Source organism: Pseudopodoces humilis, chromosome 17 (assembly GCF_049639895.1).
Source record: "Pseudopodoces humilis isolate 2021_Gansu_Grassland_sample_001 chromosome 17, ASM4963989v1, whole genome shotgun sequence".
Classification (NCBI taxonomy): Eukaryota; Metazoa; Chordata; class Aves; order Passeriformes; family Paridae; genus Pseudopodoces; species Pseudopodoces humilis.
Window position 1 is genome coordinate 3,720,630 of NC_142216.1, and position 139,869 is coordinate 3,860,498.

Genomic DNA, 139,869 nt, shown 5'->3' on the forward strand with positions numbered 1-139,869 from the left:
GCAAACAAGGATTCAAGGAGGCACAAAGTTGAGATCCAGTCAGAGCCATCCAAGGCAGCAGCCAAAGGGGTTAGAGGACAGAGGTTTCCATGCAGGATTCACCAGTAGGTTTCTTGTAAAAGTACATAATGGAATAAATCACTAAAACTGGGCCAGGAAATGGGAAAAGACTGATATTGGAATTTAAATATCTCCCGGGCTCAGGGGGTGTTTTATGAAGTAATATAGCTATAAAAATAGGGCAGGGTGGTTTTCTGTGCCTTGGAGTTCTTTTTCAGCTGTTCCACAGTTACTTACTGAATGTGTGTTACTTAGATGATTTCTTTCTGCTTTGTATTGGAAATGGCCTCAAGTTGCATCAGGGGAGCTTTAGATCAGATGTTAGGAAAAAATTTATTCATGGAAAGGGTTGTCAAGCACTGGAAGAGGCAGCTCAGGGAGTGGTTGAGTCACTGACCCTAGAGAGATTTAAAATATGTATAGATGTGATGCTTCAGGACATGGTTCAGTGGTGGCCTTGGCAATGGTAATGTTTGGACTTGATGATCTTAAGGGTCTTTTCCAACCTACACAATTCTATGATGAGGAGGCAACGATCAGGCAAGGACAAGGACATTCAAGTGGGAACATTGAATTTTTATGACTTAGCAGAGAGGTAGAACAATACCAGGCTTCAAGTGCCACTGAGACTTGAGAGGTGGTTTCAAGGCACAGCAGACGGAGCTGGGTGTTTGCTTGGGCACAGGCAGAGGGATGGCTGAAGAGATGGATGGGTGGATGGATGCTACTGTGGTGGGAAACAGCAAGAGGTGACAGAATAGTTAAAGATGGAAGGGACCACTGGAGGGCATCTGGTCCATCCTCCCCAGCTGAGAAGTCCCCAGTCACCTTAGGAGCTCAGTGCTTGCCAAGCTGCAAACAGCAGCCATCTCTGTGTGGGTGACAGATGCTTTAGTGCTGCTCAGCCTGCTGCTCCATCCCTGCTCAGGTGTATGATGCTGCAGAGCCCTGGGGCTTTCTTACTCACCTTGAGCTGCCTGAGCAGCTTCAAAATAGTCAGGTTTGTCCCAAAAACCATTCCACAGTCATGCTGGGAAAGCTTGGTTTTTAACCTGGAAAGAGGCGCTGAAAGGATCAGATGCAAACATGGACTTAGCCCTGCGTTGGTGAACTCTTATTTTTGCACTCTTGCTGTGAACAGAAGTGGCCTTATATCCTCAGTCAAGGATGAAGTGAAGGAAAAAAACGACTTTGCAGTGCCTGCTATGGCTGCAGCATGAGGCATCTCAAATGTAGTGCTGAACTGCAGCTGGTGCCACTCCAGACACTGCCTGGCAGCCGCAGCCCTCGGCTCTGGGAGCAGGGATGGAGCTGCCAAGGCTGGACCAACTTTGACGTGTTTCACACTGATGACGATCCAGCCTCAGGATTTGTGACCTGTAAATGTACCAGGACATATCACAGAGGCAATGTTTTAAAAATATAAATGTCCTCTCTCTTTCCTTGTTTGTCTGACTTATCTTTATAGCGTTATCAATGTTTTCTGAGTCTACAGTCATTTTTCTTGCAACACAAAGAGGGGGAAGAATGAAGCGAATAATTTAAATTTTGATTGATAAGTGGAATGTAGAAAACAATACTTAGTCTTTTCATATTGAGCTGGGATTTTTTTAAACCTTTTATCAGCACTCACACATCTGCAGCTTGAAAAAAAAAAAAACCCACAACTTTTCCTTGAGCGTGGCTGTACCTAGACTTCATTCAAACCCGTTATCTAAAAATCTGTGCCTTTCAAAATTATGTCTGCTGATAATTTGCCTTGGTTTAGCTATTTTTTCATATGCTGCATTTGTTAGTGAGGCATGTGGATGGGCTCAGACACTCTGTCACTCTCTTGAGGGATGTTAGAGAGTGACAAGGCTCATCCCACTGATTTTTAAATATTCATTTCAGAAGAATATTTAAATTATTTTTAAAGCATTTTTATAACCATATGTTCCTCAAAAAAAAATAAAAAAAGAAACCCAGAAATAATTATTCAAACTCATTGTATCAATTGCATCATCCTATTTAACTGAGGATTGGCAAGGAAAATGGTTTGAGAACTTAAAAAATTTCCTTGGACCTCTGTGTTTAAAGAAATATATAGCCCTGGTATTTCATCCATCAGTATGTTCACACTCAGACATGTTCATTCTCTTGTTGTAATTTAATGTTTGATACAGTTTTATTTGATTCTTTGCCATGCCCTGGGCTCTGCTTGTGTGCTCTCCGCGGATCAGCGAGTAAAGAGGCAGAAAGCAGAGAGCAGCAGTGGAAGGAGCTGTCTCCAGCTGGCAGACATCCACACAGCCCAGGAGGGGTTTCCAGATTTTCACCAGCTGAGGTGAGGCCCCATGATTTTAAACATAACATGAAACTGCAAAGAATGGGTGCTCATCCAGCGTGCTGCTTCCTGCCTGTTTTTCATGCATAGAAGTAAAACATTAATTTTGTTCAAGCCCCCTGAAGGACGAGGAATGTTTGGATGCGTTGCTTTGAGCTCTTTCTCGCCGTTCCCTTTAAAGCTGGGCTGCAGCCCGTGCCCCAGGGCCATTGCTGAGGATGGTCAGGGCCCCCTGACCAAGTGCTGGAGCAGATCTGTGGCACAGATGGTTCCACTTACACCAGTGAATGTGGGATCTGTGCCTATAAAGTGTCATTCCGATGGAAAGAACATGCTTTCTGAGTGACAGTTCCCTAGCCCCTGGCCTCTCCCTGTGCTTTTCCAATTTATCCTCCTTTTCTCCCTCTCCACTTGCTGTTTGTGCTTGGGGGTAAATCACGACGATTAAGCAGAGAAAACAAAATAGCTGAAGAAAGTATCCGGAGTGGAAATTCAAATGATGCAGCACATTCAGATGGCAGAGGTTTGTTGACTGATAGGTTTATAATAGTCAGAGACAGTAAAACCACTTCATTGTTGGTGGTTAACTCAGATGAACTCTCCTTCACTTGCAGCACTTGAGAGTTTTATGTACATTCCCAGCACTCGCATCCCTTTGGGAAAATGGTTATAGTGAGTCTCTAATGGCAGACTTTCCCTTCCTCAGAGAATGTGGGGCACTCAGGGCCTGGGGAGCAGCAGCCATCCCAGTGACTAAGAAGGAAGGCAAATGAAGAAGCAGCCTGAGCTCCCATTGCTCTCTGTGGCAGCATCCCAAACAGAGTCAGCCGGATGCTGAGCAGGCAGCGCAGGATTGGATGTAAGTGATGCATATACCTTCTGTTGACATTTTATTTGGCAGTGATTTAACACAAGCTTTCTAATATTGCTATTCTCCACAGGCTGCCTTCCAAAGTAGGAAGGGAAGGATGGCAAAATGATGCAAAATATGAGACAAGTAGGAGAAATATTTCTTTGCTATGGATGCATTCACAAACAACCTCCACTGACAGCAGCAGGGAAGTGCAGAATAACCCATTTCAAGACCAGAAAAGAAGGCACACAAAGCCTTTGCAGAGATCAGTGCATTCAGTTCTCCTGAGATAAGAATGTTTTGTCAGATTGCAAATGGGGCAGTGCCCAAACCAGGGGAGGTAGGGGCCCGATGATCAAGTATGATAGAGCACTTGTCATGCATATATAACTTACTAAGCAAATACCTGGGTTACTTTGCTACAGCAATAGTTCAGAGAGGGTAGAATTCCTGCTGTCTACCTCAGTTTTACTGTAAAATGGTAAAATCCTGTAATTTGGTATCACGTTCCTTTCTGTCAGCAGCAACTGTGCTTCACCCATATCCAGATGCAAAGAATCAGCCAGTGGTCTCATTAAAGCTCAGCTCTGCAGAATAAATTAAATTGTTTCCCTTTCTTTTGATGTTAATAATGAAGATGTGTTCAGTAGTTATGATGCTAATAGTCCTTCAGCTATAGAAATCCTTTCCATCGAGTTCAGCCTCTCCCAGCCAAGTGTTCAAGCTATAGCACCATGATATATCCTGCCTCTCACCCTCTCCTCCCTGCTGTTCACACCAGGAAGAGCAGTGAATTTTCATTCTTAGCCTATTGCACCTCTCTCTTGTTGCTGCTTTACTTACAAGATCGTTCTTAAAAACCAAAGCCTCATTCATCCCATATCCCAGGGGTTCCTGGTTTTATTCCCATACAGGAAAGCAAGCACCTTGACTTGTCTTTCCCAAACATTGTTCTTTGTATGCACTTTTGCTGGTTTGTTGGTTGATGAGGTGAGACCTGGGAGCATGTTTTTATTTGGTGCTCTGCTTGCTTCTGTTCTGCATCACCTCATCCTGTGGTTTCACATGGAAAAGAAGATTTGCATGGGGATGTTTTTCTTGGGGCAGGGTGATGCCTGCAGGTAACAGTGGCACTCCTGGTTGCTTCCTCCCATATGGGATTTGTGCAGGGGGACATACCCTTGGAATGTTTCTCTAACTTAACCCCCCTTTAGAACAATTCCTCTGCTACATGTCACTGTCTGTGTATAAACTTCTTCACCCCTGGTTTCCCCAAGCTGGGCAGAGCCTCAGCTCACCCTGTTCTGAGCTCGCATGGAGCAAATCCCAGACCTGGACCCAAAGGGCTGTGGAGTTACAGGCATGGATGATTGCAGATCTGGTGATGGCCCAAAAGCTCAGAGTCCAAGGTTTTTGGCCCTTTACCCAGGGAGATTCTCCCTTGGTCACCTCCTGCTCCTTGTAGAGCTTAGAAGAGTCACTCCTTCTGGACTCTGACCAAGAGCATGAAAGGAAACTGTAACTCACTGCCAGACCTGCCCAAATCCCCAAATTGTATATTACTTACCAGGAGAAGGAGATGTAAACATTGAAGGTTAATTACCCTCTTGTCAAGAACACTTTGTGATCTATAGACATATCCGTCAATCTTACAAAACAGAGCTGAGGGGAGTGAGCACTGAAGGCATGGCCCCATGATAAATTAATGAGACTTGGCAGCTCACTGAGAAGAGATGATCCCTGTGCTTCATGTGAGACAATAACCTGGCTCCCCAGCCAGCCTGGCCACAGATTTTGTGCTGCAGTCACATCCGGGATGGTTATCCCTCTGTAAACAAACTCTGCAATGCAGCTGTCCAGGGATCAAACCATCTTCCTTGAGGCCTTCACTTTCCTCTCTGCTGCTCAATGTGCAGCAAGTGCTCATCCCAACCACACTAGATCACTTTTCCCAGCCCTGCCTGTCAGTCAGTTAAAATACCTTACTTCTGCCTCCCAGCCTTTCTTGGCGGTGACGCTCCTGGGTGGGTCAGGGATTTCAGTCTGAAATCTGAGGGACACGGCCACATTTCCCCTGCTGTGTGCTATTCTGGTGATGTGTGTGCTGCTGCATGGCTGGTAGCTTGAAAATGTGTTCAACTATTCCCCTGGTTTATATAACCTCAAAGCAATTTGCTTTCATAGCTGAACATGCTTATTCGTTCTATTTTAACTGTGCATTGAGCTATAAATAATGCCTCATTGCAGATAAGAATCTATTGAATTTTATTATTATTTTTTCCTACCTGTGGGAGATTTTCTCCTGAAGGAGACTTTCCCAGCCCTAGCAGTGAAGTTGCCTGATTTGGTTTGTCCTGCCATGAATGGTGTCAGTCCCAGGTCAGCTGGCACTTCCCCGCAGCCATCTCCTCGTTGTTCCTGCTTGGGCTGTGGCAAAGATGAGACGAGTGCTCAGTGATGCAGAGCTGAGATCACTGAAGTCTTAGGGAAACTGATTAAACCAATGATTTCCTGTTCCTCTGATCAGCTGCAGGTTAATACCTCTGTGTTACCTCCAGCCCACCTTCCCTGCAGTGCGTTCACTTCAAAGAGCAATAACCAGGGTCAATGTCCAGCCAAATTGTGTTGGTTGCTGCCTCCTTTATCTGATGTTCATTGTAGCATTTTTCTGCTTCCCCATGAGTAACTCCTGCCTTCTGCAAAGGAGCCCTGACCTGACATTCTCATCATTCAGAAACTTCTCAGAGCCGGAGCACAGCACGAGCTGAGGAGGCAAGGGAGATGGAGATGTGTCCTCAGAGCTGAGACCCATGTCTTGTCCAGGCTCCAGCACAGCAGGAAAGTGGATGATATTCTGGCAGCTGATTTTCTGTGGTGCAGATAACTTTTCTGGAAATTCAAATGCTGATGCTCCTCTAGAGAGGGGCTGTAGTTGCAAAGTGCTGGGCTCATGCAGAAGAGAGGAGACTTTGAAATCATTGAGAGACAATAATATCCTAAAATTTGAATGGTTTAAAATAATGTCCTAAAATTTGATGTGGTTTTGTTTCAGCAATGATTACAATCCACTCTTTCTGTTGTACATGTTACTGGTCACCCCCTGCAAAAACATTCTGGGAGCTCTTTGTAGAGCTTACCTGTGACCCTTTAGTAAAGGCTGTGGGAAAATTCTGAGAAGATTCTCCTGGGTCATAGAGAAATAGTATGTTTTTTTTTTTTTATTAATAACTACTATGTGTAAGAGAGAGAATTATATAAGTACAATATAAATAAAATAATTCAAGTTGTAAGAACTCTCCAGAGGTCTCTGGCTCAAACCCGGATCAAAGCAAGGCTAAAGTCAAAAGCAGGTCAGGGTACCCAAGGCCTTTCTTTCTCAGTGGGGTTCTCAGCAGCACTGAGGAAGGACATGCATGGCCTCTCTGCTTTCTGTGCTTGATCATCCTCATGACAAGGAATAATTCCTCACATTCATTCAGAATTTAATCCTTTTGCCATACAGCTTAGAGAAGACTGGCACTGCCTTATCTCTAACCCCACAGGGAGCTGCGGACAGCAATGTGGTCCCAGTAGCCATTTACTCTCCAGGATGAAGAGGCCCAGCTCCTCCAGCTTTCCTGGAATGCCCTGTGCCCCTGTCCCTGGGCAACCTGCCTGCATCTGCTGGACTCATTCCCACATGTCAACATTTGCCCTTGTTGTGGGGCCAACTACATATAATTCATTGCATCAGTAATGTGAAACCATGTTAGCCTTCAGCTGCAGGGTACAAAGTTCTGCACATGGTCTTATTGGTTCAGGAAAACATCCACCAGCACTACCTGGATCAAGTTCTATTTAATAAGTTCACAAGCACATGGATATGTTTTGATAGTGAGATGTTTTAATCATATCAGTGACTTTGTTTGCTTTATTGCTCAGTTCAAACGAGCCCTTCGAGCACCGGGTAAGAGGCAGAGCTGCCATTTGTGCTGGGCTGGTTTCTCCAGGCATGTGGCTCAGTGCAAATAGTTATTGGCCACACTGGCCAAAAGAAAGCCAGAGATGAAAACTGCAGCCTGAATTGTATTAACCAGGCATTTTGCAGTAATTAGAGGCATTTTCATGAAAGAGCTACAACTAATCAGTATTTCCCACTTTTACAGCAGTTATTTGTTAATTAAATAATGTGGCAAACCCCAGTAGTGTTTAGAAAAGTGTATTAAATGATTTTCTATTAATTTATCAATGTGTGATTTATGCTCAGAGTTTGCATATCTGCTAAGAAAATTCTCCAACCTCAGTTTTGATTCTTTCAGAGAATATGAAATCGATACTGAAAAAAAACTGTAATGGGAAATGTAAAGCAAGAAATTACATGAGTAAGTCAGAGGGGATGTTCTATAATGGCCAAATCCTGCCCTGGTGTGAGCACACAGACCTTATGGTGCTCAGGACCATAACAGGCAGCACCCTGAGGTGTGGCACTGCCTTTGCTTACCTGCAGATTACAGAATCATAGAAATATTTGGGTTGGAAGAGACCGTAAAGATCATTTTGTTCCAACCCCTCTGCCGTAGGCAGGGACCCCTTCCACTGTCCCAGGCTGCTGCAATCCCCATCCAGCCTGGCCTTGGACACTTCCAGGGATGGGGCAGCCACAGCTTCTCTGGGCACCCTGTGCCAGGGCCTCCCACTAAAGAATTTCTCCTTAATCTAAACCTACTCTCTTTCTGCTTAAAGCCTTTTCATTCCCCCTTCTCCTATCACTCCATGCTCTTGTCCAAAGTCCATCTCCAGCTCTCTTGTAGGATCTCTGCCCTCGTGCTGGCTGCTGCACACAGAGGATTTTTCTTTAGCCAAATGGTCATTAGCCATATGCTGCATCTGACTTTAAGGATTAGAAGACCATAATGAAGGGGATTACAGCAGATCAGTGGCAGGATTGCAGACCAAATCCTCTTTCTAACTGTTCTTCCAGTAGTAGCAAAGGACTGAGAGACCTGTCCTGCATCATGAGTTTAGCCAGCTGTGGGATTTTTCCACACTTTTATCAGAGGTGGGATAATCTGGAGCTGTAACCCAGGGTGGGGAGGCTGTGGATGCTGAATGGCTGCAGGCTGTGCAAGTGTCTGAAACCTGGGGATTGCTGGGTGTCACTTTTGTGGCTTGCCTAGGGAGTACCTGAGTGGCCCAGGTGTTCCCCAGTCAACATTTAATTGTTGCAGATTTGAGTCTCCCTGGAGTGTCTGTAGGTGAGAGAGAAGGAAAGGATCTGCTGCACATCAGACAGGCATTGTGGTAGTCAGAGAAAATCTGAGTTGCCTGGGGCCAGGGCAAGATCTAGTGCTGTAGAAACCAGCAGCTGAAGTGGAAAATTTTTCTCTGGTGTAACATGTGCCAGACTTTGGCAGGAAGGTGCTCTCCACTCATCAGGAGAGGCTGGTCTTGCCCAAAGGACAGCACTGTCCAGGGCAGGGAGCAGCATGCAGGCACCAGGCAGGAGGAAACCTGTCAAAAGCTGCAAGGCTGGGGCTGTGAAGGCTGGTGAGGATTGTTTGGAGACGTCTTGGCTGGAGGAGGCAGTGGCAAAGTCCATGTTTAACCCAGAAAGATGCAGCCCCCTCCAACTCTGCAAAGCCTGCACAGGTGAAAGCAGCAACTGTGACATGTAAGGAGCAGCTTCAGTAACTCCTGCACATACTCAGGGAAAAGTGTTTGGCTTCCAGAGATGCTGTTCACAAGACACATCAGGGCAATATATCCTGAAGATGTGCCAAATCTGTCTGAAATATTCATGCATGCTCCCTGTAATTTATAGAAACAATCACAGCAGCATAATTATTTCGATGCTTCTCCCTGTGAAGAATCTCATCTCTTGGAGGTAAAAATGTGACCTGCATATCCACACAGCCATGCTGTGGCCTCCTGGACATGCCAGGAGAGGTGATTCCATGCACTGTACAATATATCTATTTAAAGATCAAAATATACCCTTTAGACTACCATGGTGGATCAGACAACACCACATTTGCTTGTAGTGAATTTCAATGATTTCAGATTAATTTCATTTGTCTAATGAGCAGTGCCTTGTTCCTTAAAGGCAGCACCTGTAAAGCATTTTTTGCTCTGCACCTCCCATGGTTCTGAAGTCTACCCTGAACACAATGCTTAGGTCCCATGACCCCCCAGAAAAACCCAAGTATCCTTGCCAGTTTGAACCTGTGAATAGGATGAGGAGCAGGTTACAGGCAGAGCCCACTCCTGCAAAATTACAGCTACTGAAACAGCAGAGGTGCAGACCTGCTCCTAGGCAGGAGCAATTTGGAGATGACACAAAGGCTGGTGGTGCAAGACAGACAGGGAAATGGGGACAGATTCTATATTTTAAGTATCATTTTCTAAAATATCTGCAAGAAGAAAGGACCTACTGTACTTTCAGGCATAGCTAGTGCAATGTAAATAGGTTCCCAAACCTTCAGCCTCTTTTGTTCTTCAGATGGCTTGGCGGAACATTCTGAATCCGTGTGTTTAACTGGGACTGGGTCTGTAAATAAGTGCTCCCTGTTGCTAAGGTTCAAGTGACATTTTTAGTGGCATTTGACAGATTTTTAACTTGCTTTCAAGTCTTCTACTGAGCACTTCTGTACCCAGGCAGTGAAACTGTCAAGAAGCCTTGGCTTTACTCAAACTGGTGCTAAATACCTTTGGACTCTCAGGTTAGGCAGTCCTGCCAGACTTGCCTGACAAAGCTTAGCTGATGCTGCTGATGGCAAAGCCACACCTGACCTGTGTTTGTACCTAGAGGTGATTATCTGGGAATCTGGGGAGAAAAACCCAGAACCAGAAAGGAAAGCAGAGACTCAGCCTGGTCTGCAGACAGGGTGATACTGCATCCTTCCTAAGCTGCTCCCTGGTGGGAGATGTTGCTCTGCAAGAGACAAATTAGGGCCCTGCTCTTTACTCCCCTCAATATTTTGTGCTACTTACATTTCCACTAGAGGTTTCTTTTATCCAAAAGGCTGTTTGCTTGCTTCTGACCACTCAGAACTTGTGATGCTTGTCTTGATCTATTAACCAGGTGTCCAGCCAAAATCAATTGCCTAGCAGACACAGACCATTACCAGAAAAGTCAAGACCTCCATAAATATTACCGGCCTCATTGTGCTGGTGACAGATTCTGCAGGTTGTTTTATGTTACAGTTGAACAGTTTAGACATTGCATTTGTATATATTTGCAGCCAGCCCTGGAGGGAGCATCTCGTGAGCAGAGTGGGAGCAGGCAGCCTGCAGACTCCAGACACCTCCACCATGACCACGGCAGGGCTTTTGGTGCTCCTCTCCTTCGCGCTTTGCTGTGCCCCAGGTGAGTGACCCCCGGCTGTGTGAGCCCTGGCTGTCTTTAAAAGGGTAAGACAGAGGATTCAAAGGGAGAAAAATCTCCTTCAGAGGGCTCTGCTGCCTCGGTTGGCATCGTGCAGGTTGCAGGAGTATTTCAGGGCAGTCCTCAATGGCTGCTGTAGCTGATTGTCATAAATACAAGTAACAGCAAGTGGAGCTCTGTGCTGGCAACTCGTGCTCTTACACTTTGTACACTGATGTTCTCACACCATTACCCTGCTTAGACTTCTACAATTACAGCAAATGGATGAATACTTGAAATAAGGCCATAAGAAGGGGGTCAGACCTCCAGTAACTAGTAAGGAAAATATTGTAATGGCACAAGCAACTTCTGTGCAAGACCCTGGCAAGTTTCCTGCAATGCTCTTTCTGCTAATGGAACAACAAGAGATGACAACAAGCCAGACTCTGATGTTCTCACTGCATATTCACAACCGATGAAATTACAAAGCCAAAGACTTTTTTTTTCACACTGGCCTTCTTTCAAATGCATATTTCTGACAACAGATGCTGTATGTATTTGCTTATCCTGTAGGTGACTATTTGCATTTGTCGGTGTTGATTCAGGTGTATTTTCAGATATGTAACAGCAGCGCTTTAGGGTCAAAACGGATATGTAAAAAGATAAGGAAGGAAAAGCTCTTCTGTTTTCAATTAATAAGTCTACATATCTCAGAAAAAAAAAAAAGAACAAAACTATTCAAAAAGGTGTTTCATCACAGCCAGCAGTAAGCAATGCTATTATACTTATCAACATAGAGAAGGAAAATCATACATAGTTTATTTAGTTAAAAAAACAATCAGTGGAAATCATTCAGCTTGGTTCTGCGCACAGGAATTTTATATCCATATTTCCAGCTTTAATTGAGGTCTTATCATATTGGCTTTGGTTTATACTTTCTGCCTCTCTTTTCTTTTCCAGATACTGCCTTTGGGATTGAGGTAAGTGGAAGATTTCTTTCTGTCACTTTTCTCAAGTATGTGGCCTGGTAAAGACATAACCAAAGGAATAGGAAAAACCTCCAGCCTGTAGGTGCTCAGCTGTTTTTCACCTAGTTGTGACACTTGGGTCATTGTAATCAGATTCTACAGTGTAAAACATTAAATTATGCTGCCCTTGGCTGTACATCTATGCTGTATGTTAATAATGTTTTAGTAGTAATGATACAAAGTTTTTGGATTAATTATTTTTTCAGCAACTTTAGACTGGTCTAAGCTTTAAGATGGAAATAAAGAGCTTGTTCTAAACTGAAGCAATAGATTGGTATCAGAGCCTACCTGAGGGCAACCTGCTGAGAGACTAAAATACTCTGAGCTGGTCCAGCTTCCTCACAGGTCATTAGTCTTGGTCCTCTGAAAAACACATGATCAGTGTATTAAGAAAGAAAAAGTAGAAACAGAAGTGCAGTGGAGGGACCACAAGAATAGAAGAACGAGGGACCAATGGAGAGCCTTTATAAAATCATCTCAAGTGAGCATGAGGGAGCACCATTGGTTTATCCTGTCCAAGGGGCTGCATGGTTATAGCTCTTCCCTCCTCCTCTTCTGCTGCTCTGTGGGGACATCTCTGCAGGAAGGATTCACCAGTGAATGGATGCTGTGATGGACCCACAGCAGAAGTTTGTGCTGTGACAGTGAGAACTGGTCGTACCCGGTCAGTGTCCCACACAAAACGAGAGTTGTGGGTATTCTCAGCCTGCTGCTGTGATTGCTCTGGCAGGTGGACTGCAGTACATACCCCAACACCACAAACGAGGAGGGCAAGGAGGTGCCGGTCTGCAGCGACGCCGTCAGCCCCATCTGCGGTTCCGACAGCGTCACCTACAGCCACGAGTGCCTGCTCTGTGCCTACAACGTGTATGTACTGCTGGGGACAGCGTGGGGACAGCGTGGGGACAGCCTGGGGACAGCCTGGGGACCTCAGGCAGCACAGCTCGCAGCTCCTGGCAGCACCACTGCTCAACAGCCAGTGCTTCGTCACACGTCACCTGTGTCAATTCCTTCAAAATGAGCTTGGGTATCACAGCACAGCGCTCAGGCAGAGCTTTAGTCACCGTGTCTTTCTTTTGCTTTTGTAATTTATTCAGGTTTTTTCCTCTCTGTCTCAAGGAGCAGCCAGGTGACGGCTCTAAGAGCACATCTCATCACAGCAAAAGGATGCTCTGCTCAGAGCTGCCCAAAATGGTCCTAAAGCTTCCCAGGGTTTTACATCCCTGCCAGCTATTCAGCTGGTTAGGCAGGGTGGAATTACCTTCTCAAATATAGATATAAAAAAGCCTGACTGAGAAAGAATCAGTTTTCCCTCGTATTAATTCTAGAACCTAGGAAGTAGCAAGATACCTCCCCTGAACTTCCTAACATTTATCTTTCCCTCTGCAGAGAATATGGAACCAATGTCAGCAAAGACCACGATGGAGAATGCAAGGAAGATGCTCCTGTAAGTAAAACCAGGGGCAGAACAAGGGGTGTGTCCTGCTTCTGAGTGGCCAAAAGTGCTTATTGAAATAATTCAAACCCTAAACAAGAGTACAGATGAGCTGTCAGAATCTTGCACCGGTCACCTCCAAGTGAACTGTCATCACGGTGACTCCCACAAAAGCTGTTCTCCCGCTGTGGTGCTGTCCTGTGTGGCCAGGCAGACACACTCAGCAGATCTGCTTGTGTGCTGTAAGCAAGGCCTTCAGCAGGGTTGGTTTGTTCCCTCACCAGGTGGATTGCAGCAGGTACCCCAACACAACCAGTGAGGAGGGCAAAGTGGCGCTGCTGTGTAGCAAAGACGTCAGTCCCGTCTGCGGGACCGACTGGGTCACCTACGACAACGAGTGCCTGCTCTGTGCCCGCAGCCTGTGAGTACTGAGCACAGGGGCCAGGTGTGAGTGCTCCTGGAACTGCTACCAAGGCCTTTTCTGTGAGGTGCTTGGGCTTTGACCCTCCTCTTTTCCTCCTGACTAAACCTTCTCTTCCTCCTGACTAAATCTTTTCCTCTGTGATTAGAAGGAAGGCTGTGCCCTTGGTCTAGACAGAGAAGAAGAGGGCTGGGTGGGGTTCTCACACAGGACAGGATGCTTCCCTTAACTAAGTTAAAAGGGTCTGTGTGGCAGATGCTGCCTTGCAGAGGACAGCAGCTAACCTAGGGGGCACTGACATTGTCACACAGCCTGTCTCCTCAGCCACCCTCACACCTTGCTGTAACCCAGCTCTCTGGCAGGCACCACCCGAGCTGGTCCCTGGAGCCACATGGACACAACCTCAGCTGGATGTCTCCTGTATCCCATCCTGTGCCTGAGGCTGCTCAGCATTCCTGGGTGATGGGGCTCAGCAGAACAGGTTGCTTGTAGAGTTCTCTAATGCAGGTCTCTTCCCTTCCCAGAGAGGCTGGAAGCAGTATTGGCAAGAAGAATGACGGCGAATGTAAGAAGGAAATTGTCACAGTAAGTGAATTGGGTGATCAGGGGCTGGGTTTTGGGTCTGCTGCTGCACTGCCAGTGTCTGCATCAGCCCCCAGACCAGCAGAGTCCTGCAGAAGTGAAACAGCTGCTGTGCTGCGGAATGGGAGAAGTTTTGCTTTCTCTACACGTAATAAATGTCATTCATGTGAATGCCAGGAAAGGAGCAGGTGACTGCTTGGGAAGGAATGAGTAAAAGAGTAGTAGAAATAATCCACCAGGCCAGAACTGTGAATAAGAACAGAGAATAGCTTTTGGGGTCAGACCAATGGTCCATCTTGCTCATGGTGACTTGGTGCAGAGCCTGCTGCTGGCAGGAGCTGTGAGCAGTGTTTAGGACAGAGTGAGAGTACAGAATGTAGAGAGGAGTGACTTCTGCCCTTCCAACCTCCAGCTGTTTTCAGGTGGAGAACCTCAGCTAGATGTGATTTCTGTGCAGTCAGCAAGCCTTGACAGGTTTCTGCTCCTCCTCAGCCTCCTCCTGCACCCAGACACATTCTTAGCCCTACAACACTCCTCAGCAAGTGCAGCACCCATTGCTCCAGGAAACAGAATCCCACTTTGCAGTATCCAGCTACGTGCTGATCTTCCAGTTTAAAGACTCCAGGAGGGATAATGGACCTTTATGGAGGATCAGCACTCCATTTCTCCAGACACCAGTGTTTTTCCATTTAATTTCCTGGCCAGCTTGGGAACACAGAGCACGGCACCTTCACCGAGTGAGCTGCTGCTGCTTGGAAAAGCCATGACCAGGTTATGATATACATCTCTTCAAACAGGAAATTATGATCTATTTTTATATTAATAAATTCTCCTGACATAGGAGAAACTGACACCTCAGTTTATATCAGATGTGCAAGGAAGTTAATTACTTTCGGTAAGATTGGTATCGTTAGCTCTGCAGCTCTAGCTCAGGGTCCTTGTGCTAGTGACTCCTTTACATCAGACTCTTTAATTTTTATTTATTTTTTTGCAGGTTGACTGCAGGGAATACCCCAAACCTGTCTGCTCACTTGACTACATGCCTGTCTGTGGCTCTGACAACACAACATACAACAATAAGTGTAACTTCTGCAACGCAGTCGTGTACGTACAAACATGAGGGACATTTGTGTTATCAGTTGCCTCCTGTGGGCACAAGTTTGCACAGTTACTGCTTTTATGTTTGCTGGGGACTGTTGATTAGGGATTTGGGGCAAGAGGGAATGCCAGCCACCGTGTCAAGCATTCATTTACTTTTTTCATTAGAGCATAAAAAAAGCTGTGGCTGCTTTGTTAGTGTGAATGGTTCGAAGACCATTTAACTTTAATGGAATTTTTCTTGCATGTTGCAAAGGAAATGAAATTCCTTTCCTTTTGAAATTCCACTGTAGTTTCCCCACAGATATTTTCAGTCTTAAAAATGGGTTAAATTGTTTCACTCATCTCTTAATAATCAAATAGCAAATGGGATTATGAGTCTGCAAGCTCCTTGGCTCTGGGGCAGGATCCTGTTTGACACCATCTCTAGGAGCCATCAGAAAGACAGATTATAGCAGGCAGGGCTCTGTGTTTAATTCATTCTTTCCTCTCCTTGCTTTCAGGGACAGCAATGGGACTATCACTTTAAGCCATTTTGGAAAATGCTGAGTATCAGTGCCGAGAGAATTCACCACAGGATCCCCCACTGGCAAATCCCAGCTGAAGATCTCACCTCAGTTCATCTCACCCTCTGGGGAACTCAGCTCACTCCTGATTTTCTTCCTCAATAAACTAAATCAGCAACATTTCCCTGTCTCCTTTCATCTGTTGTCTCAGGAAACATTTTCTTGATTTGTTGAATGATGAAACCAGGCAGAATAGGTTACGTGCTCAAAGCTCTGGGATAGAACAAGAGCAATGTCTTGCTCCCCTCCCTCTCATAAAAGGCAGAAAATTAAATACAGATGCTCAAACCCCAGAGCTGTGTGTCTTGGCACATAAATGACAGTGCCACTGCATGAGTGACCCTTCAGATGTTTGACACTGCAAAGGGCTGCACTGGTGGCACAGGAGGGTCCTTCCTGAGGTATTCCTGGTGCATTTTCCTTGTCAGCAAAACTCGGTCACACCTTGGTGTCACTGCCCAGGGCTCATCCCTGGCTCTGCCCTCACCTGAAGTGTTGCTCTCTCAAGGGCACTCTGCTGGCAAAGCCCACATTTCTCAGGCATGTGCATTGTTCCTGTCTATTTGTCTAAGTCCTCCAACTGACTTATTACCAGATTTTTCTCATCTTGGAGTTGTCCTTTTCATCCCTTCGACTGTTCTAAGATGAATGCCTTCCTAGGTGTGGTGCCTACTCCTGCCTACTTGTCTTCTCTCAGTCTTCAATTACACAATGCTCTTTTCCAGCCCAAGGAGTATTTCACCAGTGTTTCAAAATCCAAGGACAAAGTATCCTTCTGTTTCTTGAGAGTGTGACCTGTCATTGGCGTATTGTGCATGAAATTTATTTTGCTTTTGTCTTCTGTTTGAGTATTGAATTGGGTTGGGTTTTTTTTATTTTCGATCCACACAAGAGAGGCATAAATAAATTGGGTTTATCCCTTCTAAAATGTAATATCTCCCACATGCATTTCTTCAGGGAATTAAAGGGAGAGTCTTCAGGGAATTAAAGGGAGAGGGGAGCTTGTTCTCCTTGATGGAGGTTGTCCCAGAAAGCAATGCTCTGCTGGTAAAACAAAGGATTTATATAGAGATGGGCAGATGGATGAAGCAGTGATTTCCAGATTGGGCTCAGCTTTTCTAGGATCCACGCTAGGATCTCAAATCATTCTGTCATCTTCATACTAAAAGTCTATTACTGCAAAGCTAATGGCTTTTAGGGGAAATAACAATTGTAAATTTATTTTTTTTTTCATAATCCCATAAAAGTTTCTCCATCCCTTGTCATTTCCCAGGACTTCTTTCAATGTCTGGGACACCCTCTTGCTTGCTTTCCTGGTTCACTGTTTTCCTGCTTTCACTATAACTTAGTGATGTTTTACTTGGGTGAAGCACAAAAATAAAAGGAGAGCCTTTCTGCTGTGGAAGCATTTAATTCAATGTTTTTCTTATGAAAAAGCACCAAAAAAAAGGCACTGATAGGTGAACACAGAGAAAATCTGTCAGCAGTTTGTACAGTCGCTCTTTTGCCTGCAGGAGTTTTCTGTGGTCCTTCAGAAGGAACCTGTCACATATTTCACTTAAAGTAACGATTCAGAGGGTGTATCTCACACCTCTAAACTTCTCGTGACTCCCGTTGATGAAGAAACATCAATTCTTGGCTTACAGCACGGTTTACCTCTGTGGAGATTGCCACTGAGACAAAAGGCTGGAAATGTTGCTGCAGGATAAGGGTGGATAAGGCAAATATGAACGTGCACAAACACACACACCCCCCCAGTGCTGCAGGCGTACATATAAGCGTGGTTGCCACCTGAGGACAGAATCCAGGCTGTGTTTCCTGAGCAAAAGCCAAGCTCTGCTGCTCACAGCTCATCCAGCCACCATGAAGACCACAGGGCTGCTGCTGCTGCTCTCTCTGGCCCTGTTCTGCATCTCAGGTGAGTGGCTCCACTGCCTCCTGCTCTGCCTTGGAGTAAGCGTTGGTTGTCTTCAAAACCACAAAAAAACATCCTCAGACTGGAAAGAGCTCCATTCTGCAAGGACTTATTTACTCCTAGAAAGATAGTGTTGAAAAGACTTGACATCAGAGACTATCACTTATGGGGTAATATTTTAGCAACAGAACTGAGTGGGTAAGAACAACTGTGGGAACAGCTCTACTCTCAGTGCTAGTTTATGCATAATGAAAGAAGTGACATGTACGTGGTGCAACCCGGAGACTCAGACAACCAGTATTTAACCTCTGAAATGTTGCAGGAACACAAATAATTTTACTGAATGAAAGTGAACATTTCCTGCAGTCATCCTGAACTGAGGTGCAGCTTGAGAGCCTGAACTGCTCTAGAAGCTTTATAAATTCACCTCTCACAAAATGCTATTCTTATTTAAGAATAAGCCTCTGTGTACTTGTCAGCTTTATGTCCCTGTTTACCTCAATAATTTGCTTTGCTTTGAATTCATGTCCTGCTCCATCCTTTGAAGCATGGAAAATGTCTTTCTCTTCTTTTATTTTACATGCCTTTTTCCATTTTGACTGTAACCTTCATTAAAAAAAATGCTACAGAATCAACATACAGTATGGCACGACATTTTGCCTGAAATTCCTTTTGTCTAAGAATAATTTGCTATCACAGGGGGAGTTGGAAGATATGTATTCAGGGTGTGCATTCTCAGATTTTAACAGAATCCATGAATTGCATTTGTAACATATTTCATTTTTTCCTTTTTTTTTTCTTTTTTTTTAGTTCCAGCTACTGATGCGCTGCAGGTAAGGGATGGATTTTTCTATTCTCCATCTTTTCTTTCCTTAAAGCAGTTTCTGTATAAATCTTTACTAATCACATCATGATGGAGCCTTTCAAAATCCTGAGACACCCAGCTGCCTGAGCAATCTTTGCCACAGATATTATCGGGTGAAATTGCCATTTTCATCCGGTGACGGTTTCAACAAGTAGGGCAGAATTCAGTTCATGTCCAAGTTGTTGTCAAAAGTTACTGCAGCATCATTTACAGTGGTTACACAGGCTCTGCATGGCTGGAGGCAGCACTCCACTGCATCCTGCCCTGTCCCTGGGCTTTTCCTCAGCTTCTGCTCCTGGGCAGTAAGGGAGCAGCTCAAGGGCTCTGTGGGTGCTCCTAATATCACTTTTCTCACACAGATTTGGTTGAGAGCTATTTTTAAATTTTTTTTTTTTTTTTGGGAATACAGGCTGCATCCATCTACTGCAGGAACCAGAGGACTCTGAGGAATATGTGTTCCATGGAGTATATGCCCCACTGCGGCTCTGATGGTGTCACGTACCCCAACAAATGCATGTTCTGCAATGCATACCTGTACGTACAGAACAAATCTCTTCACCTACTAAGTGGTGAATTAACTTAAACTGCCTAATCAGTCATGGAGACTGGCTGGAAAAGTAAAGTCCTTTTGTTTGTTTGTTCTCTCACCAGCAAGGCTAATTTCTTTTTTTTTTATTGGGGGGGTTTGCTGGGAACTCCTTTCTTTCAGATACAAAGAGAACATAGTGTTCTCCATTTTCCTCTTAAGTGATTTGCAAAAGAGCTTTATCTCAGCAAATTAAGCCTGTTTCCTACATACTATTTGGTTTTTTAAATTAAGAATTTTTCTTGTCTTTATATGCCAATAACAAAAGAAAATATGTGTAATAGAGCTCAGAAGTCCCTCTGTGGTGTAGAGGGACAGACCAGCAGTGAAAGCCCGGATGTTCTGAGGTACCGATTTCTTTCTCTGCAGGAGAAGCCGTGGAGATCTTGGTTTGAGATCTCTTAATGCCTGTTAAGTTCTCAACGGGATTCAACTGAGAAAGCTGGTGATGTTCCCCATGGCAGATGACTTCCTAAACCCTTGACCCGACCCTTGAAAACCTCTTATCAATCCTGAAACCCCTGCTAATAAAAAAAAAAAGACCACGCATTTATGCCTTGCTTTTGTCTCATTCTGGTTTTACCTAAAATGTTGCATGGTTATAGCACAGCAACAGCCCTGGGGTGTGGGAGTTAATGGGCAAATTTCAGGGAGAGGGAGAACGGTGTTCTGACCTACAAAAATATCAACCCCAACCCCAAAGGCAATGGGCAGCTTTCGTGGGCATCCACCTCCATCTGGCTTTCCAAAAGAAAACCAGGAGATGCATCCTGGTGCTCCTGTCCATTTGCTACTCTGAGGGGATGTCAGACAATGACTCTGCCTGGGTGAGAGGAGCTGCCTCCCTCCCTGTGCTGCTGGCAGACACCTGCAGCCTCACCCAGCCTCGCTCTTTGGAGCCTGGCAGAGCAAAGGGGTGCCGGGCAAACCTAAATTAACATAATTAGAGACAGCCCCATGATCGCTGTAATTGCGGTGTTCTGGCACTGTTCTGCCACACAGAAGGGGTCTTGCTGGCACAATGAGCTGCTCATCCCTGTTTCAGTTCCCAGGGTTATCCCTGATTTCTTACACTACTAGAGAATATGTGGAGAAGGTCACATTCCGAGCTGCCTCCACCTCGCATGCAGGGTTGAAAAAACCAGCTCTAGGTGAGAGAAGGCCTTCTGCAATCTGCTTAGCTCCCCAGAGCAATGTCAGGGTGTTTTCTCTGGGCAGGCAGATCCCTGTGTGCCCACGTTGGTTCATTGCTGAGGGGCATTGCAGAAAAGCAGTGCTAACAGAGCTGATGTCCGGGGGATGCTGGCAGTCGCCGCAGCCCGGCTGGGCACCTCACCCATCACTTAGCTCCTGGTTGAAGGTAATTACGTTGACTGTCGCTTGTAGAGGATCCTTTGAGATTCTCCGGCCTCTGGAAATCTCGGCTGATGAAAGGAAGGGCTCGGAGTCATAGTGTTAATTTATTATTCATTAAGAGCGAGGCGCTGCCAGTGCCGCGTGCTGTAGAGGCAGCAGTCTCACAGTCAAATAGTTAATGATCTTAAGTGACAATGTGTCACTTCCCAGAGACTGCAGAGAGCAGCTCTCTAAAAGGAGACAATTTATTTCCAAAAGACATGACTCTCTGCAACCATTTAGTGCCAAGTCCCTTCCTGGGGCTGGCACGTCCCTCCTGTGAGAGGGAGGTCTGTGTGCGGGAAAGCTTTCCAGAGTCAGATGCAATTTCTGGGGACCAGGATAAATTGAGGCTCTGGGAGGTAATGCTGGGGGTGTGGGGCACATTGTATTCTTCTTCTCCCCCTCTGCTGAGCGTGGGAGTCAGGGTAAGAGAGCAGCAGCTCCAGGAGTTATTTTATTTCTTAGGCAGCAGCAGAGAGGATGAGGACGGCCTGCAGGAGCCACGATGCCTTGGAGATGAGCAGAGCTCCCGATAGTGCTGGAGATCCCCGTGATGCTCAGAGGGCCTCTTGCAGGGGCATGCCTGCTAAACAGGAAAATCCAGCAGGCAATTAAGGGGAAACTGTGAGCAGAAATGATAAATCCTCAGTGATACAGAGTGAGGATTGCTCAGGAGTGACCGAGGGCAGAGCAGGACCCCAGCGGAACCCCTGGCCTCCCACCCCAGCAGCTCATCCTGGATGCTCCTTAGGATGGAGAGGAAGAGAATTCTCTTTTATGAGAACCTCGTTGGAAATAGTTTTTTTTATTGCTTCTCAATAAAATCCTGCCACAACAGCACAAATCCTCTCACCATTACTAATCTAACTCTCCCTCCAGGAAATTCAAGGCAGGAAACATTGTCTGCCTGCCAAGGTATTTTATGGTACAATTCTTTGAGCAGTACCTCAGCACTTTATGTCATTATCTGATGTTTTGGATTCAGGAAATGCCATTCAATTACCCCACAACCTGATTAACACATTGCATGTACTTATTTTGTTCTATTTTATTTTGTATTGTTCCTTCTATTTTTGTGCATTGTTCTACTTGTTGCTGGCCAAAATATACCTCAGGCCAGTCTAGACCTTTTTGTTAATGCAGTTTCTCTCTATGGCTTCATTCAAGAGAAATGGTTTGTTACCGCATCCTTTTTTGATGTGAAGCAAAATAAAATTATATTCGAAAATTCATTTAATTGAAGGTGTTTTTGGGGCTGGCTGTGTCAGAGCTATTGCAGTGAGGCAGAGCTGAGATTCACTGAGGGATTGGGATCCTCAGCCTTGTGCTGTTAGCATGCAGCTTCCAGACAGTCAGATTATTCCAGACACCCTTGCCTGCGATATCATCTATGCTTAAAAGACTGGAGATATTCAGGCAGCAATCAGATAGCTGAACTACAAGGAGAAATAATAGGTGAGTGCGGCTTAGAGCAGGGGCTTTGCCGGCTGTAAATTGAATTTTTGTTCTCATAGAAGATCCAGCTCTGCCCCCGTGTGCAGAGGTCTGGGAACAGCAGCTTGGCCAGGAGCTCCTGCAGTTGTTCCTCATCCCTGGGGAACTGCAGAGAAATAACCCCTTTGTCCTCCAAAATCCCGTGACAGCAGGGACAATGACAGTGCTGCTGGCACGACAACATATCCTACGTACACGCATCCACCCTCTTATTTAATAATAATAAAAAAATCCTCCGTTGCTGCTCTTTGTAGCCAGATGAAGCCTATGGCAAGTTTTGCATCAGTGAAGGATTTTTTTAGGTTGTGGTAGGCTATGGACTTGAGGTAGGAAGCCTCAGGAGCAGAGGAAAAGCTTCCCAGGAAATTATCACTGCTATGGGAAAAAATACTGCTGGATTAGAAACTGGGTAGAATTTCCAGAGTTATTGGAAATTTACTTTAATACTAGAGGACCCGTTGTTTGATGGCCAACATTTATCCCATTCATGTGGCCAAAACCTTCCTGAATGTTTGCCCTCTAGAAGTCTGAAATAGAAGGAAGCATTTCATTTAAGAGTTTTATTTAAGCTTTTATACGGATCTTGTGTCTGTATAAATATTAAAATAATCCCAAAGTCACTTTACTGAGCCCTCCATCATGATGTTTCTGAATCCCAGAATCACAGGATAACTTGGGTTGGAAGTGATCTCTGGAGATCACCCAGTCCAAACCCCCTGCCACAGCAGGGACACCTGGAGCAGGTGACACAGGAACATGGCCAAGTGGGTTTGGAATGACCCCAGACAGGAACACTCCACAACCGCCCTGGGCAGCTGTTCCAGTGCTCTGCAACTCTCAATGGAAAGAAGTTTCTCCTCATGCTGAGGTGGAACTTGCTGTGTTTTAGTTTATGGCCACTGCTTGTTGTCCTGTCGCTGGGCACCACAGAGAAGTCTGACACCACCACACACATCCCAGAGGGCTTTGGGCAGCTGGCTTCACTTTGCTCTCCCATTTGCAACAGGTGTATGACATTTCCCAAGGCTCACTGGCATAGGAACTGTTGTTTTTCACTGCTCCTAATGCCTGTTTTCAGTCCATCTGCTTTCCTGTGATTGCTGCTGCCCCATTCCCTCTGTTTCCTATTAATGGGGCTCCTTGTGCAATCCCCTGTCACACCTGCCCCAGCAGCTCTCCTGCCCTGCCCCGGGTACTGCCCTTTGTCTCCCATCCCTTCTCCCAGACCCCCTAGCAAGGCTCTTTCCTCATCTCTCTTTTCCCCCCTGCTGCCCTGGGAAGTGGCAGGGGCTGCTGGAGGAGAAGAGCTGCTTTTGGAGCAATCCTGGGTGGCCACAAAGACCCTCAGGGGCATCAGGTGGGGCAGAGAGGATCTCCCAGCGGATCTAACTAATGAAAGGGCAGGTGTTGGCCCAACATGAGAGCGATGCCGCTCCCTGGCAGACACCTGCCAGGCACAACAGCTCCTGCTGCCTTCAGCCTGGCAGCAAACACAACAGGAGAAGCAGCAGAGTTTCTGCTAATGGGGATCTCATTTCTGGAGGTGGCTATGGGGGAGTTTGGGTTGCAGGGCTGAAGAGGAGATGGACTCTGCTCCTGGAGCCCCCCCAGCCACAGGGCTGGAAAGCAGCACCTCCACCAGTGGCTGCTGCAAGTTCTGAGGAAGCTTTGTTTTCAGACTTTGGCATTCCTGCCCCTGGAGATTAATCAATATTAATGCTTCCGTGACTACCGCTTCCTTTCCAAATATGCTCACAATCACTTCAAGGAATCTGAAAGTCAACTCACTCAGGATGCTAAGAATGCGACAGAAACAACTTTCAAAGGAGCCCTTCAACTTGTGATATTTGTGAAAGAGATCCAAATAGCATTATTCATTTATTTTTCAGGAAAATTATTTCATTGATATAAACAGGCCAAATCCCACAAGCTCCATTCTGTGACTACAGTTCTCTTACACTTTCAGCTACATTTTAATGATTTATCTTCTCATGCCAAGTGTTGAACATCTCCCAGGATAATAAGAAAACCAATTCTGATTTTCTATTTAAAACTCAGGCTGCCTTTAAGCCACATGTACGAAACAAGCTTCTTCTGAAGCACAAACAAGTTCCATCCGTCACTTCCTTCCGTGACTACCTTAAATCAAAAATTTATTATTTTATGCAATATCCCTTATTTGTTTTTCCATACACTTGTGATAGAGTCGAGCCACTTAGCAGAGCCTAGCACATTATTTATCACTTATCTTCCCTAAAACACGACTTTCAGCTGACAGTCTAAATTTAATGCCATATAATTGAGGGAGAAGGGGGAAGCCTAACGGCTCTCCTTCTGTTTGCAGTTACTGGAATTTTTTCTGGAATGCCTTTGGTATTAACAAGTCCATTTCACCTGCACAGAATACCAGTTGCTTGCCATTAATAGGAACCATTATCCCAGTACAGATTTAGGGCTACTTATTCTTATAATTTCTTAATCAGACTCATACTCCTTGCCAACAGATGAATAACTCTTACTCCTACACAGAAATGTCTAATAAACTTCTGGGGTTTTTTTGTAATGATTTTCTCTTGTGATGACTTTCTGTCGGTGAGAAATCCAGTGTACCAGGAAATTACAGGAGAGACTGTGGGGAGATTCACTGAGGCTTCAGCATCTTTAAAGTGCATTAAAGTGATGCTTGCCAGACCCCAGATATCATGTCAGTGAGAGCATAGGATGTCCCATGCTCCTGTCACCACACTCAGCTGTACCACAAACATCTCCCAGAGCCCAGTTCCTGTCTAGCATATGTGATACGGTGAGCACAAGTCAAACACTTCCAACAAATGGGCTCTTTTTTCCCTTCCCCAACTTCCATATGCCATTTCACAACATCCACTATTGAGACAGTGCTCCTGTTTGGAAAGTACAAATCACTCATTGTACAGCAAGGCGCCTTTGTTAACAAGCTGGGTGTAGCTCATATTTTTGTTTAATTCTTCTGGGCATCTCTCTAACAAACAAGTATTCTTTGGAGCTCAACTCGGTAATCAATACAATTTTCTTAGTTTACAGAGCAAATAATTACTTTCTGCTGACGACTTCACAAGGTCGGGGAGATGCATATATATACTGGGGAGGGAAAAGGCTGAGAACCATCCACAGACTCTCCGGCAGCCGACCCACACGGAACAGCCGCTACCACCAGCACCACCAACATGAAGATGGCCAACTGCGCTGCCCTGCTGGGGCTGGTCCTTCTCGGCTGCCTTTCTGGTAAGTTGTTTTTGTCACTTTTGTTACTCTCTGTGCTGGTCTAGACCTCCTGATCCTTTCCCTGTCTCTGTGCATCCTGGAGGGGAGCGCAGCCTCCTGGGGATGCCATGGTTTAGGAATACGCGGCCTCTCTTTTCAACGATCTTCACCCTTGTGAAGATAAACACTGGGGATCTGTGCTTTAAGCTTTTGAGCCTTAGTGGGGATTATGGTGCTAAAGAAGGATAAAACTTTAGGTCCTAATTCTTGTTTAGCGAGTCAAAATTCCTGGTTTAGCAAATCAGTGATTTTTTTTTGTTTTTAATCTCGGTGTATCACTTTGCATTTACTTGGAGTAGACGAAACATTTGGGAGGATAGTCACTTCTCGGTAATGAGAAGGTGTATTTGGTTACTCTGTAGGGAAACTGATGATTCCAAGGGAATTTTATGAAGGACATTGTACAATTTTTACATTTTATAACTTCTGTTTTTATTGTAGATCTTGCTGTTGCTCAAAGACGGGTGAGTATTAGATCTTTGTCATTTACTCTTGATTTCTAAGACTAGATGAATAATTCATACTCACACTATATGCCAGGGAACGCTTGAGGGAAAAAAAAAAGAGAAAATGAATAAGAAAGAAGTGCCCCTAAGTGCACCTCTTTTCCCAACATAAGAAAACACCTTTGTCAGAGAGAGATAATTTAGCACGTTGATGATTGAAAAGACAGCGATTAATAATGTAGAATGCGAGTCAGCACAGCACAGAGTGCCAGCAGAAAATCTATATGACTATTGAATATCTGCCTAAATATCCTCCCTATCCTGATTCCCCAAGGAATGATCATTTTTGCCCATAATTCTTGCCAAAATTTAAGTCTTAACAGCAGAGAGGTGCTTTCATAAGCTGCAAGAAACTCGATACTTTTTTTTTCCCACCATGGAAGAGCCATAGAGATTCCTCATAGAATAGCCTCCCAATGCAGCAAAAACAGGATTAGGGGAAGAACACCCTTCTTTCTGTTTGGAGACATTGTGAGTCCCCTTTCCCAGGCCTCCTGCGGCGCCTACATGTTGTCTGGAAAAACCATGAGCATCGCCTGTCCTCGCAACTACGACCCCGTGTGTGGCACCAATGGCCGCACCTACCCCAATGAGTGTGCCCTCTGCAAGGACTTCCTGTGAGTAGAAGGTCCCCTGGTCACCAAGAGTGCCAGCTCAAGCAGCAGGCAGAAACCCTTGGGGTTGTGACTAATCATGGGGTGGACTCGATTTTTCTTAAGTTTCGGTCTTCCCTAATGCCCGGGATCTTCCATGTCAAAGCTCCAGAATCTGATTAATTACTGGGGCTTTACGGGTGGAGAGACTTAATGATTGAGATGACTACCTGGCATGAAAAGATTAATCCCTGCTTTCCTTCTCCCTCTCTCCCTCTAGCCGCAACCGTGCTCTTGACAAGAAACACGATGGAAGATGCGTTAGGGTACGGTCAGAGATTTGTTCCTTCCCCTGGTGGGTGATAGCCAGACACAAACCCAGCCTAGGATTCGTTCTGTATTTTTGTAATTTTTTGTGTGAACCCACACAATTGCTAGCTCTCAGAAATGGGGTGAAAGCAAAGAATTTCAGATCTGCAGGAAATTTAATTTGCATTTTGTTTGAACTGCTAAAATCAGTGAGTTTTAAAAGGCAAAATATCTTCTGTATAACAGCAGAGTTTAGAAAGGTAACTTTTGATTTCAAGAGTGTTTCTCTCAATGTTAGGAAAACACTTCTCTTTACATTTGGACTTAGAGGTTTGTTGTGTCTAAGAAATTCCCAGAAGAAGTTTGGATTTCAACTAAACTATAATTTTGTAACACAAAAAATGGATTCTATCAGAATGTTTATCACAAAGTTAAGTTACAGTTAATATCAATATATGGAGCTACCATAAAGTGGCAAAGAATATCTATTTTTAGTTTAGAGAGAGAGAGAGTAAAGAAACATTCTGGCTGTGCAATTTCACATAATACAATGACTCCTATTTCAATACACTCAGAGTAATTGCAGGAGCAGTGAGTTGAGTGTAAATTCCATTTTTGAAAGGCACTGGCACCTCACAGCAGAAATTGCTGCTGTGTGAGGTATTTTAGGCAAGGATGCTTCACGGTGGCATTCAGGGGGAAAATCCCCAAGATGGCAGGGATGGAGCCCATCTCAGAACAGATACTGATGCTGTACCCACGGGCAGGATTTCATCTGTGCTCCCCCAAATCCACCACGCTGTGGCTGGAAGCCCCTTTCATCTTGCACCTTCTCTGGGAGGAGGAGGAAATGTCCCTTGCACCACACTCCATTACACAGGGCTGATGCAAAGGGGAACAGAGATTCAAATGCTGCTCTGTGACGGTTTCAGGTCGACTGTACTGGTTTCCTGAAGCCTGGCAGTGGTTTCAACATTCCCTGCACCATGGAGTACAGCCCCATCTGCGGCACCAACGGCATCACCTACAGGAACAAGTGCCACTTCTGTAATGCTGTGGCGTAAGTGGGGGCCTGGGTCAAGGGAGGGCTCCTGGATCAGTACTGATCTATTTTTTTTGGCATTTGGAGCAAAAAGAGGTAGTTTGGCTCGTGAAGCAGCTGCACTGTGCTCATTCATTCTCCACTTCCTTTCCCCCCAAAGGAGCGGCCTGGAAGTGAACCTGAGGAACTATGGAGAGTGCTTCCATGTGCAGGTAAAGCCAGAAACCTGCACTCTTAACTGCTGTCACATTTTGCAGCACACATTCATGACTAAATAATAGAAATGCCTCCAATGTCCAGGTGCATTCGGCCTGAAAATAGGACTTGAGGAAAATAGTTATGTCAGAGTCAACAGGGATGGAACCAAATCCATGGCTGAGATACTTGGTCCCCTCTCTGACCTAGGAACAGCAGGCAGAGGGTGCTGAGACCTTCATTTACTGTGAAACTGGATGAGTAAGAGATGCTGCATCAACGATGCAGGAGCACTATTAGTAGCAGTGATTCCCTGTGTGGGAGAACTTGGTGCACTGGGGCTTGTGACCACTCCCTTTCTGTCCATTTGCCTCTTCTTGCCTGCTGAGCCAGAGCAGCCAGTGGGAGAGCCAGCCTGGAAACACCAGGATGGTCATTCACTATTTATAATAATATTTATTAGCTTTTTTTCACCTCCACCATCTCCCTACTTCAGGCTGTTCCAGGCAAACCCATTCTCTGAGTCTGCAGAATTGCTGGAACAACAGAGCCCTGCTCTTGAAAAGTGCTTTCGTGCTTTCCCATATTACAAATATTAAATAAACATAAAGCACTTACATAGGAAAATATAGGGAGCAAAAGCTTTAAACCCTGTTTCTGTTCCATTAGCAAAACATAAACATCGACTGCAACCAGCAGAAGGGCGGCAGCCTCATCTGCACCTCCGAGTACAACCCCATCTGTGGCTCCGACGGCAGAACCTACGGAAACAAGTGCAAGTTCTGCAACGCTGTTTCGTAAGTAGAGAGCTCACCGTGTGGCCAGGAAAGCAGAGGAGCTGGAGCTCACCTGCAGCTGAAGCCCCAGAGCTCCTGTTAGCTCCCATCCCTACCCCATGTTCCTCTCCCAACGCTCACTCCGCTGCCACCCCCCAGGCGCCACAGATCTTAAGCCTGAGTGAGTCTTCTCCTCCTCCCCTTGCAATTAAAAGCAGATCCCCGCTTGCAGGCTCATAGCATTGCTGACTGCCTCCCTGTCAGGGTGATTGAAAGTGTGTCCGTAGGAGGTGTCCAAAATTACGGGGTTTGTCCCAAATCTCTTCAACCTATGAAAGCGTGTAACTTGAGGAATCTGAAAAGAGGTGGAACATTAAGTGAAGTGCTTTATGACTTGGAGAGCACAAGGGCATTTGGCTTATTTGGGTAAGGTTGGGCTGTAAAAATGAGATCCATGTCTCTAATTTTGGTCTCCCTCTCTCTTCAGCCGCAGCACTGGAGCTCTGTTCTTCAGGCACCTTGGAGAGTGCTAAGTGCTGCAGCTGGACCCTTCAACATGACATTTCCCTCTCAAATTCTTCAATCAAACATGCTCTTCCTTGCTCCCTCAACTGTTATCCATCAGTTTCTGCTTTGACTGATCAATAAATTAAATGCAGCCACAATCTTTGCCATGGAATGGTTTTTGATTTTGGTTTTGTTTTCCAGGCAGGATAATGGTCTTCAGGCTTTTGGGTACTTTTCTGCCAGGCAGGAGAAGTGGTGAAATAAACCACAATAAAGAGCAAAACACCAGCTCAAGCCCTCACGAGAGAATGTCACTCTGTAGCAAACCACCAGAAAATGCTGTAAAGTAACACAGCTTTGAATCTAATTTTGAAGGCTTGCAGAGTGTAAATGGATTTGTCTTTGTCACAGCACTGGAACTTGGAGGAGCTCTTCCTTTTAGGGGTCTTGGCCAGGTGGGATGGTCCTGGTGAAAGGGGGCATGATCAGCTTTACCTGGTCACACCTGGGCAAGGGGCAGGTCTGGTGGTGCCTTATAAAAAGGAGGCTTGTGGCAAAGGGAGGAGGTATCTCATAGGGAAGAGAAAATTAGGAACTGCTGCTTCCTTGAAGGGTGTGTCCATTGAGACTGTGCCTATCAGCAGAAAATTGCAGCAAGCTATGCAAGGCTGTAATGAGCCTAATGAGAACCTGAAGAGAAATTAGACTGGGCTTAGGCTTTCAGCTTCTTGGAGAAGAGATCTGAAAGGCTGCACTGGTGGTATTTGAGCCAGAGGAACCTTCAGGAAAAGGTCTTGGGTTTTCTAAGTCTGTGAAAGAAGGGCCAGAAGATGTGCCGGAAGCTTGAATGTGTTTTCTATCTGGGGAAAAAAGGCGTGAAGATAACATCTTTGTGGGAGCCTGAAGCATGCACTGCAGGAAAAATGACATATATGACTGTATGTGATGATGTGCCATCTTTTTGGGTGAGTCAAGGAGTTAGTATGCAAACAGCACAAGCAAAAAAAGTCCCAAGTGCCATGGCTCACACACTCCCTTCCTCGTCCTTTCTCCACCTCCTATTCTCTTGTTATGTAAAAGAACACCTGCTGCTAAGGCTGATATTTAGGACAAAATCTGTGACTTTCAAGATACTTCTTTTGGTCTTGTTTTCTGAAGCAGATAATTTCTTGACCAAGAAGTTTGTAGCAGAATGTAATAGGCTTGTCCTTCCCTAGAACCAGTACAGAGAGTAGGAAGAAGAATGAAAATTCTTATTTTTGTTTTTTTTTCTGGTATTACTACAGATAACATAAATCACATCATACCTTTGTCCCTTCTCCTAAGAAAAGACAAGTTGGAGAGTCACGAGAGTCCTCACTAGTCACCTGCTTGTGTGTCTGAGAAAATAGTTAAGGAGCAGTAAAAGTAGCCAGTGGATGTGTTTGGCTATAATTCCTGGTTGGACAAGAGGTTTACACAGTGGCCACAGACTAGTGGAGTTCTGGCCATAGCAGGAAATTGTCTTTGATGGCAAGGTTTTATGGTGAGCCTCCTCTTCAGAGGCCGTTTGTACCTGAGGAACAACAACAGAATGGCTAGGTTGGAAGAGACCTCCAAGATCATCAAGTCCAATGCCCTAATACCACAGCTAGACTATGGCACTGAGTTCCACATCCAGTCATTTTTTAAATACATCCAGGAAGTCAGGAAACCTGCTGTGAAGGCTTTGGAAAAGCCCAAAGAGAAGCTGCTCGCCTGCAGCAAAATGGGGGGCAAATGGTGAATATATGGCTGTGTCCAGCTGCCTCATAAGCCTCTAGCAAGGACTTCAGAGGATGGAAAGGTTTGTAGCATTTAAGTCTAAAAAGTGGCCTGCACAGGTTAGGACTCAGCTTGATACCAGCAAGGCTCTTCCCAGCCACCCCTTGGGCTGCACAACAAGGTCCAGGTGCCCTTCTCCTACCCCTGATAGTCAGAGGGACGGAATCCCCACCTTTGCCATGACTTGGTGTCACAAAGAAGTGGAAATGGGCAATAACAATAATCACCAGGTTGGTAATTTAGCCTTTTCCTCTGCTCAGCCTGGAAGGGGGTGGTCCCTGCCGTGTGTTTGCTGAGGCTGGAGCCAGCCCAGTTGCGCTGCAGCAGCCGAAACGTTTTTTTGGGCAGGTAAGGGACTGAGGTATCGAGGCTGTGGTCGCAAGCGGTGACGTCTGAAAGCAGAAAAGGCAAACAGGGAGTGCTGTGAGTGGCAGAACTGAGCGTGGCTGGCTGCAGCTGACGGGTTTGATAACTAAATTACATGAGAGGCTGCGTCGTGAGATCACCCTTAATAGACAGCTGAGGATTCGCCTGTCAGTCACAGTTTCTCTGCCACTCTCTGGATTTTAAGATGTCTGGCAAGCTGCAAACTGAAATGCTTCCCCAGATGTAGGACAACCCATAGCATTGCTCTCCTGCAGGAACTCTCTTGCTGGCTGGGGATGCTGGTAGCATCTTTCCTCTCTTGCTAGAGAAATGTATTAAAGTGTGATTTTTTTTTTTTTTTATTTTTTTTTTTCACTCCAGTGTAAAATTTGGCTGTAACTAGTTGTGTATTCAAAATTCACTGGGGGAACTAAAACCCAGATATATCTACACACATTCCTCTCCTAAGCCTCGTCTCCTTATGAAAACATACTAAAATTTAGGCTTATTCTTATCTGGAGAGGTGTTTGGCAAATGGTCTGCCTGAACACAAATCCTTGCACAGCCTCAGCTGGAAATAGAGCTTGGATCTGCCAATTCCCCATCAAATTCCCATCACTGCCACTTGAGGTGGGAGCAGAGCCCTAACATATGTTTGTGAATGTGAAAAACTGGAAAAAAATTGACAGCTAGAGTTTAAATAGTTCAGGGAGGAGAGTCAGCAGTCCTATCTGGGACTGTGCACACAGCGAGGAGAGCATGTCACAGCCCAGCGCTTCTCCACCCCAACTCCACAAATTTAGAACCATCCTCAAAAATAGCCAGGGAACAAGGTATAATTGGTTTCACAGACAACACATTCTCATGCTGTGATTTATTTCGTAATGTCTAGTGAGTGTCATCACGCTGCACTCAGAGCCTCGGTGCTGGCATTCAGAGAGGGCCCAGAGAATGAAAATTACCAGCTTCCCCAGTGAATCACCGCTTTGAAAATTCACCCTTGTGAGAATCCTGTGACTATTTAGAAAAAAAAAATAAAATAATTATGTTACAAGCACGTCTATCACTCATATAATTATCCCTTTCTAGGTTTGATGTGGACAGGACAGCATTCCTTAAAGCACCATAAACCGGCCAGGACCAATAATGGCTTTAGAAACCAAGTGGAGAAGTTCTCACAATTAAGGTGGGGAATGAGGACAGCTATGACAGGCACATAAATACACAGAAAGGCAGCTCTTGTGTGCACACTGTGAGCTCAGGGACTGAGACAACACCTCCTGCTCCGATCTGGCTTGGACTAAAGAGCTCCCTGCAGCATGAGGGCTACAGGTGCCTTAGTGCTTCTCAGCCTGCTGCTGCTCTCTTTCTTCTCGGGTAAGTGATCTTTCCCCTAGCCTAGAAACAAAAAACAAACACCAAAATCTCTCCTGACAACAAATTTTGGAGATTCTTGATCACCAGCTGACAGGCTTGAAGATGAAGCTGAGCAAGTAGAAAATATCTGCAGGATTTGCTCACTCATGTGACAAATTTCCACTCCTTGTGTGCCTCTGCAGTGGATAAAGTAGTGGAGGTGTCACTGGGAGACAGAGCGAGCAAATTCTGAGCATTTCTTCAGCAAATATACCAAAGCAGAGTGTAATTATGAATTTTTGGTACAAATGTTCACTGGAGAGTTTTGCTGAACCATTTAGAGAAGAAACTCGCTCACCTCCAGGTCATCTGCTCTTGTTTTGATCCTAAGCATCTTGGTATTTGGTGTTTTCCTTGGAGATGTGGAGACGTAATTAGATGAAAGTTTCAGCTTTCGTTGATGTTGCAGAGAAAAGCTTGAAAATTAAATTCAAATGTCCTCAAGGAGCCAGAACAAAGAGGGCAAATTAAAAGGATCCAGCAACTATTTATCTGGAGATTTACACATCTCTGTGATGATGTGGGGAAGCTGAGTGATGATTTTTGAACCATAAATCATGTCAGTGTTATCACTTGCTTGAGTCCAGCTGACCTAACTCTGCAAGGTGTGTGGCAACAGTTATTGAAGAATATGTGGAACAAGAATTATTTATACTTGTTTTTCTGTGAATAATTTGAATAAAGAAGTCACTTGAGAAAATGGCAAGCTGTGCATGGAGAAGAGGTGAATTGCTTTGTACACATTATTCATTATGAAATATTCATCTGTCTCTAATTGAGCCTTAATTGGGACTGGGTTCCATCAGAAGGCTGATGTTTCCTTCCAAGGCCAGGCAGAATAGCAGCAAACCCTGTGATCTCCTGTAAAATAAACAGATGTCAAGAGGCATCATCACAAATTCTTCTGTAGCTGCATGTAATATTTATAAAAACTATTTAATGAGCTGTTTTGTAAATAATATGCAGATAGCCCTATCAGTGCCTTCAGCATTAAGGCAGCCTAGCCAAACCTGAGCAGAGGATAAATGTGCCAGCACCAGGAAAAAAACACCGAAGGACAACAGAAACAGCAAAATAAGTAGGAAGGGTTGGTGGGTGAGGGTTGAGCTGACTGAGGGTTGGGTGGGATTTCCACTGGGGAGGGATGAGTGTAGGACTGGGTCCTTCCACCTCCTCTCCAGAGCCACAGCTGGCAGTGACCCTGCTGAGCAGCAGGTACAGCCTCACCAATGCTGGGCATTTGTCCCACTCTGCTGTGACCCAGATTCTGCAGATCTGCATTCAACCCACCCTGGAGTGGTTCCCCCTTAGGGACACGAGAGGGTCGCCCCGTTTCACAGCTCTGACTCAACCTGCACACCTGCCCGCCAGCTTTGCTGGGAGAAAACAGAAAGAGCATGGACTGATTAGCTCCATGCCCAGAGCCTGTGATACAGAGGGGATTTTTGTGCTGGCACTGCCTGTTCTGCTCTCTGTCACCCCATGACGTCTCCTTGTATCTCAGCTGGGCTGAGCCTGTCCTGGGAGGGTGCCTGGGCTGTGCTGAGCATGGCTTGAACCCAACCATGGGCCCTCCCTCTCCACGGTCCCCTCCTGCCAGCAGCACCAGCCAAGTGCTTTGTTCAGAGGTGCAGGAGCCTAAAAGCCTTAAAAACCAGCATGGGTTTAAAATCTCTGGGAGCACGGTTCCACATCCGATACGGCAGCTTGCTTCCCCGGGAGTGGCTGCCTTCCAGGAGATTGGGTTATGTGTCTGAGGTGTAGCTAGCAGCTGAATGAATGATTACATGGTATTTTACATAGCATTTTTCAAAATAGGAAAATACTGAGAAGCAATTCAGATAATGTATTTCCTTCCCCCTCTTCCCCCGTGAGTGATGACGGAGTAGGAAAAACCTGGAGTATGTTTCACTGCGGTTTGCATAAAAGGTTTGAGAATTCAGCTCAGACTTTATCAGAAAGTAATGCTGACATGTAAAATCTGTCTGGTTTTTATTTGTTTTTTATTTATTTTGTTTGTTTGCTTGTTTGTTTTTTCCTTTCAGTTCCAGATGTAGCAGGTCAAGAGATTGAAGAGGTTAGTGCTGCTGTTTCTGCTTGCTGAATCTGCATTTAATAGAACCATGGAATCATTACTGTTGGAAAAGACCTCCAAGATCATCGAATCCAACCTCTGACTGATCACCACTTTGTCAACTAAACCATAGCACTGAGTGCCACATCCAGTCATGGCGTTTCCCTTTGGAGGAATGTTTTTATAACCAAAATCTTGGTGCTGGGTAAACAGTTTTTAATGTCTGCTGGGAGCAGGTGGGTCCTTCCAAGGATTCCCAGTGCTGGGGAATTCACTGCTACCTGGGGGATGCTGTGTGGCCACGTGAGCAGGTAGAGCAGGGAAATAAATGGTCGATTTAGCAAATGTTTATGTGCTGCGCCACTTTTGACTTGGCTTCACTATCCAATCTTCTCATGAAGCAAATGGATTATTAAGTGTTGTAGTCGCCTGAATTTAGACCATCCCTGGGACTTGTAGAGAGACAAAATACCTGTACGCTTCCAGTACATATTTTTTAATTGCTGGCATGATTTTTAATTCCTCAGGGAATTTCCCTATGGTTTTCCCCTCCTTCCCCTGGGAAAGCAGGAGCTCTGCAAGCACCAAACTGAGCGCAGGGTTTCGCAAGACACCTGAAGTCATGCGGCAGGGAGGTAGCTCGGCTCCGAGTACCTGACAGAGCATCAGTGCTGACTCTTCTCCTGCATGCCTAGGCTAATCCACTCCTGTTGTTGGGAGATCAAGACTTCTCCCAGGTGACTACAATTTCCCTCCTCAAAGATGGGGCCAAAATTCCCCTGAAATGCCGCTTCTGCTCATTTCTGAGAGGGCTTTTTCTGTCAGAAAATAGGCTGTGTCAGCACTTGTCAGAAAAAACATTACATGAATGACCTCGGGTCCAATTTAGAAAGTGAAACAAAGAGTGTGGGGGTCCTGAAGGGTTTTGTTTTTTGTTATTCCCTGTGCAGATTTGTAGAGAGTTCATAAACAGAAGTGTGTACTGCACGAGGGAGTCCAACCCTCACTGCGGCACGGATGGAGTCACGTATGGGAACAAGTGTGCCTTCTGCAAGGCAGTGCTGTAAGTGACACTGGGGGGGTGAAACAGCAGGGTTTGCCTTCATTTCCATGGATCTAATGATGTTCTTCATGAAGGGGAAGCTGTCTATCCAGGCTGCTCCTCGTGTATGGACCAGCCTCTGAACCGTGCCAAGCGGAATGTTTCCTCCTTGGAGCAGAGCTGTGTGACTATGAGTTAATTTTAATTCATTTCTGGGCGTTGCAGGCTGCTGGTTGCCATGCTGAGAGGCAGCTCAGGGCCTGGGAAGCAAGTGCATCCTGCCTGTACCTTCCACAAGCACTAAATTGATGCACAATTCCCACTGTGTGCCACAGGCTGCAGCTCTCACTGCCCACACTCCTGGGTACTGAGAAGTGCCTGGAGGAATGTGGGAGCTGAGCCATGCCAAGTTATTCCTGAAAAGTCTGAATGAACTTTGTGGAACAAGACACAAGATCTCAGAGGAAGAACAGGATGTCTCTCCTTTTCCTCAGCTCTGTCACCTTTTAAGGGAGATGCAATAGGAGCCATCCCTGATGGATGGAATGTGCTTGCAGAATGTTTTTGCCTTAGCAATCGTTACATTTAGTGTGCAGCCAGGGCTGCCTTGTCCTAGGGCAGGTGACAGAAGAGCGAGGAGAGGAGGAAATGGCCTGGTGTTCCCTGTGAGGTACCAGGGACATCCACTGCCATGAGTCAGGCCTGTTGGCATGGATGAGCCCTGTCCCACACTGCTGCATCTGTCATCTGCTGCTTGCTCTAAGTCTCTCTCCCTCCTTTTACAGGAGAAGTGGAGGGAAAATAAGGTTGAAGCACCTGGGGAAATGCTGAGTCCTCCCTGGACCGAGCCGCAGGAGCTGAGCTGCCATCGGTGCGGACACGGGATCAGCCTGTCCTCCTCTGCTGTCTCTGCTCAATAAAATAAAACTCAGCACGATTCCTTGGCTGGATTCTTTTTTTCCGTAAGACCCAGAAAAGCGCTTTGATCCAGCCGTGCTGGAGCCTGATGCGTGGCTTTGCTCTCCTGTGCTGTTGCATCACCCTCCTCCCGGGAATAGAGGCGATTCCCACGGCTCCCCTGTGTCCTCATGCCCCCACCAGCCACAGCTCCTCTGTCCCATCCTGCCTGGCACATTGGCACATGCTGGGCAGCCAAAACCTGCTCGTGGGCTCCTGCCCATCCCAGGGGGTGGGTGAGAGCAGGAGCCTCGGTTCCAGCCTCCAGAGCCGTGTTCCTTCTCGCAGGGGTTATTGTGGGAGGGTGATGGGAGAGCTGATGAGCAGCGTGACTGCATATGCCTCATCTCCTTTGGAAAGCAGAGACAAGCAAGCTGAGGGTAGGGAACATTGCTCCATTTAAGCCTGCACCCAGAAGATGGCAGGTGGAGGCTGGTTTTAGGCAGAAGCTGCAAGGCTCTTCTTCCCAAATCAGTATTTTTCCTTCTTTTCTCTTAGAGAACGCTTTGTCTTGAAAACTGTGAACTCACAAGCATTAGTTTCCTGCTGCCAAGTGGCTTCTCATGCTAATAAAATTATATTTAGAAGAGAGACAGATTGTATAAATTGTCAATAATTTAAAAAAAAATACATTCCCTGGAGCAGAAGAGCTGTGGGCTTACTCTCCCCTTCTCTAGGATAAATTCTCTCTGAATCATATGCAGACCTTGATTTTCTAGGCACACATGTTTGCATTTATTTACAATTTTTAATACACATAGGCTTCATTCCTTTCTTCGCTTTTCACACTGCTGCCCTCTCTCTTCTTCACTCTGGCTGACAAACCCTTCTTTGTGCAAACACAAGAAAAGTAATTTTACAGTCTCTCCCCTTTCACTGTGCAAAACTCTCACAGGGAAATATTTGTGGCATCCTCTTGTTAAAACTCTGGCAGCAGATCAATGGGACAGCAGCTCCTTCATGTTAAATACTTAACTTTCAAAGGGAGATTTACCATCAGCCTCAGGGGTCAACATCTTTTGCAAGCACCTAAATGCTGAGCACCTAAACCTCTGGACCTTGTTTGGACAGAGCTTGAGTGTTTGCCTCTCCCGCCACAATCCCAGCTTTGAACTCAACTAGGGCACAATGCCTAAAAAGAGAGGCCTCAGCAAGGTGCTCAGCACAACTAATACCAGCTACTCCTCTGGTAATCCACATAACCCAATTCTGGCAGATCCTTTGTCATTTGGTAACTTCCCAGGCAGCCAGCCAGTGGCTGAGCTGCCCAGACAGAGCTTTGTGCTGGAGCTGGTTTGGAGCTTCTCTTGGACCAGCCGCCTTTGATCCTGACGTTTTTCCCATCCCAGCAAGGGTTCTTGCAAAATCTGCCACCTCTTCTTTGAAGGAGACCAACCCTCTCTGTGGCTGTACAGCCTGGGCCCTTGCTCAGGTTTAAATTCAGATGTTACTGAACTTGACAGGACATCCAGAGCGTGGGCAGGGTTGAGGGGAGCAAGAGGCACAAGTGGTCATGAAGAACACATTGGGAAAATGCCTTTCCTTATCAAAACTCCAGCTTGGAGCAGGATGACCTCCACGATTCCTTCTACCCTAGTTAACCCTGTGATGATCCTGTGACGTTGTGTGGCACTGGACCAGCTCCATGTTCAAAGGACAGGAGCAAAAAGACCCCATTTTTAAGATGGAAAACGACATTTTAATGAGAGAAGGGCAATGGGGCATCTTTAAGCTTGACGTGCCCTCAGTGACTCCAAAATTGTCATAGCGTATTGCCATATCTAATCATTTAAATCTGGAGGCTGAGATAACAAGGACAGATCACAGGAGAACAGAAATTGCAGAGGTTCACTGTTTAATAACATGTACTTTGTTTTTTCAGAGAAAATAGCAAATAAAACACCTCCATATTTCACAGACTCAACTACCATCTCCTCCACCTGTGCCAGGGAAGAGGAGAGTGGGAGTAATCTGGTTTGAGGAATGGCTTCCCTCATTTTGGGACACTTCCCATAATGTTGTCCCCAGGAGAGGCCAAGAGAGGCAGTAAAAACCACTTCTGTTGTGATCCATCCTTCCAGCTGAACAGGCACATGGATCCAGTTAACTGGGATGCAAAGGATGCTTTGCTGGTGCCAGGTGTGCTCGCTCTTGGTTTTGGAAATCTGGATTCACCTTCCCAGTGGGGCTGATGGATCCCTGGGACAGGGCAGCAGTGGCCACAGGATGACCAACTTGAGCTCCCCTCTGTGTCTGGCTGCCTCCCCAGAAACACACCCCAAAACAGAAATCAAACCTTCAGCCACTGTTTCTCCTTGATTTTCTTCCTACACCTTTCAAGTTGTGTTTGGTTTGGGTTGTTCTGTGGAGTTGTTTTTTTGTTATTGTTTTTTTTTTTTTTGACAGCTTTGAAAGGTGAGTCATGATACATTTGAGATCTCTCTCAGATAACATGAGCATCTTCACAGCTCTTTCTGTCCCTGGGGGAGAAGGGGCAGAGGCAGGGATGGGAGCCACCCCTTGCAGTGGAATGAGGGCCAGGTTCTCCCTGCATTTCACTCAGCAGTTAAAATACAATCAGAATGCAATCTGTGCATAGTCTCACTGCAAGGAAGCCACTGGTCCCAGCTGAGCACCCTCCTGTGCCCAGGCCATGCCCATGGCAAAGGGAAGGATGTTATTTCCCTCTCACAGCTTCACTCTGCTGGTGATGCAGCCCATCCTTTATGGTGTCCAGGCTCTTGGCCCATTTAACTTGTGAGCTCAACTGCTTCCTCCTCCTCCCCCAGCACAGGCACGTGTCACTGTCATAACTCAGTTGAATCCTTTGCCCTACTTTTTTCCCTTGACATTCACAGTGTTTGACAAGGCTTTTCAAGCTGCCATGGGATGATCCAAGGGTGGTGGTGCTGACTGAAGGGCTCCCACAACCCTGCTGGGGAGGAAGCTCCGGACTTGGTGATCATTCCGGTTCACCCTCTTTTCCCAAAGAGAAGCAGGCTGGATCAGCTTGGAAGGGACTTTGGTCCAACCCCTGCTCATGGCAGGGTTAGTGCTGAGATCTTATCAGCTTGCTTGGGGCTTTGCCCAATTTAGCACTGAGAGCCCACAAAGGTGGATGTGCAATCTCCTTGGGCTGTCTCTCACTATGGTAAAGAATTTTTTCCTTGTGTATCCAATTCCAACATATTTTTTTTTTTTTTCAACTGTCTCATCTCCAAACCATGTACCACCATGAAGAGTCTGAATGCACCTGCTCAGGAACCTGCTTTTTTACAGGTCTTTGCTGTTATATCCCCCTGAAATCTTCTCCCCAGGCTGTGACCCCACCTCCCTCTGCCTCCCCTCACCAAGCAAATGCTCCAGCCCCCAACCCTCTTGGTGGTTTTTCACTTCAGTTTTCCAATGCCTTTCTAATTTTGGGGCAGAGCCCAAAACTGAGTAGTGGAAAGGCTTCTGAACCATGGGGACAGGGAGAAGGATAGTTCAGGGGGCACGTGGGAGAGCTGTAGGAGTGTTTCAGGGCACTGAAAAGATGTAGATGGTGACATTTGCAGGGAGCAGCAGGAGGATGTCAGAGTGTATTGGGTTCTCTATGGATTAAAGAACAGCTGAACCTGCCCTGGGGTGAAAGGGCTGCCAGATGTTGGGAATCAGCCAACAGTTCCCTCCTCTCTATCACAGCTGAAGGGCTCAAATAGGAGCCCAGGGGAGGGATTTGTCTGTTTTCATGGACTACAGAGCAAAGAGAAGGAGTTTGCTTAGAGGTGTGACTGTTGGTGTTTGTTGTTTGGGAGCTGGTGGGGGTTTTGTGGGTAGGCTGTTTGTGTGTTTTTTCCCCTGAAATAAACAGTGTAGTTTAGGACCTTCTTACAGGAGCAGCTGAAGTAATTTTGTGCGGTGTAGGTGTCCTATAAAGCAGCTCTAAAAACACCGGGGAAGGCTTAGGAAATGTAGATGAGAAGGATTACCCCAACAGAGAAAGGAAGAATGGGGGAGGAATAAGATTTACCCCTATAGAAATGCAGGTGTCACAGGAAGAGCTGCTTGTCCCAAACCCTGAAATGAGGTGGTGCTTCAAGGCACCTCTTTGGCTTTGTCACTTATGAGCAATGAGGGACAATGGCTTCAAGAAGAAGGACAGGAATCTGGAGACAGCAGGGCTTTGGCAGAGCTTCCATCAGGAGTTGAAGGATAAGGTCAAAACGGAGCTTCTGCTGGGGCAGAGGGATGCCCTTCACCTTTTGAAGCTAAAATTGCTCAGTTAATTGTGAATGAACAGGAGTGTTGCTATCGTGGCAGGGTCCAGCTCTGACGCTTCTGGCCTTGCCAAGGAATGTTATGCCTTTTTTTGGCAGGGTGATTTTGGGGAGTCACCTCTGCCACCACTGCCTGGGAGCCGATATAAACACATCCTCCGTTTCTAGACATGCCCTACATCCTTTTGCACAGCTACACCAGGCCAGCGGGGGCTCGGATTTTGTGTGATTGTGGTGGTGACCCATAGGAAGGAGCCAGGAGAGGCTGCAGAAGGTCACCTGCAGCCTTCCCCAGCCCGCAGGATGCTCCGTTCCCGAGCATTGGGCTCCCTCTGGTGACAGCCGGGAGCTGGGAGCGAGCTCTGCTCCTGCTGGAGAGGCTCGTTTTGGGAAGGAACCCCAAAGCCCTCTACTCCTGCCCACCTCTGGGAGAAGGGCAGCTCTGAAAAATTGAGAAAAATGCAATTTTAGTGGTCCTGCTCGGGCAGGATCCATCACCTCCCATCAATAATCTCAGGCACCGGGTGCAGTCTCCTTCATGTAAGGGGTAAAAGGTGATGACTTTCTTGGCCTGAGAGTACTCAGTCCCCTCTCTTCCCACAGGGCATGGCTCACCTCTCCTGCACACCCTGGAGGAAGAATTCTGGGGACAGAAAAATGCAGCTGGGGTGAGTTGGCTTTGTATCTCTGTGATTTGGGGAATGCTTTTTTGGTTACTGTGCCAGGTGCAAACATTGAGATTTAGCATCAGTGCTGGGGCTCTGAGCATGGCACGTTTGCTGCACTTTTCACTGAACTCCTCTGAGGCTTGGGCTGTGTCTCTGTGAAGGATTTCCCCCTGAGAGAGGAGACACAGCCAGAGCCTGCTCCTGTATCCAGCAGCTGGGGGACAGCGCAGCCTCAGCATCCTTGTGACCCCTGCACCCCAACAGGGTCTCAGAGGAGCTTCTGCTGCTGAGGGTGTGCTGCTGTTTGCTGTCCTGTCTCGCTGGCATTTCCAGGTCCTGCTAATCCCTGGGAATGGTCCAGGCCTGGAGTGGGCAGGGTGCAGTACTGCCGATGGACACTGGATGCTGCCACAGACCGGCTGCTTTTATTTTATTTTACTTGTCTCTAGTTCTGGCATCAGGCTGTGATCCATGAAATGATATTTTTTCTATTTTTTTTTTTCCTGGTAAAGCCCCAGCTCCTGGGCTGTGGTGATTGGGTGAGACATAAGCATCTACCTCCTGAAATAGATATATATTTGTATATGTTTTCATGTAGTTTAAGCCTTTCTAAGTTGAGGTCAAATCACGATTTAAGAAGTAGGCTGAGAAAACTCAGAGACAGAAAAGCAAACTTGCCTGAAAAATCAGCATGGAGTTGTATAGGAGGGAGCAAACAATTCCAGTGGCCTAAACCCCAGGCCCTGCTTTGTTTGCAGCTCTGATCAGCCCTGGGGCACGTCCTGCAAATGCTGCCCTGGTTGTTCCAGGAGTCTGGCAGATGTCAGATATCAAGAGCTCTGTGATCCTCCTTGCTGAGCTCAGATAACAACCCTTATTTCTGCTATCACAGCTCCCCCAGTTGTGCCAGGGTGTGCTGGTCAAACACCCAGCTTTGAGCAGTCAAACCTCAGCTCCCCTCAACACAGGAGGGAGGACAAGGTGTAATTAGAGATGAGCCTTCAGCCCTGTCCTTGGCCAGTGGACAGGCCTTGGTTGATGGTGCTTTGTTCATGAGAATGGAGTGAAAAGCACTTGAGCTTCCTGGCTGTGCTGTGGCTTTGGTGCCTGGTGGATGCTGGCACAGCGATGGAAATATGAGAAATATGGGAGCCACACTTTCCCTGTGGGGATTTAAATGAGAGAATGTGCGGTTTAGGGGCTGCTATGGGGTCAGTGGGAGGATATCTGGGGTAAAGGAGCAGCCTCGTGGTAAAGCTGTGCCAGCAAACAGGAATTGGCCTTTTGGGGCAGTGGGAGGCTCTTTCTGCCCTCAGGGGCAGTGCTGACCCCAAAGGGGTTCCTTGAATTTTCTGTGTTGCAGCTATGCCAAGGTGAGTGCACTCAGCAATGAGCCTGGGAATCAAAATGAGCAAAAACTCTCCTTAAGATCAGCCTGGGTGGTTCTGCAGCTGTGGCTTTTCTCCAGCAGCAGAAGGTCCCTGACACCAGGGCTGAGCTGAGGTGGTGCCTGCAGGGAGCTGGGTGTCCAGGACACTGCTCTGGGACATGAGGGTGGCTGAGATCTCTCATCCCAGCCAGGAGCTGGGGGGAAGCAGGAGGGCAGCACCTGCAGATTCCCTCCAGCCTTGCCCTGTTGCTTTTGGGGCACATCTGTGCTGTCCTGAGAAAATCCTGCTGTACCCATGTTTCACTGTGACTTAGGAACAGGGGAGCAGCACTGATCCAGGGGCTGAGGGATGCTTTGGGTGAGCACAGCTGCTGCTAGGTCCTTGCAGGGCTGGAGAGTGACACTGGCTGCAGTGTCCTTGCAGGGCTGCAGCCGTGTCCATGCTGTCCCTGCCAGGTGAGATCAGGTCACTCTGTGCTGTCTCCTGCCCCTGTAAAGCTGCTGCAATCCAGCTGTCACCTCCTAATTGGTTCTGGCAGGAGCTTTAGCTGAAAAGCCCCTGTCTAGTTTCCTTCCAGACTTTAGAACAGTGCTTGTCCCATGCCTGTCCCAAGGCTTCTGCTCACTCTTCTGGAAAGGCAATGCAGGAGGGAGGTGTAAAATTCATCTGATTCTTGTGAAAGATGGGCCAGTGCTAGAAACTCTGCCCTTGAGTCTCCATCTGCCCTCCTTACTGCCTGAATAGTCTGACAATTTAATAATTGTTACTGCTCTCTGGCTTGATTCAAGTTTCTTTGGAGAAAATACTGTGACTTTCCTTCCCCAGTTTCTGGAACTGCCCCCTGTACTTGACTGACTCAGTGGATCTGTAATTATACGTAACGCCTACATTTCCATTAAGGGATTTCATATGTTAATCTCACAGGATTTAGTGCTCATTTTGGGGTTTTCATCTTGCCAGCTGCCCATAACCTCTTAGTGTGAAGTGCTGGGTTACCTGCAGGGCCAGCAGAGAGGCAGACAGGCATTTCTCCCCAATTCATCCTGATCCCAGCACCCAGCTGAGGCTCCTGGACCACCAGGGCTCTCAACACAGCTTTCCAAGCATCAGAGGGCAATGAATATCTCTGCATCAGTGACCTAAGTTTAAATAGATATCTATTTTGTAGCATGTCTCAGTTTAAAACCAGGCAAGCTGTCATAAACTTGGTCAGGGATTGCTGGGCTGAGTGAAGGACAAGCCAGGAACTCATTTTAGCCTCATCTCAACACCATAAAACTGCATGTTACGTGATTTACTAATTGCAGAACTAAATCTACCTACATTTTTTGAAGTGGAAATGCCCATACAAAATGTAATATTTTCTTTCTGTTTAAAGTCAGAAATTTCAATTATTTGCCTGCTTTTTTTTCCAGTGACAGCTACTCACTAAATCCAAACCAAAGCAGCTTAACAGCTTCTGAATGTGTTTATCTCAGCTAATTTACTATTTGTGGGAGTGGGGATATTGCCTAGGTGTAATTACAAACCCTCTGTATCTGAAGCTCAGAATTTCCTTCAAGAGTTAGACACAAATAATTTTGTTTTTAATTTAGTACCATTTGTTATAGAACAAGATTTTGCAACATACCTGTTCTGTCTAGTCACATCTGTAAGGGATTAATCAGATTAAAAAAAAAAATCCCACATCACTTTATCATTTTCATCTCCAAGGCAGTTTAATACACTTAACTTTTCCAAAAATGTGCTCATTTTGGTCCTGATTCAAGAAATATCCATCATTAGGACAGCAGAGGAACCCAAAAGTGCATCAGTTGCAGTTCAAGTGTCTGCTTGAAATTCTGCTCATGTTCCCCCACTAAACTGATGCAGCTTTCACTGCTCACAAGTGTCACACACACCCCTGTATGCCATGAAATGTGAACTGAATATAGAAAATTGGATAAACAGTCGTAAGTTTTGCAAAATACAATTCTAGAGCCACCTCATCTTGCCCTAGGAACCAAGGTGTCTTAGAAAGGTTTACTAGGATTTGTTAAATTGACAATATTCTTACTGCTCCACCATTTGTGTTTTGAGAATGACCCAAACCAGGGGGGAAACACCTGAGGGATAAAGTTGGGTGTTCACCAGCAGAGCTCTTGGCTTGAAGCTCATCAATCATTTACAAAGCTCCTCCAGCCCCTGAGTCATTCCCAAGCCACAGCACAGTGCCTACTGTGAAGCAGGAGCCCACTGGGCCAATGAAACAGAGACTGAAAGATGCAACACACCCACACCAAAAAAGAGAGGGGAAAAAAATCATAGGGCATTGAAAAAAACAAAGCTGGGAAGGAGATTTTTTACCCACAGTTTTACTATAAGAACATGCTCAAAAGCAGAAATGTTGAATGAGCTCAGCATTGACACACATATTTTTATTCATCTGTGAACATTTTCCTCCAGTGTGAAACAATTTAAACAAGTTTATTGACCAGCCTGTGGGCCATCATTCATGGCCAGCTGTGCTCTGTGCTCTGGAAGGAGCGTGACAGATCCAACTCAAAATCCAGGGCTTGATCTTGCAGCACGTAGAACAGGCTGGAGATGAAAAGCACAATCAGATCTGAAGGTTGAGAGAATTGACTCAGGAATTTATAGTGAACTGTGACTTCTTTGATGTCCTGGTCCTGAGCTTGACTTGCTTTCCTCTCAAGAGCAGCACAAATTGTGAAGAACAAGGCTCCCACTGTTGAACACCAAATGCTTTAACACCACAGATATTTAGAACTAAAAATCTGGTGCAATCTTGATGTTTTAAACACCAAGGTCAAAGTCTTCTGGGGTGTTGCAGAGGGGGAGGAAGGGACATCACTCAGCAGCAGTGACCGTGCAGGCTCTGCTCCAGGTCACCCGGTCCCCTTCCACACAGGAGCTGCAGCCAAACCTGGCCCCTGCTGTGATAAATGATAAAAGCTGCTCTTTTTCTGATACATAAACACCTTGACAAATGGTGAGCAGAGTGGGTGTGCAATTCCAACTAGGCAGTTTAAAGAAGAAAAAAAAACACAACAAAAACTTCCAAGGGGTGTTAATGATGCACTTTTCACTGTGCCCAGTACCCCAGCCATCGTGCTCTGAGCATTATGCAATTTGAGAACAAACTCCCTTTGACTTGTACCCATTCTTAACAGAAAATGAATTGGTGGGAAAACTATTTGCCAGGAGAGATAGAAATTAATGTCATGGCATTGTATGTGACTGTGTGTGGCAAGGACACAGGCCAAGCTCAGCACGGACTCCTGAGAGCTAAATGAGCATCCAAGTGCTCAAAGCAGCATCAAAGGATCTCCAGAGATGAGCAGACTTCCTAAATAACCATAAATAATGAAGCTCAGGGCCATATGAGAAAGCTCATCAGTATATAAATAGTTCATTTTGAAGTTCTCGATTATAAAACAGCATTGGAAAAGGGCATGGATGAGGTTGAGGCCCTGTGTGATTATCAGTGATCCAGAGGATAATGGGGGATGATAAGATGGGCTGGGAAAAATGGGTCTGAAGTGGTGTGGTGCAGCAGATAAAGCCAGGAGAGTCAAACTTGGCACTGTGAGCCCTCAGAGCTGTTTTTCACTATTTTTAGGAAAACCTAACCAGAGCTGTTCACCTGTCATCATGAGGCAGCTCTTGTTGAATCTGTGGGGGGTGCTTGTACCTAAACCATGTCCTTACTCGTGCAGAGCCCATTCAAAGCACAGATGTCAGCACTAGTCCCTGGTAACAAGATATTGCCAATATTGCTCACACAAGAAACTTGTAATGCCTGCAAGATGTCCCTTGTCTTCTCCAGGATAGAGCAATATTTTTATCATCTACTCCTGTTACTCTCTTCCTCAACATTTTCTTTTCACTGGAATTTTTCTCTGTCAATCCCCCAGCCAAAGCACTTCATCAGGCACCCCTTGCTGTGTGCAGCAGTTGCTAATATCCATCAGTACCTGCCACAACTGCTGTGGTGACAACAGTGAAATGCCCAAGGATTCTGCCTCTTCATCCAGCATCTCTTGTTTTAAGCAGCTTTAATGAGTCAGGAAAACTGTCTACTTTTCTTTACCCTCTGAAATACAGTTTTTACCTGCCCTTTGTCTTATTGGGAGCAAGTATTCAGCACTTCTCACATCAGTCTTAAATACATCCTGAACAGACAGAGTGGAAAATTGTCTTAAACCCTTTGGCATCCACTTGCTGTCAGTTGAATGTCAAGTCAGGAATGAAAATTGGCAACTAGCTGTAGATTTCACAGTCATGCAGCAGGATTTGTGGGGCTGAATTTACAGTTCAGTTCCTGGCTTCAGCTCTCACTCCATGTACCTCCAGTGATGAGCATTCATGCCACGGCGAGGCATTGGAGTTGTCAGATATCCAGCTTACTGAAATAACTTCATTTGGAAATGGGCTGTCTCTTCTGGTCTGAATAACCAGTCAGAACAACATACAAAATGTTTGACATGTACTGGGAGCCTGAGACAGTCTCTGACACATGAAAATATTTAGAGTAGTTCAGACTTCATTAAATGCTTCTCCAGAATTTTGCAGAACAGTAAATGATGAGCTCTGTAATTAAGCTGTACGCTCCCTCTCTTTAATTATACTTTAATAATGTTTCTTTTAATAGAGATAGTGAAAGCCATTAATCAAATACTTCTCAGGCACCTCAATAGAATCTAGAAGGAAAGTAAACGTTAGCTGGGAATAAACCTTTAAACTTTGCTGTCCGTAGTTATTCTCCAGGCTTAACAACATTTTGGAAATACGAGTAGGTCAAAGCTGCCTTCCCTATTGGAGAAAACACCAGCACAGGTGTTTTCCTCTGCTTTTGTGAGCAATAAATACATTGTTGGGGGCTAAGCAGAAAACTACCCATTTATCCTTGCAGTTACTGTGGTAGTTTGGCACAGTCCCATTGGAGGTGTAGCTCAGAGCAGCCCTGTAGTGCAGTAAGGATCTGCTCTGTGTGACCCACTCCCATCTTCCTGAGCACCTCCAATTCTTTTATTGCAGGCTGTTAGACCTTCCTATTCCCTTTAGTGCTATTCCCTTTAGCTTCTGCCTGTGGACTTCTCTATGAAGGTGCTGAACCCTTTCCTAACCTGCTGATGCCACCTGCCCCCACAACCAACCATGGCAACAAAATCCAGATTTCTTCCTGCTGCTTTTACCATTTTTAACCCACTCTTCCATCAGTGACCCCTGATTCTTGTAGCTATTTGAACATCAGGCTTGTGCTTACCTTATCCACAGCTTCACGGTTTAAAAAATCTCAGCCACATCTCAGCCAAGTAAATCCCAGCAGCATTTTCAGAAGATAACCAAATCAAACTGCAAGACTAGTCTTCAAATAGAAAATATGGTAGGGGAAATTATATTAGTCATAAAAGACATAACAACTTGCCAGCAACAGCACTGTGTTACAATCACATTGAGATCACACTCCCATGTTCTAGGTTAGCTTATAAAATATTTGAAAGGGGAGTGCACGTCTCATTCAGGTGAGTGAATCCTCTCAAATTCTGGTACAAAACCCCCATGTCACTGAAATAAAATCCTGTTTGATTTTTTAAATGTTCCTTGTATAAAGCATAAGAAATGAGTTTTGCTCATTCACTGTAACCTGTTTGTAAGCCAACTTTGAGCAAAAAAATACAGGCACATGTTTGAATATATTCCCTTGTTTGGTTTTCTCTCTCTGCCCAGCACAAACTCCACAGGTGATTTAATTGCAATGCCTTGACTTCTTCCCACTGTTCAAAGTCAAAGGAATTCCAGTGCTGTACACCAGTCCTGCATTCCATGATCTCTGCTGCTGCAGCTGCTCCAGGAAAGGATCACTGTTACAAGCTCAGGGATTCTCCCTGTGCTGTCTGTACAGGGTCAGGCAGCTTCTTGATCAGAAATCAGCTCTAGGAAACAAAATTCTTCATCACCCTCCATACTTACCTAAACCATCACTTTTATGCATCAGGTTTCTGGTTTGCTCTGTCAAAGCAGCTGGGGTTGGCACTAAAGCACACAGAGCCCTGGACAAGGAGCTGGATATTTTCTGACAGGTCGCTGAGCCGGAGCCTCGAGTGCTCGTCCCAGCAGCTCATTTTTGCCTGCTGTCCTGACAGCCTGTCGTGCTGTCAGGGCTCCTTTCCTGGCCAGCCTGGTGCTGCAGCACTTCCCTAATCCACAGAGGCACATCCCAGGCTCTTACTCAACTCCTGACGCAAAGCTGGTGTCTCTGGAATCCGAACAAATCCTCCAAATCCCCCCCGCCAAATTAATATTATCGATGGCTCCTCTCTTATGCAAGCTAAATACTGAAGGCAGCACAGGACACAAAGTATGAAAAAGGTATTTATTATTTACACAACTGCTATAGTTCCTTAAGAACAATATATACCATTTTTTTATTTGAAAGGGTCAGTCTTCTTTCAAATCCATGAACTGCATAATGCACAAGTGTTGGAAATGCCAAACAGCAGTCACATCACACTTCTATAGTGCAGGCATAAGCAGCGCAAGTAAATGATATTTTAAGAACAGTATGGCTGAATATTGTATTTAAACACAGTGTTTGCACTTTGACAAGATTTAGCTAGAAGAGAACAAGGGTTTTGTTCATGCTTTGTTAGGAATGTGACTTTCCCATCTGAGGTTTAAACCCTTTATCTGACATATGGGGATTTTTCAGGCAGACTGCTTTTTACTGACCAAGTAACAGTGGGTTTCTCTCCCTCAAACTTCAATCTTTTCCAGTAAACACTGCTTTATAGTACAAGTTCACACACTGGGGTAAACTGGCCACAGAGGTGGTACTTTCCCATCTTACTGTCTTGCACAGAGAAACACTGACATACTAATACATACCAAACTTAGACAACTTGTAATTTATAGACTTAAATACTGGAATGGGAGAGGGAGACTGTTTCTAAAGATGGAGGGAATAGAGGACTTATACAATTCATACACTGCCAAGGTTGGCTTTTTAATCAACTTTTTTGGTCTAAATATTTTTTTTTCTTTTCTCAGAATGGTTTTGGTCTTTGATGGTTATGGTTGTATTTCAGCAGCAAAGGAGAGGAAAGTATTTTGAGAAGTAACACCAGAACTGAATGCAAGAAAAAGCAACTGACTTGTTTCTCCCACTTTGAGCTTATTGCTGTGATCTTTTAAAAACCCACAACCAACCAACTGGAAGACCAAGTTTAGCAGTCGTTCTGGCATTGGGTCCAGTGTCCAGCACTATTATACTCTAGCACAAAAGCAAGGAAAAGTCCAATGATCTTAGTGATGTTCCCTTCAATTCAGTGCCACACAGTTTTATTAGTGTTATTGTCCTTGCTTCTTTGAAAGATACCTGAAAGAAACAGAAGTAGAGTTTTTCACCAAGTAAGAGGTGGCCACAAATATACCTGGGATCTTAAGATCAAAGTATGACTCTGCTTTCTTTTCTCACCAACAATCCTCCTACCGATAACCAAAAATTAGAAATGCAATCAGTACCACTTGTGACCTTTATTTGATTTCAACATCTTTCAATTCCAAGAGAGGTTATCTTGCGGTAATTCAAAGTCATGTTTTAGTTAGACTCTATCAGGCTTTTTAAACAAAAGGGAGGAAGGATATGGAAACCTGTTTCTTTCTATGAGGATGGAAAATTACATCACTTGGAGAAGTGGCTTTTATATCCTTTCAGATAAAAAGGCCCATTAGTAATGGCACTCCTTCAAATAAATTCAGGGCTTTAATGAACTGATCCAGCATAACCTGAAAAGAACAGCAGCTTCTCTGGAGAATCTGAGTGATTCTGAACTGCTTGTATTCTGATCTCACAGCTCTCTTAGCACCAGAGCTGGAGCAATCTGCCTATGTGGTGTGACAGTGAAGGCTTTGCAAATACTCTAGGAGAAAGAACCCAACCAATTTCACTGACACTGTGAAATATCCAGTGAATGTCACCGCTTTTATGCTTTAACATTTCACTTTCTGTTCTAATCAGAAAAGAAAAATTGCATCAAGCCTGTAAGGCTCCTTTTTTTAAACACAGAAGGAGTGGTTTTCCAACAGTTTTTCTTCACACGCATTGAAGCCTCTGGCTGTTGCATAAAACCAAGAATAATTTTTCTCCAGTCCTTCAGTTAATCATTTTCTAGCAAGAATTAGGATGCTAACTGGTGCCCTGAGCACTTGGAAAACTCCTGTTCATAAGACAGTAACTTGGAGCTGATGAATCCTGTAGTACCACCCAACCTGGATGGTGCCTGAGAACTACACTAACACCACAAAGCTTTCAAGTAACTTCTAGAAAAGTTGCCTTAAAACAAAGGATTTGGGATCTGAACCCACAGTCTAACTTTGCTGGGGTGGAAAGAAAGAGTTTTCCATGATCCTGCGAATTTCTTTTCCTTTTAGGATGTGTAATTGACAGTGCTGAACATTGGAGAAGCAGGAAAACAGATGAGTTCTGTCAAAATCTTATCATTTTAAGGAAGCTGCCCCAGCACTACAGTCCTATGAAAACTCTCATCAAACTAAAAGACCTTTATAACTGTAAGTTATAAAGTTCATCAGTTCCATTGTTTCTGGTGTTTGTAGAGACAACCTCAAGCAAAACACTGGGGTCAGGGACAGAAGGAATCAAGAATTATTTTTTCTTACCTTTCCCAATGTTTGTGATTCAGCTCCAAAAAGTCATCTAATTTTGCTATTTCTTTGAGGTATTGGGTGAGCTTCAGAAGCTCCTTGTCTTTATCCCGATTTAAATGTGCTTTCATAAAAGGCCTTATCTATACAAAAGAAATAAACTGAGAAATAACCATTTTCTCACAGAAAGAAAAAATGCTTTAGATTCTCTATCATTTACCACCTGACTAAAATATATTTTCAGTTCTATGACAAGTTATAACTTATCACAGGTAAGAGGAAGAAAAACCTTTTCCAGTAGTGGTCAGATCCAATTTGTCCTGTTCACACAACCTGGACTGAGAGGCTTTTACCTTGCACCAGCCAGAAAATATTTCTTTTCTCTTGCACTTCTTCAAGCCTTCCCCTCCTAGACAGACTGATAAAATGATCTGGAATGGACTGCCTCATTTTCTAGTATGCTTTCACAGAGATTTTTGCAGGAGGGGTTTTCAGCTCAGCATTCTGAGTTGTGTGGCATCATTGGAACCAGATGCTTTTTTTCAGCAAAAAGCCTTTGACTACAACCAGAGCCATTGCAAAAGGAGATGTCAGAAGCAAAGCTTATCTGACAACTGCTTTAAGCTTGGAATACATTATACCTGAGCATTGTTTTAGTGAGTCAGTGCTCTTGTCTGCAGCTGTTAACAACACTTTGACAAACATCTTTCCAATCTGAGCTAGAGGGACCTCCTGGATAATCTCCTCCCAGCAAGACCTTTGCTATTCCTGATTCTCCTCCCAGTTAAGATCATCTTGTTAGATCTCATCAACTGCTCTCCACTTCCCATCATGGATACTTTCAAAAAGATACCATCTTGAACTTCTTTTTCTTTTTAACTTGTGCAAGTTCTTCTTGAATGTACATCTTGAGTGTACAACACTGCTCTACCATCACATGTATGTAGAAATTTAAGTTGCACTCTTCTTACTCAGAACCAGCAGTAATAACAGAGCACACACTGGTTGACTGTTGTATAAAATGAAATATTTGTTGTTCTATAGTCAAAATGGCTCAAGGTATTAATTATTTCTCATATGGAATACTTGTGATTATCCTGTCATACTATCATGAAGTACAGCCACTTGTTGTTTGACTTATTTTTGAATATGACCACTCTGGAGACAGAACATCACATTTTCAATGGTGCCTCTCTGCAATGCCCAGCTTGATTACAGCTTGTAGGTATAACTTAAGCAGAAATAACAATTTCATTGATTTTGGTAATCTCTTAAAAACTCAATAGCGACACAAGGTTTATTTAATACTACTATTAAGGAAAGCCATACAAATGGCACTGTAAATTAAAAGGTTTAACAAAACATGCATCTTTGCTAGTTAAGAACAGTCTTTCTTTATGCTACAGCAAAGCAGTAGGAGAAAGTACTACTTGAAGTATCAAGAAAAAGTAGCACTAAATGAAGATTCCAGTCTACATTACCTTGAGTCCATTCTGTGGGTTCATCAGGAAGTTTCGGCCAATATCATCAAACATAATAGTATTTTTTTTGCTGTAATATTCAGAAAACTTTCCCCAGATAACACCAAGAGGCTTCACCTGCAAACACAATACAATACAAAGTATCTGAGGTCAATCAGATCCCATGCAGGAGATGAAAATGCCATACCTGAGTCCTAACTTGAATGAACACTTGTATTCTTTTGCTTTACCATTAGCAGGTGGTTTGGTTTTAACAAATTAAGATGTGAAATAATATAACATAAATACCCCCATACTAAGGAAAACCTTTTTGTTGGTACTAAGTTTTCTTGCAACAGTTACCTACTGCTTGATTTGAAAGCTGTGACATCTAAATATACCACTCTAAACATTGACACTTTCAGTAGAAAAAAAAAATCTGTGGTTCCAAGATTCTTGCAGTTTTCTTGCATGAAAACTCCCAAACAACTTTTTTTTGGTGGAATATTTTAAAGGGGTGTGATAAAATGAGAGCTGAATGTAGAAAAAGATTAGGAGAAAAACTGGTACTTACATCTATTAGTCCTCTCCGAGGAGTGTGCACTGTTATCATGGCTGCACTGTCCAGCATGAAAGTTATCTTGTAGTTTGCATTGGTACTCACCCCAAGCTCCTGCATCACAAAGATTTATGATTAAAGCTTCTAATTATGACAGTTTTACTGCTCAACAACTGGAACCACAATTATAGTACATTGTTTGTCACGGGGTGAGCTGTGGAGGTTTACCAGAGACATGCTAAAAATAGATACCTGGGGAAATTTAGATTTATTACACAATGAGGATCAAAAAAGTGCACACAGAGATTTATTTTTAGTGTTTAATATCAGGAACTTAACAGCTGATGCCGGCAGAAAATCAAAGCAACTTTGCAGAGAAGGCAAAACACAGAGAGGTTTTGCTCATACCTCTGTTCACAACCTCTCGCGCGTTCCACACACCTCAACTTTACAGCAATTGTGTTCTGGCTGCTCTTTGCTCCTCACAGTGATTTGTACAAATCACAGCCCAATCCAAGATGGAATACCCAGGAACAGCTCACTGTCACTGTTCCCTCCTGCACATGTCCAAGATAACCAATGTTAGTGTCAATTTGCACTTTTAAGATTTGGTAACTCCTGAAACACTCTAAGTAAAACAACCTTTTTAGAAATAAAACACTTTATCTAGATGAGGGAGCATCATTTCCATTTCAAATCCTTTCCAAAGCTGAAAAGTACCAGTAAAATCTGCTGACATGCCACAACACAGATATTGCTGACAATTTCTGGTGTATGAAACAGCAGCAATATGCAAACCTGTGTAACAGGGAGAAAATATCCACTGCAGCAGCTCTCCTGCAACTATCCAGCCACACTTAACTGATTTGCTTTTATTTAAAAATGGAATCTTGCAAATGAAATGCTCTACCTACCTGGGTCAGTATCCTGTTACACTGACAGAACCAGTTGTTCTAGAATGTTTGAATTTCAGGCACAAAAGGGTGGTAACTGAGAGATTAAATTTGCTTGTCTGATACTCCCTTCTTTTTAATGCTGTTCCTGCTTTGTACTTTAAAACAGGAACTTTAATGCCAGCCATTGCTGGAATCACAGCTTCTTCCAAGTGAAACTTTTGGAGAGAAGCACTCCTGCTGCCACCAATTTAAGCAAAAACAGAAAGTGGCATCTAGTGGCAGGAATCTGATTGGATCAGGATCCTGGAAATGCAGAAAGGTGCCCAGTGCAGGGGAAAGAGCCCAGTTTTGAACAATGGTTTTCCACAAGATTGAGTCCTAGCACTACTGTGACAACACCAAATAAACATGTGACACTGCCACAAGAATGCAATGTTTGCAACACTGATTTTACTTGCACTAACTCCACTTCATAGCTCTGATTAAAGATTCTCATTTCTGAGAAGCACTTTTGTTTAGAAAAAATTGTAGCAATTAATTATTTTGATGAAGAGAACGCTGGAAAAATGTGCTTTGCTCTGTGAAAACCTGAAAAAATACTGCATACTTAAATTTATAAAGGTTTATAAAAAATTTATAAAGGTTTTTCCTGGAATGGAAATAACTTTTGATTTATAAACATAAAAAAACCCCAACCCACCAACCAAACACACAGCAATTCTTAGTAAGCTCATGAGCTTTACAGCTAAGGCTGACTGTAAATATGTTTACCACAAAGTCAGCTGTTCTAAACTGCTTCCTGCCTTATTCCAGTAGCGAAGAAACCAGAAAAGGAAAGAGCTCTTATGGGATGTTTAGTAAGGCAGAGGAAGCAACAGAACCCTGAGCTGCAAGAGGTAAAGATAAACATGAAAAGAGTTTCCTCTTGATAACCTACTCCAGCATGTCACATCTGTCTGTTCCTTTAAAAAAATCATATTTAAAGACTGGAGCTCTATAATTAGAGGTAAGATGAAAGCAACTGTGGAGGGCTGTGTGATGAATCCAAGTTTCAGCAGGCACTGACTTGTGTTTAGCTCTGCTAAATTTAGCACCTACTGCTGATAGTTTGTGTGGAATTCTAAAATTAGATTTAATCTAGTTTTGTGATAAAGATAATTTCAAGTGACTATGGAAATTGAAACAACTCAGGTTATGATTCATACAACCTCCCCTGTTTCTAACCTGCTCTACAACGCTGAGCATGAGCCCAACTGCATGAAGAGTTACCGAGGTCAGAAACAAATCAAATGTTTTCAGAACAACTTACTTTCATTTTAGCTTCAATCCACTTCATGTTAGTAGCAGCTGAAACAAAAAGGAGAAAACAGAAAGAATAGTTTATCAAAATAAGTCATTGGTAGGCAAAGAAAAGAACTAAGCCAAAAACTTGTTCACTTAGTATGTCAAATTTTTATACAAAATTTAATTTTAGGAAGATTAGGAAGCTGCTTTGTTGCAGCTTTTAGGGCCACTGCCTTAAAGAAAGTCCTCCTTCATGGAAATCTATTTTTGTTTGGAAAAGCTTACTATTTAAATGAACAACTAGATGAAGCACTGCAATGATTTAAACCATTTTCTAGATCAGCTGTTACTGAACTACAGCCTGCAAGACCATAGGAGTGGGATACAGCTGCCCTGAGGAACCTCACTGCCCCTGCAGGATTCCCCCTTGGAAGCAGTGACAGGAATACATAAAATCTGGCAAGGACAAAGTGTCAACGCTGCCAACTGGCCTAAGAATATGTAGAAACATTGTTCAAAGCTATGAAAATGTAATTTTGTAACACAGTTTAATATGCTTTGAATACTGCACTGGCTGAAGTCTGTTCTTCAGCTGTTGGACAGGAATTGAACTGGAATACAAAGGATCAACCAATCACCCCTGCAGACAGGAGAATTTGGTTCATTTGGCAGTTCACTATGTGTTGTCTGGATTGAAATTACTGGTAAAATCACTATCACACAGTGTTCTAATGTTGATTATACAGTTCTGCTATTTCAAGCACTTCTTTGTACAAAGTAACACTCAGTAAAATGATGCTGAGCTTTATCCTGTGACTAGACTCATTTTTGTGAGCAATATGTGGTGCTTTTTCACATAAGAATTGGCATTTTGGTAAAATATCTCTACTAGTTGTGTGAATTACAGCCAAACATTTCTGTATCGTTTTAGATCTTGTGACTCACACTAAAAAGCAATATAAAAACCTCCCACCTAGAGTCTCTGTTCTGGATGACAATTTACAATAAATTCTTAACAAAGAGTATAATACTTACACCAAATTACAATATCATAGTCCTCATATGCAGAAGTCAGGAATTCATGAAGGTATGGCCTCATCAGCTCTACCCCAGTTTCAGCACATGACCTGTGGTCTAAAAAGAATGTAAGAGATAAGCAATTCAGTATTAATGTATTAGCTGTTAAAGTCCAGTCTGATTTTCCTTTCTATCCAGAGACTCAAAGAGTTTCTTGAGGAGAGCACTGAAGCACTTTAATGATTTGATATCAAACTCCCATTCCCATTTTAAAGGTGGAAAGACAAAGCAGAGGGAATATTTATCTGTTGGTCTCACAGCTACATGAGGGCAATAATTAAATCTAGAGATCTCTGACTATGAGTATCTTTGAAGAGTCAGGGCAAATTATCTGTGCAATTAGCAAATTAGTAGCTGGCCAGATATGAAACAGATTCCTTCAAACCTAGTCCAATTAATTGTGTGAACATCTATCAAGCTCATTTCAGAGATGCAAACATTCCCTGTAGCAATTCCAAACCTGCTGCAAAATCTGCCAGCAGAAGACCTCTCAATAAAAATTTTAAACTTAGAAATAGATTGAATTTTGATGTCAAGATTGGAAGCAGATGTCATCAAAAAGCAAAGCTAAGGCAAAGATATAAGGGAAGGTATTTACTGCTCACAGTCATGCTGCCATGGCACACCTACAAACCAGAAAGTTAAGTCAGAAGGAAAATTCTGGCCTTCAAAAAAAACCAGCTTGGCAGAATTTTCAAGTAAAACATGTTTTTGTGAATGTTTAGTAATGATACATAAATAAAATTTGAAGCTGCTCTCCCACACCCCCCAAAAGTACAGTCAGTCAGGTACAGAATGAGTTAATTACTTTACAGTATATTGCCCTGCCATTGTGATGGTCAAGATACAAGTTGTCAAGGGAAGGACAGAAGACTAAATTGCTGCTTTTTCATGTCTTTTTGCAGCAATTAAATAGTTGCTGCATTAAAATCAACAGCACAGAACATTTTAAAATGCTTTCTAAAACATGAGCAGAAGACTACAAAATCATACAAAGCAGAAGCTATGTTGTACAACTTGGAAACCTGATCTGGTAAATAAATCGAGCTCTTAAACAAACAAAACCCACAAATTGCACAAAAACTCACCAAATAGTGTATAATCAACATCTAGCACCAGCAGCTTTTTCCCTTCTCTAGGAGGATTCAGAATTTCCACTTTGTATTCTTTAACTCTACGGGAAATTTTTAGCAGATTTTCTTCCCTGATGTAACAGTGCAGAAAGTTACAGTTAATTAAAATGCATACTCTATAGTCAATAATAAACTGTTTTAGTAGCTTGAACTCCTAACCTATTTTCTACTTCCACAACTTCCTCTTCAATATCAAAGTCATTGACCACATCATCATTATCTGGAGGTGGCCCAAGGACATCTTCCTAGAGGAATAAAAATAATAAAAGATAACAAGGATCAGAGAGGGAAAATAACAATGGCTATCAAGTTTATGTTACTGCATATTACAGGGCAGGAATACTATTTAACCAAAATTGTTTCACTTTACTAGTGGAAAGAATTACTGAAGTTTACTGATGATTGTTCACATTTAAAAAGTCAGTGAGTATCACTATAATAGGTTTGTACTTCAAGTGCAGAACACCACAGGAATTTCATCAGTACATTCTGCAGCAAAGTTTACATTAAAAATGCCTACAGAAATCTATTGTACTATCCTTTTTTTTAAATGATGACTGGAATATTCAAAATTTAAAATCATAATTAGGAGACAAAGCATTTTTTCCTGTTCAAGCTAATAAACAAGCAAATTATTTACCAAACTCTCTTCACGAGTGCCCATCATCATTATCTTAGTATTTGGTTTCAACTTGAGGGCTCCAAGCTTAACATCATCATCTGCAGGTTTGCCTGTAATGCAGATTTTTTTTTTTTAATTGGGGTAGAGATTTTAGGAAATGTCAATACATTCCATGCTTAATTGAAATAAGCTCCCTGTAAAATACCAGCTATGCCAAGCTGTGTTATCATTATCTTCCATATACAGTGCCCTGGTTTTGGCTGGGATTGAGTTAAATTTTCTTCTTGGTAGCTGGTGCAGTGCTGTGTTTTGGGTTTAGTACGAGAATAATGCTGGTGGCACACCAATGGTTTAGCTGGTGCCAAGCAGTGCTTACTCTCATCAAGGACTTTTCAGTTTCTGTGCTCTGGCAGTGAGCAGGTGCACAGGGAGCTGGGGGAACTGGGCAAAGGGATATTCCACACCACAGAACCTCATGCCCAGTGTATAAACAGGGGGGAATTGGCTGGGAGACACCGACTGCTGCTCAGAGACTGGATGGGCATCACTGAGTGGGTGGTGAGCAACTGCACTGTGTCACTGGTTTCTCTTGGGTTTTGTGTCTCCTCCTCTTTTCATTACTATAATATTTAGTATTATATCATATTTTATTAACTTTCAGTCACTGAACTCTTCTTATTCTGCCCACGAGGTTTACTTTTTACTCCCCAATTCTCCTCCCCACCAGAACAGGGCAGTGTCAACTACTAAGAAATGACCAAGCAGATGTATTAATAATTAATAATACCCAGTGATGTATAAAATGTCTCTATTCGTGTTCATCCTGGAACTACAACTGGCAGGTGGATGCCCTGTTAATGCACACATCCTGCCTAGGATTAGGGGATGTTTGTCCTTAACCACCTCAGGCACATCCCCCACAAACAGTAAATAAGGACAGTTACCCTTCATTTTAAGCCCAAGCAGTTTTTGACGCTCTGGTAACACTCCAGTAAGACCTTTCAGAGACTGTTTCAGGTCCAACACTGTGTCTTCTTCTGACAGCGAGGTTATCGTGTACTCCTGTCCACCCCATTTTATTATGAGAGAGAGAGACATCCTTGAAGCATATGTTCAGTATTACAGCCTGAAAAATCTGCTGCAGGAGGGAAACACAAAGATCATGTAAGGAAGAAAGAGGAGAACTACTCTTTTCAGAAGACAAACCACAACATCTACTTAAAGCATTCTTGGTTCTTTATTATATTGGACATCAAAGAGCTGCTTGTTTCTCCTGAGCAGATGATAAATCTGTTGAGAAAGTGCTGAAACAAAGGGAGAAAGAACAGTGTTAAAACTGGGGCTCCGAGTTCCTCTTTGATGTTTTTAGCAATGTCACATTCACATCTGCTGTGTGTTCTGTGCAGGTACAGCCTGTGCATTGCACACTCAAGCAAAGCACTGCAGCACCACAAAAGCCATTGCAAAGCTCAGAAACGTCCTCTGCAACACTTATGCAACCAAACCAGCCATGGGTGCCTTTACAGCTGTAATAACAGAACAACAAATATGAAATCCCCAACATATATAAGCCCATAAAAATAGTTCAAAGCCCATAGTCCATTTTTGGCACTGGATTTCTCTAATCCCTTCCACTGTGCAATACCTGCAGTAATGCACACCCCAGGTCACATCTCACTGTAGCAATATCAAAGCAGGAATTTGAAAACAAGGCCAAAACACACACCCACACAACACAATTACACCAGAAGAACTGTACTTTCATTGCAGTGCTGACAAAATAACCATAATTATACTATCTTTAATTTACACAGCATCATTTATACAAATTGTATTTAACAGTTTAGTCCTACATTAAACACAGCAGAAAAAACAAGATTTTTAGCTTAATGCAAAAGGAAGAACATAGTTTTTCTCTGTTAGGGCTTAGAAACAGAATCAAGGATATAGAAAGGTATGAAAAGGCTGCTAGAGACAGTCAGGAGATGAAGAAGGCCTCTGCATCACTGATGGTGAATTGTCCTCAAATGACTGATATTCAAAGAGCAGACCTGTGAAAAATCTAGGGTTATCAAACTTCAAGAAATGCAGGTCTGGCAATTCAAAAAAGTCTCAGAAGCCAAAACTCTGATCCTTCTTCCTCTCTGGATTTGTATTCTCAGAGGTTACCCACACTCAGAAAAAATTCTTTTACACAGTAAAGGCTATGGGGAACAAACCTGTAATTGCTCAGGCATAGCCACCAAGCTCAGAGCGGACGAGAATGAGTCCAGGTACAACCTCCTTGCTAAGGACACTACAAGCCTCACCTCCAAACTATTGCCCCTAAGAGCCCTGAAAACAAATTGAAGAGGAAAACTTGTATCATTTGGAAATTAATTAATTTTTTCCCCCAATACTGTAAAATCAGATTGGGACCTGGTATGACACAGTGAAAAAGACTCATGCAAAAAGGGTCTCAGAAGCACTAAGAAATTCTACTGAGGCTAAGGCTGCATGGTGTAGAGGACTGTTGATACAGTCATTATCATAAATTATTCCTGTCCATAATCCTTATACTAAGTCAGAAAGAAGAGTTCATTGTCTGTTTCCTTACCTGTACCATACACCTCAAATCATTCTGCAATGACATGCACAGAACAAGAACTCTAAGCAAACTTCTGCAGTCTCTGTCCAGTGCTAAATTGAAAAAGATCATCCCTCCAAAGCTGAGCACTTGGCCAACCCTCAATCCTTACAGATCTATAGCTCTGTCACGATAAATGCTATTGGAAACAAGACACTTCTATTCTCTGCCAAACCACTCAGGTCCGAATCAAGCAAAATGGGAAAATGGTTTGGGAGCAGAAAAAGACACAGGGATTTCCAAAGGTTCTACCATTGGGGTTGGGTGCCATATAGAATTGAAGCTAACACAGCTTCCTTTGGTTAACTTCACCTTCAAGGCCTCTACAAGACCCTTGGGCCACTGAGACCCGGTGGGTTGGAAGGCCACGGGTCAGAGGAAACATTCAGGTTCTGTTGTTAAAGCCCTGCACCGCTTTCCTTGGGCGATCGGCACCACAAACACAACCCGCCTAAAACACCCCAAGCGCCCGCTGAGCGCACGGGCCGCGCTTTCCACAGCACCGTAACACGTGTGGGACGGGCTCTGGGGCCGGCAGCTGCTCGGTGTCAGCGGGGCTCTCCTCCCCCGCCGAGGCTGCCCCGGCAGCGGCGCGGCCCGACCGAGAGCGCCCGCTCGGTGCTGCGGAGCCGCTCCCGCCCCGCGGGGGCACCGGGCCGGCCGCGACACCCGCCCGCCCCCGGCCCGGCCTCCCCCGGCCCCCGCCGCACCCACCGGGCTGTGCGGGGCCGCCGATCCGCCCCCGCCCTGGCAGCGCGGAGCGGGCGCTCACCCCGGCAGCGGCACCGGCTCCGTCCCGGCTCCGCCGCGCAGGAAGCGGAAGGGGCGCGCGGCGGAAGCGGGGGGCGCCCGGGTGGGCGCGGGGCCGGGCCCCGGCGGGAAGCGGCGGCCCCGAGCAGAGTGAGGGCAGCGCGGAGCGCGGGATGCTGCGGGTCATGCCCCGGCCGGGGAACAGGAGCTCCGCGGGGCTGCTCACGGCGGGGTCACGCAGCAAACCGGGGGGGAACGCCGCGGCACCGCGGAGCCCTCGCCCCCTCAGCGCCGGCCTGAGGCCGAGCTGCGCCGGGGCCCCGGGGAGGCCGGAGAGGCGACTTGCACGGGCAGCTGCTGCTATGAGCGTGTCTTTTGCACTGACAGCTGTGAAAGGAGGTTGTTCTGTGCGCAGGGACCCCGCCTGCAGAGCTGCCTCCAGTTCTGGGGTCCGGGCACAGAGAGGACGTGGAGCTGCTGGAGCGAGTGCAGGGGAGGCACCAGGATGATCCGAGGGATGGAGCAGCTCTGCTGGGAGGAAAGGCTGGGAGAGCTGGGATTGTTCAGTCTGGAGAAGGGAAGGTTTCAGGGCCACCTAGTTACAGCCTTCCAGTACCTTAAGGGAGATGACAAGAAAGATGATGAGAGACTCTTTACGGTGGCCTGGAGTGACAGGACAAGGGATTGGTTTCAAACTGAAAGAGAGGGGGTTTAGATTGGATATTAGGAAGAAATTCTTTTCTGTGAGGGTGGTGAGACCCTGGAACAGGCTTTCCAGAGGAGCTGTCTATCCCATCCTTGAAAGTGTCCAGGGCCAGGTTGGATGGAGCTTTGAGCAACGTGGTCCAGGGGAAGGTGTCTTCCCACATCTAGGAGTTTGGAAAGAAATGACTCTTAAGGTCCCTTCCAACCCAAACCATTCTGTGATTCTATGGCTTAAAACTCTCTTTGCTCCTAAAGCTGACTTTACAGACACATTGTCGTGTCTTGATATTTGAGTATTGTTTGGATTCTTGGGAACTGCCTTCAGCTGCAGTGGTTCTGTGCTTAGGCAACAGATGTAGAAGGGGAAAACAGACTTTGCCACAAAATGGCCTTTTTCACTCAGTGGTTTGCAGAAATAGTTTAAAGGGAAGAACATTATTCTGTGGTAAAGTGTGGTTTCTTATGTGAAATCACGTGGAGGTGACAAAGACTGGTTCCACTTGATGTCAATAGAGGTGGAGTTAAATTTGAGGAAGGAAGTGAAGGTTTCAGTCCTCCATTACCTTACATCTTGGAGTGTTGAGAGGTGAGATAATTCTTCCCTGTTTAATTTGGTAATAAGTAGGGAAGGGAACAAAAGAGCAGAGGTAACAACTATGCACTGAGTAGAAGTTCCTTCAGAGTGGCTGCTGGAACTTGCAAGAGCCATTCCTGCTGTAAGGGAATCTCAGTGGAGAGGGACAGTATGAGCAAAAACTGTAGAAGCCTTATCTCTTTCCTCAGAGGATATTAATTTAATGTATTTCCAGCCTGGATATGTGCTTTCAGGTTGTTCTACATTCAAGTTTAAGTGTAAAAACACCATTTTGGTTTCTAGGAAGAGTGGTACAAATGGAAGACCATTGTAACAACTGTTCTCGTCAAGTTTACTTTCTGACTGCACCTAAATCCACATAAAACCAGTCACTCTGCTTGTGTCCCAGTCACCAAGGGTTTGCTTTTTGCTTGAATGACACACAGTTGTCCTCTGCACAGAGGCAGCATGTTACAATAGTGCTGGAAAGCTTCCAAAGCTGCAAATGATAATTAAAGTCACACCCTGTCATGAAAATATGCACCCTCCAGACCTGCTTAAAATTCAGGCTACAAAAATGACATCCAGTGTGACCACCTCTGTATTTGCCATTTTGTTAAAAATATTTGTTGTTCTTTTCTGGTTGGCCTTTAGGAAGCTCTCTTGAAAAGGAGGCAGTAGGGTTTTGGGTTTGGTTTTGTTTTCTGTTTGAGGAGTGGTATGAAAAAGAATAAGAATGCATATTTAATTTCTGGTCTGATGCTGCTGTTTTGGTATCCTCAAAAGATGCTCTGATCCTGACAAGATTCATGTGGTGCAGATAAATACATCATTTTATTTAGCTGTGAAACACATGGTGGTGCTCAATCCAAATGCTACTAAATGCAAAGTGGCAAAGTAATTTGACTAACACCATATAATTACAATTCCAAGTCCAAACAGCACAATCTTTATACTGAGGAAAGTGTTCCATGGTGGGACTCTTTGGGTTTGCACTGTGGTAAATTAGCAGGACAAGGAGGAAGGAAAAGCATTGGGAAAATTTGAAAGCAAATGCACGTCCCTTTCACCTTGATGTGCACTGCTGCATCCTGGGATGCTCCAGGGTGAAATAAAAGAAGTGGCTGCATGTCAAATTGATGCCTGCTGGCTCCCTTCCCGTGCCTCATGTTCACATCACGCATTTCTGGTCCTTTTGTGCAATATGCTCCTGTGCATAAGTACTGAAGCCCAGGAGCTCATCTCCTAAATTGCTGTTCATGCTGCATATAAGAGCAAAATTCCCACTAGCAGCTCTAGTGAGATGCTGGGTAAGAGTCCTTTGAAATCATCGTTTAAAGCTGGAAACTCTGGGAACCTCAAAAGGTTGCTTTGAGAATTAAGAGAGATTAGATCACATCTCTGTGATAGAAGGAGTTGGAAAGCAAATGGTGATGATATTGCAGGGCTGAGAGGTGCTAAATATTTGTTTATTCAGTGACTTTAATGGGGGAGAGTCAGTGTAGATGTTAATGTGCTGCAGACTATGAAAGGGCCAACAGCACAGATTTCAAGATCTTAAACATTTTGGTTATTTGGGTTTTTTTTTTTGTTTGTTTTTTTTCAGAAAACTCACTTGAATATGCACCAGCCTTTCTACCCCCCTTCTAATCTGAACCAATGTTTGGAAAAAATCTAGAGCAGAGCCCATATTCTCCACTAAGAATAGAATAATTCTTAAAATACATTTTGGTATGAGTTTATTTTACTCCGTTTTATGCTTTTAGCTTTCCCCTAATGCCTCTTTTTACGATTTCCTATGATACTTTATTGCTTTTTCCCAGTTCCCTTTCTCTGGTTTATAATTTGTCCTAAGCAGGTGGTAAAGGCAGTGATGTTTGAGAATGTCAGGCTCTGTGAATCCGATACCATCCAAGTATTTGCAGCTCTCCTGCCCTGCTCATCACCAGTGACTGCAGCAGAGCAGCCAGCAGGGGTGTGCTGGGCACTGCCATCCATCCCTGTGCCCCAGAAATGCAGCATTTGAGTGCTCCCTGTGATTCTGAGTCACTGTGACTCCGGGCACAACTCCGAGCACCGCATTCCCAGAGTTCAGTAGTGCTTCAGGAGCTGCCAGCTCGGTTGGAGACTCGGAAATGTCTCCAGTTTGAAGTGAAGCACATTTTCAGGTTATCACTAATGCAGTCTCTGTCTCAGCTGCTTTATCAGGAAAGGGGGAGTTTGAATATTATTTATGTAGTTTCCTTACAGGAGTTTTTTCAGGATTATTTAGTGAATGTTGGCACTGTGACATGCTTTAAATACCAGAGGCTTGTTCCCATGTACCATATGATTTTCCACCTCCTGAATGCAACTGTTATTCTTCTGCCACTATTCAGCCCAATGATTTTTATTTTATTTACTTCGATTCTTTGTATTCTAGATTATGCCCCACTGGCAAGGGATCTTGGGAAAGAACTGTGATGCTTTTGTTCACTGAACAAAACCTGATTCATCCCTTTCCTTACATCACCACACAGCTCTCCAGATTCCCAACACAGAGATTGCTCTGGCTTTCCTTTAGGTACTTTGAAAGTCACAGCAGCTGTTGATGTGTTTGGAGTGAGCACTGTCCAGTGTTATGAGAGGGGTAAAGATATATGTAATCAAAGGAGAGATTTAATTATCAGTGATACTGCAGGAATGAAAAGGGTGAAAACAAACTGGAAATTGAGAAACTAGCTGAATTCTAGAAAGAGCTCTGAAAAGAAGCAAGAATGAGAGGAAAAATTAGGAGATGATGAGAAGCTAAGTGATGGTGATTTAGGAAATTTAGGAAATAGGGTCACAGATAGTGAAAAACAGGAATTTTTGAGATGGGGTTACAGAACGAGAGTTGTTACATCAGAGAGAGATGCACTGACTGTTGCCATTGCCCAGTAATGCTCCCAATTTCTGTTTCTGGGTTTCTATAGGAATTAAAGTTTATTTGTTCCTTTGTTTAGGGAATGGAATAAAATTGCAAGAAGGGAACACAAAAGTGTTGGGGGCTGGCTGCCACCAGTATTATACATGAGGTACCAAATTAGGTTTCACAGGCAATCTTAATTTTTGCCTCAGTTAACTTTTTGTCCAGTAACCTACTCGTTAAGACATTCCTTTACTTTTGCATATGTATGTATGAATATTTTTTGAAACAATGGTTTATAAAAAGCTTCAAATAAAACTGCCCATGTTATTGTCCACCTTATGCATGCAGTGTCCTTCCACGTCAGCATATTTTGCTGCTCTTTGAGAATTTGTATGAGGGATTTTCTTTGTAAGCAGTTTGGGGTTGCTGGCATGTGTCCATCTGCATGGACAAATCAAGCTTCCACATTATCTGAACTCTGAGAAAGTCCTTTCAAAGTTTTAATGAGATGTCACCATAGCGGTGCCCTTCAGTCCTCAGTTGCTGGTCACTGAAATTCTGGAATCCAAAAGCCTTTGTTGATAATGAGAGATGAATAATCATTGAGTTCAGAATTCTCAGCCACCCAGTGTCAGATGCAGGAGAGGCTTTCAAAATTCTGGAGAAATGAAGCAGAAAGTTGAAGTGCTTTTAAAAAGCCATGCCTGACAAGACAGCAGTAATGCCACATACCTGATCTGCTCATTAGAAAACCTTTCCTTTTGTGAAGTAACACGTTTTCAGAATTAAATGCTGAGAGAGGATGGAATGAAATAAACGTGGGGTTCAGTTCCTATTGTTTGCTTGCAAACTAAAGCAAGAACTTTACAATACTTTCATGATATAATTACTTCTAAAATAATAATAGATACTTCCACTCCAACTCCTATAAATACCTTTTGCTCTCCACAACTGTGAATATATATTTGTCTTTCTCTGCTGCTTGCTGTCTTTTCTCCCAAGCAGCACTGCAGAGAGGTAGTACTTGGAGATCACCCCAACCTCAGTCAGCACTGAACCAAGCCTACAAAGAACAGACAAGAAGTGACTCATGATTTTTTTTCCATGTATGGCATGAGTAGTCAAGCAGCCCCTAGAAATGGAACTGAAATTCTTATACCTTATATGACAGCTGGTTTATATTCCCTGTGATAAGAAGTGGGGTAGTGGTGAGGAACAGGACACAGTTGTGAGTGGGCTGAGCCAGAAGAATGGGGTGGCTGGAGGCTGGTGAAGCTGTTTTCCCATGTTTTCTGCAATAATCCAGGCTTTGGAGCAGGGTTTACCCCAGGTACAAGAAAAGGATTAGGTGATAGTATCATGCTTAATACAAGGATACATAAAACAAGAGCTGCAAACACTTGTGATGCAGGGAGCTGTTAAGTGACAAAGGAGGAAAATGAACTGTGCAGAAAGGTGAACCTCCTAAGCCTGACCAGAGCATGGAGTACTTATGAGTAATAATCACATGTGGGTATCCTTTGTTTGGCTGGGTCTGGCAGGTTTGTTATTTCTCAATCAAATGTAGGAACCCTTGTATAAATTGATAGGTTTAAAGTAAACATTTTTCAGTACAAAGCCTGCTGCTTTTATTTAAATTGTATTAAAATCTGAGGCTTGTAATAAATGGTGCTGATCTGTTCCATGGTACCTGCAAAGGTTTGTGAGACTCCTGTCAGTTGTGCCATTTGATCTCCTGCATGCTGGAATGTCTGGAGCTGAGAAGATTGGCCCGGTGTGAACACCAAATGCACCATCTGAGGATGGACATGTTCAAACTACCCTTTTCTCCTGGGTGTTTTGAAATCCTTCAGGTACTCAGACAAAGTAATTTTGCAAAGCACAATGTGGACAGACACCCAAACTCTTTATTTTAACATCTCTGCTTCACAGAGTTAAAGACACTGTTTTGAGGTATTGTTAATAGCTATGTCTGTGAATGAAGTTAGAGTTAAACTTCACAGAGTTAAAGACACTGTTTTGAGGTATTGTTAATAGCTATGTCTGTGAATGCTCCACTGTTCATTAGAGATGGAAGGAAAAAAGCAATTATTAAGTTGGCCAGCCCAGCCCTTGTGAACTACAGGATTTTCCAGTTCAATGTATTCCCTCATTCCTCATCGCAGCTAAGTTTTTTTCATGTTCCAGACAATGTGGCTTTGTATTTTTTTTTTAAATACTAAGGTAAAAAACATTACTCCTTTTGTATCATAATTTTTTCCATAGCATTGAAGAACGTGTTCTAGGGCTTGGCCATGCAACCTTGACAGGATGGGTAAAATATTGGTGAGACTTTCCATGCAAGGTCTGTGAGCTGCAAAGGATGAAACGATACTGTGCTGGGCTGTGCTGTGAGGGAGCAGCCCCTGGGTCAGGTCTCCAGCTGAAAAATGACAGTGCAATAATACAGAAAATCCGGTGCTTTTCTGGTCGAACTCACAACGAAGGTGACTGGAGGCTCTGCAGTCCAACACTGGAAAAAACATAATCAGCCTGAGTACGTGAAAGTAATTCAGCACTTTGTGTTCCACAAGGCTAGTAAGGAGTATTATTAAAATAGCAGGGCTGCCTTTTAAACATCTGCTCAGACACTACCTCGAATTTTGCTGACCGACTTCTCTGAGTCATCTTCCAGACTCTCAGCTGCCCTGGCGAGTCCGCACGTCCCGAGAGGACCCAAACCTGTGCGCTCCCACTGGAGTTTTAAGACACAACCTCTGCCTTTTCAGGGGTGTGGGCGGGCGAAAAGGTGTCGACGTTTGGACAGAACTCGTTCCCGGCGGGGAGCGCTCTCCAGCCCAAATCTCAGCCCTTTCTACCCAAAACGCGGCTCCGCTCCCTCCGCCCCCGCCCCGAACCTGCCCGGGGGGGGGGGGGGGGGGGGGGGCGGAGGAGCCGCTCCGCGGGCGGGGCGCGCGCATGCGCGGAGAGGGGCGGCGCGCGCGCGCAGGCAGCGGGGCCATGGCCGCCCGTCCGCGGGGCCGCGGGGTGTCGGCGGCGCCCTGAGGCGGCGCGGCGCGGCCATGGTGCCTCGAGGAGCCGCTCTGCCGCCGGGCACCGAACCGCCGCCGTCGGTGTGAGAAGCGCGGAGCCCCCGCCGCGCCGCCGGGGAGCGGGGGCGAGGGGAGGAGGAGGTGGAGGAGGCGGCGGCGACCCCGCGGGTTCAGGTGATTCCCGCACGCGCCGCCTCAGGCACACACGCGCGCGCGCGCGCGTCCCCGCGGCGCCCCTCGCCCGCCGCTCCCGCGCCCCTCCCCGCCCCCGCCGCTGCCGCGCGTGTCCGCGCCGGTGCCGGGGCTCCCCCGCCTTCCCTGCGCGCAGCCCCCCCCCCCCCCTCCTCCCCCCCCCCCCCCCCCCCCCCCCCCCCCGCTCCCCTCCTCCGCCGGCGCCGGGAGCCGCCGGGGTTACTGGAGTTCAGCGGGGCCGGGCAGGATGCGCGGGGCTGCCCGCGGCGGGGAGCGCGGGAGTTGCGCCGGGCAGGCAATAAGTGTCCTGCTGGGGAGCGGGGCAGCGGGGGGCCGCGGTTCGCACGCCCGGTGCGGGCTGCTGCAGCCCTGACACAGCCGCTGGCTTGGCTGGGGGGCTGCGCTGCTGGCCGCCCTGCCCGGGGTCGGGCTGTGCCCTGCTCGGGGTCGGGCTGTGCCCTCCGGTGCCCGCAGCCGGCTGAGCATCCCCCGGCCCGGTGCCGTCACGGCTGAGACACGGAGCGGAGCCGGGCACCTCTCCTGGAGACGGGCCCCGGAGCATATGGTCATGCTTATGTAAGGAGAAGCCTGCCCGTGGCGTGGAGAACAGGGCTCTTTCCATTTTTCCTACTTATGTCATGTCAGGCGGTTTTATGAGACCTTCTGTAGCCTTTTAAAATAAGGTTTGTGATAAGAATTTTCATTTCTCTTCTGTGCTCGGAAGTAGTTCTGTGTACCAAAGTATACTTGTGACAGATGGAGCTCTTAGAGGGATTCTTACCTTCTGGTTGTGCTGCCTTTTTGGGGGTGTGTGTGTGGGACCTGGTGCATAAATAATGTGATTGGGGGAATAAAATGAAAAAAATGTGATTTTTTTTTTTTTTTGTGTGTGTAATGCCGCAAGTATCAGCAAATGAAAGAGAATATTAGAAACGATGGGCAGAATATACCAAGGAAAGGGAGATTTGTGTAATATGTTTGACTCATTAATATTAGCCATTTGTGATCTCATTCAGAATACTTTTTTTTTTGAAACCTGTAGGTGTTGCCGTATTCATTTCTTAAGCAGTTTTTAGTTCGAGTTTCTATTAACTTGTGTTACAGACTTGGATACTTTTACATATATTTCAGGTAGGGTTTGTCTGTGTTTGTAATGAGTCCGTAGAGATAAAACTTGGAAGGAGAGGAAAGAAATAATTATTAATTACTTTTTGATAATTTTTGTAGGGTAGAAGATAGATTTAAATGTGGAAAAAAATACTTAGTTTAGGTGGGTGGTCTGAGCTATTGCACCCCGTGACTTTGGTTTCTCTGTAACCTTGGCTTTTTCTTGCTGGTTAACTTGGATAGGAGGGGGCCTGTGCATGAGAAACTGTATCTTATTTTTCTAGTTAGCTTTAGTAACTGGTGATCAGCTCTGGTTTTTGAGTCATAATATCACTAAAGGATTTAATTAATTGCTAAATCCATTGGCATAAGGAAATGTGTGTCTTTGCGACCACCATTACATAGAAGGTTCATCAGAAATCTTACAGAGCAATATAAAACTGCTGCTCATCTAAAACAAGGATTCATTTTGTTTACATCAGTCTTGAGGAGCTACTGATGTTACAGCCCGATTCTGATGGAGACATTGGCTGAGCATTGGAAGAAATACTGGGGAATTCCTTCCTTTGGGAGAGGATGGGCAGAGATCGGGATCTCAGTCCGGTTCGGCAGCTGGAGCCCTTGGTGCAGATGCAGAACGGCGCATCCTGCCAGTGAGCTCTGAACGATGGGTGTGTCCTGGAAAACTGTGCCTGCTTGGTGGTGTTTGGTGCTTGGTGTTCACACAAACATTCTCCGAGCTGTTTGCTAAACTTGGGTCGGTTTCCTCCTCTTCAAACAGTGCAGATGGCTCCTCTTCCCCTCCTCTGGAACCCATGTGGTGATTTATTCTTCTGAGTGCATTTTTAGCTCTAAATACACCTGGCATTGTTTGATGTTTTTAGACTGGACAGTTCAGCATCGTTTTGCTCTTTAAGGGTATATTCAAGTCCAGTCCTACAGTGTGATTCATTCTGTTCCTGTTTCCCTGCCCTTCCAGCATCTCCTCTCATTTCAGAGAGGCCCTGCTGCTCTGTAATTAGTTTCATACTTGGGAGGAACACTCAGAAGTGGGTACTTCATCTTGAGGAGCTTTTCTGGAAGAATTCTTTGGTTGCATATCTTGAACATGTTTTAAAGGGAACTTTTCTGGGTATTTCCACCGTGCATTTGATATTTCTGTCAGGCGAGTCTGGTGCTGCAGGAAGCTGAGCTGCCTGTTTCACAGGCCTTGAAGCTTTATTTACACGATTCAGAAAATGGATAAGGCAGCACTGGGGATGGAAACTTTATCAGTGCTGACCTAGAGAAATCTTGAAAGGCTTATTTTCTATTTTAACTATTTACCAGTCTGGTAACAAGTTATTGTTATTGCAGGTTCTAAACATAGGCTGTGTCTGAAATGGCTAAAAACTGTCTGAGCAACTGTGGAGGATGAAATATATTTCATCCTGTTGTGTGGCTTCGTCCTGGTAAAACATTTGGGTTGCAGGGTGTTTTATGAGCTTTACCTGTGTGTCTGGTGTTCCTGGGAGCTCTCTGGGGTGGGATGTCACTGCATCATCTCAGGCTCTCATTAATGCTCGGTGTGCAGGTCCTCTGGGTATTCTCTCCTCTGCAGAGGCGCTTTGGGATTGCTGCCCAGATTTTCTCAGAATGTGCTGATACAAATGTGGTTAGGCAGGCTTGTAGGTGTGGGCTTGCAAACACGGCTGTGAAGGCAAAAAAAAGTGCTGAATAACTGGTTAATAAACCAAACCTTGAAGTGGTGAGAAACCGGGGAGCCAGAAAGAACCTCGGAGCAGTTTAGTTTGTTGAGTCAACCTAGATTTTCTTCTGAAGATTTTAATTAAAGATATTACTAATTATATTTTAATTTTAATGTATTAGCTTGCTGTCTTTCAGGTGCCCAACTGAGCTGTGATCTCAAAACCGAGCAGCCCCTGTTATTGTGACGGGGTTTGAACTGATCCAGTGCAGGCAGAGCGTGGATCCCACAGAAATCCACAGAAGGGAGGATTTTGCTGTATACCTGGTGGATTTGTTAACCTTTGTTAGCATGTGTTAGTCCTTGAGTTCAGTTCCTTTGTCTTACCTGCTCATTATGAAAAATAAAAGCCACAGGATGTTTTACAGGCTGCCTATAAATAATAAAATGCACTTGCTATATAATTGAGAGTGGGCTGAAACTGTTCATAGTGTATAAATGTACTTGAGAAATAAATCTTTAAAGAAAACTTTATCTTCTCAGCTCTGTAATATATATCTTCGTTTCCTGGATTGGTTTTCTTTCCCCTCATATAAAATTTGCTAGAATTAATGGAAGTTGGAAATGTAGATTATTTTTTTTGTTCTCTGCAGTTAACCTTCTGTACTTGCTTTTGTCCATTTTTAATATGCCTTTAATGTGAATTCATGTTCACTGAAGTCCCTGTGAACAGAGAAGAGTTTGACCTAATTTATTTTGCAGTAACATTTGCTTTTGCAAAACACGTGCTGTATTTGTTTGGAATGATTAACCTTAGCTGTACCACAGTTCACAACTGAATGACTCTTGGATGAGTAGGAATGTAAGAATTACTGTGTTTTCTAGGTAGAAATGCCAGTTCTTCAGGCACACCACTGCAGCAACTGGATAGGAATCCATATTGTTCGATCAGATGGGAAAAAATAAGGAGAAAAAAAATATTGTTTGTTCTTGTTAACTGCTTACACAGCAAGATCGAGCTGTCTGTTTGCTGACTGACTCTTTAAACCTTTAAATGGAAGGCTAAATACTCTCTGGTTATTATTTGAAATTTCTGAGCTACTCCAGTGATCTAGGACTGAGCATTACTGGGAGCAGTGACTGGTGCCAGTGCTGCTGTTGCTGTGCACGTCTTCCGTGTTCCAGGGTTTTATTCCTGCTCTCGGTATCTTGCTGGATCTGGCCTTCTCAGCAGAAATCTTTGATAGCTGTCCTTGTTAGCCAATTTAAATTGCATGGGAGCAAGGCAGTCTTCCTTTCCTCGGTACTGTCTGAGAGGGAAAGAGCCCTTTTGATGGATTGGTGACTTACGTACTCTGAGTTCTAGGTTTGTTTTTGTTTTTGTTTTTTTTCTACAGAATCACGCAGGGAGATTCTTTTCTCAGTGCATATTTGATAAACCTTTACGTCCTGTTCCTTCCCTTTGTTCTCTCCCTCCCAAACTGATGATAGAAAGAGCTGAGTCTTTGAAGAATGTAATTCTTCTGTAAATCAAATTCTTTTTGCTCCCCAGACCAGGAGAAGTATAAAGAAAGGAGTGAGTGGGTACAACCCAGCTGATGGGTCTAAATTTAGTTGTTGAACTGTGACACAGAACTTATCTAGAGCTACTGATAAGAGTTGTATATTTTGTCTTTTGTTTGGGTTTATTTTTTAAATTTCTTTTTTCCTCTTCAAAGTCTGTAGCAGAGATTACCTCAAAGGAAAACAAAAGGTTTTCCTGGTGATATTTTTAGTTTCAGACTCTATTACTGAAAAATAATCTAACGTGGAAACTAAACTACAGACCAGAATCTACTTGTTAACAGATGTATCCAGAGTAACTAGAAATTCATAGATGTGAGAAACAGAAGTTGAAATTCTCTCTTTTGGTTTTTAGTTAATCTTGCCAAGTATTTTAGGTTGTGATGCTGTAGCAGAATGAGCATCTTGTTCACAGATGTGAGGCTGAATGTTGCAGGAGCAAGTCTGGTTTTGAGATTCTGATCTTGACTGGAATTACTTTCTGTGGTGATTTTTGGTGGCAATAGTCTTGGAATAACTTACACTTGCAGATATTCCAGTTTATTTCTGTAACTATTAAGTAACTTTATGATTAATGCTTTCCTAAATGTAGAAACTTTTCTCTGTTAATGTAATTTTGTACCTGTTTGGATAAATGGGTACAGATTTTTGCTGCCCCTTGTTCTGCTTTACCAGGGCATATTTCCTGTCTGTGATGTGATAGATTTATATTTATGTTGGTGCATAAGCAACAGTTACACTGGTTTAAGTGGCAGAATTCACAGCTTCAGCTGAAATGGCAAAATTTTATGTTGTGCCAAAACTTCAGAAAGAAAATTCTGTGAAAGGGAAAATGTGTGTTATCTTTGAGAGGGTACGTGCTGTGTGATCACACTCAAGATGGTCTGTTTTGCTGATGGAATGACTGGGACAAACTTGAAGGAGTTTTTTTTTTTTTTTTTTTTGTTGTTGTTTTTTTCAATTGATTTTTGCCAACTCTGCTGCTTTCTTTAAGACTAACCAGGAATATGCTTTTGACAAAATGGATGTGCCAGGGGAGGGAGAAATTTTTGAAACATAACCGTTGTAAAACAAAAATGAACAATCTATGTTCCATGAACAATCAGTTATAATGGGAATTTTTTAAAAGGTAGTTTGGCCAAATAGCACAGCTTTAGATGTGAAATCTGAAGTTTTTGGTCTTGGCTTTTGCTGGAATTGGGCTAATTTTACTAGCTGGTGCAGTGCTGTTTTGGGTTGAGTACGAGAGTAATGCTGGTGGCACACCAATGGTTTAGCTGGTGCCAAGCAGTGCTTACTCTAATCAAGGACTTTTCAGTTTCTGTGCTCTGGCAGTGAGCAGGTGCACAGGGAGCTGGGGGAACTGGGCAAAGGGATATTCCACACCACAGAACCTCATGCCCAGTGTATAAACAGGGGGGAATTGGCTGGGAGACACCGACTGCTGCTCAGAGACTGGATGGGCATCACTGAGTGGGTGGTGAGCAACTGCACTATGTCACTGGTTTCTCTTGGGTTTTAGTCCTCTCTTTCAGTGTTCTAGGGTTTTGGTTTTTTTTGTTGTTATCTACCTTTCACCACAGTTATCATCATCGGTATTTTATTTTGTTTATTAAAGTGTTCTTATCTCAATCCAAGGTTTTTACCTTTTTTTTTTCAGTTCTCTTCTCCATCCTACTAGGAGGGGTGATGGTGAGCAAGTGGCTGTGTGATATTACCTCCCAGCAGGGGTTAAACTGTGACAGTCTTACTGAGACTGTTCCTTTTCTTACTCTTATTTGGAACAGAGGGATGTTTGAAATCATGGGAAAAAAAATTTCAAAACACAAACAAGTGGCTCCCCAGTCCACGTTTTGGCTTTGTAGGACAAGTGACCTATTTTTTTTCTAACGCCTGAGCATCCTGCAACTCCTGTCATCATCATTTATCTAAAGGTTTTAGAGGTTTAATGTTGTGGTTGTTTTTTTGTTTGTTTTTACACCAATCAAAATAATGTATTGTGAGAGCTCTTTACAATATAATGAGCTTAGAGCAATGGACTTCGCTTGCCTCTATTTCGTTCTGTTAGAACTTGGCAACCATTACAACTGAGGCTTTATTTAACACATCCGCATTTCTAGTGCAGTTAATTTTAAAGGGTTTCTTATTAGTATTTTTGTCAGTCAGGGACAGAAGATGGTGTGGAGTTGCAGTGGCTGCTCCTCACAGCACTTCCGTTGCAACATGATGCAGTTTTCAAAGTTTGCGTTGCTTTTGTTTTAGCAGCATTGGAAATTTAATTATTCTCCTAGATAATCTAAATGCTGCACTTTTTATTTTGCTCTGTCTCAAATATGGGTTTGGGAGGTAGAATTTTTCAGCTTAATTTGGATGTGCTGACCCTCAAGTTAACTTTCAGTATTAAAAGAAGTTGTTCACATAATTCTCTTTTTGAAGTAATTAAGGAAACTGAAAGCTCAAGTGAAAGTTACCTTCTTGTCATACGTGTTTGGTTGTTGTTGATGGCTGAAAAAGGTTTGACAGTTTTGAGAATGTAATTTGATATCAGACACTTGTTGTCACTTGACGTGGGTATTTTTATGACAGAATGAAAACCTGTCAGTCTCTGCTCATCCCTATCCCTATGTCCTGATCTACTTGGAAAAGGAACCTAGTAAAAAACCAGGAGGCAGCCTAATTTCAGAGTTTTGATTAAATTTATGAACTTGACAAACCCACAGATTTTTGAAAATTCTGGGACATTAAAAACATTTTGATATGACTTATTTAAGCCTGCAGTTTTGTAACTCTTTGCATACAATCTGTGTAACTCCCAACTTCTGTTTGTACAATACCATCCCTTTAAACTCAGCCTTTTATTCACACAAAATGCTGAATGCTCTGATTCTCTAGTAGCTGCTTGGGTGGTAGTTTTGGTTGTTCATTCTAAATATTTGTAATCTTCTGGCTGAACTTTTAATTTGTATTGGGCAGCTCTGTGAAATGCTGGTGTTGTGCGGAGTGCCTGATGTGGTTGGATGGCACTTCCTGTGCGAGGGGAAGGATGTGCTCCCCTTGGGTTTGCAGATCTGTTGCAAGAGCTCTGTAAAAAAGTGCCAGCATTTACATAACTTGAAAAATCAGACTGTGGGCTAGACAATGGCAAGCAACAGCCCTGCAACCTGTGGTTTATTGAGGCACATCTCAGTTATGATATCTCCTGACTTCTTGAGCTGAATTAATTTTATGTCATCGTGGCTCGAGAAGTGTGAGCGTGGCTGAAGGTGTGACATGAACAGTTTGTAGTGTCATCTAGGCCATGGCAACACAAATGAAACCTCACATGAGGCTTGTGTGTAAGTGAGAGGTGTTGGGTTTTTTTGGTTATATGGGATGGGTTTTTTTCTTAATATATATTTGCATGGTTTCATTTCATGCCAGACTTCTGTATTGGCTTGAGGTACAGAAGTTGCACAGTTGAAAAACTTCTATAACTTACACAAGGACAATATGAATAAAGTCTTGTAAACCTTTATTTAAAATAAAGTGCAGTTCAAGTGCAGGTTTTTCAATTCCTTTGCTCAGGGTGCAGTCCTTTTCAATCGTCTCCCTAATAACTGGGATTGGGAGCCTTTTCTTAAATCTGACCTCATTGGGGGGCTGATTGTGCTGTAGGTGATTTTACTTTGAGTGCCTTCTTCTGGATAAAAACTTACTGGATCAACTGTCCCCAATTTCAACTGCACTTCTCTAATGCAGCCTGCAGTGAATTGTGTTCAAGGGATGGGCAGGTGGTGGATGGTAAAACCAGCACATTTCAATTAAGAACAACTGTGAGTCTTAGCTGATAGAATGTCAAACTGATCCTTTTGCTCTTTAAAATGATTCTGTTGGTGACTTTTGAGATGCTGTTGTGGACCAGCTGTTTCAAAAAAAAGTGCCCTTTATTGTTATGCATCAATTATCTTGCCTGATGGCAAATTCCAAAATGAAATTATCTTCTAGTATTTAGGAGTGAGGATATGTTCTTTTGTTTGTATGATTCCTTGTGGTGAATTACATAGAAATGAGTAGAATAGTTGAATTATTGGTCACAATCTTCAAAACACGCAGCCCTCAAATTTTATAAATAGATAAATTTGTAGAGGTTAATGAAGGCTGTAAATGATTTTTTAAAGCTTAGGTATTTGAAAATTGAGGAAGTGAATCCTGAATATTTAAAATCACCTTAATTGGTGATTATTTAATTTGAGAGACATAGAAATAGTGCTAAGCTAGATGGATGTAATGTCTGAATTTTGTTGGTGTTTGGTTTCTAAAGCATACAGAGTATTACATTCTAATGCTGATCATGTAAATGTTTATGGAGTACCTACTACACTGGGGTCTTTTGGCTGAGATCTCAGATGCTAAATGAGTGTAAATAAGAACATAAGAACGGTGCACACCCTTGGACCATTTTCATGCCATTAACCTGCCCTCCCCCCATTTTACAGTGTCACCATGGAAAAAAACTGCTAGCAAATTGACCTTTATATAGGCAAAATAGAAGCTGTCCTGTCTGGATTTGAATTTAACTCAGTTGATTCATTCAGTCGTTTGTGGCCACACAGGAAGCCCCATTCATACGATCACAAAAGCTAATGGCTGTTTGTACAGTGGGATTGATCTGATTACTCTTCTCTCTCTTGTGCTATTTACAGTCTGCTGCCAATTCACAGAAAGGGAAGATAATGGCTGCAAAGGAGAAGTTGGAGGCAGTATTAAACGTGGCCCTAAGGGTCCCCAGCATCATGCTGTTGGATGTCTTGTACAGATGGGATGTCAGCTCATTCTTCCAGCAGATCCAAAGAAGTAGCCTGCACAACAACCCTCTCTTCCAGTACAAGTACTTGGCCCTTAATATGCATTATGTGGGTAAGTATAGATCTATTCAAGAGAAAATAGTATACTTACTAAATACCTTTTGGCTTGCTACAAGAATCTTAAGAATTTAGTAATAGCATGTTAATGTATTGATTACAAAGAATAACATGACAATGCATTCATTACAGGTCTGCCTAAGGGACAGTTTATGTTAGCAGCGAAGAAATCCTGCCCAGGGCTTTTACTGATTGTTGTTATTTACCCTTTACAAGTAAACCTGGTGTTTGGAAACACAATTGATATCCTGAAAGAAGAGCACAGTGACTTTGGCCTGTCTCTGACTGATGAGGAAGCTGCTGTGAAATGCTGTGCAGAGAAGTATAGAAACTTAACATTAAACAGAGGTTAGGGAAAAGGTAGCCTGATTTGGACTAACCACAGCACTAGAAGTTTAATTTTCTCTGCTGCACAGATTTAGCTCTTCAGTTTACACCCTTATGAACCAACTCTGTGCTGAGTGGATTCGAGCAGGTAACCAGTCCTGGTGTTGCAGATAAATGGACAAAATTACTAACTCAGCTGAGGTGTGAACCTTGGCCTGCAAGTCTAGCTCTGGAATGCCAGATGTCTGTTTTAAGGAGATGAAAGGATTGGTGTTCTGGGACCTGCTCTCCAGGTGAGAATGTGATTCATCTGTACATGGGGTAAATTAGGGATTGGATTCGGGCTGTTGAGGTTGATCTCTGGTGAGCATCTGCCTGAGCACTGCCTGGCTTGGAGATAAAGGGCTAGCATATAATTTAACCACTCTGGAGTGCTTCTTCCTTGTAGATGGTTTTGGAAGATAAAGATGCACTGCAGTCAGCTAAAGGAAACACACTTAAGCACTTAGAAAACTGTGGGCTTTTGAATGAGCATGTCCTGACTTTAATCCTGTCTGCATTAAGTGTTGGCATGAGGCTTCCCTTGCTTTTTTAATGTCTGTTGTCTGGAAATCATTTACTGCACTAGAAATGTGTGCAGTTTTCTTTGCTATGACTCCACTATACTCATGCTGGGATGACAGGGTACTTGCAGTACAAAACATTGTTGTCACAGTTCCCTTTTCCTTTGTCTGTGGGCGAGGACATGTTTGGAGCTGCTGAATGTGACACAGGACCATGGTGGCCTGTACCTACAGCTGGCTTTCTCCTGCATTTGTGTGCACACACAAAGCTTTTAGGAGTAACTTTATCAGATCAGGTTCTAATGGAGAACTAACAGTTGGGCAGTAGGTTTTCAAGATGGCAGTGGGTAATTTCCAGCTGTGACAAAGCCATTCTTTATAGGTATTTGATAATCTTGTCCTTGTTAAAGTATGCTGAGATGCACCAGTAAAAAACACTACAGAGGGAGTGGGTATTGTTACCAAAGAATTTCTCACCTGGTTGCTATTTTGGTACTAAACCAGTGGAATCTGACTTTGTGCTCCTTGTGCAAGGGGTGCTTTTGTGCTGGTGCACAGTCACTCAACAGTTTTTTACTTCTTGCTTTTATGACATTGAATGGATGCACTTTTATTTCTCCAACTGGTGGTTGCTGTGTAAGAGAGTCTAAATTGTGAAGCATGGTGCTCGTTTTAAGAGATTTTCAGAAAATTTTTAGTGACAAAACTTTCCTAGTACTTTTCAAATAAGGTTGTGTTTCATTTCCTTGGTTGTTGGGGTTTTTTTAAGTTGTGTCAGGGTGAAGCTGGGCTAAATCAATTTACATGCCTGCATGACATTTTATATAGATTTACTTGCATTACTTTAGAATATGACATTAATTAAGATGATGTATCAAAATATATAAATTGGATTTGTAGGGAAAACAAAGTACTTTTCCACCAGTTTGGAGAATTAAGCTTCTTTGAAGATACATTGGGGGAAATTCACTGCCAGCATATAATTTAAACAATTCACCATGGATGTGTTTCAACATGCTAATCTGCTTTATTTATAAAAAAAAAATCCTCTCTTCATATTTGCAGTTAGGAAACACTATCAGCAAATGCAGTGGCAGCTTTGCAATATCAAACAATCACTGAATTTTTCTACAAGCCAGTATCTTGTAGTGCTATTTATAGTGCTATATAAGTGCTTCCAGCAGCTGAGGAAATTGGGTGCATCTATCTCGGGCAGATGCTCAAGGAACAATTTGATTAGAGAGCCCTAAAAATTAATAAACTCTACCAATCTTTATATAGTGAACCTTTTCCTGGAAATAAGGAGATAGAATTGGAAATTTGCTCAGAACTGGGGGTTACCAGGAGTGCCTTTCCTGTTTAAATGTAGCAAGTGAAATGATGTGTGTTCCCCTGTGATTCCCTTTCCAGTTAGCAGTACTGGGACTATAATAAAAGCTTCTAAAATGCACTTTGTTATTTGAAACAACTTTTCCTTTTGATATCTTTCCATGAAACAGCTCTTATCTCTTTGAGCAAAGGAAAATACTCAGTCCTGATAACCACTCAACCACAAATTCACCTGCATGAAATTTAACTAAATATGCACAGAGCAGTGCAAACAGCAGAGATAAATTTCTGGTCAGAATTGGTGAAACCTCTGTGTAGGGTAGATTAGCACTTACTGCCAGACTTTTCCATTTTCTTCTGCACTGTAGAGTTGCTGTGAGAAAACAGACACTTCTTTTTGTGTTATTTTGGTGAAGAAGGTGGAAAACAGTTGAAACCACATAATTTCCTCCTTTGAAGAAGGGCAAAGCAATGGTGTTTGTGCTAACTGGTAAATACTTTGAGCTAGATGGAAAGACTCATGAGCTTAACCTATAATCTGAGTCAGGCTTGGAATTTAAGTCACTGTCATGAGTGAGGCACAGAATTGCACTAAATACAGGGTTTTCGTACTGAAGAGGAAAAATAGAGTGGTTTTCTATCTTAAACTGTATTCTTTGTCGTTACAAAAAATAAAAAGAAAATCTTGGAGGGGAAAAAGAAGGAAAGTATTTAGATATTTGGAATAGGCAGAAGGTGTGTCATCTTTCACAACCCTGTTTGTAATGACAGTTTCTTGAACTGCTGTGGTTAATACTTCAGTCTCTTGGTCACATCATTTGCCAGGTGTGAGCTGCTTGTTATGAATGCTGCTTTTATGAGGAGGGCTCGAGGGAGGAGAAACCTGCTGGATTTCCTGCCCTTGTGTGCTGATTGCACCCTTTGGTCTGCCCTCTTTTGTTTAAGCTCTTGTGCTTTACAAGAAGATCTTTTATTTAGATTTCTTTTTTTTGTGTTGCCTTTTAAGGGGAAAGATACTCTACTGTGGTACAAACACTGTAAGAAATGCCAAGTGAAGCTTCAGTGTGAGAAGAAATGAGTTGGTGCATTACAGAAACAAATTGCCTAAAATTGCAAGAAGAGGATGCATGACTTAAACGTGTAAATGCATACAAAGATGAGGTCCTGCTTAGAATCAGCATCTCTGGCTTTGCTGCTGCATGTCTTCTGTCTCTCTCCTGCCAGCAGCACTTAGATAAATGGGTAGTAGAACTATTTTCTGAGTGTTACTATTTAATTTTAAACTGTAGCTAATTTTAATCGAGTGCAATTTGATGACATGGACTTGGTCTTTATTTCTTAAAATAATTACTTGTTACGTCTTCTCATTCTCTTTTTGGATAAAATGCAGTGTATGCTGCAGTTGGTAGGACACAGAAGGAGGTAGAGAGCATGCTGTGCTCAAAATCCAGCACACCTTTTTTGTTTTCTGACTCAAGACTGAAGGTTCCTCTACTGCTCCCTAAGTGTTGCAGGCTTTTTCTAAGCAGCATTCTCAGTATACGGATACTTGCAGGTAATTTTTCTGTATAAAGCTGTTGTCTCTTTTTTGGCAACCCATATCACTACTTTTCTTTTTTTTTAAATTTTATTTTTTAAAAAGGAGCCACTAGCAGCCTTTTTGAAAGGAGATGATTAAAATTTTTGATTCTGAGTAGCAGTCTCATGACAGCATTGCAGCTTGTCTTAGTGATTTATAAAGAGCCTCTGAATCATATGGCAGAACTAGAATCAAAAGTCCATTTTATTTGTTCAGACAATACTGCAAATCTCTGTAAAGAACTCAGTTTTTTGGATTATTTATACTTAGAGTACACAATCTGTTAAGCATTTAAAAATTGAAGAAACAGCTGTTGATGGCAGTGCCCCAGTAATGAATAGTTTTGTTGGGATTATTTTCACCGAGATGTGCAGATATTGATAACAGGATTTCTGATCTGTGTTTACAGTTGTTCTGAGCCATGACTGAATAAATACCAATTTCCTTGTGCGCAAGTATCTTCAGATGTGTGTTTTCTCAGTTTTGAACTAATTTTCCTGCATTTTCTGGAGAACAGGTATATAAAAGTGTATATTTTAAGTCATCCACTCTTGAGACATTGACAATATATTAAATCTGTTTAAACAGCAGTGTAACCAGTCTGGTGATTGGTTATCCTGAGAATTAAACACACTGAAAATAAAGGTGCCAGCTGTTTCCGTAGTACTTCTGCCATCTCAAATGCAGGCTTTCAGTAACATGCCATGTTCTGTTGGTACTTGCATGTTGTGGCCAGATATAGGTCTGAATAAACTGAAATGAGGACAGGCAAGGATTTGGCTGAAGTGCAGTGAGTAACTCGGAGTGCACTGATCCCTCTTTGAGGCAGGAGAGCTGGGTGTTGGGATGGAGTCTGTGGCTCATGACTTGCTGCTTCCCAGCAAGTTGCCTTGCAAATCATGGATCCTTTACCCTCACAGGATATGGGAAAATGGAAAAGTAGGGCCTCCTAAATGAAATTCCTGGTAGAATCCAAGCAATTGTGCTCCTACTTTCTGGCACTCCAAGAGTTGGTGTGGCCTTATTAAGAAATGTTATGAACTCTTTGATGTGCAGAGCTCTCATTTTTAGACTAAATGTGCAGGAAACTGTGAGTGATAATATGAAATGGACACAAGGGATCTGTAATCATGCAAATGAGCACTAAAGTGCTCCATAAAGAGGATGAGTTGCGACTTTGATCATGTTCCAGAAGCCTCCATTGTGTGCAGTCAATAAACCTCAGACACTTGAGTCGGCAAAGAGGTAATTCTGGTGAGAGAAGCTGGGAACACCTTGGTGGTGCAGAAATGGAGAGAGGTTGCTGAAAGGCAGTCTGTGAGCTGCTGCTCACTGAACAATGAGCATTGCACAGCCAGAGGTTTTCAGTGAGTTGAATCAACAGGCTGTAAATGAGGTCATGAACTGGTTAATACTCGTGTTCTTGTCTAGCAGAGTTTAACTTTGCTTTTCTGCTTAGGATGATTTTCACACTTTATTTTCTCCAGTGGAGCCTAAATCTGTACCATCTTGCAAGAGAGGCAGTAGAAGTTCTCTGCTTCTTTGTGCTCCTGAATAGGAGCTGAGTGGGGGATTTGTGTATTTTTAAGGTTGACAGAATGCATCTTCTGTAATGCTGGAAGCATAAAGGTGCAAGTCTCTTTCTTGGTGTTGTGGCACTAGGGCACTCTGTATTCAGGGAAGATTATTCTGTCTTTTCTTTATCTTGTTTACTTGTTTTTTAGTGTGTGTTAGAACCATTCCTTTACTGGGGCAGGAATTTGGCTTCCCTGAGCCTGCTTGCATTATACAGAAATGTACTTTACTTTCAAATTCACTTTTACTTAGTGAGTCAAAAGGGACAATGCACCAAGTCCCAAGAGCAAAAGTAGCACAGCCTAAATCAAGGGAGGGGGTTGCTCACTGCTGACACAGAGCTCCAAAACTCCATTTGGATGGAGGTGAGTGTTAGTTATTGTTAACTCCTGCTCAAAAGTTACCCAGTAAGATGACTGTTTCTCAAACTGCAAGTCCTTGTTTGTGGGGACTCTCTCCAAAGGATATATGTTCTCAACATCGTGTTTTCTTCTGGCAAAGGAGGTGCAAATGAAAACAGAATATGATTTAGATGAGAGAGCTACTGTGAGAAATTTAATTTCCTGGTCCTTTTGTTTTTTTAAGTGGAATATTATTTACACCATACACTAATTACTTCATTTGTCTGCAGAACAACAAAGGGAATAGAATATTATTGCAAGTATGTCTGAATTTGAGCTTGTCTTCCTTTTCTTCTGCAATCAGATGTGTTGGTAAAGAATTATTTGGCGCTTTTTGTTTTTGGCAGAAGCTTTGTTGATAAAAATAAGGTTGGTACCACTTTGGGAATAGGGCCTCTGCAGCAAAAATGCAAATATTGCAGCATGAAGTATGCTGAAATCTCCCTCTTACCAAGTCACAAGAGGAAATTGTAAATAAGATTGAATGGGAACTACTTTAAATGTCTGTTGCTCTCCCCCTCTTCAAAGTCTAACAATTAAACCAAATGGCTGCTTCAAAGTGAACATTTATATTCCAGCCCAGACTCCTGAGCAGTGGAGTTCATTGCTGAAGCTTCTGCAGTAACCTTGGCTGTCTTGTGCTGCTTCCCTGCACAGATCTGAGCATCTGTGCAGTGTGGAAGCCTGCTGGTTAGAAGACACTGTGACAGTACTTTCTTCATCTTTTAATTTAGCCTTTTATTTTTTTTTCCCACTCCTTCATTGTATCCTGAAGGATCCTAAGTATTTTGATTAAAGTTGTGATCACGTAGAGAAGAATGAACTTCAGTGATATCTAAAATCCTTCCATGTCTCATGTCTTTGTTACTACCCTATAAAACATGTTACTTTTACAGAAATGATCCTACCATTGCTCAGGTACATCATCACATGGCCAAGGAGCAGACTTTCTTGTGCTAGAATAAGGTAAAGATGACAGAGCTTAAACACAGATACAGTAAACAGGTATTCTAAAACTATTTATAGAGTAATAGAAGAATAAAAGACTGCATTATAAACTCCATTTCGTTCTCCACCTGAAGGTGAGTCACAGGCTACAGTGAGAAGGAAAGGTTTAGAGATTTGACTCACGTGCTGGAATGAGAAATGGTTGATAAATGGTTGTGGGTTGTTCCTCAGGGAGAATCGTCTCTCTCAAAGGAATCCAGGGAAAGGAGTGAATGCAGCAGAGATGAGGTATAGGAATGTCTGCAGATGGTTTGAGGGCTCTGGGGCTGGCTCATGAGGCTGTGCTGTGGTGCAAGGTAGTAAAATGTCTTCATGGAGACTGAGGAGTTCCTGCTCTTGTCATTTGTGTGGTAGAAGGAAGGTGGTGAACAGAGAACAGCAATTACAGAAAATGCAGGTATTTGTGAAGAAAACTGATGGTGTAGAACATCTCATGTGCTGTAATAGAAGCATTTATTCTGTATAAAGCAGTTGCTAGAAGGAAACTGATAGAGGTGTTTCAGGCCTCTTTTAAAAAACTCAGAATAAAAATGATTCTGTTCTCCAGGCTGAACAGCCCCAACTCCCCCAGCCTGTCCTCACAGGAGAGGTGCTCCAGCCCTCTGGTCAAAGTGATATTGTACAGAATTAGTGACTTGTATGACACTTGATTTTAATAAAATAAACTACCAATTATTTCAGCTTTTTAAAAAGCACATCCTGAGACAAATGTGCAACTTGTCACATCCACTTCATGAAGATGATTGAAAAATTATCTTTAATGTTAAATACATAAATGATATACTGGTATTTAAAAGAGGTAAGTAAATAGGCTTTGTCTGTCTGTCATTGATCCTGTCATCTGTCTTACCTGAATTGATCTCGCTCTGCTTGGCATCCTGTGGATCTGTTGCCTTATCTAGGAGCATCTTGCAAGATACCTCTTTGAAGACCAAACTGTTGATAGAATTTTACAGAGGTGGCTTATTGAACGTGGCAGATACTAAGCAGCCTTGAAATACTTCATAAATACTGACTCTGAAATAGTATCTTTTTCAAATATTGGAACATGCTGTGTTCCCCAGCTGTTTTATAGTAACTGGTTGTGCCACTGCTTCTGAGTCCTTAATCTAGAGTTGCATTGTTAAATATATTTTAAAAGCTCAAAATACAAATTAACTCAGCTAAAAAGACTGTGCCTGATGTTGCTGAATAAATGTAGGAAACTTTAAATGTGACATGACTGGTGTGGTTGTGAGGGTCAGGATATGTTCTTCTCTAGCGTTCTGTTCTTAGCTTCAGGGGAGTTGTTGGCTGTTGCTGGGTTGTTTTCCTAAATGGATTTCAGTGCCAGGCACTTGAGCTGACCTTCAGAAAGAGAACAAGTGCACTGCAGTGATGGAGAGAGAGCTTGGAAATAAACATTTGTAAGGGTACCATGGGCTGGGCTTTTGACCCACAGCCTGTCTGGAAAGGAGGAATATGAACATGCCACCCAGTTATGGAGTGGACTTCAAAGTACTGCTTTATTTGGGTCTCTGAGTGAGATCCTTATGAAAATAAGGATCAAGGTGTTCTGCTTGTTGGAGAGGCTGCTGAGCAGCCAGGCTGTGGTCTTAAAGAATAAAGCTGGATCTGCATTGGGTCATTTTCAACAGCCTCACCAAATGCTAATGAGAAGTGCAGGAACTGCTGGGATAAAAAGCTACAAATCCTAAGCTGTGTCAGGTCTTGTCCTTGATTTATGCAACCCTGATAGCTGGAATGGGCTTTAATATGACTAATATGGAGTAAAGCCTGTGTGTCCTCATCTTAAATTGTGAACATGCTAAGTATTATTTTAATTTGGTGTTTGATAATATTTTTTTTAAATATCAACTTCTGCTTTTTGTTATAGGTTACATCTTAAGTGTTGTGCTCCTAACTTTACCAAGGCAACACCTGGTTCAGCTTTACCTGTACTTCTTGACTGCACTGCTGCTTTATGCTGGGCACCAAATTTCCAGGTAAGAATAAATGGATTATTTTTTTTTCCTTGGTTTGGGAATTAGAAAAATAAGTTATTTTGTTAATATTTTCTATAAATGATTTTGTGGAGGTTTTTTTTCTATGTCAGACACCTAAATATATCTTGCAGTTCTTCGTCTTTGGAAAAATTTACAGAATTAAATATGCATTCAAGTAGTTCTTTGAAGTCATTGAAAATGCACCAGGAATTTTGAGCTACTTGTTTGGGGAGTGTAATGCCCACCAATCTAAGGAGAGAAAGTACTTACCACAAGACTAAATGTGGCCTCTGATGCAGTGAGCTAAGTTACTCAGTGGCTCAGCTAAAATGCTTTCAGCACTGGGGTGTTTTACACAGCAGACAGGATGTTACTTTTAGTTTCCTGGCACCTCAGGAGAGAGAGCAAATAGAGGTCTGGAATCCAGTAAAAGCAAAGTAGTAGTGGAATTTATTCTTAAAACGTATCACACAAATTTGAATTTACAGTGGAACCAGGTGGTTTGGATCTAAAGATTTAGATTTGGATCTAAAGCAGAGCGGGAGGCTGGAGAGTTCTGAGTCAAACAAGACAAAATCAACCATCTTTGTTTGGCCCCAGCTAAATCTGTTGAAAGCCAGTATAAACTTTCATAGTGACATGATGTTTAATTGGAACCAAAGACACTGCCATCACATTAAAGGCTTTGCATGGGAAGTTTTGAAAATATGGATTTGAGCCTGACTTATTCTGGTGCCTGATGATGGGACACATTTAAAAATGTGATTTCAATTGATTTAATGGAAGTGATAGGTTTGTTATTTCCACATCAAAATTGTTGTTCCAGAGCGTTTGCTGAAATGTCTTTCTTGATGTGTTGCAGTTCAGGAGTGTTAATGAAGGTTTTGTGATGATTTGACATGTCACTGTTGTGGCTGTCAGAGTTGCAGTTAGTGATTTCCTGAAAAGGATGAGTGTACAAGAGAGAAGTTATAGCCTCTTATTGCCTCAGTAGGAAGGAAAAAAAGGTTTATTTGTCATTCTCAGGGGAGTCCTGAGTTGTTATAGAAGGAGTTTGTGGGTGTTTCTTATAGGGTTAAAAGCTTATTTATTAGAAAAAGCAACCTAAACATTATTTAAGTGTTGAAATAATAAATCTAGTAACAAATACCCATCAGACACAGGGCTTGGTCCAGAACATTTACAGCTGGGGGTGCTTATGCCACTTCAGGTCTTTACATTTTTTTAGAAGAAAGGGAGATGTTATGTATTTGGTTGATACATTAAGGGATAGCACTGTGTTTGCTTTTAATACCTTGTTTGTATTTCTCTGTAATAGGAATTCTGACTTCTGTTGCTTTTTGAGGTTTGAGACTTAATAGGCTTTATTATAACACGTTTAGTAACTACTGCTTGGACTGTTCCCTGTGTTCCTACTAAGCTTTCTCTATTTGGTGCTTCTGGAGTGAGTTAATAAAGACTTTAATTAAATCTTGCATCAACTAGCACAAAAAATATATTTAATTAAAAGATGTCATGGATTCAAATAGTCCAGCAGTATTCCCAGGGTGTTTTGCAAGGCAGATGAGGCTGCTGACACTTCTGAGTGAGCTTACCCATCCCCTAGGCATAAGGCTGATTTGGTTTGGAAGGAAGCACAGTGCAAGAGGCTCTCAGCTGAAGCCTTCAAACAATCAGGGACTCCTATGTGGGGAGTGACACTTGAATTAGCCTTATAAAAGAATTTTTGAATGCCATTAGTTTTCATACTGCAAATAGTAAAATGTGACAGACATATCTGTTGGCAGAGCCATTCCTCTTATTGCCAAAGCTATCCAGTTCCAACTTATGTTTCTGTTTAGCAGCCTGATCATAACAAGACATACAGTAGTCACACGTGCAAACTGTTTTTCAGTGTTTTTTGTTAGTAATTCTGCTCAGAGCTGAAAACTTCCAGAGACTTGCTTGCATGCACTACCAGTTGGGATGCTATTTAAGACCAGTGAAGAGGTCTTATATTGAGGCCAGTTTGGTTAGTGCAAATTATAGAACAAGACCAGAATCATCTGGCACTTGTGACTCTGCAGTGTCCTGGAAATTCTGAGCTGTTGAAAGACTTCAGCTTTCAGTGATTTTTTTCCATCCCAGAAATAGCTTGCAGTTCATCTGCAAGTCTGGGAATAAGATCATCTGAGCTTTATGGTTAAACTCTGACTTCAGACTTCCAGGTTTATGTGACCTTGACAAGTCACTTAATTTTTAAAATGTTTGTTTTCTTGCCTGCAGAGCTGAGAATTACATTAATGTGTAAAGATGGTTTAGGTAATATTTGTGAATACGTGGAGGATCCCAGAAGATGCTACATTTGTATGTAGCATGCTAACCTGGCAGTTTGGGTGGAAATAACATACCATCTGTTTATGGAAAAAAAAGAAGTCAGCTTTAAAAACCCAAAATCCAATTTAATGAAATCTCTTTGCCTTAGGTTTCCTGCAGCAGTCTCCAATTTCAGGAAAATATAGTTTAATAAGTGAGTGGCACAGAAATAGGAACAGCTTGAGCTGGGTGCCTGCAGCCAGGGACTCAGAGCACACAAATCCATGGGCCTTTGTACCCTTACAGTCAATGCACCCATCCTGCATCCACTCTTCATGTGGTTTGCACACACCCCTTGGTTCAATGGTGGGTGGTTTGGGGTCTTCTTGTTCCCTGCTGGATTCTTTCTCTGTCTCCAGGTGGGTGTTGGCTGCTTTTATCTGGCTGGGTTGCAGCTTCTGCTGAGTTGTGGCCTCCTTATCTTCCAGTTCACACTGATCTCAGGACCTCCCTTCATGTAACTGGGCAGAAGTTCAAGAGAAGTTTGAATTTTCTAGGTGGGAGCTTGGAGCTGGTGAGAGTTTGGAGCTTGTGCCTGCAACTCCAGCAGCTTTAGCTACTTTTGCTAAGCAAAGCTACTCAGACAAGAGAATACAGTTAAAAGAACACAGCTAACTAAACTTGATTTACAACTTCAAGTCCTGTTTTTTTTTATTCAACATTCCTGCTCATGTGTCAGAAGGAACTCACAGAATCTTTAAATACTTAGTCTCACATACAATGTTATTACAAGCAACAGGCACAATATAAGCAGAGTGAACCACTGGATGGAGCATCTTAATATAGATTGCATTGCTGTTGGTGGGCACCCAAAGAGAGCTTTCCACCCTCAGTGTTGTGCTTCCTTCTTCACTCTTTCCACGACATGATGCATCTCATCTGCACTGAATGGTGACTAGAATTTTTGTCCATTGCTTTGGACACATTCCAGCAGTTGATACAGGTCATCAGGTTTTAGTGGCTTCTTCACTAGTGCAGGATTCATTCCGATGGGGATAGGTAGTAAATTTCAGCTTAAGTATAATTGGACTGTAACCATTGATTGGACATAATAGGAGTTGGATAATTAAAATTGCATCCCACAGTGTTTCTACAGTTAGAAGTAATGGAGTGATTATTTGTCCCTACAGTGATGTTATTTACAAACATAAGATTACAAAGAGTTCCAAAACACATCCTTTTCCAACATAGGCAAATACAGTTTGAGGGGTTTCTTTGGAATATATTTCAAGTGAGAGATGTTTTGTTCAGTGTTAAATGTCTTGAGCTTTGACGGTTTTACTTTAACAAATAAATCCCTGTTGCTGTCTAACAACATGTGCATCAGCATTGACACTGCCATTTGATACTGTTTTGTTGGGCCCATACTCAGCTCTAGGGGGTAGAGAGCAGTTCCATCATGATTCAGTCCTAATACAGGGTTTGGGTCTGTGGTGTATTCTGATGTCATGCACGTTGTTGAGACAAAAGCTGTGCCATTATTGCTCTGGGGCTATATGGGAAATCGGCTGGATACTATCACAGTTGGAATTCTCTCTCAAAATCAGTTACATTTTCTCAGGTTTTTTTTAAATTTCAGTGTGTAAGATACAGTCTTCCCCTTCTCACGTGGTTGTGGCTACCATAGATTGTATCTACAGTTGTGCTTGGAAGCAGCTAAGAGCCAGTGCTGATTGCAGAAATTTGTGAGATCAACTCCTCCCTTACCTGTGGAGGGCTGGTATCAAGCTCATTGTGTTGGGCAGTGAGGCAGTAGTTGGTATTAACTTTTTTCACATTAACAAATATTAATAAACAAATTAACAAATATTCTGTTTATTTGAAATCCAATGTCCAACTACACATAACAGCAGTAGCACTGTTCAATCAACTTTGGTCTTGCTGGTTCTCTCTATAAAAGTTGGATCACGAGCTGTATTGGATTCACAACAAAAAATGAGAGCTGCTTTTTTGGGTTTTACAGAGCTTTGGTCACCCACCCCCTAACAATCTATGTGAATTAGCTCCTCTTTAGTCTTGTTAACTTTATACCACACTGAATTGTGCATTGATTATGTACTTAGCCATGCAGCTGTGGTCATCTGGGTTAACAGCACCGAGAGTGGTGAGTGAGCTGTCCCACTTCATCTCTTCAAAGTGTCAGTTCATCATAGTGCCATCAGTCATTAGGTGGCTGGTTACTCACCCCTAATTTGACATGAGACTGGTATATGCAATTTTCTTTTCCTAAAACCGTAATGCATTTGTCCAGGGATTTTTCCTCTAAGCGGAGTCGTAAATAAGCGAGTCTTAATTGATTGAAAGTTCCATGTAGTGGCCAAATTTCCCGAGGCCCCCACCAGCTGTCCTAGTAATATATGGCCATTCCTCCTGGCACAGGGCCACTGTGTGCTTTTTAGATAATTGAGCTGTACCATAAATCTTTTCCCAATTTTGCAATACCTTGGCCAAGGGCATCCCCTTTTCTACACTGAGTTAATTCCCTGTTACCAGAAAGAATAAAGAAAAAGCAGTGAAAAGGATTGTCAGGGAAAGGAGTGTAGATGCAGCTGGATCCAATCTTAGTCTCAGATTTGGCCAACAGTTTGTATCTAAATGATTATTTCCCATTGCTGTGAGAGTCTCAAACCCCGTTTTACATGTGGAATTGAATCCCCTTTCTTTGTGCACATTAGTGTCTGATCAGGCTGTGCAGCTGTGAGTGAGCTGCAGTAGGGGGAGGGAAACAAACACACCCTGATACTGAGAAGGACTCAAAGCCACTGCAGGACCTTCTCCAAATCTGCCTAGGGAGTTTTAACACTCACCCTTGAATGCCTCCTCCTCCAGAGGTACCTGGTGAACTCACCCAATGCCAGCACTTGAGTATTTGGAAACAAGAAATTGTGAAAGTGGTCTGAGATCCCATCTGGTTTCCCACAGCACTTTCCAATTCCAAGAAAAATTAGTTTAATAAGTGAGTGGCACAGAAATAGGAACAGCTTGAGCTGGGTGCCTGCAGCCAGGGACCCAGAACACAGAAATCACTGAGCTGTTGTACCCCTACAGTTGTACCCATCCTGCATCCACTCTTCACGTGCTTTGCACACACCCCTTGGCCCAGTGGTGGGTGGTCTGGGGTCTTCTTGTTCCCTGTTGGATTTTTTCTCCAGGTGGGTATTGGCTGCTTTTATCTGGGTTGCAGCTTCTGCTGTGAACCAGAGTTCACACTGGTCTTGGGGCCTCCCTTCATGTAACTGAGCAGAAGTTCAAGACAAGTTCAGCTTTCCTAGGTGGGAGCTTGCAGCTTGTGGCTGAAGACTCCAGCAATTTCAGCTATTCATGCTAAGGAAAACTACTCAGACAAAAGAATGCAGTTTAAAAGAATTCTGAAAACTGAACTAATTTACCGCAGTCCTGCTGCTGCTGACAAGAAAGGTGGATGCTGGTTTTATTTTATATGTAGTAGCACAAATCTCTTAAAAGAATCACATTTCTTTTACCCATTTCCAGCAAAAAGCATCTTGGGAGAATAATTGATGCAGTTATGCAGAATAGAAGTGATGTGATTAAACACACTGTTAATGCTAAAACTGGAATTCACATCATTATCTTATTTCATGTTTTGCAGTTTTAATTGTGATTGTATCCCAAGTGTGCTGAGCCTCACAGAGCTTAAAATGAGAAGGGTTGGGAGCAAGAGACTGAATTGTTTCTTATGGATAAACTTAAAATACACTTAATTTTAAGGTTGTCTGTAGACATTAGAGATCTATGAGAGTGAGTTTAATGTTGACAGTGGAGATTAATCAGCCAAAGTAAATGTCAGCAATATGAGTCAGTTAGGTCAGATAACCACTGTACCTTATGTCAGTCAATTAGAAAATGTATTTTTAGTAATGGAAGACCTTTTTATACTTCAGTAACAAAAAAATGATCATGTGTGAAAAATGATCACCTTTGGCACAATTTAGTCATGGCTGTCCATGGGTACCTGAGGTTGTGAATGCATCTACAGAATGAACAGCAAGCAGTTTGATCTGGGCTTTATTTTTAAATCCTAATTTTCCAAAGTAATGTAGTTTTGGTTATTTAATTAATTAGTAAATAATGATTTTAGCATTCTTGTTTTCTTACACTGCTGCAGTAAAGTGAACAATTCTCAAATGTAAAAGCTGGAGATTAATACAGCTTTAATTGATCAAAATTGAGTGCAGGCACTTGCTTTTTTCAGCATCTTGTATGGCACTGCAGCTGTTCGAGGCATCTTCTGATTGGTGTCTGTGCCAAAAGATCCTTGTGTTTGTACTGGTAATAGGAGAATCATTGCTTTCACTTTCCTCATTCAGACATCAGCTACAAATACTGTTTAAAAAATTTAGGAGAGCTTAAAACATTGCTTCTTCAAACTGGTGGGCCTAAAACTCAGTGGTAATTGAGTTACTTAGAGAATTCAGGCAAATGCAGACCTCTGTGCAGATGTCTGAATCAGAGAACAGCAAGAAGTGTGGCTCAAAGAAATTTGGGTCATCTCCAAGCACATTCTGGTGTTGAAGAAGCAACTGTAAGTGCAGCTTTGTTCATGTCTCTTAGCTAAGTTGTGTAAGGTCGTCTTGCTGCATTTGGTGTCCTGGCTGATTTTTATAATCTGTTTCCTAACAAATATAGGAGAAACTTGATGTCTTCACTGCTTTCCTTACAGCAGCTTAGAAATAGCCAGTTTCCACCCAAAATTTGAGGATAGACAAAAGGCCATCTCCATCATCTTGCAAGTGCTGTTATTTTTTTTTCTCTTCTGTAACTGATAGATTATCTTGTTTGTGTTGCTGATGCTTTCAGAAAGCTTTCTGCTGGTCCATATGATGTAAATAAAGTTTAAAAAACCCTTTGCCTGAAGTATTACAACCATGTAGATTTTGGAAGGTGGAAAAAAAAGCACTTTAGCTTAGCTATACTTGTAGAACACGGGGAAGATTTCTGTCTAGAATTGTCATTTTAGGTGCCTTTTCAGTCCTCATGTGTTTTTTAATTGTAGGTTGCAGTCTAAAGAACTCATTTCAACATACCTCACATATACTATGACACTTGAAAAGCTGCTCTGAGTAGGCAGCGTTGTCAGCTATGAAGAACAGGCTTTGAAGTGTTTGTTTTGGTACTTTGAGATTTATATCTTGAATTCCAGAGATTTTTTTTGCAAGTGAAAATGTGAATACCTTTGCTTAGAGTAGCAAGCTAATCCTGGGAGCTGGGTATATTCCCACATTTCTGGGGAGAAGTGAATGGTCCCAGTAGCACTAAGTTGCATCTATTTCTGCACTGAAATAAGAAGAGCAATTCTTGTACTGGCCGTGGTTACCAGTCCTGTTTTGCTGTGCTTTGTTTGCATCTGTTCCCAGCCTCGCTGATAAAAATAAACACGGAATAACTGAATTGCCCCTCGAGCAAACAGACTCTGCGAGCTCCATGCAGGGTCAGACCAAGTGTGTCTGTCTGGCATTCCTGGGATGTGATGCAGGTAGATGTGAATCCTGGACAGGATCAGCCAGAAACAAACACAAGATTTTTGCTGATGCCAGAGCTGGTGGAGCTGCAGCTGCCCTGGAGTGGAGCAGGAAGGGTCACGGGGCATGGCAGAAAGGGCTGGGGATCTGGATGTGGAAGGTCAGGAGTATTGCCTGCTGTCTGATGGCAGGGGATTAAGGAGCCACTGCAGAATTCCTGCTGTGCCTGGTCCAGGATCAGCTTCTGAAGGTGTGAAATGCCTGCTCTTAGTGTGAAGTTCATATTTGACTTCTGTTGATGTGTTAACCTACTCGAGGATAGAGCCAATGGACGACCAGCAACAGCAGAAAATGACCCAGGGTCCTCAGGTTCTTACTTTGCACTTTGGTTGCCAAAACCCACCCTTACAGCCCACCTTTTCTGATGGGAATTACAGATTTTCAGGCTCTCTTACTGTGTCTGTCAATAGTGTTTTATCTGTTTGTGGGTATCTTGTAGGATAGAACTGAACTTAAAAATCTTGTTGGACGAAGGGGTGATGTAGCAACTCTGTTCTGACTCTAATCCATGACTGTTGCTTTTCCTTCATACTTATTTTTTAATTGAATGCAAAGAACTTCTTAAGTGCAAAACACTATAAGCACTGAATCGGAAGTTCTCTTTGTCAAGCTCTGAAGTTTTTTTTCACACGTTGCTGGTGGGAAAAGAAATTATTGTTAGGAAGAAAAACACTTAATAAGGATACTTAAAGATGGAATGGTGCTTAAGAGGCTTTGTCAATAAGCAGTTTTGAGGCCACGCTCTGAAGAACAGCTTAGATGTCCCAAAGGATTTTTACAGCTCTGCCAGTGGGTCTAATTACAGATAATTCTGCTCTCGCTTAAGTCATGCCTCAGTTGCATCCTTCCATCAGCATGGCTGCTGGAACACTAGTGTTAATATTGCTTTTTGCAATTTAGTTAATTGGCTGTGACATACACTAGAGTTACATATATGCAGAATGAATAAATTGCTTCTTGTCTGAATCGGATCATAATAGTTTGTGGGTTTGTGTTTTTTAGGGATTATGTGAGGAGCGAATTGGAATCAGGCTATGAAGGACCAATGTACTTGGAGCCTCTCTCTATGAACCGTTTCATGACTGCTTTAGTAGGTAAGTGCTTTAAATAGTTGAGAGAGCTCTAATTCTCTTCATTGGAACCTGTGCATGCTTTACCTCTTGGTTTCAAATCTCTTTTATTACTTGTTGTGATTGTTGTTAATATGCGAGAGGCATGGGAGGATCCTGCCTGGCTTTTTCTATGCCACTGATTTACCAATACCCCATACTTGCAGCTCTGAAATATTTTCCAGGTCTGTTTGTTATGCTCTGCCTCTGTTATTCTCAGACTATGCACTCTGGTTCAAAACAACTGGAGTGTCTGTAATAACCTTTGTGTGGAAAGTACTCTAGAAATTTCAATTGTTACGTGCGTTTGTAGTGTTTTTATCAACTCCGGTGTTGTACATATTAATTCTTTATTTGCTTTATAGCTAAACACTGACATTCTCTTACAAAATCTGGTGAAATACATTGGTGGGTGTGAGCATGGGACAGGCTACTGTTTTTTTTACAGAGTCCTGGGGATATTTCTAATTAAAGAGTTAAGGAATAACAAGTCAAACACATTTAAATTGTTTGATTAATGGCAGAGATGACTTCCCTACCTAAAAATTCCAAATAAATCATGAAGAATTTGACTTCCCAGAGTGTTTCCTTACCCTTTGAACTTTGACTGGAAGAGAATAAATTCAGTGTTAAGGTTGCTACACCAAACCATATGCTCTCCTGAGAGGATATTGGAATACACACACACACACACACAATGTGTATTTTAAAATGAAGCCTGAGGCAAGCTTGGAAGAAAAATCTTCCTTAATTCCTTTCACTAAGATCTGTGGTTCTCATCAGATTATTGACAGATTTAGTCAGCCATACTGTTGGCAAAACTAAAACTCAGCTGCTTTCTGTTTATGTGCAGCTGCTACTGGCAGATAAAAACTTTACAGTATGTTAGGTCTGACAGAATTTACCTATCTCCTGTTTGCCTCCATCCTTACTTTCAAATGTGGCATTTGTCTTTGATTTTAGTATTTTAATAGAAGTAACACTGGTAATTTTCAAAGGAAAGTTTATTTAGATATCATTTCTTCTCCCTTCTATGTCTAGATATATTTTTCTGTCTCATCAAATGACACCAAAGTGCATCTAAAATGTTTGTAATTAGTCCTGTGAATCTCTCCCAGGTGCAATGCAGGGTTCCATGGTAGAGCAGAATCCCTCAGAGAGCTTCACAAAGCATCATGCAGGCCTGGGCAGGACAAGATCAGGAGGCATTGTGTCATTCAGTAACACTTAAAAACTAAACCGAGAGTCAAACCCAGCATGCTGCATCTTGGTTTTAATAGGGACTAAAAACAAGTGAGGAAAAGATAATGGTTTTATTCAATAGAGTTTTGGGTTGTAGTGAGTGTCAGACTAAAGTGTCCCCTTATTGTAATTGTGTTTCAGAAATAGAGGCTTGTCACTGTACTAGCAAATGTGTATTTAACATATTTAATATCCCCATTCTTAATTTTTCTTATTCTTTCAAAGCTAACTTGAAAATGTAATTTTGGTCTCAATGACAAGCAGTCATCTTTGGGGAAGACTTGTGAAAGCAGTCCGTGAGGCTTGTCAGTGTTTTGTATAAATATGAAATGTTTTCTCAGAGTTGTTGTATACAAGGGTGTTTATTCAGTGGAGTCTCAGGAATGCATAGCACTGAGTGGTGTCATCTTCACAGCAAAATGAATGTACAGGTGCTTTGCTCCATTTTCTCACACATTCTGACAGGGTGTTGTGCTGCAGCACTGCTGACAGGCACCAAAGCAGGTGCATGAGGGAGTGGAATAATGGTGCTATTGATACAGCTCTGGTTCCTGAAGTTCCAGTCAGAACTAAGGGAATGATGTACAGTGTCAGTTGGTTTACAAACATATCCTTTGTTAATGCTTTTATTCATTAATACTTTCTGAAAGGGATCTCACAGTCATTTCTTCCCCTGCATTTAACTCAGCCTGATGACTGTTGTCCAGGGATAATAAAGTGTTCCTAAGTGCAGGGTGGAAGAAATGTATGTCTTTGGAGATTGCCCCTTGGATGAATGAGCCACTTTGGGAGCACATCAGCTGTGAACTTTTCAAAGCTGCTGCATGGTTTTGGAAGTGCTACCATGAAGACTTGCTTATTCTTATGACATAGTAATGAGGTTTATTATTATTAGTTATTCAGTATTATTAGTTATTTTATTAACTTTAGGATACTTTGTTTTTCAGTAAGTCACTGATGTAGCCAGGGAGTTTGTTAATACCAGCTTTCTGAAACTGTGAATGAAATAAAGGTGCTTCTCTGCTCCAAGTGGCTTGTACAGTGGCTGTGCCATGTCAGCTTTCTTGTTGAACATTTTCCATTAGCTTATGAGCTGAGAGGCTCTGGTTACCTGTCAGCAATGTTTAATGTATCTGTGGAGGCTTGGGGAAGGGAAAAGAAGGGGCAGGAAGCTCACACAATGGATTTCTTCCTTATTGCCTCATTCTCTAGCAGGGGACCCTTGTTGGTGTCTTCCAGGGGTCAATAGCTGTGTCTGTCAGTTTTCAGGCCACAGCATTTCAGTTTACAGGGTGCAGCATTCACCTGGATTTGCTGGTTGTAGCAGATACTTAGAGTGTTAAAATCTGTGATTTGATGTGAGGTTACTTTCTCTGATCCTGCTGTGTGATGTTGATGACTGATGCTGTGCAGCCCCAGCTGCAGATAAAGTGTGATTTACTGCAGAGAGAGACTGGCTGTCCTGAACTAAGGTGCTGCTACCCTCAGTTTGAAATGGGAAGTGCTATCACTCCAAGCTCCTTTGGGGGCATTCATGCCTTTCCTGCAGAGGCTGAGAATTAACAAGGTGCTCACTTCAGGGAGGAGATTGGAGCCTCCAGAGAAAGTGCTCCATGTATTTTCTTTGATGGTGTGTACAATTCTCCTTCCCATGACAAGTAACTTTTGATCCGTGTTTAAATTAAAAGGGTGGGAGGGCCAGAATTGAGCAGGGATGAGCAGCACACTCCACACATGGCTGTTGGATGAAAGCAGGATCTGCTGTTTACTCAGACTGAACTCAGAGGCTCTAATTTGTGATTGGAGAGCTCCAGAGTCATCCCAGAGAGCACTGGATTGTTTAATGTGACTCTGTCGCAGTATTTGATTGCAGATGACGACACTCTTATTAAATTGGAAGAACACATTGGATGCTGGTGTTTGTGTCCCTTTGTGTGTGAAGCTGAGTTGCCTTAGTTACCATGAGTCGCAGAAATCCTCGCAAGCTGCCTGCCAGGCTCCTGAATATGACAGCACAGCAGTGTGCTGGTGGTGTCTTAAATACGGTTGTAGCAACGTGTGTGTGGGCAGAGAACAACAAAGCAGAGGGGGACTGCTTCAGAGCTGGAGTCAGCTGAACGTCTAAAGAGATGAGTAACTTTCTCTGAGGCTCAGAAGACCCAGTATGCTGATAAGAGTCTTGCTGAGAGCAAGGGTGCTTGTTCTGCAGAGACATCTGCTAATGCAGAAATACATCTATCAAATTGACAGTAGGAATTTAACTTGAAAGTGGACAGCTTGAAGGAGGGAGAACTTTTTATGTTTAAGTTGTAGAGATTAGAGATTGCTTTCAGCTCAGTTGCAGTTATTTTGAAAGCACAAGCCACTGCCCTAGGTAGGAAGCTTGGCAGAATGGAAGCAAAACCCTGGTACTGCTGTTTCTCCTCTTGCAGCTTCCCTCCCCAGCCCATCCAGAAGGGCTTACAAGGTCAGTGAGTTTATGTGAGCACATGGAGTTTGTACTGACCTACAGATGTTACCCACCTTGGTCTGGTTCCTCTCCTTTCCTAAGGCCAGCTTCTGGTTTCAGAGAGAGTTAGGAAATGCAAACAATTACGGAGGTGGTTCCAAATCAGGGCATTAACACTTGAATTTAGCACCATGTATGGTTGCGTTTGGATGTAAATTAACATAGATGGTGAAAAAGGGTCTGTTTTCAACTAAGGTGCCATAAATTTCTTCCTTACTGCAAAATGATGAATGAGGATTTTTCTTATCCAGGCAGTGTGCATTTTGCCCCATTCAGTTTCCTCTGGGATCAAGGGTACAACTCCAGTGTCTCTGATGGAAGCAGCTATACTGGAGTGGTCTTAGTGCTTTAGAAATATCACCCTCTAAATCTGTGGGTGTGTGGGGGAGATGTGCTCATGCTTGTGTCCCCACCAGCTATTAAAGAGAATTTAGTTGTTAATTATCTGTCACTTGCAAGCTTCAGTGATCATTCTGAGCAACTGCCTCAGGGCATTTTGAAATTATTGAAGTCTCAGCTGCTGACCTGGCTGTTCTCCTGTTGCTGTTCTTGGTCAGTAATTCCTCTTGACAGTGTAAATATTGTTGCTCTAAAAGCCATTTGGGACCTCTGATTGCTTTTTTGTGTGGGTCAGGATGAAATAGTGTAGCTGGGCTTCAGAAAAGCTGCTGTGTGTACAGATAGCGATGGGATTTCAGCTGAGCTGGGGGTGGTGAGGAAAAAGAGAGCTGGCTTGTTGGGTTATCCTGTATGATTTATTCCTTGGGCTATATTAATCTGATTCTGCATGTGTTTTGGGTTTACAGCTCGCTGATCTGGGAAGTGAAAGCATTCACTGTGCACCCTTTGGAAAGGGTAACTTTAGTGACCCAGCAAAAGACAAGGAGAGGAGCCTGGTTTCGTAACAGAGATGCCCTAGTTAGAACCGTCACAATATGCTGGATGTTGATAACGGTGTTCTGGAAAGATAACGTATTAAAAATACGCTTTTTCCTGAAGGGGATAATCAGCTTGATTCTGAACTGCTGTGTCTCGTTTCCAGGGCAGCTGGTGGTGTGCACGCTCTGCTCCTGCGTCATGAAGACCAAGCAGATCTGGCTCTTCTCTGCGCACATGCTCCCTCTGCTGGCTCGGCTCTGCCTCGTACCGCTCGAGACCATCGTCATCATCAACAAATTCGCCATGATTTTCACCGGCCTGGAAGTTCTCTACTTCCTGGCATCAAATCTTCTGGTGCCCTATAACCTGGCAAAGTCAGCGTACAGAGAGCTTGTCCAGGTAAGATGGTGGATGTAACCATTCTGTCTTCTGAGCCTTTCATGCAGGAAAGAAGTAAAAAATAAACCACTTTAGCTGTCTTCTGTGGACCTGTGTTGTGTGCTAATTCATCCTCTCTTAGCCATGTGAATAAGCTCCTGTCCATAGCATCATCTTTCCTTAATTTATGATAGCTTTGGATGGGTGAGCAGTTAAGACATGAGCCTGAATTATGCTGCTGGCTGGCTGAGCGTGGCCACTTTGCTTGAATGTTGCTTATTCCTTCCCAAATCCAGGCTAAAAGACAAGACTGTGTCAGACTGGAATTTATTTGCAGCCTTATTAAGTGAGAAAGGTAATCCCTGGGCAGTCACTGTAGTAGCTGTTCATTTCAAGAAACACTTTCCATATGAGAAGTGTTTGTAATTATTGAAGTGTTATATTGGGAGTGACACTGAAGCTGATTTTGACTCTAATAATCACTAACTTAGTGATTTGTAACTTGCACAATGACTTGAAAAGTCTGTGGAATTTTCTTTAAAGCAGCAACATTGCTGAAACCTCAAACAAGAAGACTGATCTGATCTGTCCATTTTCTTAATGCTTTGACATCTGATATATGTTTAGTTCAAAAAGCACTTTCTCAGTACAGAAACATCACATTTCCTGTTTTTTTGTATAAAATATATCTATACATCCTTCTGTATATTTCAATATAAAGAGATTGATGCTTGCTTGGCATTTGACTGAGCAACTGTTTCAGTTCTTGCCACTGCCTGGATTTTTTTTTCAAACCAAGCCACTGGGTTTTTTTGCCTCGTGCTTGTCAGTCCAGAAGCAGCCTGAAAACTAACTTGTTAAGCTCTTTCAAAACTTTCTTTAAAGCTCGTGTTTGCTGTCATATCTGTCATACACAAACAAAAACTTGGCAGCAGAAGGTGTGTGCTGTGCCAAGGTCTCAGCCTGTCATGTTGATCATTGGTGTCTGGTAATTTATTTTGTATGTAGTCGGTCTTTAGAGCAGGATTATCCTTCTGTGTTTGTACAGCACCTAACATTGGTCTGACCTCGTCCATGGAATCACAGATTTGTTTAGGTTGCAAAAGAACTCCGGGATCATCAAGTCCAACCACTCATGTCCCTTAGTGCCACTTCTATATATCTTTTAAATCTGTCCAGGGATGGTGACTCCACCACTGCCTGAGCAGCTTCTTCCAATGTCTGACCACCCTCTCAGTGAAGAGACCACCTTTTCAGTGAAGAAATTTTTCCTGATACCAAATCAAAGCCTCCCCCGGCTTGTCGATTTGCTGATTTAAAAATTAATTTGGGAGCTGACTGACAAGGCTTCAATATTGTGTTTCCCAGTGGGAAATCGTGCTCTTTCTCCTGGCTTTTTATGCAGAAGACATAAAGTGTTTTTCCCTTGGGAATACGGAAAAAAATGGCAGAACATTTGTAATGTGGCCCTGGGTTTATAAGAATGTTGGATGCTGCTTTTCTAGATACATATAATAGAGTTGCAATGAATAGTTGTGAGTGGTTTTCACACTGTACTGGCAAAACCCAGGATTTTTGTTTTTAAGAATTTGCTGCTCTTTGCTTGTGTTCCTGGAATAACAGAAAAACCATTGACTCATGGTGTTTTCATGTAACTGGTTGCAACTCTTCTCTAAGTTGAGTCTAGCTGTGTATTCCAGAGGAGGATATTGCCATTCCAACTGGAATATTTTCCTGCTTGTATTTCCATTGTTGTAACTATGAGCAGTTGTTGGTTTTCAGTGCTGTCCTGGTGTTTGTAAGTTTACACACAAATCCAGCTATTTTAGGCTGGATTTGATTGTGGGTTTGATATCAGTGTCAAAACTTTGTGAATATTGGGATGTTAAACACCAGAAGTGTTTTGCGAGAGCCCTAACAGGTGAACCAGGGCAGCTTTTTGTGCTTGTGTGTATGTTAGGCTGTACCCAGTGGTATAGTATAAAAGCAGGCCCAGAACCTTGGCTCTCTGTTTGCAGCAGAAGATGCCAGAAATGTCTCACAGTTATGAATCTGCATTATGAGCGTAGCATGAGCCTTTTCCAGTGTGGTGGAGCTCTGTGCCAGGAACTGCACAGGATTGCTTGCCTTGCTCCCAGGCCAGGGGAGTCTCCTGAGGGCAGGTACACTTCCATGACAAGTCTGTGAGCAAAGCAGGAGCTTGGCACTGTGTCCCTGCCAGCAGCATATTGCTTGTCCATCAGCCCAAGTGCTGCAGCAGGTCCCGTGAGTGTCATATCCCTCATGCTCATCAGCTTTTTTAGCATTTCCAAAAATTTCCTTGCCACGATGGCTTCTGTGTCATTGTGGGAAGCAGGTGATGAGGAATTAGTAGTAAATCCAGCTATATGAAGTTCCAGCTTCTTGGAAATGATTGTAACTTACTGTCTTTGCAATGCAAGGGAAGTACTCAGAGCTTCAGAGTCTTCCAATATAAGTCTTAAGCATGAATTTCAAAACACTTGGTGGATTAGGTATGTGGTCCTTTTGAGATACTTAAACATAAAATTAGGTGGGGGGTGTTAAGTTTTTCTTTAAAAACAGGTCAGCAAAGTAGATTTACTACTTTTTTTTTTTTTAATGGTATGAGTCATTTCAGTGTCTGGTGTGCACAGTGACTTGGCAGTAGCTACAGAGAAAACAACATTGCTGTGACTTAAACTGGGCAAGGGGATCTGAGGGGCTGGCATGACCCAGAGCCACATGTCCTCACCCCTCTTGCGGTGAGTGGGCTGCAGAGAGCAGCTCCAAGCCAGGTGTTTGTAGGAAGGGACATTGAGCTGGTCTGAGGGTTTGCTGCTGGAGTCAGGAACTTCTCCTTCCTGCCAGACAGACTGGAAATCTGTCACTGCTGAACCTGAGCTCTGCCTTTGTCAAACTGTACTTTGATGTACCTCCTCTCTTTCTTTGTAATGGCTGATGTCATGTGGGTTATCCTTGCCTTCCTTGTGACTATATGTTTTGCTTTCCTTTTGTTATCAAATCCCAAGTGCTGTGACTCAATAACAAATTACCTTTTTGTGTATTCCCAGGTGGTGGAGGTGTATGGGCTCCTGGCACTGGGAATGTCTCTGTGGAACCAGCTGGTGGTCCCAGTGCTTTTCATGGTGTTCTGGCTCGTCTTATTTGCTCTTCAGATCTATTCCTATTTCAGTACACGGGACCAGCCTGCCTCCAGAGAGAGGCTCCTCTTCCTCTTCTTGACCAGGTAATTCAGGAGCCTGCAGAGAGTTGGTTTTCTGTTTGAAGTATCTTCTGAAATGAGTATCTGTGCTCTTTTAGAGATGAGATGTGGATGTTGGCTTTATTGCACTTGGGTACCCAACAAATATTTTTCCTTATTGCTGTGACCGTGCATATAAACCCTGTTAAGCTTGTCCTGCAAATGCGTGGATCCCATTCAGAGCAGAAAGTAATAGAACTGTGGGAGAGCTCCCAAAGAAAGCAAAATATTCCTTCGAGGAAGGAGTAGCCATAATTAGAGCTTTGGTCCAGAAGTTGTTTCTAGTATATAAATTGGTTTTAAGTCTGAGATATTTCAGCTGAAGTTCAGTCCATCTGATATCTTATTCATGATTGTGTTGCTTTCTGAGCCTTGGATGCCTTGCTTCATCATTGTGGTGTGGGACACATTCTTGAGTTCATCCAAGCAGCCAAAGCACCCAACTCCCAAAGCAACTTTTGAGCCCGGTGGTTAATGTGGCAGAGGTGTAAACATCAGAAAGATACTGGATTTGTAAAAGGTTCCTAAAAACATAGAAGGTTTTATAGGCCATAAAGTTTTATAAAGTTTAAAGGTTGTAAGATAAAGGATAGAGCTCTGTGTTGGTGCTGTTACTGAAAGGCAGCATTTGAGGGATTCTCCTGGTTGGAAGCGATGTGCCTTTTTCAGCTGTTTGTACATACAGAGGGAGCAGGAATGCAGGGCAGAGAGGAGCTGGGGCTGCTGCAGAAGCTGGGTTAGGCAGATTAGGTACAGTGCCATAGTGGGGTGGGGAAAAGAGGAGTAATGATTATCTAAACACAGCCAGCTAGCACAGGACAGAGGCTTTAGGGGTCATACATCATTAGTTCTTCTGATTAGTCTTCATCAGTACAGTTTTCCAATCAGACTTTCTAGTTTCTGGGCTTTTTCTTGCCTTGCTGTATCTGTCTGTGGTGCTGTCATGTAAGCTGTCAAAATTAATTATCATGAGGGAGAAATGGTGTCACCCTGCATTATGCAGAAGCACTGACTATGTTACCTGCTTGTTAACTAAACCACTGGGGTCTGAAATTTTTCTTCCTGTTCACTTCTGCAATTTTAGTTTTGTTATAATAGAGGAGAAGCAATCCTTTTCCTTGAAGTTGAGTTTATTCCTACACCAAATTGTTATACTTCTCTTATTTGTGGCAAAACAGGGACAAAACTGATTCATCCTAAAAATACAAACTCTAATGGTACCACTAACAGCCTCTGACCCCTAGGAGGGAGCTGAAGTTGTCAGGTCAGGTAATAACATAGTGCTGGCTGTTCAACAGAGTGGAAGAAAAGATGTGCTCTTCCATGAAAACAAGTGAATTCTGCATCTGTGCCCTTTAAGCGAATGAATGATTGCTTAAAACAGTGGGGATGGAATTCAGGTGGGAGCAGTTGGGATGTTCACAGCCGCTGTGTCTGACTCCATGAGGAGGTTGGAGTGGCTATGCTGGATCAGCCCAGATCCTGATGGAGCCTGGGAGCCAGTTCCCAGCGAGGGCTGCAGATGAGTTCCTGGAAGGACACCCACCCGTTATATGACAAACAGGATGTTTCCTAGGACTCATCCAATCCTGCATCCAACTCCTTCTTTCAGGCTGCATTAGCTGAATGTGCCTAAAAAGTAATGTAGTAACCCTGAAAAAACTCCTCCATCAGTTTGTGGTTTCTGCCCTTGAACCCATGTACGCTTGTGTCATTTGGGAGATCCTGAGGCAAGGTGCTTTCACAGCTCAGCCTTGCCTCTCTAATGAAAAATCCATTTTGATTGCTTGGATGCTTCCACATACTTTCATTCAGTGCCCCTCAGTTTGTATATTGGGGAGGGGAGACATGGATATCAAAACTGAAAACTGAGCGTAGCCTAAGTCTGTTCTTCCCAGACTGGGAAGTTCTTGTTTGATATTTGCTGTTTAAAACTATTTTGTACCTTTCATTGTTCTTGTTCCTCTCAAAGTCTTTTCCATGGGTTTATAAGTGCTGAGATTTCTGAGAAGCCACAGAGAGTTCAGCTCTGTGGGACAATTTATAATGTGCTTGACATATAAACATAGTAAAGCTCCCCAGGCATCTCTTGAGCTCATAAGCTCCTCTGGGACCCTTGCATAGTAGATCAAGTTTAAGACGAGCCCTAACATTATTGTGACAAAAAAGCAGAAAAAAAACAGGATTCTTGATTACTGATAATTTATTTTGAAGCAAAGCTTAGAGTTCCTCAAATACCCTGCATAAATAACTGCTTTAAATACTGTTTCTCACTATCTTGATCAACGGGAACATCTAAAAGCTTTTTCAGCCCCCCTTGGCTTGGTAAACAGGCAGAATTTGAAGGCTTACCCAGAAGTACTGTAAATAGTATATGTAAACACATCAACATTTTCTGCAGTGAATTGCTTTCAAAGGATATTTCAGGTTTAAGTAGTCACTAAAAGACAAAGTAAAAGTCTCTTGGATGAGCTTTGTTTATTTTTGAAGCATGTGCTTCCTCAAAACTCTTTTGTCAGAGCACTGGACTACTTCACTCATCACTCAGTTAATTAGCAGGACATGGTTTTGACCATGGCAGTTTCTCTCTCAAGACTACCATCCTAAGGAATAAATGAAGATTTTTTTTTTTAAATAATGTATATGTCAGTGTATTTCCTTGGATTATGCATATGAGTATTTCCAGATGTGTAACCCCTGGCTGACAGCTGGTTGTTTATCCTTACCTGGCATCGGCAGTGCTGTGTTTTCAAACCCAAAGCACGTTCTGGGGCTTGGGCTGCCTCAAATATCACAGTGCCAGGGCCAGTAGAAGAGCAGAAAGTGGGTGATGCAGCTGTCAGGTGAAGTCTGGGGTCTCAATCTCTGGGATTTTGCTGTAGTAAAAGAGAGGAAGAAACCAGCTGAAGGAGACCCTTCTCTGCTGGCTTTTTCTGCTGCTTCAGGCTCAACCCTTCCAAAGACAGGCATTGCCCTACCTGACCCTGATGGGGACAGCCCCAGTCTCCCAACAAGACATATTAGTCTGGTGTTGGTGTGCATTATTATGGATAGGAGGAGAACATGACTTAGTGAATCTGTCTGCTTTAGCTGGGTCTTTGTGGTGCTGGGTGAAATTGCAGCGAGTGACTTCAGAGGCTCTGGGCTGGCCGCTGTCTCCGAACCCCAGCGACAGCAGGACAGTGCCACCACGTGGCCCTGTGCCGAGGGGACTGCAGGGATGTCACAGCACAGCCCTGCCTCCAAGAGGGAGCTGAAATGAATTTACATCTTGGAAAGAAGTAATAAAATCCATCTCATCTTTTTCGTTTATTGGAAGACTTAATGGAAGTGTAGAACTTTTAACATTTTCATTAAACCAGTCCAATTTTGCTTGGAAACCAACTTGCACAGTTAACAGGACAAGGGGAGAGCTCATGACATTACTTTTAACTGATCAACCTTTTCTTTTTGTTTCTTTTCCTCTCTCTTGTGGCAGTATTGCCGAATGCTGTAGCACTCCGTACTCACTGCTGGGGTTGGTCTTCACAGTCTCTTTTGTTGCTTTGGGAGTTCTGACTCTCTGCAAGTTTTACTTGCAGGGTTACCGAGCGTTCATGAATGATCCTGCTATGAACAGGTGAGTGCCTTGTGCCCAGGGTCTGAAAAGAAACAGATAAAAGGGGATTTATATAAAAATACCGGGGTGGCATTGCTAGTTTTTGACTCTTGACCTTTTGACAGGTTTTTCGTATTCCAGTCTGTGTGTACATTGAAAAGATTTGAAGTGAAAATACTTGTCACAGACTTCTTGGGAGATTGTTCATTTCTGCACAAATTCAGGGCTGTTACTTGGGATTTACAATTGCTTTTATTTTCATGAGTCACTGAAAATTTTTCACATGCTTGCATAATATAAACACTTCATATTTTCATTTCCTCATCTCCCCTCTAATCATGTATGAAACATTACTAAACTGTGAGGTTTAAAACACAGCATTGTATGGTTTGCTTGTAAATTGTTATGGGAAATAACCAAAATGCCTTTTCTCAGGCTTGTCTCAACTTGTCTAATATGAAATTGGGATCCTGACGCTGCCTTTCCTGTTCCTTCAGCCCATAACTCTATAGAGAGTTGAGACCATTTGTAAAAGAATGTTTTACATTTTGGATTCCAAGATGTGGAAGCAAAAATTATATAAATTTGGGCTGTATAAGATTAGTCTATGTATAACCATCTTTTGGTGAAGCATGTACTTACTGCATCAGATAGTTGTGGTGATCCTCAGAGGCATTAATGTCACTCTGAGGTTCCAGGACAGAAAGAAGTGGACAGCTGTATTTGGTTTAGGTACATGGGGAATAAACTCAAAAATGGCAAAATCGGTAATTTGCCTAAACTGGGTCCTTAAAATGCTTTGTGGTGTCTGAGCTGGATGTAGCCCAAACACTGCTTGTCAGGAGCAAAATCTGCTGGTTCCTAAGCCCAGCACTTGAGCATTTCTGAAAACATCCCTCCCTGGTTAAAGCCTTCCAAGGACACCAGTGAAACCTAAAACCAGTGACATATGAAAGGTTGTGACAGATGCAGACAGTTTATTTCCTGGTGTTTCTAGATGTACTTTTGAAGCAGCATTGACACAGAGATGTGATTGTTTGTTTTTTTGACTGTGTTGATCTGCAGGGGGATGACTGAAGGAGTCACACTCCTGATCCTGGCCGTGCAGACGGGTTTGATTGAGCTCCAAGTTGTGCATCGGGCGTTCCTGCTCAGTATTATTCTTTTCATTGTGGTGGCATCCATCCTTCAATCCATGCTGGAAATTGCTGATCCCATTGTCTTGGCATTGGGAGCCTCAAGGGACAAGTAAGAGACTGGTTTCCTAAACTGAGAGTTACTCAATGCTCTTTTAGGAGGTGATAAACTAGTAATTGATGGCTTTTAGTACTTGTAAAGTTGCCTTGGTTTTTTCTGTATGCAGATTTCTTTTCTAGTCCAAGTTCTCTAGTTTTGTGGTTCCAGTTAAGCAAATCCAGGACTGTGCTGTCCCCACCCACACCCCATTGTGTGGATTTGCAGAATGATTTTTCTTAACCTCCTCTGCAGTTGGGTGGGTTTCCCTCCAAAGCAGTGATCTCACACAGCTATTGAGGGCGGGAAGCTTCTAGGAGTGACCATGTGTTAGATACTGTAAAACCTATTCTTTTTGTGATCCCAAAATAATAAGATTTACTGGCACAAAATAAGAGGTGGAAGGTTTGTCTTACTGTCTCACATGTTTGGATTGTATGGGATTGTTCAGTTTCAGTTGTGTTTTGAAGAGCTGTATAGGGGCTACATGGTGTTCTCATATGAATCTGGTTTTATCTTTGTCAATTGCGTTTGTCTTTTCCCTTTCTGTAACCTGTGAGTGAAGAAATGAACAGAGGTTTGTTTATGTGTAGAGTTTGTTTAGCTTAGAGGTGTTCTGCGTGCAGCAAGTTAACTTCTAGGATAGAAACAGAGGGAAAGGGAGTAGAGCCAGGATAGGAGCATCTGCCCAGCTTCAACAATTAGACTGTGGGGATAGTGAGTTTTAACTCTTCTGCCAAATCTCCCAGGGAGTTCTAAATCAGCAAGAAATGGGATAAATTCCACTTCAGCTCTCCCTTCCTCCCTCACCCACAGACACAGAACTGCAGACCTCAAAGTCACTCTGATGTTTCTTCAGACTGTATTGAATTAATCAGCTTGTGCTGCCGTCCTGTTCCCCCAAATGCTTTTCTTCTGTACCTCATCTCCAGAGCTAAGTGAGGTTAAAATACAACCTGAGGAACAAGTAGAGGTAGTATAGTAAATTACTGGAGATACTCTGAAAGCCTTCACAAATGGGTGGGCTGTAAAAAGATTGATGGTGTGTTTAGGTTGGGGGAGGAGATTAGGAAGAAGTAGATGATAGGAGCAGAGTAAGAACTGGCAGAGATAAATGTTCAAGTCCTGCTACATTTCTTCTTTTGTGATCTCTGATTTGGGGAATATACTTCTAAAGGCAGCAGGGTTAAATCTGGTGACGAAAGGAAGTAGCTTTGCCCCACACATAATAGCAAAATCATGAAGAAGAGTTACAAGAATTATTGAATTTTTTAATTATTAAAGGTTACCTCTTGTTTGTTTAGAGAAGTGTCCAAACAGTTATACATTTAATAATTTATTTTAATGGACTTCCATCTGTAACATTCAGTACCTCAAGTACTTACTTTGCCCATAATTTTTGTCTTTCTATTGCAAGCAGCAAAGGTCAGTTGAGAGGGAACTTTGCACAGTTGTAGGCATGTGTGCAAGCTGGGAATGAGACTGTGCTCAAGGAAAATAAAAACTCCTTTCAACAAGATAAAGCCTTGAGCAAACATCTAATGTGCCTACATCCAGCAGCCATTCTATTCTTATTCTGACACTAAAATCTGACTTGAAAAATAAAAACCTATTGTGTTGTTTTGCAGGAGCCTGTGGAAGCACTTCCGAGCAGTCAGCCTCTGTCTGTTCCTACTCGTGTTCCCTGCGTACATGGCCTACATGATCTGTCAGTTTTTCCACATGGATTTCTGGCTGTTGATCATTATTTCCAGTAGTATTCTAACCTCTCTTCAGGTAAGAACATCAGCCCTGTGAAGCCCTGCATTAACTGTGATACTGTTATTCTAAAGGAGAAAATACATGATAAGAAGAGAACAGGGATGAGAGAAGGGCAGAATTACAAGGGGTGATAAAAAAATCTCTTTCTGTGTCCTGTATCTGAGGCTGAGGAGCTCCTGAGTGGGCTGAGAACAGAGGTGAATGGAAGTCTACCTCAAATTGTAAAGCCAAAAGGCTTTTGAGGGTGTGTAACTATTATAGTAAAAAGGATTTTTCCCAGAGTACTCATTTATGTGCCATTACTTAGCTATAATACTTTGAAAGCGGTTTGATGTTCAAAACACAGTAGTGTAAATAGAGGAAATGTTTTATAGTATAAGAATTGTTATTAGTTGGGTTTATATTATTAAATTTTTTTAATTGCCCCTTAAAATGCTCAGTGCTCCTGTTTAATCAACTCAGCTATGTTCTGAACTCGGGAAGGTAAAGAAGGGGAAGTACTTGAGAACAAGCTTAAATGTTTTACAAGAAAGAACAACTTTCATTTGTCCTGAAGTTCAGCAACAATTTCACTGCTTTGGGGCTTGCCCTCTGTCCAGCTTGGAGGTGTAGTGTGGACAGAGCTCAATGGCCAGCACTGACTCAAGCTCCAGCTCAGAACTGCAAGCAGAACTCAAGGTCTTGCTGTGTGTTACAGGTGCTTGGGACACTCTTCATTTACGTTCTGTTCATGGTGGAGGAGTTCAGGAAGGAACCAGTGGAGAACATGGACGATGTGATCTATTACGTGAACGGCACGTATCGGCTGCTGGAGTTCCTGGTGGCTCTGTGTGTGGTGGCCTACGGCGTCTCAGAAACCATCTTTGGGGAGTGGACTGTCATGGGCTCCGTCATCATCTTCATCCACTCCTACTACAACGTGTGGCTGCGGGCCCAGCTGGGCTGGAAGAGTTTCCTCCTTCGCAGAGATGCTGTGAATAAGATAAAATCTCTGCCCGTGGCCACAAAGGAGCAGCTGGAGCAGCACAATGACATCTGTGCCATCTGCTACCAGGTAGGAATGGAAGTGTCAAAGGATTGGCTTGAGTTGAAATACCCCCAGACTAAGTTCAGTCTTCAGCTAATAAAATAAGTGACTTGAATTATGTGTAATGAATAATGCTGCGCTCAGTAAGTTACTGGAATCACCCAGTTTTCTGCTTTGTGCAGACTGAGTTGGAGTGCTGTCACCAAGATAATTCTTAGGAACGAAGAGCTTGGATGTACTTAAATTGCCTTTTTTTTCCCCTCCAGTTACACAGCAAACTCTGTCCTTAAGCTGCTTTGATACCTCTCATGTTTGGCTTGAGCTGGTCTCAGTAGTAGCAGCAAATGTGCTCTTTCTTCATTACTGGAGGATTTTGTTAGTGAAAGCCAACACGTTCTTGGTAGCTGATTTGTCACTATTCTGTAGGAGCAGCTCCGTTTCTACAGACATTGCTGCTTCGTGTGCAGTGTCAGTTTTGTAGCAAAAACCTAATTATCAAAAGGTTAAGGGTCTTGCTAACATAAGCCAGCAGATGTAAGGACCTTAGACATTAATGCTGAAAGTAATATCTTTATCACACTTCTATCTCCAAAGTCTCTTCCTCTTGAATAGGAATTGTAGTTATGTGTGACAATGAAAGAATCACCCTAACATTAGTAGTGTACAGTTAAGAGTGGGATTGGATTGGCTCCAAACTTGATAGAAATTCTTTGAAGGAGTAAAACTGCCAGATAGAACGACAGTGTTCAGAACACCAGACTAGAATTACGTGGGTCTCAGCTGGCAGAGTTCATGGTGTCACTTCATTTCTGCTGTTACATGTTGTATCTGTCATTGTCCTGTTTTCACTTACACAATTGTTTCTTAAGCAAACCAAGCCTGTGATTCTTGTCCTGAAAAGGTCATGTTTAATAATATCTTACAAAGGTTTTTTGCCTCATTTTTAATACCTGTAATAAAGAAAGCAAGACCTGGCCTGTATTTGCACTGTGTGTGTATCAGAGAATCATTAAGGTCAGAAAAGACTCCAAGATCAAGTCCAGCTTGTGACTGATCCCCACAGCACTGAGTGCCATGTCCAGGCCTTCCTTGGACACTTGCAGGGACAGTGACTCCACCACCTCCTTTCCAATGCTTGATGACCTTTTCTGTGAAGAAATTCTTACTGATGCCCAAAACAAACTTCCCCTGCCACAGCTTGAGGCCATTTCCTCTTGTCCTGTCACTTGGTCACTGAGAGAAAAGACTCAGCCCCACCTGGTTGCCCTCTCCTGTCAGGGAGTTGTGCAGAGCCAGAGGGTCCCCCCTGAGCCTCCTTTTCTCCAAACTGAGCTCCCCAGCTCCCTCAGCTGCTCCTCATGTGAAGCATTGTGGGTGTGGAGGAAGGAACATTCTCTTCCTTGTCTGTGGACTGCTTCTGTCTCTTCCACGCCTGGTGAGCCCATTAGATGTGTGAGGTGAGAGGAGAGGAATGGGATCACAATAATATATTTCCTTTTTTTTTTTGTTTTTTTTTGTGTCTTTCAGGATATGAAAACTGCTGTAATCACACCATGTAGCCATTTTTTTCATGCGGGTTGTCTTAAGAAATGGCTGTACGTGCAAGAAACCTGCCCTCTGTGCCACTGCCAACTGAAGAGCCCTTCACAGCTCCCGGGACTGGGACCAGAGCCAGTGCAGCAGCCAAATCCTAGTGCAGAGCAAAACACCAGGCCTGGAGACACAGCTGAGCCTGGTGCTGAATGTGACCACGGGCCAAGTGTGAAGGACAGCCCGAGCAGGGGCCACGATGGACACGACAGCCCCGAGGCCTCTGCCCAGCCCGGGGTGTCTCCCAGCATGGACAGTGACACGAGCCCCTGTGAGGCCAGCCAGGGAGCAGCCTGTGCTGCAGAACTCACTGCAGCCCCAGAGGGGTGCCCTGCTCCAGATCTGAGCGTTTGTGTCCAGCTCTGAGGCTACAGAGGATGACGCGGGAACAAACACATTTCAGAGATCCACGTTTGACTCAGAAGAAAACCAGTCCTTCCACAGCTGTGAAAGAAGTGTAGCTATTAATGCTGGTCAAAATGTAATCTCCCATGCTGATTTTTATGGGCTGCTTGGTAGTGGTAACTCCAGTGAGATGTAGTAGAAATGACTCCAGAAGCTCTCTGAACTGTGGGCATAGGAAGGATGTCTGGGAATAAATAGTGCAAGAGTGTTTTCAAGATGTAGGTGAGGGGTGAGAGGAGCGAGAGGTCTGTGAGACGTTGTGGCCAGTGGGACAGGAGGCTGGCTTGCTTTTGGTCAGGGAGAGGAGTTGCACAGAGCCATGTCCCAGGTCCTGAGGGGCGTTACAGGCCGCGAGTTGCCGGTCTCTGGCGGATGGGCAGCTTTGGTTGCTGACATTTTTTATGGCACGTAAGCAAAAATCAAAGATGTAACAGCAGTGATTGTACCAGGAGATGGAAGCACTCTCAATACGTCGTGTGTATGCTTTGGGTGTTCTTGGGGCAGTTGCATTTGAATTCATGTAATCTATAGTGACTCTTGACTTTAATGACAGAGTCATCAATATTTTGATGTATATGAAACTTTTGCTCATAATGGGCACAGTGTGGGCTGCATGAAGTAAACTAAAGCTCTCATGAACGCTTTGCCTCTGCAGGAGGAAAGTGGGATGAGCTTTAGGGCACGGATAGAGGCCTTGCAGGACTGTGCTGTGTAATGTTTAACCCTTGCAGCTGAATTAAAACAGTATTAAACTCTGGCGATATTTGCACTTTGGGAATGAGTACATTATTGTGTATGATCAGACTCCGCAAATGCCACTTTTAAAAGCTGTTAATAGGTTTGCACCTTTATTTCTTTGACGAGGACATGTCCATACTTAAATTTTTACATTCATCATGGCTTCAAGTAGAACAAGGGACTGGGGTGGGGAAATAGGTGGGAGTAGGGGGCAGGCAATTTTTTATGTGAATTTTGATATGAAGAGAAATTAGTCACTTATTTATACGATAGGCTTGACTCAAGTGTTTTTCAAAGTCGGTATTCCTAATGTGAAATGTGATACTATTTTATTTTTAGTAGTAAATTTGGATGTAGACTGACAGACATAGCTGAATGTCTTAATAAATTACATTTGAAGATTTTTACACCTGGTTATGTGATTCTTGCACTGAAATTCCACAAGTACATGTTGAGAGGCTCGAGAAACAGCCCTCTGTTCCCCCTGATGAGTGAAACTCCCTGTGTCTGTGTTCTCCCCCACTGCCATTTCAGTGCTCAGGGTCCTGGTGGTACCTCCTGCCCTCCCCTGCTCTTGCCACCAGATCTTGGCCAATGCAGAACTCATCCTGGAGGCTGTGCCTGCTGCTACTGAGCCCCACACAAACCCCAAATCTCTTTCCTTCCCCTGACAGGATGGGAACATCAGTCACACCATCTTCTGATTCTGTATATCAATTTTGTTTTCTTGTCTATTAATCAGAAATTGGGATTTCTCATGTGCTTTCAGTGATCATCCCCAAACTTTTATTAGCAGCTTGGTGTGTTTGGGGAGGGGAGGAAAAAAAATAAAATTTCTTGTACTCTTTTCTCCTGTCAATCCATGGTCTGGGTTCTGCTCTTGCATGCCTGCATTTCTGTGGAATTTAATCTTTCTCAAAAGGATGTTTTGTCCATGCCCAAGCTTTCCATCTACACGATTTAGTCTGTTTCCATTCTTGCCACACTTTATAAGTCTGTGGAGTCAGGAAATGGGGATTTTCTGGAGAGGGCTGTTACAGGATGCTCCTTAGTATGGTGGGAAAAAGGCTTTCCCTCAATTCACAGAATGTGTTTGAAGGATGCTCTCCTGAACTCTGCTTGCTGTCCCTGGATGTGGAAAAATAATCCCATAAACTTGTGAAACAATGGGAAACTTGGGATGGGATCACCTCACCTCCATGGAAGGGAGCAAGTGTTACCCAGGTGGGAAGAGGTGGGAAGAGCCAGACTTGGTCAGCCTTGGGAAGGGAGGCTGGAGGGCTCTCTTGGCCACAGGGGTACCTCAGGTGACCCCAGGGAAGGGAGGGAGAGGAACTCACCTGTGGGATCACCTGGGGGCAGCAGGGCAGGAAGGAGCCACGGGGGTCATTCCTATCCCACAATGTCACATCGAAAAAATAACAACCCCCTGAGGTTTGTTTTCACTGCTGACAGCATTTCTCAGCCTGACTGATCTCTTGGCCATGGGCCTTTAATTTATAACCTGAATTCTTCATAGCTAATTGGTGGTGCCAAAGCTGTAGGAAAGGATTTACAGCAGTGGGTGAGCTCACCTGGAGGCTTGTTGGGAATCAACAGGCCAGCAGCAGGTTCCACACACAACTGCCTGCCAGGATTACAGGATGGGAAGGTGGATGCAGCACTGGAAGGGAGCCTGGCAGACCGGGAAGGTTTGTGATCTCTCAGGGAAAATGATGACCCCAAAGTGACTGTTCTGTGCTGCAGAAGGTGCCCCAAGATGTGGGGGTTCAGGGAGTCCTGCAAAGATGGGCGTGATGGGATGGAAACAGCTCTGATGTGCTTCCTACTGAAAAAAATGGTCCCTTAAAGAGGGAGAGGAAGGGGAGCAGAGAGAGGCTTGCAGAGCTCACAGGAACAGGGCTTGAAAGTTACATCCATGAGGTGCCAGCCAACACTTTACAAAGAGTTGTAAGAACCAAGTGAGGTGGAGCATGTCCAGTGCTGCAGGGTGGGTGAGACACAACAAACTGGTCTGTAAAACCTGGACTAGAAAACTTCAGGGAGGTTGTGGTGGTGAGTCTATTCAATTTTTTTGCTTCATTTTGGGTTTTTGGCAACTCAGAAATGCTGGCAGGGTACTGTTTTCTGAAAACTAGGGACAGATAGCTCTAGGAGGAACTTAAAAATACGCCTGCAAAGAATGGGGGTGGGTGGGAAATAAATACTGATAAGCCAAGCAGGCCATATCTTGCAGGTCAGGAAGTTCAGGGATGAAGTGAGAACTGCCAAAACCAGGGCCAGCTTAGACCTTGCAGAAGAAATAAACTTGAACAGGAGGAAAAGAGGCTGCTCTGGAGGAGCAGGGAAGTTAGGAATGAAATGAACCGTCTGTCTCAGTGCTCTGTTAGAGCATCTGGGCGAACACTCCTGACCTTTGTGCTCTGTCTGGTGCAGAACTCCCTCCTGGACACTGCTTTGAGTCAATTTTCTATTTCTCTGCAGCTGTGCATGAGTATATGGGAAAAAAATGCTCTTGGAGTGTTCATGATCAGGGTGTAACTGTAGGCTGAGGCTTGAAATCGTTTTCATGTGGACTCATGATGGTGGTGTGACTGATGAACATTTGGACTCAAAAAGATGCTTCCAGCTAGGTGATATAATGGGAACAGTTGGGAATTTTATGGCTGGTTGGATTTTTGTTGGAAATAGGAGTGCTGATCACATGGTGTGGTGGTGTGTGTCTAGTCAGTCCTATCGGGTGTCCCAGCTCTGGGCTCAGGGAAATAAATGGATTTACACAAGGTGGGATGACTCCATGAGGAGAGAAACAAGTCTGTGGTGAGAGGTTTGATTTGAAAGCCTCTCTTTGAGCCACATTGCTCTCAGCTCCTTTGGGTTTTGGCAGTTTTGCAGCAGAGGAATCTATTTCCTTCCTTGTTCCTAGTGAAACACTTCATTTTATGCCAAGACTGAGAGTTCTTGAAATGCACAAGGTTTTCCAGCATGGGAAAATCTCTTCTTTTGGAGTCCCCTTTTTCCTGATTAAATTAAATTTCTAAGTTGCCTCAATTGTTTTGTAATATAGACAAAAATAATTTGGCTTAAACTGTCTGAGTGTTTGAGAACAGACTTGTACGTTTTTCCTAACTGTCAGGGACAGGCAAGGAGTTTGAATTCACTTGGTTCAAAATTCAGATTTTCTCTGGGAAATAAGATATAAATACAAGATTAATGATATCAGTGTGTAACCCCCCCCTGTCCCACACACACACTTTTTGGGAGAACTGTCTGTTTGAAGCTTTTTCTGATGTTGGGAAGCAGAATGAAATTGTTGGAATTCAGAACGAAAGGAACCAGTTGGGGGTGGATCTGATGCCACTGGATTTTGTTTGGGGCAGAGTGCTGGGTTGGAAGGTCTCAAGAAGGAACAATCCATGCTCCTCTGCAGGTTTGTGCTGCTCCCAGGAAGGCTGTGGAGGTGGCCAGGGATTGGTGCTGGCTTTTTTTCCTCCTGCATGTTAAATTTGTGTGAAGAGACCTTCAATTTTTCAGCTTTTCAGTCTCTGAAGTGCCTGGAGCTGTTGTGTGTGGATTGCTCATTCCAAACCTCGCCTGTGATGTCGCCCCACAAAAACATTTGTGGGAAAGATTGACAAATACATTTCCCCATTAATCTCTTTGGCTTTGCTGGCATAAAGTTGTCAGTAAATGCAACCTCAAACTCCATTTTTCTTAGTGTGACAATGCTGAGTGTGGTAGTATTGCTGATCCCCATTTTTGTGATTTGCATGTGCAGCCACATTAAAGATCACAGCCCCACACCCCAATGACGCCAGGTTTCTTTTTCTTTTTGGTCATGCCTATTTCTTTTAGTTATGGCAATTTTACTCCCTGTACCCTGCTAGAGACCCAGTTGTGCTGGCTTCTCTCCTTGGTGCAGTTCTGCTGTGCCTGGGAATGCTGAGTGCCAGTGGGGAGAGCCTGACCAGGGAAATTCCATCCTTTTCTTAAAGGAAGTTATGATCCAGCTGATAAACCACGCAGCAAATGCATTCTGTGGCTCCAAGGTATTGGTTATTCTCTTGAAAAACAAACACTTTCAGAGAAAAAGCTTTCCTGCTAGACTTAGTGACCTCTCTACAACTTATCCAGGAGCCCATAGGTCATTTTCCAGAGGGTTTTTCCTTCTCCTCTTCCCTGGCAGAGATGAGCAGGATGAAGATGATGGAGTCAGGAGGAAAAGGGAGGTTGGGAAGGGGAGAAGCAGGGGCTGGGTGCTGGGTGCTCATTAAACAGTGCTCAGAGAACATCCTGACACACACAAACCTACAGGAGACCATCCTGGTTAAAGAGAGAAGCCATTGGAGAAAAATAATTTAAATACATAACCAACCCAAATTAAAAAAAAAAAAAAAAAGGGGGGGAAAAAAAGATTTCTTTGTTTTACAAGTAATTAGACACAATATTCCCCAGTAGTTGCCATTTCCTGGAGGCTTACAATCCACATCCTTAAATAAATCTGGTAGCTGAAACACTCTCAGCTAATAGCACAGCCAAAGACCAGACGAGCTGCAGAATTTTGCAGCAACAGATGTGAAAAGCCCAGGTCTGCGATGTGGATAAATGACTTCATTCCCAGGAATTTTAAAATGTGAAACTGACTTAATTGGATTAAAATAATCAATTGAATAGGTATCTGGTATTTATAAATGAAATGATATACAGTTTCTTAATTGACCATAGTCTGAGTTTTCTTTAAATTGATTGTTCGCTTCTAGCTTGGGGAAAAAATGCCAGCTGGAATGCAGGGAGATTAAGTTTTATTTATTTTCCTTGCTAAGAGCCACATTGTGCAATTTAAAAGGAAATGTCCTTGAAAGATGGGTTCCTTTGTAAACTGTTTCAGCCCTTGTTTGTTTTCAGATGGAAATTAATTTCTCAAAGGCCCTCCGTGTTAGAAAGTACGTGTTGATAAGTAAAGAAAAATGAAAAATTGTAACCTGCTAAAATACATCTTGTTTTGGAGATAAAAATCTTTGCATGGATGTGGTTGAGTTTGGGGCACAGCTGGCCTGGTCAAAGGCTGGCAATGATCTCCACCAGCACAGGTGGAAGGAAACGATCTGTGGGGGAGAACCTCAAACACAGTGGTGGAGTATTACTAGAATTCTTCATTATTATTATATATTATATATATATTCTTCATATATTTATTGAAGAATATTTGATGGACATTGAAGAATATTTGAAGCACATTATTTGATGTGCTTAAATATTGATTTTAAGTGTGTCAGCTCCTTGTTGAGCTCGGTGGGTGCAGTCTGGGACTCTGGGCTGTGCCTGTCCCTGTGTCCAGCTGTCACACGTGGCAGGGAGGGCTCACTGATGCTGTCAGACACATTTCCACCAAAAATGGGCCCGTTGTTCTCAACAGAAAGCACAACACAAGGCTGAGTCTCCTGGGGTTTTGTCAGGTGGGTCTGGAGCTGCTCCCTCTGGTTTTGGACACCATGTGCTCCGTGTCCAGCTGTGTTTTAGGGTATTTGCTGGCTGAGGTGGGTTCTTGCTCCTCTGATGTTCTCTCAGTCTGTGAGATCAAACTTCCCCCTGGGCACCACTTCAGAGGAGCCGCCTCTCCAACACCTGCCCTAAAGATGTTTGCACCAACATCTGGATGGAGTCGCGCCCGGCGCAGAGGAGCTCTCGCTTTCCTGGGAGCCCGGGGTCGCTTCCCAAGGGCTGGATCCTCTCTCCGGGGGCAGAGGGGAGCAGGAGGAGGAGGCTGGAGCCGGCAGGAGGAGGTGGGGGGGAGCCGGTGCCGGCGGGGCAGTGCGGGACCGGCACCGGCAGCTCCGGAGTGGTTCCGCCGGCCCAAACAGCGCCGGGAGCTGCACAGGGCAAAGAACGCTCTGCTACTATTACTATTGTTACAACTACTACTATTACTATTATTATAACTATTATTACTGTTATTCTTGTTATTCTTCACCACCAAAATCGGGAGCAGAGCTGCTCTGGCGCATTCCATGGTGCTGGTCCACTGCCGAGTTTGCTGGAAAATTGGGGTTTGTGTTCACAGGGCATCAGAAATCTGCTTTGAAACTGGTACTTTCAGCTTGAAAGGCATTTTTTCTCCCCTTTCTTAAAAACCAGCACAGTTGACTCTGCTCTCTGTGACAAAGCTCTGAGGGGCCACGAAGGCAATTCCTTCGGAGATTCCCACAGATAACGATTTGAATGATAGAAATAATTTCATCTGGGTCAGGATTTCTGCTCAGTATAACCCAGGGGTATTCTGAGAATTGCTTGGATTCTGGTGAAATCCCACTGGATGCCCGTCAACACTGTCCAGCTGCAATTATGGGGTCAGATATTTTCCCCTCTTCCTTTAGCAGAGGAATTTTAAAACTGGGATGTGCAAACACAGGCCACTGTCACATACTCCGATGGGAGCCTGCTCTGCAGCTTCTTGAATACAATATCTTTTGCCTTCTTGCATAAATATTTTAATTGCTAATTTGCTGGTCTCATTTAACACAGATTTGGAATTTATCATTTGAATTTAAACTTGTTAAAATTGACAATTTTCTTGGCTACCTATGTTAATAATTTAAAGGGAAAGCTCATTATTAAATTATTATGGGTAATTATTTTGTAACTAGTGTGGAAATTGTCATTTCTGCAGCCTTAAAAAATCCTGGAAGGAAGCACATGTGGATCAATACGGTTCAAATCCCAGGAAGTGTAAAGATGAGCAGGAATAGAGTCTTATGCAGAAATGTTATACAGACGGGGGAAAACACTCAAATTAGAGAATTCTTTTCTACACTTGCAGCTACGAAGGTTTGCTGATTTCAGTGCTGAGCTTTCCTGGACAGAAAACCACTCCTGCTCTGACCCTGTAAACGGTGATGAGGAGGTTTTTATTTTCTCCCTGTGGCTCCAGACTTCCCATCCCTGTGGGCTGTTTGTTCCTCAGCCACCGCTCCCGTGTTTTTGCAGGTCCTGCACACCCGGCCCCGGCCCCAGCAACCTCCTCCATCACTTACACTTGGCAGAGTGTGTTGTGTTTCCTGGTGACAGAGTCAGCAGAGCTGTAATTCCCTTAAAAATGATGTTTTTAGGTGCCAGGCGCCTTACTGATGTAAACGACGCCAGCGCGGCCCCTCCAGCATCCCCAGATTTCTCAGAATCCTGCCGGTGGTCCCTGCAGCTGGAATTAGCCCGTGGCAAAAGTGCGGAGAACAATGAGGCAGAGCGGAATGCCCTCCCCGCTCCCACCAGATGGCCCTCACGCTTTTTTCATTTCCCTCCGAAGCGCTGGGAACCCTCTGAGAGCACAAGGGATGCGAATCCTTCCCGAGCCTCCATCCCGGGATCGGGCACTCCCCCGCTTTCCGAGTCCCCCTCTTCTCCTGCTGGGCTGGAAATACTGAATCAGGCAAGAATTGATTTTTTTCTGCTGGTCTCGGGAAAACAAAAACAAACAAACAAACAAAAAAACCACATTTTAAAAGGACATTTATTAACTCCTCACCCATTACCGTGATATTTGAGTTTCAGCTGTATGGTGGCATTATAATATCGAGAAATTCAAATCGAACTTCTCAACTTGCAAAATGGTGAATTCCTGAATTTTGGCACTAGTTTCAGCCAGCTCTTGATCCCGGATTTCCCGATGTTTGCATCTCCCCCCTCATGGCAGGATCATTGTCCCTCTGAGAACAATCCCGGATCTGGCTCTCTCCTTCCGAGCTGTTGTGGGAGTATTTCAGTGCATTAAGCAGTAGATTTGTTTATGCACAGAAAGGTGCAGCCCAGCCCTCTCTGCTCTAAGCTTTTCCATCTGCATGGCCCCATCCTGACCTTGATCTACTGTAGGGCTGTGGAGGGGCTTGCTCACGCTCCAGCCTCGCTGCCTTTCCTATCGGGATTAGCTTGAAGGGGCTCGAGCTGTTGAAGGGTTTCCCTACTGATAAATGGATTGAGCCCCATATTTTCATCTCACGTCATCAAACATTCATCAGATACTGCTGGTCATTACCGACAGAGCCAGGTTTGAACTCCTGACCCCGCAGTAAAAGGTCCCATTAGCAATTTCCTTAAACTGTCAAGCCGTGGCGTGACACAAATGAAATGCGATGAGATTGTTTTTCTTCCACAGGTAAAGGCAGTGGGCTTCTGCCTGATTTTTATTTACTGATGACTGTGTCACCAGAACACTCTGGTAGAGTCTGTGGGCTCTCACATGAGAAATTTGAGGACATACAAAGCTGGGGTGCAGTGCCCTGGTCCCACAGCCCATGCAGTTGTCACCTGTCCCCATGAACTGGAGAAATCCCATCCTTAGAGTGCCAGGCACAGCACTCACCCCCTGTGCCAAGACAGATCCAGGCTGTGCCTGTGCTGCTGTCTGTAAGCAGTAAATGCAGAGACTGACAGGCATTTAGGAAAGCTTCTCTGGCTCACATCACACTGTACTGTTCTTTTACCAGTAATTTTTGTATCCGAGTTCTTTCTCTCTTCACAGAATCATTTGAAGAAATAATGTGTGAGGGGGGGAAAAAATTACCTCTGGCAGTCGTGTTCTAATGGCTCTGGTGCTGACAGCCCTTTGGGAACAGTGGCAGCAGCAGGGTAAGTATATATGACATCTTTGTAGTGATAAAGAAACAAATAAATGTTCCCATTAACACTCCATCAGGTCAACAGCTATTCCAGACCAACACGATGTTAGAGGAACCGGCTTGATTCGTATCAGCTCAGACACACTCCTCTTGCAGCATATCTTCTGCAAGGCACATAAACAGAGGTCCTGCTCTGGCCAGGTGGAGTCATTAAAGAATCTGTGAACTTTTTACAAGTTGCTTGAAATACCCTGGCTTGAATCCAGCTCCAGCATTGCTGCTGTGTCTGTTGAACAGTTCCTTCATCATGCCACGACAATGACTCTGTTTCAGTGCTGGAGGAAGTTGTTTCTCCATACATCATTTGTAACACATTTTGGGAGGCTTCTGAATGCTTCACTTCCTAAGCCCTGCACAAGAGCCTGCTCGGGAAGCAGGAGCAGCGTTTGTGTGTTATCCATGAAGGATGTGTGTGCATATGGAACAAACACAGATGCCTGCTCAGAGAGGCTGCCCCTTCCCTGGGAAAAGTCAGCAGGAGCTGAGCTTTGCTGAGGACCACGATGTCTCACTCCCCACACGAGGGTTAGTTAGTGAACAGCAGCTTCCAAAACATTTCTGTGTGTAAGAATGTTTAAACTTGCTTTACCTCTGCTAAAATGCAGGTTTTTAAACAGGTACAAACCTTCTAACTAACACAAAATAACCCAGAGTTCCCACTGAATTCTCTTCTTCCCTGTGTAACCGGCACAGTCCAGTTGTCCCTTTTCCAGAACTTTTTCACACAGATTGGATATTTTTAATAAAAGGCCCTGAGAAGAGACACGAGGAAAAACCAGGTGAGTGTCTTTGGTCTGCCTCAAGTGACAGAGATCCTGGACAAAGGTGAAAACAAAGAAATCTTCTGATCTAGATCAACAAAACTGGGACTTGAAGTTCAAGATGTTCAAAGCTCTGGAAAAGTCAATATAAATGTGTCTCTCTGTATCTTAAACTTTGCAACCTAAGCACCCCTATGCTGTGTTCTGGTAAAGTCTTACTGCTCAAAGGTATGTCTATGGCTCCAGGCAGAATTCTGAGCCAGATGATGAACTTAGTTCTGCTTCTGCTGAAGTCGTGGGACCTTCTGATGTTTACAGAAATGCCAATGGAAACAGATTTCCAAATGGTCAGCACAAAAAGATCAGCCAAATCCCAAAAAAATCCAGTTCTAGACGTGGAAGTCTTGAATTGAATATCCAATTCCCCAAATGGGAAATTGCCTGGGATTTTGGAGGGCACCCTTCAAAAGAGCTTGTGCACCTTTAAGTTGAAATCCCAAGATGCAAAGTCCTCAGAGTTTTCAAAAGTGTTTAAAAGGAAATATAGATTCCAGAGCCACTTAAATACTTCTGATAATATTCAGTCTTGATTCAGCAAAGCATGTGACAACTTTAGTAGGTATTTAAATCCATTCCATGTAATATGCTTACACTCATCCTCTCAGAGGGAGGGAGTGCCTGCCTCTGGATTTCTCCCTTCACTCTTCAATGGGAGACAAGCACTCACCTCTCCCTGAAGCCAATAGCAGTTGATTAGATGTTTAATGCTTTGCTGAACTCACAATGTAAAAATCATAGCAAGGTTTTGTGTGATAAAATAACCGTAATCTGCCCAGTGGCTGCCAGCATAAATAAATAAATACGGGCTAGACTTAAATGGATGGCAAGCTTGTGTGAGCACTGCAGGGAAGCAAAATCCTGCTCAGGGCCCCATCCAGCCTGGCCTCGAGCACTCCCAGGGATTGGGCATCCACAACTTCCCTGGGTAACCTGGGGGCTCACCCTGCTCAGAAGAGCATCTGCAGTCAGATGGGAAAGGGGAACGGGGATCTCCCGGTGCCGGGATCCCGGGGGTTGGGGTTGTGAGAGCCGCTTTTCTCGCCGGGGATGATCCCCCTGGGATCGCCCCTCCTCGGGACTGCTCCACGGATACCTGTCCTCCCGGGATTGTCCCCTCGGGATAGTCGGTCCCCCGGGATCTCGCCTCCTTCCCACCCCGGGGATCGCTCCCCTGGGGTCACCGAGACCAACGCTCCCCGGGATCCCCCTGCCCTGGGTCTCCCACCCAGGGACCGACCTTCCCATGGGATCCTCCTTCCCCAGACTCCTCCCTCAAGGATCCCCTCCTCCGGGATTCCCTTCCCCATGGGATCCCCGTCCCCCGGGATTCCCTTCTCCAAGGATCCCCGTCCCCGGTATCGCCCTCCCCCGGGATCCCTGTCCCCCGGGATCACCCCCAAGTATCCAAGGATCCCCGTCTCCCCGTTCCCGTTCCCAATGGATCCCCCGAGTCCCCGTTCCCAATGGATCCCCCTCTCCCGAGTCCCCGTTCCCAATGGATCCCCCTCTCCCGAGTCCCCGTTCCCAATGGATCCTGCGTTCCCAATGGATCCTCTGGGTTCACGTTCCCAATGGATCCCCCTCTCCCCGTTCCCAATGGATCCCCGGGTTCCCAATGGATCCCCGGGTTCCCAATGGATCCCCTCTCCTCTCCCGGTTCCCGTGGTGTCAGTTCCCGGTGTGTCCGCCAGGTGCCGCTGTGGGCACGCGGCGCGGCGGCCCCCCCCCCCCCCCCCCCCCCCGGTCTCGGTTCCGCCCGGGGGCACCGGGGAGGACCCGCCCGGGGGGACCCGCCCCGAGCCCCGATCCCCTCCCCGGGCTCTGGGAGCGCAGCTGCGGTTCCCTCCCGGCCCTCCCCTCCGTGCAGCCCCGTGGGGCGATGGCCCCGGTGTGATTTCGCAGCTCTGCTCGCCCCTCGCCCCCGAGGGTCCTGTCCTGGGTACTTAATGGGGGGCGCATCCTCCCGTCCTCCCTCTGAGGAGTTCGCTCGGCCGGCCTCTCGCTGCTGCCTCAGGCACCCCGAGGGGGGTTCCCCTTTTCCCCGGCCCTTGGAGCAATTGCTCCGCTCAGCACTCGCTGCTTCCCACCCGCAGGACTGAACCCCGGCCTGGGGGGGAAGCGCCGACACCCCATCCTGGCCAGGGATAACCCGGGAGTCCCCCAAGGGAGGCAGGAGGAGGAGAGTTCCTGGATGAAACCTTTCCATGAGGGTCACCTGCTACTGCTTCTTCTTTGTAGCAAGGGTGAAAGTGGGGTGCTGTCACCCCACATTGTGGACAGTTCCTCTGCTGGTCCCAGGGGCATCCAGACCCTCTCCTGACCAGGAGTATTCTAGTCAGAGTATTTTATCCCAATTCCCAGTTCTCAGAGCCTTTTTCTCCTCTCCTTCTCCCTGGGAGCTAGCCAAGTAGGAAGAATAAAGCACCCCAAGTAGCTAAACAGTGTCATCACCTGCCAAGGCAGACACTGGATTTATCTGTGGATGGAAAATCTTTGAATTGACATAGAAGCCCATAAGGAGAACACTTAGGAAAAGCATTTTCATTGGGGACGACACAAGCGAACTCTTTCCAAACCCCCAGGAAAGTGCAGGCTCAACACTTGAGTGCTCTGCTTTCAGTCCCACCTTGAGAGGAGAGGCTGCCTTTCCCTTTCCCCCCGTTGCCACAGGTCCCTTGTTCCTCTGCCTTCTCCCCAGAAGGGCAGGAAGGAGCGTGGTCCCCCTGGGGGGCCTCATCCAGCTGCAAAGGTCAGGGATGAGGGAGGAGAAGGCTTTTCTCTCAGAAATTCCCACTTCCAACTACTTCTTCCCTCCCTTGGGGTCTGGGCAGAGGGAAGCAAGGCCTGACCGTCCCCACTGTGCCAGGAGCCCCAGGGCAGGAGAGGAGGGACTGGAGGCAGGACAAGGGAGTTGTCCTGGATAAACTCCAGGTCAGAGGCGAGAGGGGCCTTGGGCCCACTTGGAAATAGTGTGAAGGCAGGGCAGAGGCCTTTCCCTATGTAAGAGAGACTCCTGTGCTCTGGGACCTCCGTCTCCTGCCTCACAGCAGTTATGTTTATCCTCCAGAGTGAGGTCTCCTTCCATGGCCCCCTTGTTCAAAAGCCTCAAAACCACTTGTTCCCCAGGAACCCGGGTTTTTCCTACACAAGACAAGCAAGCCAGGACCAGTTTTTCCTCTTCTGCTTCCATCCCTGCCATCTGTCATGATCAGGGATGTTGTGCCCGTGTCCCAGTGCTGTCTGTGAGCTGCTGGTGCTGCAAAGTCTCAGCTCCTGGCTTTGTGCTGCTGGGTAGAATCCACGGCTCAACCCTGTGGCTCTTGCTCGCTTTGGGATCTTCCTCACCCCTGGGAGCAAATCACAGTCCACAAGTCTCTGTGTTTTATTCTGTGTTGGATGTAGAGAGCATTTCACTCGGGCTTACAGGGAACCCTCACTGCAGCGAGCCCCAGTTTGATTCTGCAGCAGAGGAGTGAAGAGCTGAGTCCCAGCACTGAGGGTTTCCCTGTGGCAGGCTGTGCAGCATCCTCCAGCTCTGTTGGCCATGCTGAGGAAAGGATGGACACAGGAATGAGCTCCAGGGGTGGTGCTGGTCCAGAGAGCAGACCCAGGCAGGGGACAGAAAGTAAATGCTGAGGGCAACCGGGAATTATTTAAAATCAAAGCCCCAGTGCTCTCCAGGGTTGGCCTCTGCAGGGTGGATGGAGCACAAGAAGTCTCCTTGACTGCTGCTAGCTCTCTTGCTTTTTTTTTTTTTTTTTTGCAAAGTCCTGACTTTCTCACCCCCTCCCTGTTTCCCTTCTGCTTTTCTTTCACACACCTCCTGTGGGGGTCGAGCCAGTGTTTAACTCTTTCGTCCTTATTGCAATTATTTCGTGGCTTTGAGACTTCCCCTAAGCCCCAGGTGGGGCATCTTCCCCCCAGCCTTCAGCCAGAGCTCCCTGTGTGTTGGGCACAGAGGCACAAGCGTTGTATAAGGAGGAACACAGAGGAGAACTCGTCACTGTTAGTGCTGTGGCTGGCTGTCCCTGCCCGGTGGAGGTGCCCTCAGACTGCAGCTGGGATGCTTTTCCCTTTAGCATCCTGGAAAAGGCACGGAAACGGTCCCCTGATCCCCTGAACAGATTTGAAGGGTGAAATCTGCCAACTGCTCAGTATATTGATTCAAATGCATTATTCCTCCCTGGGCAGATCCCTGCCCTGGGAAAGAAGCAATCAGTGCAGGTGCAAATAGCTTTTAATTGCAGAATGTATCTCACCATGGAGGCATTTAGGCTGGATATGATACAACTGATACAGCAGCAGCCGAAGGAAGCCAAATAAACCGGAGCTCTGCAGGAGCCAAACTGCTCCTATGCCATACCTATGGTGTAAATATTCATGTGTGGCTGTGTGTCCGTGTTCTTCCACAACTCCCTGAGATATGACACAATAGCATCGTGTCAAGTATCTTCAGGGAATGTGAAAACTTGCTGTCTGTGACAGTTCCTATGTGAGGATGCAAAATGCTGGGGATGTGGATGTTTTGTGTGTGTCGCCTAAAGCCAAGGATTGGGGGCAGTTTCTCAGTGCCAGCGAGGTGCTGGCAGCGGGCTCTGTGCCTGCTTTGGAGTCCCAGCTCTCTTGTCGAGGCTTAGCTGTGGGTTCAGGCGGCTGTGCCACACAAAGTCATGTACAGGTGGTTGGAAGAGGCTCCTGTGGAGTTGCCGGGCTGCCGTGGGGTGCCTCTGGTGCTGTAAAGTGGTGCCATAGATGGACTGGCTGCTCTCCAGGCCCATCTCCGGCCGGGGGATGCAGCCCGGTGGGCTCCGCTGCCCTTTGCTGGCTCTGCAGCCCCGGGAGGAGCGGACAGCAGCCGGCCGCCCCTCCATCTGCCGGGGCAGCATCTCCCGCACCTCTGTTCGGGGAGCGGGGGCATAGAGGGACACGGCAGCTATTCAGAGATAGCCCGGACACTTCAGAGGTTTCCCTCCGCGGTGTGACATCGCCGTGGAGCGGGCGAGGAGCCCGGCGCGCCGGGATGAGCAGGGATTTGTTCCATTTTATGTGCAAAGACGGGCAAGCCTGTGTTTGGGGAGGCACAGGGAGCTCCTTCGGGGGCAAGAGCCCGTGAGAGAGACGAGACGGAAGCGGCTCGGTCACGGAGCGACTCGGGCAGGGGAAGGACGGAGGGTGATGCGGGGACAGCGGCGGCTCGGGGAGCCCGCGGAGAGATGCGGGACTGCGCCCGCTCGGCCGCCGCACAACCGGCCCGGCTCTTCCCTAGCGAGGATAGGAACTGGTTTAATTATAATTACTATTTTCCCTGGAAAAACAAAAATCGGACTTCCTAGGAAAAAAAAACCAAAAAGAAAAGAAAAAAAAAAGATAAAAAGAACTTTCACCGCGAACCGTCCTGTTCGGAAATCGCGTGTTTGTGCCGCAAAGCAGCGCACGGTGCCGGGAGCGGGGCAGGAGCCGGGGCGAGCGGCGGGGATGTTGCCCCACACGCGTTTCCAGCTAGGGACAATCCCGGGCTCGGGCAGCTTTGGGCAGTAGGGGTGGGCAGCCTGGCGCTGCCGGCGGGTCCCGGGGGCAGCGGGGAGGGTTCTGCCACCCCCGCACTCAGCGGTGCCGGCTGTGCGGGCGGTGCGGCAGCGCGGCGCCCTCCTGCCGAGGGCCGGCCCCGGGCTCCGGGGGGTCGGTGCGGAGATCGGGGGAGGCCCTGCGGGGCCGGTGTCCGTGCCGGTGTCCGTGCGGCCCGCGGGGCTCCCGGGCAGCGTCGCCGAACAAAGGCGCGGCCGCGCTGCGCCGGGCCCGCCCCGGCCGCTCCGGGGCAACTTTCCCCCGGGCCGGCGCGCCGGGGGCGGGGCTATGCTAATGAGCGAGGCGTGTCCCCGCCCCCTCGGCGGCGCTTTGCTGGCGCCCATTGGCGGCGGCGGCGCGGGGGCGGGGCGGTGACGCGATGCAAATGAGGGGGCGTGTCCGGAGCGGCCCCGCCCCCCGCCCGCCGGGGCTGCGGGGCTCGTGTTCGGCGGCGGGGACAGTCAAAGTGGCTCCCATAGGGAGAGACGGCGAGTCCGCCTGGCGCTGCGGGAGAGGGAGGGGGCACGGGGAGCCCCAGGGTCTCCCTCCGGCCGTCCGTCCGCGCCGCCGCCGCGGGTGCGCCCCTCTCGCTCCCTTCCCGGCGTGCGCCCGGCTCCGGCAACTCGCTTCCTGCGCGGCTGGAGGAGGGAGGAGAGAGGAGAGGAGCGGAGAGAGCTTCGGCTGGGAGAGGAGAGAAGAAAGAGGGAGAAAAGAAAGAAAGAAAAGAGAGAGGGGAGAAGGGGGGGGACTTGCCTCTCTTGTCACTGGAAAATGACACTTGATGTAGCAGAGCCTGCCGCAGCTCCCGTTCGTCCTATTGTTTCTTAAACTGCCATCTGAGATTTTTTTTTTTTTTTTGCCTGCTGCCATCCGAGGGGTGTCTTCATACAAAAGGGACTTCAAGTACTCCTCCGGCTTGCGAGCGCTGCAACCAGCCCCCAGCACCCCGCCAGCCCCTCCAAGCACCCAAACAAACTGCACACGCAGCAAACAGCAGCGACAAAACCGGGCTCTGATTGCCTCTGGATTCTTTTTTTTTTTTAAATGTGCGTGCCTGTGTTTGCTTTCTCCGACTTGCTTTGATTCCAGCGATCAGCTACAAAGAGAGAAAAAAAGAGAGAAAGAAAGAAAGAAAGAAAAAAACCCCACATATAACAGTCCGCCTGGCGATTTTATCACTTTTTAAAAATTTTGAATAAAGGAGGAAGATTTGCGCTGTTGTTTCTGATTCATGTTTGGGATTCAGGAAAGCATCCAGCGGAGTGGGAGCAGCATGAAGGAAGAGCCCCTCGGCGCGGGGATGAACGCGGTGCGGACGTGGATGCAGGGAGCCGGCGTCCTGGACGCCAGCACGGCCGCTCAGAGGTAGGCAGGCTCCGCGCCCGCTCCGCGCCCGCGCCCCGCTCCGCGCCCCGGGGCGCTCCCCGCCCGCAGCGCCTTTCCCCCCGCGCCAACAAAAACCCGGCTCTGGAGCGCTGCTACCAGCAGTGAGTTTCGCGTAGATGTCGCCAGTTAAATATTTATCCCTATTGTCCCGTAGGAATGAGTTTTTATTAAGTAATGATAACAACAATAAAGGAAGTGGCGAGTTTCGCTAGGTACGGATAGGTAGGGTTCATCTCTCCTTATGTTCGCTCGGAGGAAGGAGTTTTCAAAACTATGTTTGCTGCTGATTTAGTCTTAAGATCTTCAAATGACACTTTCTTCCTCCGGAAAGCGGCGACTTGTGCACGGATGTATCCAAAATATATTTCTCTACCTCGCTTTCCTATTCTCGTCAGAATCAGCAGCTCCCCTTCTTCTCCTCCGATGAGTAGGGAGTTTGCAAAGCGTACTCCAGAAGAAATTTAATTTGAAGTCCCTTTGTAAAACCACTGCCACTTATCTCAGATTTTTAAAAAGAAATCCCTCCAAGTATAAGACGGGTTTGGCCCAGCCTCGTTTTCTCGCTTATTTCTCCTTCTTCCCGTCCTCTTCCCCGTGAAAAAAAATAAACCTAAACACGAACCAAACCCTGATGCTGGATTCGCAGCTTGAGCCCTGGAGCCGGCATCATCCGGCATCAGTTTCATGTTGACATCTCCCGGTGTCTCCCACCTCGCCCCGCACCCCTCCCTTTGGAGCCCTCTAAGGAAGGGAAAGTTTCTGCAGGGACAACCCTGAAATATTTGAAGTTGTCTCCTGGGCTCGGTGTTTACCCACCGCTCCGGCGCGGGAGGAAAGGCTCGCAAGATAAGGCACATGGGCGCTGGTGTGACAGCTCCGAGCCGAGTTTGAGAAGTGGCAGGACCGATGCTGCTCCGCGGGGCAAAGCGCCGGCGGCTCTGAGCGCGGCTCCCCCGCCATGCGGGGCCGGCTGCGAGCGGGCACGGCCCCCGGGGAGGGCTGGTGGGTACCGGGGCCGGGCTGGGGGGGCTGCGGGGGGCTCCGGGCTCGCCGCAGGACGCGATGGGGTCGGGGCTCCACGGGGTTCGGAGCTTGAGTCTTTCTCCGTGCCCGGAGGGAAAAGCCCCGGGGCGGCTCGGGGGACGGAGGGATGCTCTGCCCCGGGGGGGCCCAGCCGGGTCCCGGCGGGGGAAGGCACGGCCTGGGGAGGCGGCTGGGGGGGGACGTGAGGCCGCCTCGTCGGAGCTGCCGCTAACCCGCGTGTCTCTGGTCCCAGCGGAGTGGGTCTGGCCCGGGCTCACTTCGAGAAGCAGCCGCCTTCCAACCTGAGGAAGTCCAACTTTTTCCACTTCGTCCTGGCTCTGTACGACCGGCAGGGGCAGCCCGTGGAGATCGAGCGCACCGCCTTCGTGGGCTTCGTGGAGAAGGAGAAGGTGAGTACCCTGCGGCCCCGTGGGAGCTCGGCCGCCTCTCCGGGGCCCTCCCCGCTCCGCTCCCCCGGGGCCGCGACACCGGCTCGTCCCGGGAGCCACGGCAGCCTTCCCCTGTCCCGGAGGGCACACGGGGAGGCGGTGTTCCTTGATCCCTCGCCATGCCCGGGGCAGGGGAGAGGGCTGAGAGCTGCCCCATCCAACCCCGGGGACACCCAGCGTGCGAGTGATGGAGAAGCTTCATTGATACCTTTTTCCTTTTCCCTCCGGCCTCCCGTGTCGTCTTTGACTGCAGGAAGCCAACAGCGAAAAGACCAACAACGGGATCCACTACCGCCTGCAGCTGCTCTACAGCAATGGTAAGGGCTGGGAGCCCCCGGGCTCGGCCCCGTCGCCCCTCGCTGTCCCCGCGGCTGCCGAGCCCAGCAGCGCCCGGGTTCCCCCGGTTCCCCTCCGCTCCCCGCGCTCGCTGCCGGGACACGGGCGGCCCCGGCAGGCCCGAGCCCTCGGGCGAGCCCCGCTCCGCTCCTCACACCTCTGCCTTGTTTCAGGGATCAGGACGGAGCAGGATTTCTACGTGCGACTCATCGACTCCATGACCAAGCAGGTGGGTGCTGCGGGGCGGCCGCCGGGCAGGGGGGTGGCAGCCGTCGGGGCGGCCCCGGGAGGCGAAACCCGCCCCCGCGGCGGGGCCGCTCTGCCCGCCGGGGCCGGGCCGGGGCCGGGCCGGACCCGCTGCCTCCCGCGGGCACGGCCGCGCTCCCGCTCCGGCCGCCGAGCGGGCTGCGGTGAGCCCGGGGGTCCCCGCGGGACCCTGCCCGCCGCTGGGCTGCGGGAGAAAAATACGGGCGGCCCTCCAGCCGTCCCAGTCAGGGCTGGTTTTGCCGCTTAATTAATAAGAATTAACCTCCGGCCTCCGGCAGCCCCCGAGCGCCGCCGGCACAAGGCGCTGCCCCGGCGGGGCTCTGTCGCTCCGGCCGCTCCCGGCGCTGCCGCCGGCCGCGCTGGCTGCAGGAGGAGCGGTTCTATCGCGACACGTTTGTGTGTCGGAATAGAACCCAGAATCGCGGCGCGGGCAGCGGCGAGCTCGGTGTCGGACTCGGGGAGGGCAGCAGGGCTTGTCAGTGGATTAATCCTCATTTTAAGCCTGTTCTTTAGCCTCCCAAACAGAGTAATAACGTGCGTGCCTACCTGTAAAAAATACTTTCCTGTTTAAAACCAGTATTTTTACAAAGGGGCTATCTGAGCAAATCGATTCTCTCTCCTTTATTTTTTTTTTTTTCCTTTTAAAATTGTTACTCTGGCTTTTTCTTCTGTTCCTGTCAGAATATTTTTCTCTTAGAATACGTTTCTTTTAAATAGTTGCAATCGCTTTTGAGCCTTTTCATCCTTAAAATATGTTTCTTCCCCTTCTAATCTGTTTTACTTGTTAAAGAAAATTCTTAAATTTTATTTAAGGAAAACATTAAGGTTTTTTTTGTACCGCTAGGAAATGTCAGTCCTTGTATGTTGTCTGCAGGGACGAAACTCTTGGCTTGTATTCGGGTTTCTTTTTTACAGCAAAACATAAAGCTCTAAGGGCTGAGTTTGTTTTACAAAACTCTCTTTGATGGTCCCAAAACATCTTTTCCTGCCATTGAAGACTGTCTTTCAACAGTAAAAAAAAAAGGAAAAAAAAAAAGAAAAAAAAAAAAGAGGAACTTGGGTGAATTTTACTAGACAATCCACTGTGCATCTGAACTCTGTTATACTGTACACTTCCAAACAGAGTCCATCCACTGCAGGAATTAAAACAGCAGCAACATATACTCCTTCATAAAAAAATCCTGGAAAGCGTTTGCTGTCATTCCCTGGTTTTCAGGCACAAATTGGTTAGTTTGTGTTAAAAGTAACAAAATCTTCCTGATATAGGAACTCTTTTTAGTCCTTTTAGAGCGTATGTATTTCAGTGTAGATCGTGTGAGAGAGAGAATCAATAAATATTATCTTTAAACAGCTTTCCTATCGTTACGGAAATGCAGAAGCCTCTGATCATAATCCTGTTGAAAACAGAGCCCTGAACTCATGGAGAGCAGTGGATTCAAAATAATTTTCTTAACAAAGGCATCTTGCATATGAAGAGTTCATCCTAAGGCACTGTTTGACCTCTTGGTCTCTCATTATTATCAAGTCATCAGAGGGTTTTGGAGAGAAAGGGGAAAAAAACCCCCGAGATACAGTTTATTTGTAAAACCTACCGTGTAGCTTTAAAGCACGTTCACAATGAAGAAGGAGGAGGGGAAGAAAAAAAAAAATCTTGTCTGATTTCAGGAAATCTTAGAAAAACAAAGTTAGTACAAATTACAGATTTTGGGAAAAGTGCAGTGTGGTTGAGAAGCGAGGATTTTAGAACAAAAACTCTCTGAGCTTAGGTTGGAAAACGGGGAGCAAAAGGCTGTTTTAGATGCAAACATGTTTGCTTACATATTAATTACATGTCTGTAGTTTCTTTAGGCATGACTGTAATTGCTTCTGAAAAATAGGGCATTGTCATGTCAAAACTGTGGCATGTGCCGCTCCAAATTTTTTTGGGGGCTGGACAGTAAATTCTCCTTCTTCTCTTTTTTTCAATTCTTTCTTTTTAAAAGTGAAATTATTTCAGAGTTGGGATCGCGTCGGTTACTGAATGCTTATTAGGAAGTGAAGTACAACACATGACAGAAGCTCACCCAAATGTTGAATATATCATTTATATTTTATGACAGTGAATTATATAGAAGATTCTCAAGTAACTTTCAAATCATCAAACTGTAATTAAATATTGCAAAGACTGTCTGAAAATTCTTTAATTTTTAATGAAAGTTAAATATATATTGTCAGTCTACTTGAAGGTGTAGTATTTTAATGCATGACGCTCAGAACAAATTGGATAATGAAATGATTACTTTTAAATGAAACTGTTGCAGAAGCGTACACATTTCAGCTGGCAAGTGTCTGCTCAGTCCTCACACACACACATTCACACACTCGATAATTGTGAATTCCCAGACTGAAATTACAGCTACTCTGAGGTTTCTGGTGGCAAATTAAAAATCCCACAGAAGCAAAGCTTGAATGAGTTAGGTTCCCCAGATCATACAGGAAAGTATCTGTGGCTTTTTTTTTTAATATTAATTTTTTTATTATTATTATTATTTAATACGGACACATCAGATTTAAATATATTCTCTTTGTGTCACGGTTACAAATTGCGAGGTTTTGTACGCTTGCGGATTATTAAGTTAGGTAAGATTAAATAAAAGCCCTTCTGCAAATCAGACCTGGATTTCGGTGCTGCTCAGAGATTTAATGTGAATGTCCCATTAGCAGCATGTGTTCTAGCAGTAGGTAGGGCTTGGCTGTGCTGGGGGCTGTGTGTGCACTAAAGAGGAGATGTTCCTGCTCCTGAGTGTTCCGGCTCTGCCTGAGTCAGGGATTTGTTTGTGGGGCTGTGCCCAGCTAAGAAACTCGTAACAAGAGTCGTGTCCTGGGTGGAACAGAGGGATCTCCGTGTCCTGGTGCGTGTGTGTTTCTCTGTCAGCTGTGGAGCAGGATGGGAAGTGGGGCTGGAGAGTGGCAGCCAAGAGTTGTGTTGGGAGCTGCATCCAGGGCAGAGCTGGGCTGTGGGATGAGCTGTGCACGCACTGCCCCAAACAGGAGCTCGGGCTGCACGCGCACTCCTTGGGAACCGGGGCTGGGGGACTTCCAAACGGGAAACCCAGCCAAGATTGGTCTCAGAGCACATCATTTTGGGTTGTGTTTGGGGTATCGTGCTTGGCCTTCGGTGGTGGCCCCGGAGAAGCGCTGGGTCAAATGGGAATTACGTGGCTTTTGGGGTCTCGCTAAGTTTCTGAAACGGGTCCCCGTCACTTAAAAATTGTAAATGCGACACACAAATCATTCCTGTGGCGGAGAAGTTCTTCCCAGTTCAGGCAACAACATTTGGTGTCAATGCTGGCTTAATTAAATTTTCTTTTATGTTATATTGGCACCTCATTTTATGTCAGGATCACATTCCTAATGCGCTCAAAACCCTGTAGGACCCCAAACTTTATAGCTGTTTCTTTCCGTACAGCAGCAGCTCCTCCCGCAGAAGATCTGCCTCCAACAATGATGCATTTTGAATTTGCCTGCAGAACGTGAAATATATCTGCTCTAATATAACTGGAGTTTTTAGGCAAATCAAAGGATTTTAATATGTTTATGGAGAAGAGATGCCTTCTATTTCTTTGGCTGTATTTTCATAAAGTTGAGATATTTCACTATAAGGAAAGATGGAGGAAATAAATCTGAAATACTTGTTCCCCACCCATTTTTCCTTCAGCCGTTCTCATCCATAAGATATAACGGATGCTAATATGGCTCAGGCATCTTAACAATCATAAGTTTTCCTCGATGGCTATTGTCTATTGCTGGGAGCCCTCATGAGTCAAAAATCCTTCCTTCAGACTTAAACCCTGTTTATATTTGGATTTTTTTTCAGAGCTATAACTCTGGATGCAAATGGTTTTTCTGTTGACTTGTCTGTCATTCTCTGATGTCTGCAGATATTTGATCAGCTCTATTCTGTGCATGGCGTGGCCCTTCTCTGGCAGCTACACGCATGGGAAAAAAAAATGTTATCAATAAGTTCAGAGGAGCCTCAGCAGACTCGAAGAAATTTCACACAAACATAAAACAAAACCTAACCCCTGTGACGGGGAAAGTTTACATTGCGCCAGATTTTAGCAGCTTTCTTGTGCCTTTGGTGAGATGTCAGAAGCGCAGGTGATTTTAATTTTCTTGTACAGAGAGGAATGGAGAAGTTTGGAATTTGCATGCATGATCAGGACCTGTGTTTGGGAAAATGTAAACTCATCACAGTGGAAAATGTGTTGTTTGGAGTCTGAGGGTGAAAACAAAGCTGAGGATTTTGGAGAGACTGCCTGAGCCAGATGGCCTGGTGCATTCCCAGTCTGGCAGCCCAACTGCTCCCTCCTGTATAATATACAGCCATTTGTTCTGGGATATTTACGCTAGAGCTGTTTCCATGTGAATGTTTGAAAACCATTAAAAATGAACATATTAGGAGAGATAAATTTATTTAATTTGTGTGAATACGTCGATAAGCAGGCTGTGAATCAAAGGCAGAGGGAGACTGGATAAAATAATTAGATGCTTCTGAATTGTGTGTGGAGAGGCAGAGCAAGAACTCCCTGTCCTCGCCCCGGGACCAGCTCCGCGCTGCTTGTCTGGGATAAACCTCCCTGGGATGAGTCGAGGTTTTGCCTGGGGAAGGGGTAAAACTTCGGGTAATTGAGGGTTAAGGATTCAAAGCCAAACAAATGTAATTCACAGTATTTTCTCTGTAGATATATAGTGGATACAAGCCTAATCCTCTCTGGGTGAAATTCTGGCCCATCTGAAGTCAATTGCAAAGCGCCTATTGAATTCGGTGGGGCCAGGATTTTATTTTCTCCCTGTGTGTACGGCTGTAAACGTCATTCCAAATCATTTTAGTTCTGTTTTGGAAAAGACCCTAATTTTAATGAGTTTTCCCTTCTCTTTTATTTTTGTAAGGGACATACTTTGTTTTGTGAGGCAGATGGAATCTGAAAGCAAGTGGATTTAGATGCACGTTGGTGATTTCTCTCCTTCTCTTACTCTTTTAAAATCAAGGCCATGACATAACTGAGTAATATAATGACCATGATCTCATTCCTTCAAGATTGTTTTTCGTCCAGTTCTGAAAGCAGGATTGCTTGACTGGCAAACTGACACCACGAGACGATTCTGCCCTCACTTGTACCAGCATAAATCTGGATTTATTCAGGAATGGTTAAGGACAAAATCTGTCTCTGTATTTTTCCAGCTTTGTCAATTCTTTTATTGCTTTATCCTACTGCATCTATTGGGGGGAAAAAGTAGATTTAATGAGAACTGTAGCCTTGACTTTTATATCACATTCCTTCCTTTTTATTTTTTACTTCTTCTTATTTTTTTAATAATGAATCTGTCGCTGAAAAGTTTAGGTCAATTTTTGGATGTACTTGACTGTGATGTGCTCAATGTAGTAATTTTTATTTGCTGTTAAGCAGTGAATTGAATTTGATTTAACTTTTTATGCAGCTTTATTTAAATAGAAGTGAGGAAGTCTTATATTTTTGACACTAATTTTTCGGGGCCTGATTTTGAAGTCTGTTTGTGCATGAGTGATTGTTACTCGCTGGGACTTCTTGCAGGAGGGTTACTTGGGTGAGTAAAATGGAAGATAAATTTTGTGGGGAAATGTTTTAAGTTATTCAGGAGAAGAAACGCTATTTTCAAGTGCTTATGAAACACCACCGAGTTAAAACAACATGAAGTAAACAAAAAGAAAAAACCCAAAGTCTATAATTTTGCATTTCCTTTGCCGGTGTTTTGTTGTGCAACTCTGATGTGTATCTGCAGGCTTATTTTTAGCTCTGCTGTGGTCTAAGTTTATGCACTGTAACTTTCACTTTGTCTCTCATTAATGTGATCCCTATTTGACAAAATCACGACCACGTTAGTGCGACAGGGAACCCCGACGCAATCTCCTGGTTTCAAAGCCTGAACTTAAAAACCTCATAATTTATTAAAAAAGTCAAGATATTTTTGTTAAAAAGAGTAGCTTTTCAAACCCGAGAGTTAAACATTTTCACAACAGTAACGTAGTAGACCCTTCCTGT

The 139,869-nt window shown here is 44.5% G+C and overlaps 7 protein-coding genes across 20 annotated transcripts in view; 6 read left to right on the top strand and 1 right to left on the bottom strand.

Moving 5' to 3' along the window:
* Positions 1–2,300: 2,300 nt before the first annotated feature.
* Positions 2,301–15,831, top strand: LOC102105675 (ovomucoid-like). Of its 2 annotated transcripts, XM_005523629.3 has the most exons (10): positions 2,301–2,386; positions 3,093–3,245; positions 10,460–10,584; positions 11,542–11,561; positions 12,340–12,476; positions 12,999–13,056; positions 13,329–13,465; positions 13,990–14,050; positions 15,042–15,151; positions 15,649–15,831. In XM_005523629.3, exons 3-10 carry the CDS (start codon positions 10,530–10,532, stop codon positions 15,692–15,694), a joined length of 624 nt encoding a protein of 207 aa, XP_005523686.1. In that variant the 5' UTR covers positions 2,301–2,386; positions 3,093–3,245; positions 10,460–10,529; the 3' UTR covers positions 15,695–15,831. The 2 variants fall into 2 exon arrangements, with proteins under 2 accessions (XP_005523686.1, XP_087919775.1); XM_088063649.1 differs by lacking the exons at positions 2,301–2,386; positions 3,093–3,245 and adding an exon at positions 9,867–9,937.
* Positions 15,832–17,494: 1,663 nt separating this feature from the next.
* Positions 17,495–19,626, top strand: LOC102105488 (ovomucoid-like). The gene is made up of 4 exons (XM_005523628.3): positions 17,495–17,629; positions 18,437–18,459; positions 18,901–19,025; positions 19,447–19,626. The coding sequence occupies exons 1-4, from the start codon at positions 17,575–17,577 to the stop codon at positions 19,490–19,492; spliced, it is 249 nt and encodes an 82-aa protein (XP_005523685.2). The 5' UTR covers positions 17,495–17,574; the 3' UTR covers positions 19,493–19,626.
* A 5,468-nt stretch (positions 19,627–25,094) lies between these two features.
* LOC102099627 (double-headed protease inhibitor, submandibular gland-like) lies at positions 25,095–29,355 on the top strand. Its single transcript, XM_014252992.2, has 8 exons — positions 25,095–25,230; positions 25,711–25,733; positions 26,265–26,392; positions 26,649–26,694; positions 27,610–27,737; positions 27,880–27,931; positions 28,584–28,711; positions 29,178–29,355. Exons 1-8 carry the CDS (start codon positions 25,173–25,175, stop codon positions 29,221–29,223), a joined length of 609 nt encoding a protein of 202 aa, XP_014108467.2. The 5' UTR covers positions 25,095–25,172; the 3' UTR covers positions 29,224–29,355.
* A 430-nt stretch (positions 29,356–29,785) lies between these two features.
* LOC102105304 (serine protease inhibitor Kazal-type 6-like) lies at positions 29,786–36,835 on the top strand. The gene is made up of 5 exons (XM_005523627.2): positions 29,786–30,162; positions 32,456–32,743; positions 34,828–34,859; positions 35,807–35,919; positions 36,684–36,835. The coding sequence occupies exons 2-5, from the start codon at positions 32,686–32,688 to the stop codon at positions 36,727–36,729; spliced, it is 249 nt and encodes an 82-aa protein (XP_005523684.1). The 5' UTR covers positions 29,786–30,162; positions 32,456–32,685; the 3' UTR covers positions 36,730–36,835.
* Positions 36,836–49,538: 12,703 nt separating this feature from the next.
* UBLCP1 (ubiquitin like domain containing CTD phosphatase 1) lies at positions 49,539–62,320 on the bottom strand. Of its 3 annotated transcripts, none has more exons than XM_005523625.3 (11): positions 62,212–62,320; positions 59,816–60,009; positions 58,890–58,981; positions 58,409–58,494; positions 58,205–58,320; positions 57,075–57,173; positions 56,065–56,102; positions 53,875–53,973; positions 53,322–53,438; positions 51,856–51,983; positions 49,539–50,554 (listed from the first exon to the last, which is right to left on the bottom strand). In XM_005523625.3, exons 2-11 carry the CDS (start codon positions 59,967–59,969, stop codon positions 50,527–50,529), a joined length of 957 nt encoding a protein of 318 aa, XP_005523682.1. In that variant the 5' UTR covers positions 59,970–60,009; positions 62,212–62,320; the 3' UTR covers positions 49,539–50,526. The 3 variants fall into 3 exon arrangements, with proteins under 3 accessions (XP_005523682.1, XP_005523683.1, XP_087919838.1); XM_005523626.3 differs by having other exon boundaries at positions 62,270–62,315; XM_088063712.1 differs by having other exon boundaries at positions 59,816–60,006; positions 62,212–62,308.
* A 7,149-nt stretch (positions 62,321–69,469) lies between these two features.
* RNF145 (ring finger protein 145) lies at positions 69,470–115,698 on the top strand. Of its 4 annotated transcripts, none has more exons than XM_005523624.3 (11): positions 69,470–69,622; positions 78,680–78,893; positions 87,557–87,665; positions 96,563–96,654; positions 101,463–101,698; positions 104,749–104,924; positions 108,418–108,558; positions 109,603–109,785; positions 111,399–111,546; positions 112,229–112,585; positions 114,086–115,698. In XM_005523624.3, the coding sequence occupies exons 2-11, from the start codon at positions 78,710–78,712 to the stop codon at positions 114,512–114,514; spliced, it is 2,055 nt and encodes a 684-aa protein (XP_005523681.2). In that variant the 5' UTR covers positions 69,470–69,622; positions 78,680–78,709; the 3' UTR covers positions 114,515–115,698. The 4 variants fall into 4 exon arrangements, with proteins under 4 accessions (XP_005523681.2, XP_087919844.1, XP_087919847.1 ...); XM_088063718.1 differs by lacking the exon at positions 69,470–69,622 and adding an exon at positions 69,940–70,323; XM_088063721.1 differs by lacking the exons at positions 69,470–69,622; positions 78,680–78,893 and adding an exon at positions 87,357–87,387.
* A 15,106-nt stretch (positions 115,699–130,804) lies between these two features.
* Positions 130,805–139,869, top strand: part of EBF1 (EBF transcription factor 1) — a 266,950-nt gene continuing 257,885 nt past the window's right edge. For all 8 annotated transcript variants that reach the window (XM_014253227.2, XM_005523621.3, XM_088063518.1 and 5 more), the window contains exons 1-4: positions 130,805–131,711; positions 133,009–133,165; positions 133,458–133,521; positions 133,714–133,769. In XM_014253227.2, coding sequence (XP_014108702.1) covers positions 131,578–131,711; positions 133,009–133,165; positions 133,458–133,521; positions 133,714–133,769 — 411 coding nt within the window. In that variant the 5' untranslated portion in view covers positions 130,805–131,577. The remainder of the gene's footprint in view (positions 131,712–133,008; positions 133,166–133,457; positions 133,522–133,713; positions 133,770–139,869) is intronic.

Excerpts from the sequence above, each read along its gene's own strand:
- LOC102105675 (XM_005523629.3), top strand. The coding sequence starts at position 10,530 with ATGACCACGGCAGGGCTTTTGGTGCTCCTCTCCTTCGCGCTTTGCTGT. Across the intron at positions 14,051-15,041 it reads GTAAGAAGGAAATTGTCACA|GTTGACTGCAGGGAATACCC; the intron begins GTAAGTGAATTG and ends ATTTTTTTGCAG. Across the intron at positions 15,152-15,648 it reads AACTTCTGCAACGCAGTCGT|GGACAGCAATGGGACTATCA; the intron begins GTACGTACAAAC and ends CCTTGCTTTCAG.
- LOC102105488 (XM_005523628.3), top strand. The coding sequence starts at position 17,575 with ATGAAGACCACAGGGCTGCTGCTGCTGCTCTCTCTGGCCCTGTTCTGC. Across the intron at positions 18,460-18,900 it reads CAGCTACTGATGCGCTGCAG|GCTGCATCCATCTACTGCAG; the intron begins GTAAGGGATGGA and ends TTGGGAATACAG. Across the intron at positions 19,026-19,446 it reads ATGTTCTGCAATGCATACCT|GAGAAGCCGTGGAGATCTTG; the intron begins GTACGTACAGAA and ends CTTTCTCTGCAG.
- LOC102099627 (XM_014252992.2), top strand. The coding sequence starts at position 25,173 with ATGAAGATGGCCAACTGCGCTGCCCTGCTGGGGCTGGTCCTTCTCGGC. Across the intron at positions 26,393-26,648 it reads GCCCTCTGCAAGGACTTCCT|CCGCAACCGTGCTCTTGACA; the intron begins GTGAGTAGAAGG and ends CTCTCCCTCTAG. Across the intron at positions 26,695-27,609 it reads ACGATGGAAGATGCGTTAGG|GTCGACTGTACTGGTTTCCT; the intron begins GTACGGTCAGAG and ends TGACGGTTTCAG.
- LOC102105304 (XM_005523627.2), top strand. The coding sequence starts at position 32,686 with ATGAGGGCTACAGGTGCCTTAGTGCTTCTCAGCCTGCTGCTGCTCTCT. Across the intron at positions 32,744-34,827 it reads GCTGCTCTCTTTCTTCTCGG|TTCCAGATGTAGCAGGTCAA; the intron begins GTAAGTGATCTT and ends TTTTCCTTTCAG. Across the intron at positions 35,920-36,683 it reads GCCTTCTGCAAGGCAGTGCT|GAGAAGTGGAGGGAAAATAA; the intron begins GTAAGTGACACT and ends CTCCTTTTACAG.
- UBLCP1 (XM_005523625.3), bottom strand. The coding sequence starts at position 59,969 with ATGTCTCTCTCTCTCATAATAAAATGGGGTGGACAGGAGTACACGATA. Across the intron at positions 57,174-58,204 it reads TGTTGATTATACACTATTTG|ACCACAGGTCATGTGCTGAA; the intron begins GTGAGTTTTTGT and ends CATTCTTTTTAG. Across the intron at positions 56,103-57,074 it reads CTATGATATTGTAATTTGGT|CTGCTACTAACATGAAGTGG; the intron begins GTAAGTATTATA and ends TTTTTGTTTCAG.
- RNF145 (XM_005523624.3), top strand. The coding sequence starts at position 78,710 with ATGGCTGCAAAGGAGAAGTTGGAGGCAGTATTAAACGTGGCCCTAAGG. Across the intron at positions 101,699-104,748 it reads CGTACAGAGAGCTTGTCCAG|GTGGTGGAGGTGTATGGGCT; the intron begins GTAAGATGGTGG and ends GTGTATTCCCAG. Across the intron at positions 108,559-109,602 it reads AATGATCCTGCTATGAACAG|GGGGATGACTGAAGGAGTCA; the intron begins GTGAGTGCCTTG and ends GTTGATCTGCAG.